Source organism: Pinus tabuliformis, chromosome 8 (genome assembly GCF_031772625.1).
Source record: "Pinus tabuliformis cultivar Carrire ecotype Pingquan chromosome 8, CPIR1, whole genome shotgun sequence".
In the NCBI taxonomy this organism is placed as follows: Eukaryota; Viridiplantae; Streptophyta; class Pinopsida; order Pinales; family Pinaceae; genus Pinus; species Pinus tabuliformis.
This window is the reverse complement of record NC_142294.1, coordinates 702,039,165-702,183,343: the sequence shown is the minus strand read 5'-3', so window position 1 is coordinate 702,183,343 and position 144,179 is coordinate 702,039,165. Positions and strand designations below refer to the sequence as shown.

The following is a 144,179-nucleotide window of genomic DNA, read 5'->3' as shown; positions in this document are numbered from 1 at the left end:
CAAGAAACAAGGAACAATAAGAATCTGTATCGACTATAGGGATATCAATCGAGCTTGTCCAAAAGACAACTATCCTACGCCTTATATCGATCAAATTATTGATGATTGTGCCGGAAGTGAAATGTTTTCCTTCATGGATGGTTTTTCGGGCTATAATCAAATCAATATTCTACCTGCCGACCAACCAAAAACGGCATTCATTTGTCCATGGGGGACATTTGCTTATTGCAAATTACCTTTTGGGCTCAAGAATGCCGGGGCCACTTTTCAACGGGCGATGTCTTACGCATTTCACGACATCAAGCACATTGTGCAACCGTATCTCGATGATTTGCCTGCTCATTCTTTACATCGAGCTGATCACCTTGACCACTTACGAGCAATCTTTATGAGGTGTAGGCATTATCGAATTCGGTTGAATCCCCACAAGTGTGTTTTCTGTATAGAAACAGGTCGATTGCTGGGATTTGTTGTTTCAAAAGCCGGCATTCGCGTCGATCCCTCGAAAGTCGAAGCGATCATCAAATTGCCTCCTCCTTCGAGTTTGCGCCAACTCCAAAGTTTGCAAGGGAAAGCGAACTTTTTACGTCGATTCATCCCAAACTACGCCGAGGTCACTAAAGGTTTTACACGGTTGTTGAAACAGAACGTTCAATTCTTTTGGGACGAGATTGCCCAACAATCTTTTGATGCACTTAAACACGCGTTGACCCATGCACCGTTGTTGCATCCTCCCAACTACAACCAGGACTACTTCTTATACCTCGCAGCTTCATATTCCACTATTGGAATGGTGTTAGTTCAAGAAGATGAATTCGGAGCAGAACATGTGATATATTATCTCAGTCGAACCTTAAATCCCACTGAGTTAAAATATTCGCATGTGGAGAAATTGGCCCTGGCAGCCGTTCAAGCTGTCCAGCGTTTTCGTCACTACATTCTTCTCCGTAAAACTACAGTTATTTCGGATTGCAACCCTATGATTTACATTTTGACAAAACAATTGCTAGGGGGCAAGTACTCTAAATGGATCGTTATCCTGCAAGAGTTCGACTTGGAGTTCGAGAAGTCCAAGTCTAAGAAATCCTTAGTCTTTGCGGAATTGATGTGTGATTTCCCGCGTACTGACACAGAAACTGTGGCAGAAGAGTCCATTGCGGACGAATCTTTGTTTCTTATCAGTACTTTAGATCCGTGGTTCGGGGATATAATCATCTATCTCCAAACCCAAACCTTTCGGCCTGAAGCTTCCAAAGAGGAACGACGAAAAATTAGGTTTCAATCCCAGCAATACAAAATTATTGGAGATACACTTTATCGCCGGGGGGCAGACTTAGTTTTTCGACGTTGTCTAACTCACGAAGAGGCTGAGAGAGTTTTGAATGATTGTCACTCTGGAGCATGTGGCGGTCATATGTCTGGGTATGCCACAGCTCAGAAGGTGTTGCGCGCTGGTTACTTCTGGCCATCTATGTTTAAAGATTGTATCATTGCAGTCCGGAAGTGCCACAACTGCCAAGTGTTTGATCGAAAGATGCGCGCACCACCTGCTCCTCTCCACCCTATAATTGCCGTTGGTCCATTCGCCAAATGGGGTATCGACTTTATTACTTGTAACCCTCACTCGGCCGGGGGGCATGCGTATATCATCCTCGCGGTTGATTATTTCACTAAATGGGCCGAGGCGATGCCTACATTCGACGCAAGCGGCAAAACAGCTGCAGTTTTCATATTCAATCATATAATAACTAGGTTTGGTGTCCCACAAGCAATTATTACTGACCATGGAAGCCATTTTCGAAACACCATGATGACTGAACTTACAAGCCAGCTTGGTTTGCGCCATGACAGCTCTACTCCTTATTATCCGCAAGCCAACGGTTTGGTTGAGTCTATCAACAAAGTTCTGGTTATCATGATCCGACGAACCATTGGTATTCATCGGTCGAATTGGCACAACATGTTATTTTCGGCGCTATGGGCATACCGAACCTCAGTGAAAACCTCAACAGGGTTCACTCCTTTCCAGCTAGTTTATGGCTTAGAAGCAGTGTTACCCATTGAATGTGAAATCCCATCACTTCAAATGGCTGTCGAATTACTTCCAGCTACTTCCGAAGAGGAGAAACGTTTATTGTACTTAGCTAAATTAGATGAGACTCGACGTGACGCTACATTGGCAATCGAGACTCACGCGAAGCGAATGAAAGCTCAGTATGATAGAAATGTGACCCCTCGAAATTTTTCGGAGGGAGACCTAGTGCTCTTATATGATCAAGCTAACGATAAGCTAGGTGCTGGAAAATTCGTTCCTATGTGGCATGGACCCTATATTGTAAAGCGAAAGCTAGCAAAATGGGCTTATGAGCTAGTAGATTTTGATGGGGACTCTTTGGATAAACCCAGAAATGGACTTTACCTAAAGAGGTATTATGCTTAAATGGTGGGTATGGAGAATTTTTAGTTAGGTTAGGTTTTCTTTCTAGCTAGTTTGATTGTTAGTTAGTCAGTGTGCTTAGCTTAGTGAGTGTGTTTTTCGTCATTATTCTGGCTTATCTTGGTTTTGCTCTTGATATTGTAGATGTCGACGCCCCTCCAAACATACATTGGATTTGCTGATGGTGCTTGTCGTAGTACACGGAATATCTCTTCCGCAGCTTGGGTTATCTATTCACCCTCTGACGAGTTAGTTTCTATGCATGGGGTAAGCCTCGGTCAAACAACGAATAACATTGCAGAATACAGTGCAGTGGTTGAATTATTATCCGAATCTATTTCATTTGGAATTCGACGTTTGATAGTGAGGTTAGATTCTGAACTTGTTGTATTACAGCTTAATAGAGTTTATGCCATTAGAAATCCTGTGTTATTAAGGTTGTTTTTGAGAGTGCGTCTCTTGGAACGTGAATTTGATTACATTGAATATCAGCATATTCCAAGGTCCTTAAATACATTAGCAGATGCAATTGCTTCTCGAGTGTTGGACAGACATTTACGATAATCATGCAAGTAAATTTAAAAAACATTTCATCATACATGTTAAACAAGATAAGCCGGTAATAGTGATATATATATAGATAGGAGTGTGTCAAAAAATATACATCGTCTTCGATCATAGGTTGAAAAACACCTTATGATCGGCAAAATGATAAGTACAAAAAGACAAAAATGTCACATGTGTCTACAAAGTGACTAGCCAATCACTGGTGGTGCTCCCTGTACGACACCACTGCACGGGCTACTTTGCGCAAAAATCTCCTCAACGGTCCAGGGACCGCGACTACGTAGCGCTGAAGTCTGATAGGAATATCATCCATAGATGTCTCCGGTATATCCGCCGTCAGACGCTGTAGATCATGCTCCAACTCAGTCAGTACCTCCGCAGCCGCCGCGTCCTGTGGGGCCGGTAGCGGTGCAACTGGATGTCGCCTCTCGAAAAGCCGGAGGTTGGCTGGACGCTGTGGACCAACATCTGCATTTTGAAAATTTTACTGTCAGTTTGAGACGATATATATAAAAAACAAAAAAATACATAATTTGAAAACTCGTGAAAAATAAAGTACCTCTGTCATCCCATTGTTCTCCCTGTGGAAGAACCATGTCCGGATCACCTCGAAAATCTATTCCGGCATACGGAAAGTCCTGAATCGCGAACACCTGGTCCTCTAACCAGTGAAAATAACTGTCAGTAAATCGAACAACTGCCGCACCCTCGTCCGGATGCCGGGCCATCACAGCAACCCATCGTACCAGCTTTGGCTCCTGAGGACCCGAAATATCAACAGTGAGATGCTGAGGGATCAGCATTGGTATCCTCTCTAAGGCAAAGCTCACGACTATAGGCCCATATCCAAAGGTCTTTAGTCTGCCGGTCTTTGCCTTGGTCAGTTGGGCTTTCAAGTTAGCCAACAACGCATCACACCAGTTGAAAATGGTGCCTTGGAGACAATCAATTGCCATCCGAAATTGAGACCCAGTAGCAATATGTAAAGTGGCTGAACCACAAATCCTGGTCACAGTGAAAGCTAAGACCATGAGTTCACGTTGAGAGACATATTTGATCTCTATGCCTTTCTTGTGCTCTCGATCAGGTAGGCACCAATCTGCTCGGAGACTATCAAGGGATTGGCCACCCGGCCAGATTGAGTTGCTCACCTCTGTTCGGCAAGCCAGTAAGAAAGTAAATGTCAGCAGGCTCTATCTCGAGTTGTTGCCCGCCGATATAAAAGCATTGTTCTTGAACGTTCCATCTCTCAACCAACCACTCCAAGAACCTTACCTGAGCTCTCATACCGGGTATGGACCAGTATTTGTATAAACCACATTTTCTTAGGGCATCGAGGGAAGGTTGATGATTGATTGCAGCTTCATCAACCTCCTCATGCTCTCTTTCTCTCCAATCCAGCATGATAACTGCCCTACACATGAATAAACAGGCATTAAAATTAGTTTTGAGAAATTTCAATGGTTGGTTTGGGAGTTTGGGGTTTCAAAACCCGCGTTTTACGGAGGACGCACCCCGCGTTTGGCACACAGTGCGCCGGACGCAGGTGGCCTGAAGGCAACCTGCGTCCCCCGACCTTTTCCCTGTGTAGGAAAAAGTCGGGGGACGCAGGCCAGCCTTTAGGAAACCTGCGTCCCCCGCAGGGCGGTTTCCAAAACCCAAAACCCCCCAAAAATAAAAAATGAAACTTAAAACAAAATTCTAAACGGATGAAATTGACAAGGAGGATGTTGTGAAATACCTGGAAGAGACGGCGTTCGATTCTAACGGTCGGATTTTCCGCAGCGACCACGGGAAGTTTCTTGTCAAAAGCTCCTTTTTCAACCTCAACAGTCAAACGGTAAAAATGACATGGTAAAAAGTCTTTTTATAGGTTTTTTGGATGAATTTGTTCATTTTTCACCATGGAAAGATGTTTTTCGATGAATTTTTGCCTATCTTAAACAGGTATGAGTAATGTGTCTCTTTTGTGCAGGACAAAGGGACTTAGAGGGAAAATTGTAATTTTTCACAAACAAATATCAGAGTCATCTTTTAAGCCCTTTTCTGACTCCTAAAACATGAAAAGATTGCCGAGCGTTTCTTTTACACTCGTTAAAATGGAATTAAAAGACGGTCCCCTTATAGCTCTTTTCTGACCGTAAAATCAGGAAAAGATTGCCGTGTTTTTGTCGTTTCAAACTCGATACGGAAATAAAACGACGTGTCCTTGATCGCTTTTTACTTTTCAGGTCAGTGACACTAATCATGAAAGTACTCCTTGGTCGCAAGATCAAGCGGTTCCCCCAGGTATTATTTTATACTTTTTCGGGCTTGAGGGACACAAATTTACGAAAAAGTTCAACTTGGAGTTTCCTTAAGTTTTTCAGACTCTCTAAAATTGAAAAACGCCGAGTTTCTCCTATACTGGGCTCGTTAAACATTTCACAGTAAAGGACCTGTTCAATTACAAACAGGAACGAACCACTCCTTCCTAGGGTTCGAATCAAAACTGGGTTGGACTCGTCCGAAGGATGAGCTTATAATCAAGCATATGTTATCCTCCTCAAGCTTGTTAAAAATAAAGAGGTACTTGCCAGAAATGGTGGGGGAAAAGAGAGAAGAATGAGCCTATTTGTTACCTTTCGTCTCAAAAGAAACTTTATTACCACTCTTGGACACGACACTTTTCATTCACCTGGGTTGGGAAATCTTTTACCTCACAGTCAATCAAACCACTTTTGAAAGTCTTCAACCGGGTTCCGGGGATTAACTTTGAGTTATTTAGCACCAAACCATCTGTTGTGTCGTTATGTGTCCAAGAGGTCTGCAAACAAAACTTTCATCTGCAAAATACTTGTCATCCATTTGACCATCCCTGAGTCAGTCCTTATAGCAATATTTCTTCAACTTGAACAATGATTTCGTGTTGTGGGCTTGCCTGCAACGAGTCTCTTTCTATCGACATCAGCACATTATCTAGAGAGATGACTTAGAAATCGTCAGTGCCTTGAAGTCTGCATGCATCAATGGCAGGTTTCTCGCCTTTGACGTCAGTTTACATCATTGACTTTCGATCAAAGGATTCCGTGAAATGTTCGACACCAACTCATTCATTCACATCTCATGGATTGTACTGGGTACTTTGAGAACCATTGACATTACTGGTGGTCTCTCTCACGCTTGTTAACAGTTCACATCATCGACTGGTAATCAAGTGGTTTCTACCATGTTCGACATCGACTCATTTATTCGCATGGCTAGAATCGTACCAATTCGAGAAGTAGGAATGAAGACCCTGGATCAAATCTTTACCGTCCAGGCTGCGAGGAGTTTTGTATTCATTATCTAAGTAGACTAATCATAAACAGATGGCTGCGCCCATACTGTGTCTACAAAAGTCTATGATTATGATGTACTACAAGATCATTTCTGTATCAGAGTAGTTAGTCTGTTAGTTAAAATTTTTATCTGAGTATGGGAATGCCTACCTCAACGATGATATAATCTTATCCATGTATTTTGTGTTGAAAATTGCAGGTTCCAACCAGGTTCTCCATGAGATAATCCTCGAAATGATAAAGCGCTTCACCCTTCTTAGATAATACAAAACCCTAATCTATTCCAGGCTTCGCACTTTAAGGGGCAATCTGTTACACTAAAAAATGTCACCATGGCTATTTACAGTCGGTATGGCTCAATCAACAGTCATACTACCCTTTTGAGCAAGTCTTATGCCTCTACTATTCATATCAAACTCCAAGAAAGAGAGAAAGTCTTTATAAAACATGTTTATCTCTGGGTACGCAGGTTCTCTCAAGCCTTGCCTGCGGGTATGCACCTTTTGTTCATAAGGTCTGCATCCAAGGACGCTCTGTATCTAAAGGGGCGGGTGCGTCCCTTTGAAAAGGTTAAAATGCGCAAGTTTTATCTTCAAAAACTTACTTGTGGTCATTTCTAGAGCATTCTAGAAGATTCTTGGATGAGTATTGAGCGCCTCCAGATGGTTCATGCACTCCTATCAAAGAGGAACTTATCCCATCAATAAGGGAGTGATCCCATCCAAAGAGGGGACTATCCCATTGATGGTGGACCTGATTAACTTCCTCTTGAGCACTATAAAAAGAGGCATTGAGCCAGAAGGAAGAAGGTTGAAAGCTATAGATTTCTAAGGGTAAATGCTGCAGGAATTAGGACTCCCATTTAGAAGCTTGTGAGGAGAGATTGTCAACTTTACTTGTTCTATTTGGAAGTGGGTGAGCTTTGTCAAAGTAGAGGAAGACTCTTGTGGACCCTGGAAGGAGCTTGCACAACACCAAGGCTCAGGTTGTAATGGTTCCTTTTGATTACCTTTAATGCAAATTGGTCCATTCTTCTCAATAGCTTGTTGTTAACGGGTTATTTCATGTACTCCTTGGTCTATGTGTTGAATATGCTTTGTTTTATGTTATAATCAGGTGCTATTTAATTGTTTGACTGTTGGTGATTGCAGGTTTTGGAGAAAGGGAGGAGCTCATCTGGATCAACAAAGCTTGGACTTCTACAACAGCATTTGGACAGAGGTAAGAACGAAACATTTGATTTCTCATATCATAATGTATGTTTAGAGAAGGATAGCTTGAGTTTGTTTTGTTTGTCATTAGAATGTCTTAGACTTCTAGGAAGGTCAGCTGTGTCCGCAGTGTCCGCACCCTTGACTGATTCCGTGTGACAAATAGCTTTCAAAATAAATCTTCAACAATTAGGGCACAATATAACATTAATCTAGTTGCAACAATTCCATACATTAGACATTTTTTAAGAATGAGACATCAACAAGAGGCACTTACCAGATGACAATATGATATATCCAAACACAAATCAAGAGATAGATCTAAATAAAATCAAATTTCAGCTCCAAATATCAAAATGCATCCAAGACATCCAATCACTAACCCAAAGAAAAAGTTTGGATTTGCCAAGAAGGCCGAAGTTCCCAAGTGTGATGATGATCCAATATGAATGAAGTTGAGTTTTATTTATATGAGATCAGCTGCCATATAATGCTAAGTCAGCCTGGGCACACTGGTTGAAGCGCATCATCTCGTGAATAATGTAGGGAAATGAGTAGATTGTTGAAGGTGTTGAGGGTGCCCATGGCATGGAATAATGCTCTACACATGATGGGAGTCCCATGGCTCTCAACGCTTCACCCGAGGGTGTCAATATGATCCTCTAGTGGACTTGGGACCCACTTAAGTTGCCCAACCCATGATGAAACCACCTGCCAATTACCTATAATATCCAATGCACATCCTCACAATTAGGTACAATAATTCATTGGTACATCTAAGTGAACCAAGCTTGTTTATCAAGGGCACATTGAGACTTCATAGTGAGCTTCCTTTATAAGTTTAGTGTTACCTCCCTAGGTAGGAGTGGGTAATAAATAGCCCTATTAGGCGTTCCTAGTCCCTAAGGGGGAAGACAGGTGCCTGGTACATCCTTTAATTGATAGGTGTCACGTGAATGATGATGAATGGGTGGGGACTCGAATGTCTCCAGTCCAAATGCCATGGGTTCAAGGATGGCAATGATGATTGTTTGGGTGTATAGGTGTAGGAGGGAGCAATCATGGATACATGAGTTACCCAATCGTTTGTTTTGCCACCCTTCTTTATTTTCTTTTTGCCTTTTCTTGATTTTTTTTTGTATTACTGGTCGAGGCTATGGGAAATGAGAGCATGTTGTGTATGATATAGTCAATTATTACCCCTTAAGGTGGGGCAGTTCATTTCCCACCAGGGGTTGGGACGTGCATGGGTTCCTCAATGATTTTGGGGCACTCATAGGGCCCTAGGAACTAGGGTGATGGCCATAATAAAGGGTAGAGCTCATGCTCGACTTTTGCCCATGTGCTATATTAAATGTCCCGACCATCATTTGCATTTTATAATATTCTTTTTCTTTTGTTTCTTGCTTGTGGCCATGATATTCTTTTAACATTCTTTTAACTACATCAACCTCCGAGGCAACATTTCCAGGCCCAACCTAGACATGTGGACAAGGGGAGGGGGTGTGCCAGTGCCTTTTGTGCCTTGTTTGAATATGATGAAATAAGGGTTTTAATGTGCGGAGGGGAGTGAAAAATGTGGATGGGGAAAATAGGATCGTGCTACCAAAATCAAGGTTTCCCAAGTAGTGCCCTTCCTAAAGCCATAGGGTAGTAGGGGAGATCCCATGGGAGTAGGATTGGGGATTAAGCCCCCATTGGAGGTGAGGGAACAAAGAGTGCATTGAGATAATAGGAAAGTGGGGAAAAGTACAATAAACGATCACCTTTATAGGGATACAGAACAACCGCTCCCATAAATCATCAGTCATAGTAGATCTACCTCCTGATGCTCACATATCACCGTAGGAGATAAGAATGCTGCATTATGCTTTCTTTCCCATACTATTCTTCTCTTTTCCTTACCCATAGAATTTTGAATGAAATCCATTCCCTGTAGTACTAACGTTTCTCTAGTGGCCTGTGGACTAAATTAGCCTCATAAGGTTTCCATAAGTAATATGCTCTACCAATTTGAGTGATGCTCTGTTTTTGGTAGGGACCATTGTGAGAGAAACCTAGGCCTTATATGTTGAGGGGTTCTCAAAAAATTAATAGCACCCCCATTCATACGTTTACTAATGAAACCTTTCTCCTATATCATCTCTCTTTGTTTCTTTTGCTTGCCCCTTTCCTAGGCTACATCACCACTAATGGGTCTCTCTAAGTCGTCTTCTCAGGTAGGGCCATTGCTCTAGTGCTTGGTTCCACTCGTCTATTACATTACCCAGTTCAACACTAAGATTGCCAACTTTTTCTTCTTTCCTTCACTATTTGTGCTCCGGAGTCGTTAATTCTCCCCTATTTCATTTGCTATCTCATCTAATGTTGCCACCTCTTCTTCATCCCTACCTTTGCCACCTCTACTTCCTTTTCCTCTTCTCAACTTCACTCACTTCTCAACCTCATTGAGATTTGCTATTGTTATCACCTCCTTGTATGTGCAATCCATTTACTTTTATGTTGTAGGCTATGTTACCACAATCTAGCGAGCCCTAAGGAGGGTAAACCTATGGGTCAAAGAGCTAAAGTAAATGTGATAACAATGGGACAATGTCCCAGTATCATCATAGCTAGTGTTCCTTTCTCTTTATGGACTTTCACTGATGGGAGGAGTCTCGGTAGATAAACAATGATCTTTAATTGATGTTCTAGGGTTTGAGGTACTAGGTGATGAGGTATGACTTCTTAAGTGAAGCTTTATGTGATAATATGGCACTTCAAAAGGGTTTTCACTCCCTATAATAGACCTAGAAGAAACTTGCACGAGATCTAGGATTTTGTGTATTATCGTGCTTAAATGTATTCCTGAGATCAAGGCAAGGAGAAGAAAGGGCTTCTTATGATTTATTCCAATGAATACTAAGCTCATACAACCCTCGAAGAAGTCCCCAAGTCAAGGAAATGTAAACTAGGGTTTCCCTTCTAGGGCACACCTCGGGCAAGAGTTTTTATGGATGAAAACATAAGGGATTCTTGTCAAACTTTGAGTTCTTGTAGCTAAGACCCTAAGCTTGAAGTCTATGATCTCGGAATCCACCCTTTCACTCTCTAGAGAATTTCGCTCTATGCCCTAACCTAGTCATCGAAGAAGAAGGGACCGAAACTTTGGGAGAGGAAAATATAGCAAAAGAAGGGTTTGGTCATGAAATGGCTTAGAGCAGTGCCTTCTGCTCTTGGCTTATGGAGTCCTAGATGCTTCAGATTTTCCATAATCGTCTTTAAGGAGGCCAAGAATTAATGCCCTAGCTACCAACCCTCAACAATAACCCACTCAAAATTTATGGAGTTTTATGGAGGAAAACAAAATTTCATCCACTAGGAACATTCATCACATGTCATGCTATGACTAACATATGCAATTGCCAACGATATAGCTTTAGAAATAAATCTTCAGCAAATAGGGCACAATATAGCATTAATTTAGTTGCAACAATTCCATATATTAGATAGTTTTCAAGGATAAAACTTTAACAAGAGGCCCTTACAAGCTAACAATATGACATATCCATCCACAAATCAAGAGATAGCTCCAAATAAAATCAAATTTCAGTTTCAAATATCAAAATGCATCGAAGAAATCCAATAGCTAATCCAAAGAAAAAGTGTGGATTTTCCAAGTAGGCCGAAATTCCCAAGTGTGATGATGATACAATACAAATCAAGTTGAGTTTTATTTATATGAGACCTAGTAGGTCAAATTATTTTCCCAAGGACCCTAACATTATAAAAATGTGCAAAATACATGCCTTGATCACAAGCCGACCATGTATCTATTTCATTTTATGAAAAAATCATCCGACTGTTAGCCAAATTGATGATGTCATGCTGATGTCAGGCCATTGGAGGGCCACGTGGAGTCCTCTTGGTGCCAAAGTGTGTGAGAGGGCTCCATAAATCATAAACAAGGGGATGGCCCCTTGGTCTCCATTGAAGTCATCATGTGGGGCCCCAAAGTGAGTTTGGGGCACGAAAACTGGTCAAATGGGTCTCCTGATGATAAAATATCCTGTGATGCTCCAATACTGAGGGCTTTGACGATGGTGCTTGCCCTCCCATGTATCAAGGGATGAGACAAACCTCCTTTGGGCCTTGGATCGACTACCATATATTACAAAGCCAATCGGGACACACTGGTCCAACCACATCTTCTCGTGAATAATGTAGGGCAATGAGCAGACTGTTGAAGGTGTTGAGGGTGCCCATGGCATGGAATGATGCACTACACATGATTGGAGTCCAATGGCTCTCAACTCTTCCCCGGGGATGTCAATATGATCCTCAAGAGAGATTAGCGAGTAGAACCTTGGACATCCCTCAACAAGTGACAAAGTTACCCTTCAAATGGATTGATCTAGTTAGTTTTTGTAGTATTCTTTAGTTATCCACAAATCGCCTTAAGAAATATGTGAAATCAACTGAGGAAGATAATTCATGATGAACACCAAAGATTTCCTGAAAATGTTTCACATTATGGAGAAATGATCTCAACAATTTATAATGATATACGAAGGAGGGAGGTTTCTTTATTTATAGATTAGGATCTCAACATCTTTCCTCCTTTTGCTTGAAAAAAAAATTGACTTTTCATCCACAATATGCTTCACGACTACGTCAAATTACAAGTTATTTCATTACATTACCTAAAATTCTCAAAATAGGCGAGATGTTCAACCAATTAGTGGTTTTATTTGACCAAAGGAGGTCCTAATTAACCTAAGGGTATTGTTACCACACAATCTAGTAGGGCCCTAGCGAAGGGAAACCTAAGGGACAACTACTAGACTAATTGACAACAATGGGACAATGACCCACTGTCACCTCAGTCAAGGCACCCTGCCTTTTATGGACTTTCATTGATGGGAGTCATCCCGGTAGGAAGGGAATCACTAGGAATGAATAGGTCAATGATTTAGGTGTAAAGTGATTCCACTAAGCCCATTCAAGGAGAGATATAATGATGGCTCAATGCCTCATGGAAGCTAAAGGCTCTCCAAAAAATACCTAGGAGATCATGATTTAGGGCTTGAGATTTGCAATGATAATAGGTATGCCCAAAGTCAAGATTCCAGAAGATGCGGTGGGAGCTCTAAAGAAGCTTTATGTAATGATTTGAAACTTTGAAAATGTAATATCCCCAATTTTGATTTTTCATTTAATAGGACCCTATACTCATACTTTTACTCATGAACCCTTTCTCCCTTGTACTTCTTTACTTCATAATCAACTTGGGAATTCCTCCTCCTATATCCTCTCTCTTTGTCTTATTTGTTTTCACCTTTCCTAGGTTACATCACCACTAATGGGTCTCTCTAGGTCGTCTTCTTAGGTAGGGCCCGACCTAAGATGGCTTCTCCTTGGATGGGACCAATCATCATGCCTCTCCTTTGCCTATTAGGGACTTTGGTCTTGGTTGTCGCATCCTATAGACTGCAGCTATGGGATCACATCTCCAACCATTGCCCCAATGCTTGCTTCCACGTGTCTATTGCATTCCCTAGTTCAACACTAGCATTGTCAACTTTTTCTTCTTTCCTTCACTATTTGTGCTTTGGAGTTGTCAATTCTCACCTCTTTCATTTGCTATCTCAACTAGTGTTTCCATCTCTTATTGGCTTCAGTTTCTCATCTCTTTTGTTGTCCCCTCTTGGTATTTGGTTCAATTTTTAGGTCCTGGCTTTTGTAACTTTGATCTCTCTTTCCTTCACTTGTTCTTCCCTACCTTTGCCGTCTCTCCTTCCTTCTCCTATTCTCACCTTCACTCGCTTCTCAACCTTCATTGAGATTTTCTATTGTTATCGCCTCCTTATATGTGGCAAGCCATTTACTTTTATGTTGTAGTTTGTGTTACCACACAATCTAGAAGGTCACAAGGACGGAAAGACTAAGGGTCAAAGAGGTAGACTAAGTGATAACAATGGTACAATGTCCCACTGTCACACAACCAATGTCCCCTACTCTTTATGGACTTTCATCGATGGGATGAGTTCCGGTAGATAGAAAAATCACCTTTAATTGATATTGTAGGGTTTGAGGTACTAAGCGATGAGGTAGGACTTCTTAAGGGAAGCTCTATGTGATAGTATGGCACTTCGAAAGGGTGACCTAGAAGAAACTTGCACAAGATCTAGGGTTTTGTGAATTATCATGGTTAAAGGTACTCCCGAGATCAAGTCAAGGAGGAGAAAGGGTTTCTTATGATTTATTCCATTGAATACAAAGAAAAGCCCAAGTCAAGGAAATGCAAACTAGGGTTTATCTTCTAGGGCATACCTCGGGCAAGAGTTTTTATGTTTGTAAACACAAGGGATGCTTCTCAAACTTTGAGGACTTGTCGCTAAGACCCTAAGCTTGAAGTCTATTATATCGGAATCCACCCTTTCAATCTCTACGAAATTTCACTCTATGCCCTAAGCTAGTCATCCAAGAAGAGGGGACCAGAACTTTGGGAGAAGAGAATATGGAGAACGAAAAATTTGATCACGAAATGGTTTGGACTAGTGCCTTGTCATTTGGGCTTATGGAGTCCTAAATGCTTCATATTTGCCATAATTTCCTTTAAGGTGCTCAAGGATTGATGCCCTAGCTACTAACCCTCAACAATTACCCACTCAAATTTTATGGACTTTTATGTAGGAAAAGCAAAATTTCATCCACTAGGAACATTCATCACATGTCATGCTATGATTAACATGTGCAAATTGCCAACCAAATAGCTTTCAAAATAAATCTTCAGCAATTAGGACATAATATAACATTAATCTAGCTGCATCAATTCCATACATTAGACATTTTTTAAGAATGAGACATCAAAAAGAGGCACTTACCAGATGATGATATGATATATCCATCCACAAATCAAGATATAGCTCTAAATAAAATTAAATTTCAGCTCCAAATATCAAAATGAATCCAAGACATCCAATTGCCAACCCAAAGAAAAAGTTTGGATTTGCTAAGAAGGCTGAAGTTCCGAAGTGTAATGATGATCAAATACGGACGAAGTTGAGTTTAATTTAGATGAGATCAACTGCCATATAATGCTAAGCCAGCTTGGGCACACTAGTCCAAGCGCATCATCTCGTGAATAATGTAAGGAAATGAGTAGATCGTTGGAGGTGTTGAGGGTGCCCATGGCATGGAATGATGCTCTACACATGATGGGAGTCCCATGGCTCTCAATGCTTCACCCGAGGGTGTCAATATGATCCTCTAGTGGACTCGGACCCCAGTTAAGTTACCCAACCCATAATGAAACCACTTGCCAATTACTTATAATATCCAATGCGCATCCTCACAATTAGGTACAATAATTCATTGGTACATCTAAGTGAACCAAGCTTGTTTATCAAGGGCACATTGAGACTTCATAGTGGGCTTCCTTTATAAGTTCAGTGTTACCTCCCTAGGTAGGAGTGGATAATAAACAACCCTATTAGGTGTTCTCAATTCCTACGGGGGAAGACAAGTGCTTGGTACATCCCTTAATTGATAGGTGTCACGTGAATGATGATGAATGGATGGGGACTCGAATATCTCAAGTCCAAATTCCATGGGTTCAAGGATGGCAATGATGATTATTTGGGTGTATAGGTGTAGGAGGGAGAAATCGTGGATACATGAGTTACCCAATTCTTTGTTTTGCCACCCTTCTTTATTTTCCTTTTTCCTTTTCTTGATTTTTTTTTTGTATTATTGGTTGGAGCTCAGGGAAATGAGAGCCTGTTGTGTATGATATAGTCAATTATTACCCCTGTAATGTGGGGCAGTTCATTTCCCACCAGGGGTTGGGACGTGCATGGGTTCCTCAATGATTTTGGGGCACTCATAAGTCCCTAGGAACTAGGGTGATGGCCATAATAAAGGGTAGAGCCCATGCTCGAGTTTTGTCCATGTGCTATATTAAATGTCCCGACCATCATTTGGATTTTATAATATTCTTTTTCTTTTGTTTCTTGCTTGTGGTCATGATATGCTTTTAACATTCTTTTAACTACATCAACCTCCGAGGCAACATTTCCAGGCCCAACCTAGACATGTGGACAAGGGGAGGGGGTGTGCTACTGCCTTGTGTGCCTTGTGTGAATATGATGAAATAAGGGTTTTAATGTGCAGAGGGGAGTGAAAAATGTGGATGGGGAAAACAAGACCATGCTACCAAAATCAAGGTTTCCCAAGTAGTGCCCTTCCTAAAGCCATAGGGCATTAGGGGAGATCCCACGGGACTAGGATTGAGGATTAACCCCCCATTTGAGGTGAGGGAACAAAACTACAATGAAAACCCTTCCTTTTTTACAAGTCAGTCAGTAATCCATACCTAGGATGCCCAAGGGAAAACAAGCATAAGCTCCCAATTACACAATGAGAAACATACCTTTTGGGTTGGATAGCCCACCTACAAACATATGTTCTCGAAATATGGGCGGGGGGACACATGACTGATGCAGGGAGTAGAGATCAAATGGCACAATGTATCAGCTACACTGGTGGCTTTCAGGGGCTACCGGCTGTTAACTGATGAGAGATCTAGGATAAATTTTTCTCTACGGGTCACCCACTTTTGGTGGGTAACATGCTTTTTTGGCACTAAGATTACGACACTCGCATCTCGTGTGACTCAACAAGCTCCTACATCATCAACTGCCATCAAGTACAAGTATGGATCTTCTAATTGTTCTTGCTTTCCTTTCTATTTTCATTTATCTTTTTGATATTTTTCATTCTAGTTATGGTTTGGTATTACCACCCAAAGCCCTCCCTTTAAATGAAAATGCCTTATATATACAAGTGAGACCCTAGGGCTAAAGGAAGGTACAAGATAAACCCTAGGGATAATGGAAGAGTGATACTTAGTGTAACCTTAGTATCTTCTTCACACATTTTAGGCCAATTGTTCTCTGACACAGGGGTAAATACATAAAAGAAACTAAGTCTAATGAATGATAATAATTTCAAAGTGTTTTAGACTTAGGATTAATATGATTTGTGATATTTCATGATCTATATTGTAGATTTATGCAAATAGAAAATAAAAGGATGGGATTTTATTTTTATTTTTGAGAGTGGTTGAAAGGAAACAATAATGTTTAAATTAGAATTATGACTATCGGGTCTAAAAGCCAAATTTGGAGGGCTATTTGTTTAAGAATGACTAGACCAACAAAGTTGCAAATTGCATATTGTATCCAACCCTATCTTGTCATCAATTGATGCAAAAATTTTCTTTGAAAGGGCCTGTTACCGCAAAATTTTGCAGGCCTAGTGCAAATCCTCACCAGGAAGATCCAGACCTTGTGGCAACAACAGATTAGCCACCACTATCACCTCAACAACCTTTCTCCAGCTATATAGTAATATATTGCACCACAGGAAAAATTCCCTGTATGTGGATCACCTAGAGTATAGTCAACAAGGAAGGTTTAAACAATGTGGCATGCTTAACGAGTCTAGAATCAAAATGTAATCGGTCAAATCTTATATGAACATCAAAGTGAAGAAACTCACTGGTTTACTTTTTATTTTTTATGTTTATATTTTTCTATATATTATTTTATGTATATATTTTTCTATTGTTAAGGCTCTCTAAATAGTAAAAATTAAGGACAATCACAAATTTTAGTAAAAAGAGATGGTTGTTTCATGGAATAAGGAGCATGCTTTATTTCCACTAGGGCTATGCGGTCAAATCGATGCCCCTCTTGAGTTGGTTGATCAATGTTTGTGGATTATGGCTGGAGGTGGAACCCCAAAAGTTAAAAGAGGTCGTGCCTAATCAAGAGCAAGTTTTGAAGCCAATCCCTACTAGAAAGGATTATACTTAGGGAAAAGCCTTCAACAAATAGCCCAATTATGATGCAAAATAAACTGAAGCCATTGGTGAGGAGCACTAGGGCATCGCCCAACAAGAAGAAACAAACTTCACCTTACACCAATAAGAGAGATGCGTGAGTAAAACCCTAGGCATCCCTCAGCAAGTGACAAAGCTTCCTTTCAAATGGATTGATCTAGTTCGTTGTTATAATATTCTTTATTTGTCCACAAATCGCCTTAAGAAATATGTGAAATAAACCAAGAAACGTAATTCATGATGAACACCAAATATTTCATGAAAATGTTTCACATTATGGAAAAACGATCTCTACAATTCACAATGATTTGCAAAGGAAGGAAATTTCTCTATTTATAGATTATGATCTCAACATCTTTCCTCCTTTTGGTTGAAAATATAATCGACATTTCATCCATAATATGCTTCATGATTAAGTCAAACTACAATTTATTTCATTACATTAGTTAAATTTCAAAATAGGTGAGACATCCAACCAATTAGAGGTTTTATTTGACAAAAGGAGGTCCGAATTGACCCAAGGATACAACGTTCCATCAAGAAATAGCTTGAAATTCCTTGAAAAATTAACTTGATTTCTTAGGAAGTCAAAAATTCCACTTTGTCTGTATAGTGTTGCTTGAATGGGGATGTTGGCCTTTCCAATGGTTAGTATAATGTTGATGACCTCCCTTTGCTTGGTACGAGGATGATTCAAACCACGCTTTTAGGCTCCTTGCTTGATGGTTGATTCGAAGAACAAAGAGTGCATTGAGATAATAGGAAAGTGATGGGAAAAGTACAATAAATAATCACTTTTATAAGGCTACGGAACAAGTGCTCCCATCAATCATGAGTCGTAGTAGATCTATCTTCTGATGCTTGCATATTAGCGTAGGAGATCAGAATGCCGCATGATGCTTTCTTTCCCATACTATTCTTCTCTTTTCCTTACCCATCTAATTTTGAATGAAATCCATTCCTTCTAGTACTAACCTTTCTCTAGTGGCTTGTGGACTATACTAGCCTGATAAGGTTTCCATAAGTAATATGCTCTACCAGGTTGAGTGATGCTCTATTTTTGGGGAGGGGACCATTTTGAGAGAAACCTAGGCCTTATATGTTGAGTGTTTCTCAAAAAATTAATAGCACCCCCATTCATACTTTTACTAATGAACCCTTTCTCCTATATCCTCTCTCTTTATTTCTTTTGCTTGCCCCTTTCCTATGCTACATCACCACTAATGGGTCTCTCTAGGTCGTCTTCTCAAGTACGGCCCAACTTGAGATGGCTTGTCCTTAAATGGGACCAAAAAGCATGCCTCTCCTTTGCCTATTAGGTGCTTTGGTCTTGGTTGTCGCATCCTATACATTGCAACTATGGGATCACATATCCAACCATTACTCCAGTGCTTGGTTCCACTCGTCTATTGAATTACCTAGTTCAACACTAGGATTGCCAACTTTTTCTTTTTTCCTTCATTATTTGTGCTCCAGAGTCATCAATTCTCACCTATTTCATTTGCTATCTCAAATATTGTTGCCACCTCTTCTTGTTGTTAGTTGTTCATCTCTATTGTTGTCCCCTCTTGCATATTTGGTTTGGTTTGTCGGTCCTGTCTTCAATAAATTTGATCTCTTTCCTCCACTAGTTTATCCCTACCTTTGCAACCTCTCCTTCCTTTTCCTCTTCTCAACTTCACTCGCTTCTTAACCTCATTGAGATTTGTTATTGTTATCACCTCCTTGTATGTGGCAAGCCATTTACTTTTATGTTGTAGGTTGTGTTACCACAATCTATCAGGCCCTAAGGAGGGAAATCCTATGGGTCAAAGAGCTAAACTAAGTGTGATAACAATGGGACAATGTCCCACTGTCATCACAGCTAGTGTTCCTTGCTCTTTACGGGCTTTCACTGATGGGAGGAGTCTCGGTAGATAAACAATCATCTTTAATTGATGTTCTAGGGTTTGAGGTACTAGGTGATGAGGTATGACTTCTTAAGGGAAGCTTTATGCGATAATATGGCACTTCAAAAGAGTTTTCGCTCCCTATAATAGACCTAGAAGAAACTTGCACGAGATCTAGGGTTTTGTGAATTATTGTGGTTAAAGGTACTCCCGAGATCAAGGCAAGGAGAAGAAAGGTCTTCTTATGATTTATTCCAATGAATACTAAGCTCATACAGGCCTCGAAGAAGTCCCCAAGTCAAGGTAATGTAAACTAGGGTTTCCCTTCTAGGGCACACCTCAAGCAAGAGTTTTTATGGATGAAAATTTAAGGTGTTCTTGTCAAACTTCAAGTTCTTGTAACCGGAGAAATGATCTCAAAAATTTACAATGATCTCCAAAGGACGGAGGTTTCTCTATTTATAGATTAGGATCTCAACATCTTTCCTCGTTTTGCTTGAAAAAAAAATCGAATTTTCATCCACAATATGCTTCACGACTAACTCAAACTACAAGTTATTTCATTACATTACTTAAAATTCTCAAAATAGGTGAGATGTTCCACAAATTAGTGGTTTGGTTAGACCAAAGGAGGTGCTAATTAACCTAAGGGTATTGTTACCACACAATCTAGTAGGGCCCTAGCGAAGGGAAGCCTAAGGGACAACTACTACACTAATTGACAGCAATGGGACAATGACCCATTGTCACCTCAGTCAAGGCACCCTGCCTTTTATAGACTTTCACTGATGGGAGTCATCCCAGTAGGAAGGGAATCACTAGGAATTAATAGGTCAGTGATTTAGGTGTGAAGTGATTCCACTAAGCCCATTCAAGGAGAGATATAATGATGGCTCAATGCCTCATGGAAGCTCCAAATAAATCCAAATTTCATCTCCAAATATCAAAATGCATCTAAGACATCCAATAGCTAATCCAAAGAAAAAGTGTGGATTTATCCAAGTAGGCCGAAATTCCAAAATTGATGATGTCATGCTGAGGTCAGGCCATTGGAGGGCCACGTGGAGTCCTCTTTGTTCCAAAGTCTGTGAGAGGGCTCTCTAGGACATCATCACCACTAATGGGACTCTCTAGGCCATCTTCTTAGTTAGGGCCCGACCTCATATGGCTTCTCTTTGGATGGGATCAATCAACATGCCTCTCCTTTGCCTCTTAGGGACTTTGGTCTTGGTTGTCGTGTCCTATAGACTGCAACTATGGGATCACATCTCCAACCATTTCCCCAACGCTTGCTTCCACGCGTCTATTGCATTCCCTAGTTCAACACTAGCATTGCCAACTTTTTCTTCTTTCCTTCACTATTTTTGCTCCAAAGTTGTCAATTCTCACCTCTTTCATTTGCTATCTCAACTAGTGTTTCCACCTCTTCTTGGCTTCAATTGCTCATCTCTATTGTTGTCCCCTCTTGTGTATTTGGTTCAGTCTTTTGGTCCTGGCTTTTATAACTTTGATCTCTCTTTCCTCCACTCGTTCTTCCCTACCTTTGCCGCCTCTCCTTCCTTCTCCTCTTCTCACCTTCACTCGCTTCTCAGTCTTCATTGAGATTTGCTATTGTTATCACCTCCTTGTATGTGGCAAGCCATTTGCTTTTATGTTGTAGGTTGTGTTACCACACAATCTCACAGGCCCTAAGGAGGGAAATACTAAGGGTCAAAGAACTAGACTAAGTGATAACAATGGGAACCTCTAGGCCATCTTCTTAGTTAGGGCCCGACCTCAGATGGCTTCTCCTTGGATGGGATCAATCATAATGCCTCTCCTTTGCCTCTTAGGGACTTTGGTCTTGGTTGTCGTGTCCTATAGACTGCAACTATGGCATCACATCTCCAACCATTTCCCCAATGCTTTCTTCCACGCGTCTATTGCATTCCCTAGTTCAACACTAGCATTGTCAACCTTTTCTTCTTTCCTTCATTATTTGTGATCCAAAGTTGTAAATTCTCACCTCTTTCATTTGCTATCTCAACTAGTGTTTCCACTTCTTCTTGGCTTCAATTGCTCATCTCTATTGTTGTCCCCTCTTATGTATTTGGTTCAGTCTTTTCGTCCTGGCTTTTATAACTTTGATCTTTCTTTCCTCCACTCGTTCTTCCCTACCTTTGCCACCTCTCCTTCCTTCTCCTCTTCTCACCTTCACTCGCTTCTCAGTCTTCATTGAGATTTGCTATTGTTATCGCATCCTTGTATGTGGCAAGCCATTTGCTTTTATGTTATACGTTGTGTTACCACACAATCTCACAAGCCCTAAGGAGGGAAATACTAAGGGTCAAAGAGCTAGACTAAGTGATAACAATGGGACAATGTCCCACTGTCACACAACCAATGTCCCCTACTCTTTATGGACTTTCACCAATGGGAGGAGTTTCGGTACATAAAAAATCACCTTTAATTGATATTTGTAGGGTTTGAGGTACTAGGCGATGAGGTAGGACTTCTTAAGGGAAGCTCTATGTGATAGTATGGCACTTTAAAAAGGTGACCTAGAAGAAACTTGCACGAGATCAAGTCAAGGAGAAGAAAGGGCTTCTTATGATTTATTCCATTGAATTTTCAGAAGACCCCAAGTCAAGGAAATGCAAACTAGGGTTTATCTTCTAGGGCACACTTCAGGCAAGAGTTTTTATGTTTGTAAACACAAGGGATGCTTCTCAAACTTTGAGGACTTGTCGCTAAGACCCTAAGCTTGAAGTCTATTATATCGGAATCCACCCTTTCACTCTTTCGGGAATTTCACTCTATGCCCTAAGCTAGTTGTCCAAGAAGAGGGGACCAGAACATTGGGAGAAGAAAATATGGGGAACGAAAAATTTGATCACGAAATAGTTTGGAGTAGTGCCTTCTCCTTTGGGCTTATGGAGTCCTAAATGCTTCAGATTTTCCATAATTGCCTTTAAGGTGCTCAAGGATTGATGCCCTAACTACCAACCCTCAACAATTACCCACTCAAATTTTCTGGAGTTTTATGCAGGAAAAACAAAATTTCATCCACTATGAACATTCATCACATGTCATGCTATGAGTAACATGTGCAATTTTCCAACCAAATAGCTTTCAAAATAAATCTTCAACAATTAGTGCACAATATAACATTAATCTAGCTGCAAGAATTCCATACATTAGACATTTTTTAAGTATGAGACATCAAGAAGAGGCACTTACCAGATGACAATATGATATATGCATCCAGAAATCAAGAGATAGCTGTAAATAAAATCAAATTTCAGCTCCAAATATCAAAATGCATCCAAGACATCCAATCACTAACCCAAAGAAAAAGTTTGGATTTGCCAAGAAGACCAAAGTTCCCAAGTGTGATGATGATCAAATACGAATGAAGTTGAGTTTTATTTATATGAGATCAACTGCCATATAATGCTAAGCCAGCCTGGGCACACTGGTCCAAGCGCATCATCTCGTGAATAATGTAGGGAAATGAGTAGCTTGTTGAAGGTGTTGAGGGTGGCCATGGCATGGAATGATGCTCTACACATGATGGGAGTCACATGGCTCTCAACGCTTCACCTGAGGGTGTCAATATGATCCTCTAGTGGACTTGGTCCCCACTTAAGTTGCCCAACCCATGATGAAACCACTTGCAATTGCCAACCAGATAGCTTTCAAAATAAATCTTCAAAAATTATGGCACAATATAACATTAATCTAGTTGCAACAATTCCATATATTAGACATTTTTCAAGGATATAGCTTCAACAATAGGCACTTAAAAGCTAACAATATGACATATCCATCCACAAATCAAGAGACAGCTCCAAATAAAATCAAATTTCAGCTCCAAATATCAAAATGCATCCAAGACATCCAATAGCTAATCCAAAGAAAAAGTGTGGATTTGCCAAGTAGGCCGAAATTCCCAAGTGTGATGATGATCCAATACAAATGAAGTTGAGGTTTATTTATATGAGACCTAGTAGGTCAAATTATTTGCCCAAGGCCCCTAACATTATAAAAATGTTGTAATATTCCTAATTAGCCATGGCTAATTGGAATATTCGATTTTGCTTATTTTTGCCTTCTATAGTTATTTATGAATAAAAAGGTGAGGGAAAGGGGACATGACTCACCTTTAGAATAAAAGTCACTTCCTAGTAGCACAACGTTGTGACTTAAAGGGGAGCCAAGGGGGCCAAAGGGGGACGCCGAGATGGAGCCCACGCAGACACTTGGAGGGACTGCGCAGAAGGGAAGGAACACGTGGCAAGAAGGGAATTATGCTGGAGAAGGTGGGCCTTGGGATTGCGAGAGGCAAAGGCTATAAAGGAGAAAGGAGCTTCCTCATTTTGGCATTCGGTTATGTGCATTTGAGCTAGTCACTTCGAATTAGAGCACATTGGCTGTTTAGCTAGTCTGCAGCACTGTTTAGTGCATTGAGTGTCTCCGTTCGGAGATCTCACCCTTAGCCCCGGGGGACTTCGAGTGCCTACTCGGGCAAGGTATTTCCATCAGCATTTTGGTAGTAGTTTCATCAGCATTTCTGGCAGGAGGATTGAGCATCTTGGAGGACTGCGCAACACTGAGAGGGATGACGCAGTCCTTTCTGGCTTGAGGGTTTGCAGTAGGATTTGTGCTAGGAGATTGAGCAGGGGATCAACCCTTGAATATTTGAGGGTTTGGCAGAGGAAAGGTTTCATTCAATGGCAGCGCAGAGCCTTGAGAGATTGTGCAGAACCCCAAGCGGGTGATTTTCAGGGGTCGACCATTCCAGGAAATCTTTCTTGGTTTTTCTGGGTTTCTTGAATAGAGTCCGATTCCAGAGTTTCAGCCTTTTCTAAGGAGGGGAAAAAACCCAAATCCTCATTCGATTTCCAGCAGCTGGGACACAGATCAGTGTGAGGCCATTCCTTTGCTATTCCGAGAGTATTTCTTCACTTGCCTTGTGCAAGTTGAGGTGTCGTCTTTCTGATCACCTCTTGTGCTCATTTTATTGGTCAGTATAATAAAATGGCTTAGCATTTCTTGTTTCATTTCTTGAGTATTTGTTTATGTTTCATGTATACATTGTTGTTTGCTGCATTTCTCAAGTATTTGCTTATGTTCATGTATACATTGTTGTTTGTTGCACTATTGTTATTTCATCTCTGTGAGTTTTCTGGCTAGTATACTACTTGTACGTTTTTCTGGTTGGGGTTTGCTGGTATTTGAGAAATATTCTTGGGAAGGGATATTACAAATGTGCAAAATATATGCCTTGGTCACAAGTCGACCATGTATCTATTTCATATTATGAAATAATCATTCGACTGTTAGCCAAATTGATGATGTCATGTTGATGTCAGGCCATTGGAGGGCCATGTGGAGTCCTCTTTGTTCCAAAGTGTGTGAGAGGGATCCATAAATCATCAACAAGGAGATGGCACCTTGGTCTCCATTGAAGTCATCATGTGGGGCCCCAAAGTGAGTTTGGGGCACGAAAATTGGTCAAATGGGTCTCCTGATGATAAATTAGCTTGTGATGATCCAATACTGAAGGCTTTGACGATGGTGCTTGCCCTCCCATGTATCAAGGGGTGAGACAAACCTCCTCTAGGCCTTGGATCAACTGCCATATAATGCAAAGCTGGTCGGGGCACACTGGTACAACCACATCATCTTGTGAATAATGTAGGGCAATGAGCAAACTATTGAAGGTGTTGAGGGTGCCCATGGCATGAAATGATGCACTACACATGATGGGAGTCCAATGGCTCTCAACTCTTCCCTCGGGCGTGTCAATATGATCCTCAAGAGAGATTTGCGAGTAGAACCTTGGACATCCCTCAACAAGTGACAACATTTCCCTTCAAATGGATTGATCTAGTTAGTTTTTGTAGTATTCTTTAGTTATCCATAAATCGCCTTAAGAAATATGTGAAATCAACTGAGGAAGATAATTCATGATGAACACCAAAGATTTCATGAAAATGTTTCACGTTATGGAGAAATGATCTCAACAATTTATAATGATCTACAAAGGAGGGAGGTTTCTCTATTTATAGATTAGGATCTCAACATCTTTCCTCGTTTTGCTTGAAAAAACAATCGACTTTTCATCCACAATATGCTTCACGACTAAGTCAGATTACAAGTTATTTCATTACATTACTTAAAATTCTCAAAATAGGTGACATGTTCAACCAATTAGTGGTTTGATTTGACCAAAGGAGGTCCTAATTAACCTAAGGGTATTGTTACCACACAATCTAGTAGGGCCCTAGCGAAGGGAAGCCTAAGGGACAACTACTAGACTGAGTGACAACAATGGGACAATGACCCACTGTCACCTCAGTCAAGGCACCCTGCCTTTTATAGACTTTCACTGATGGGAGTCATCCTGGTAGGAAGGGAATCACTAGGAATGAATAGGTCAATGATTTAGGTGTGAAGTGATTCCACTAAGCCCATTCAAGGAGAGATATAATGATGGCTCAATGCCTCATGGAAGCCAAAGGCTCTCCAAAATATACGTAGGAGATCATGATTTAGGGCTTGAGATTTGCAATGATAATAGGTATGCCTAAGGTGAAGATTCCAGAAGATGCGGTGGGAGCTCTAAAGAAGCTTTATGTGATGATTTGAAACTTTGAAAATGTAATATCCCCAATTTTGATTTTTTATTTAATATGACCCTTTACTCATACTTTTACTCATGAACCCTTTCTCCTTTATACTTCTTTACTTCATAATCAACTTGGGGAATTCCTCCTCCTATATCCTCTCTCTTTGTTTCATTTGTTTTCACCTTTCCTAGGTTACATCACCACTAATGGGTCTCTCTAGGTCATCTTCTTAGGTAGGGCCCGACCTGAGATGGCTTCTCCTTGGATGGGACCAATCATCATGCCTCTCCTTTGCCTATTAGGGACTTTGGTCTTGGTTTTCTCATCCTATAGACTGCAGCTATGGGATCACATCTCCAACCATTTCCCCAATGCTTGCTTCCACGCAGCTATTGCATTCCCTAGTTCAACACTAGCATTGTCAACTTTTTCTTCCTTCCTTCACTATTTGTGCTCTAAAGTTGTCAATTCTCACCTCTTTCATTTGCTCTCTCAACTAGTGTTTCCACCTCTTCTTGGCTTTAGTTGCTCATCTCTACTGTTGACCCCTCTTGCGTATTTGGTTCAGTTTTTTGGTTAGGCTTTTGTAACTTTGATCTCTCTTTCCTCCACTCATTCTTCCCTACCTTTTCCGCCTCTCCTTCCTTCTCCTCTTGGCACCTTCACTTGTTTCTCAACCTTCATTGAGATTTTCTATTGTTATCGCCTCCTTGTATGCGGCAAACCATTTACTTTTATTTTGTAGGTTGTGTTACCACACAATCTAGCAGGCCCTAAGGAGGGAAAGAATAAGGGTCAAAGAGCTAGACTAAGTGATAACAATGGGACAATGTCCCACTGTCACACAACCAATGTCCCCTGCTCTTTATGGACTTTTACCGATGGGAGGAGTTCCGGTAGATAAAAAATCACCTTTAATTGATATTGTAGGGTTTGAGGTACTAGGCGATGAGGTAGGCGTTCTTAAGGGAAGCTCTATGTGATAGTATGGTACTTCAAAAGGGTGACCTAGAAGAAACTTGCACGAGATCTAGGGTTTTGTGAATTATCATGGTTAAAGGTACTCTCGAGATCAAGTCAAGGAGAAGAAAGGGCTTCTTATGATTTATTCCAATGAATACACAGAAGATCCCAAAGTCAAGGAAATGCAAACTAGGGTTTATCTTGTAGGGCACACCTCGGGCAAGAGCTTTTATGTTTGTAAACACAAGGGATGCTTCTCAAACTTTGAGGACTTGTCGCTAAGACCCTAAGCTTGAAGTCTATTATATCGGAATCCATCGTTTCATTCTCTACGAAATTTCACTTTATGCCCTAAGCTAGCCGTCCAAGAAGAGGGGACCAGAACTTTGGGAGAAGAAAATATGGAGAACGAAAAATTTGATCACTAAATGGTTTGGAGCAATGCCTTCTCCTTTGGGCTTATGGAGTCCTAAATGCTTCAAATTTTCCATAATTGCCTTTAAGGTGCTCAAGGATTGATGCCCTAGCTACCAACCCTCAACAATTACCCACTCAAATTTTATGGAGTTTTATAGAGGAAAACAAAATTTCATCCACTAGGAACATTCATCACATGTCATGCTATGAGTAACATGTGAAATCTGCCAACCAAATAACTTTCAAAATAAATCTTCAACAATGAGGGCACAATATAACATTAATCTAGCTGTAACAATTCCATACATTAGACATATTTTAGGAATGAGACATCAACAAGAGGCACTTACTAGATGACAATATGATATATCCATCCACAAATCAAGAGATAGCTCTAAATAAAATCAAATTTTAGCTCCAAATATCAAAATACATCCAAGACATCCAATCGCTAACCCAAAGAAAAAGTTTGGATTTGCCAAGAAGGCCGAAGTTCCCAAGTGTGATGATGATCAAATACAAATGAAGTTGAGTTTTATTTATATGAGATCAGTTGCCATATAATGCTAAGCCAGCCTAGGCACACTGGTCGAAGCACATCATCTCGTGAATAATGTAGCGAAATGAGTAGATTGTTGAAGGACTTGAGGTTGCCCATGGCATGGAATGATGCTCTACACATGATGGGAGTCCCATGGCTCTCAATGCTTCACACGAGGGTGTCAATATGATCCTCTAGTGGACTTGGGCCCCACTTAAGTTGCCTAACCCATGATGAAACCACCTGCCAATTACCTATAATATCCAATGTGCATCCTCACAATTAGGTACAATAATTCATTGGTACATCTACGTGAACCAAGCTTGTTTATCAAGGGCACATTGAGACTTCATAGTGGGCTTCCTTTATAAGTTCAGTGTTACCTCCCTAGGTAGGAGTGGGTAATAAACAACCCTATTAGGTGTTCCCAGTCCCTAAGGGGGAAGACAGGTGCCTGGTACATCCTTTAATTGATAGGTGTCACGTGAATGATGATGAATGGATGGGGACTCGAATGTCTCAAGTCCAAATGCCATGGGTTCAAGGATGGAAATGATGATTATTTGGGTGTATAGGTGTAGGAGGGAGCAATCGTGGATACATGAGTTACCCAATCCTTTGTTTTGCCACCCTTCTTTATTTTCCTTTTGCCTTTTCTTGATTTTTTTTGTTACTGGTCGGGGCTCAGGGAAATGAGAGCATGTTGTGTATGATATAGTCAATTATTACCCCCTTAAGGTGGGGCAACTCATTTCCCACCAGGGGTTGGGATGTGCATGGGTTCCTCAGTGATTTTGGGGCACTCATAAGGCCCTAGGAACTAGGGTGATGGCGATAATAAAGGGTAGATCTCATGCTCGACTTTTGCCCATGTGCTATATTAAATGTCCCGACCATCATTTGCATTTTATAATATTCTTTTTCTTTTGTTTCTTGCTTGTGCTCATGATATGCTTTTAACATTCTTTTAACTACATCATCCTCCGAGGCAACATTTCTAGGCCCAACCTAGACACGTGGACAAGGGGAGGGGGTGTGCCAGTACCTTGTGTGCCATGTGTGAATATGATGAAATAAGGGTTTTAATGTGCGGAGGGGAGTGAAAAATGTGGATGGTGAAAACAGGACCGTGCTACCGAAACCAAGGTTTCCCATGTAGTGCCCTTCCTAAAGCCATAGGGCAATAGGGGATATCCCACGGGACTAGGATTGAGGATTAACACCCCATTTGAGGTGAGGGATCAAAGCTACGGTCAAAGCCCTTCCTTTTTTCCAAGTCACTCAATAATCCGTACCTAGGATGCCCAAGGGAAAACAAGCATAAGCTCCCTATTACGCAATGAAAAACATACCTTTTGGGTTGGATAGCCCACCTTCAAACATATGTTCTCGAAATATGGGTGAGGGGACACATGACTGATGTAAGGAGTAGAGATCAAATGGCACAATGTATCAACTACACTGGTGGCTTTCAGGGGCTACTGGCTGTTGGCTGAAGAGAGATCTAGGAGAAATTTTTCTCCTATGGGTCACCCACTTTTGGTGGGTAACATGCTTTTTTGGCACTAAGATTACAACACTCGCATCTCTTGTGTGACTCAACAAGCTCCTACATCATCAACTGCCATCAAGTACAAGTATGGATCTTCTAATTCTTCTAGCTTTCCTTTCTATTTTCATTTATCTTTTTGATATTTTTCATTCTAGTTATGGCTTTGTATTACCACCCAAAGCCCTCCCTTTAAATGACAATGCCTTATATATACAAGTGAGACCCTAGGGCTAATGGAAGGTACAAGATAGACCCTAGGGATAATGGAAGAGTGATACCTAGTGTAACCTTAGTATCTTCTTCTCACATTGTAGGCCAATTGTTCTCTGGCACAAGGGTAAATACATAAAAGAAACTAAGTCTAATAAATGATAATAATTTCAAAGTGGTTTAGACTTGGGATTAATGTGATTTGTGATATTTCATGATCTATATTGTAGATCTATGCAAATAGAAAATAAAAGGAAGGGATTTTTTTATTTTTGATAGTGGTTGAAAGGAAACAATAATGTTTAAATTAGAATTATGACTATCGGGTCTAAAAGCCAAATTTGGAGGGCTATTTGGTTAAGAAAGATTGGACCAACAAAGTTGCAAATTGCATATTGTATCCAAACCTATCTTGTTATCAATTGAAAGGGCCTGTTACCGCAAAATTTTGCAGGCCTAGTGCAAATCCTCACGAGGAAGATCCAGACCTTGTGGCAACAACAGATTTGCCACCACTATCACCTCAACAACCTTTCGCCAGCTATATAGTAATATATTGCACCACAGGAAAGAATTCCCTGTATGTGGATCACCTAGAGTATATTCAACAAGGAAGGTTTAAACGATTTGGCATGCTTAACGAGTCTAGAATCAAAATGTAATCGGTCAAATCTTATATGAACATCAAAGTGAATAAACTCACTGATTTACTTTTTATTTTTTATGGTTATATTTTTCTATATATTATTTTATGTATATATTTTTCTATTGTTATGGCGTTTCTAATAGTAAAAATTAAGGACAATTGCAGAATTTAGTAAAAAGAGGTGGTTGTTTGGTGGAATAAATGAGTGTGCTTCATTTCTGTTAAATTGGCAACTAGGGCCAAACTCCATGTGGGTCAGCTTATTTATGGCAGCTGATATTTTTATTGGATCCCTCTTGTCGAGAGGTGTAGGATTGATCTAAAGATCATCTGATTCCAATAAGTATTTATGGAGATATGAATTTATTTTGATTATGTAATTATTATCAAGCCGACCAGCTCTTATGTAGGCTCTAGAAGCCCAAACGTCATGTCTATTCAACCTATATGTTTTTGGTATAAATAGATGAGGATTTGATGTCATTTTAACACACATTCTTGAGTGATCTCCTCCTCTCCACGTCTTGGGTTTTTGGAGAAGGAGTGAGACACCAAGAGTGATACGCTGGCCTTATGGAAATGCCCTAGCCGCAGTACAACACAGTCATGGTAAAACGTTGTTATACGCTGTCAAGGGTGCCACAGTCATCAAACCACAGTCAATAGAGGATGTAATGTTCTCGGATCTGTAAAGTCATTTATACGCAGGGCATAAAGATTAATACACAGGTCATGACACATACAATAGATACGTTGTTCGTTACGTTGGTCAATAATACATTGATACGCTTTTCATATATACGCTAATACGTTGTTCATTACACGCTAATACGCTGTTCATTACGCTGGTCAATGGAAACATGTATACGCTAGGAACAGAACTCGGGTTTTATCTCTGGAATCCACGTACAGGTATATATGGAACGTTGAAGCCCGCGGTTTGGAACGCAGGTAATATATGAAGCCTGCAGTTTGGAACGCAGGTAATATATGGAGCCCACAGTCAGATTATAAATGGAACGCAGGTAATATATGGAGCCCGCAGTCAGATTATAAATGGAACGCAGGTAATATATGAAGCCCGCAGTTGGATTATATATGGAACGCAGGTAATATATGAAGCCCGCAGTTTGGAATGCAGGTAATATATGAAGCCCGCAGTCAGATTATATATGGAACGCAGGTAATATATGAAGCCCACAGTTTGGATAATATATGGAGCGCAGGTCATATATGAAGCCCACAGTTTATATATGGAACGCAGGTCATATATGGAGATCATAGTCATATATGGAACCCGCAAGCCAGCAGTGGTTAGGGTTTGAAGCAGTAGGACTACGTTCTCTGCATAACTATTATAGCATAGAAGATCACTATATATATCTCGGCATTCTCCCAGTCATCTGTAGGGATATGACTTATACTTGGTGATCAATAAGTATATAAGGAATGATCTTCGTATGTTCTTATGATCTCGATGGCTCTAATATGAATGTGCATCATGATGATCTCAGCGGAAGGAATGATGAAGTAAAGATGCAGCATGATAAACAACAGTGATAGAATGGCATACCTGTAGCAGCCCTATCACAATGTACAGCAGTGATAGAATGCCATCTGTTAGAACATCAGCATGATGATGCACATGAGTATGGGCAGCATGATGATGGATAAGATCATGGACATGGGCATCATGATTAGTGCAGCATGGTGCAATATGCAGTGGTACATCAAGAGAACCAGATGCAACACGATGATAAGTGAAGGAGTCACCTTGGAGAATCAGTTGAAGCAGAATGTCTTCAACTGATCTCATCATTATTCGAAATGATCTATGCTAGATCTAGATAAGTCACAGTGTTGACTTCTGTTGTAAATGTACTCTCTCTCTCTCTTTCTCTGCTGAACATTGAAGAACATAAAAGAAGAATTGATCAAGCGTTTCCCCACATTGTGGGGTTTGTCCTTGGCTCACGCCACATCTTGTGTCCTCTTGTCTTGGCTTATCTTCTACGATTTATATTTATGTTCTATCTGCAGTTTACTTTAATGCTGATGTGATTGCTAACTATGAAAATTTAAATAAATTTCTCTAGCATAGAACATACCTAAAATTAACAATTTCCACTAGGGCTATGGGGTCAAATCGATGCCCCTCTTGATTTGGCTGATCAATGCTTGTGGCTTATGGCTGGAGGTGGAACCCCAAAAGTTAAATGAGCTTGTGCCTAATCAAGAGTAAGTTTTGAAACCAAGCCCTACTAGAAAGGATTATACTTAGGGAAAAGCCTTCAACAAATAGCCCAATTATGATGCAAAATAAACTGAAGCCCTTGGTGAGGAGCACTAGGGCATGGCCCAACAAGAAGAAACAAACTCCACCTTACACCAACAAGAGAGATGTGCGAGTAAAACCCTAGACATCCCTCAGCAAGTGACAAAGCTTCCTTTCAAATGGATTGATCTAGTTCGTTTTTATAATATTCTTTAGTTATCCACAAATCGCCTTAAGAAATATGTGAAATAAACCAAGAAATATAATTCATGATGAACACCAAATATTTCATGAAAATGTTTCACATTATGGAAAAACGATCTCTACAATTCACAATGATCTGCAAAGGAAGGAAATTTCTCTATTTATAGATTAGGATCTCAACATCTTTCCTCCTTTTGCTTGAAAATACAATTGACTTTTCATCAAAAATATTCTTCACGATTAAGTCAAACTACAAGTTATTTCAATACATTACTTAAATTTCAAAATAGGTGAGACATCCCACCAATTAGAGGTTTTATTTGACAAAAGGAGGTCCGAATTGACCCAAGGGTACAATGTTCCATCAAGAAATAGCTTGACATTCCTTGAAAAATGAACTTGAGTGCTTAGGAAGTAAAAAATTCCACTTTGTTTGCATAGTATTGCTTGAATGGGGATGTTGGCCTTTCCAACGGTTAGTATAATGTTGACAACCTCCCTTTGCTTGGTGCGAGGATGATTCAAACCACTCTTTTAGGCTCCTTGCTTGATGGTTGATTCGGGGAACAAAGAGTGCATTGAGATAATAGGAAAGTGAGGGAAAAGTACAATAAACGATCACCTTTATAGGGCTACACAACAAGTGCTCCCATAAATCATCAGTCGTAGTAGATGCACCTCCTGGTGCTCGCATATCACCGTAGAAGATAAGAATGTTGCATGATGCTTTCTTTCCCATACTATTCTTATCTTTTCCTTACCCATCGAATTTTGAATGAAATCCATTCCTTCTAGTACTAACCTTTCTCTAGTGGCTTGTGGACTATACTAGCCTCATAAGGTTTCCATCAGTAATATGCTCTACCAAGTTGAGTGATGCTCTGTTTTTGGGAAGGGCCATTGTGAGAGAAACCTAGGCCTTATATGTTGAGGGTTTCTCAAAAAATTAATAGCACCCCCATTCATACTTTTACTAATGAACCCTTTCTTCTATATCCTCTCTCTTTGTTTCTTTTGCTTGCCCCTTTCCTAGGCCACATCACCACTAATGGGTCTCTCTAGGTCATCTTCTTAGGTAGGGCCCGACCTGAGATGGCTTCTCCTTGGATGGGATCAATCATCATGCCTCTCCTTTGCCTATTAGGGACTTTGGTCTTGGTTGTCGCGTCCTATAGACTGCAGCTATGGGATCACAACTCCAACCATTGCCCCAATGCTTGCTTCCAAGCGTCTATTGCATTCCCTAGTTCAACACTAGCATTGTCAACTTTTTCTTCTTTCCTTCACTATTTGTGCTCCAGAGTTGTCAATTCTCACCTTTTTCATTTGCTATCTCAACTAGTGTTTCCGCCTCTTCTTGGCTTTAGTTGCTCATCTCTATTGTTGTCCCCTCTTGTGTATTTGGTTCAGTGTTTTGGTCCTGGCTTTTGTAACTTTGATCTCTCTTTCCTCAACTCGTTCTTCCCTAACTTTGCCGCCTCTCCTTCCTTCTCCTCTTCTCACCTTCACTTGCTTCTCAGTCTTCATTGAGATTTTCTATTGTTATCGTCTCCTTGTATGTGGCAAGCCATTTACTTTTATGTTGTAGGTTGTGTTACCACACAATCTAGCAGGCCCTAAGGAGGGAAAGACTAAGGGTCAAAGAGCTAGACTAAGTGATAACAATGGGATAATGTTCCACTGTCACACAACCAATGTCTCCTGCTCTTTATGGACTTTCACCGCTAGGAGGAGTTCCGGTAGATAAAAAATCACCTTTAATTGATATTGTAGGGTTTGAGGTACTAGGCGATGAGGTGGGACTTCTTAAGGGAAGCTCTATGTGATAGTATGGCACTTCAAAAGGGTGACACAGAAGAAACTTGCATGAGATCTAGGGTTTTGTGAATTATCATGGTTAAAGGTACTCCCGAGATCAAGGCAAGGAGAAGAAAGGGCTTCTTATGATTTATTCCAATGAATTCTTAGAAAATCCCAAGTCAAGGAAATGCAAACTAGGGTTTATCTTCTAGGGCACACCTCGGGCAAGAGTTTTTATGTTTGTAAACACAAGGGATGCTTCTCAAACTTTGAGGACTTGTCGCTAAGACCCTAAGCTTGAAGTCTATTATATCGGAATCCACACTTTGACTCTTTAGGGAATTTCACTCTATGCCCTAAGCTAGCCGTCCAAGAAGAGGGGACCAAAACATTGGGAGAAGAAAATATGGAGAACGAAAAATTTGATCACGAAATGGTTTGGACCAGTGCCTTCTCCTTTGGGCTTATGGAGTCCTAAATGCTTCATATTTTCCATAATTGCCTTTAAGGTGCTCAAGGATTGATGCCCTGGCTACCAACCCTCAACAATTACCCCCTCAAATTTTCTGGAGTTTTATGCAGGAAAAACAAAATTTCATTCACTATGAACATTCATCACATGTCATGCTATGAGTAACATGTGTACTTTTCCAACCAAATAGCTTTGAAAATAAATCTTCAACAATTAGGGCACAATATAACATTAATCTAGCTTCAACAATTCCATACATTAGACATTTTTTAAGAATGAGACATCAACAAGAGGCACTTACCAGATGACAATATGATATATCCATCCACAAATCAAGAGATAGCTCTAAATAAAATCAAATTTCAGCTCCAAATATCAAAATGCATCCAAGACATCCAATCGCTAACCCAAAGAAAAAGTTTGGATTTGCCAAGAAGGACTAAGTTCCCAAGTGTGATGATGATCAAATATGAATGAAGTTGAGTTTTATTTATATGAGATCAGCTGCCATATAATGTTAAGCCAGCTTGGGCACACTGGTCCAAGCGCATCATCTCGTGAATAATGTAGGGAAATGAGTAGATTGTTGAAGGTGTTGAGGGTGGCCATGGCATGGAATGATGCCCTACACATGATTGGAGTCACATGGCTCTCAACTCTTCACCTGAGGGTATCGATATGGTCCTCTAGTGGACTTGGTCCCCACTTAAGTTGCCCAACCCATGATGAAACCACCTGTGAATTACCTATAATATCCAATGCACATCCTCACAATTAGGTACAATAATTCATTGGTACATCTAAGTGAACCAATCTTGTTTATCAAGGGCTCATTGAGACTTCATAGTGGGCTTCCTTTATAAGTTTAGTGTTACCTCCCTAGGTAGGAGTGGGTAATAAACAACCCTATTAGGTGTTCTCAATCTATGAAGAACCAAAAGAACCCAAAGAACCCAACCCGAAGAACTCGAAGAACCCAAGAACCCGAAGAACCCAAGAACCCATTAAAGGAAAAGAACCCATTTTTTTTTTTTGAAGAACCCAGTTCTTCATGGAAGAACTCGGTTCTTCTGGGAAGAACCCGTACACGAATCCGGTACTTGGGTGCGGGAACTCGGGACGGGTTCGAGAACCCCACCCCTGGGTGCGGGAACCCGTGCAACATAGATTCCATACATTAGACATTTTTTAAGAATGAGACATCAACAAGAGGCACTTACCAGATGACAATATGATATATCCATCCACAAATCAAGAGATAGCTCTAAATAAAATCAAATTTCAGCTCAAAATATCAAAATGCATCCAAGACATCCAATCGCTAACCCAAAGAAAAAGTTTGGATTTGCCAAGAAGGATTAAGTTCCCAAGTGTGATGATGATCAAATATGAACGAAGTTGAGTTTTATTTATATGAGATCAACTGTCATATAATGTTAAGCCAGCTTGGGCACACTGGTCCAAGCGCATCATCTAGTTATGGCTTTGTATTAGCACCCAAAGCCCTCCCTTTAAATGACAATGCCTTATATATACAAGTGAGACCCTAGGGCTAATGGAAGGTACAAGATAAACCCTAGGGATAATGGAAGAGTGATACCTAGTGTAACCTTAGTATCTCTTCACTCATTGTAGGCCAATTGTTCTCTGACACAGGGGGTAAATACATAAAAGAAACTAAGTCTAATGAATGATAATAATTTCAAAGTGTTTTATACTTAGGATTAATATGATTTGTGATATTTCATGATCTATATTGTAGATTTATGCAAATAGAAAATAAAAGGATGGGATTTTTATTTTATTTTTGAGAGTGGTTGAAAGGAAACAATAATGTTTAAATTAGAATTATGTCTATCAGGTCTAAAAGCCATTTTTGGAGGGCTATTTGTTTAAGAATGATTGGACCAACAAAGTTGCAAATTGCATATTGTATCCAACCCTATCTTGTTATCAATTGATGCAAAAATTTTCTTTGAAAGGGCTTGTTACCGCAAAATTTTGCAGGCCTAGTGCAAATCCTCACTAGGAAGATCCACACCTTGTGGCAACAAGAAATTAGCCACCACTATCACCTTAACAACCTTTCTCCAGCTATATAGTAATATATTGCACCACAAGAAAGAATTCCCTGTATGTGGATCACCTAGAGTATATTCAACAAGGAAGGTTTAAATGATGTGGCATGCTTAACAAGTCTAGAATCAAAATGTAATCGGTCAAATCTTATATGAACATCAAAGTGAAGAAACTCACTGGTTTACTTTTTATTTTTTATGGTTATATTTTTCTATATATTATTTTATGTATATATTTTTCTATTGTTAGGGCTTTTTGAATAGTAAAAATTAAGGACAATTGCAGAATTTAGTAAAAAGAGATGGTTGTTTGGTGGAATAAGGAGTGTGCTTTATTTCCACTAGGGCTATGGGGTCAAATCGATGCCCCTCTTGAGTTGGTTGATCAATGCTTGAGGATTATGGCTGGAGTTGAAACCCCAAAAGTTAAATGAGCTCGTGCCTAATCAAGAGCAAGTTTTGAAACCAAGTCCTACTAGAAAGGATTATACTCAGGGAAAATCCTTCAACAAATAGCCCAATTATGATGCAAAATAAACTGAAGCCCTTGGTGAGGAGCACTACGGCATGGCCCAACAAGAAGAAACAAACTCCACCTTACACCAACAAGAGAGATGTGCAAGTAAAACCCTAGACATCCCTCAGCAAGTGGCATTGCTTCCTTTCAAATGGATTGATCTAGTTCTTTTTAATAATATTCTTTAGTTATCCACAAATTGCCTTAAGAAATATGTGAAATAAACCAAGAAATATAATTCCTGATGAACACCAAATATTTCATGAAAATGTTTCACATTATGGAAAAACGGTCTCTACAATTCATAATGATCTGCAAAGGAAGGAGATTTCTCTATTTATAGACTAGGATCTCAACATCTTTCCTCCTTTTGCTTGAAAATACAACCGACTTTTCATCCACAATATGCTTCATGATTAAGTCAAACTACAAGTTATTTCATTACATTACTTAAATATCAAAATAGGTGAGACATCCCACCAATTAGAGGTTTTATTTGACAAAAGGAGGTCCGAATTGACCCAAGGGTACAATGTTCCATCAAGAAATAGCTTTACCTTCCTTGAAAATGAACTTGAGTGCTTAGGAAGTAAAAAATTCCACTTTGTTTGCGTAGTGTTGCTTGAATGGGGACGATGGCCTTTCCAACAGTTAGTATAATGTTGACGACCTCCCTTTGCTTGGTGCGAGGATGATTCAAACCACGCTTTTAGGCTCCTTGCTTGATGGTTGATTCGGGGAACAAAGAGTGCATTGAGATAATAGGAAAGTGGGGAAAGTACAATAAACGATCACCTTTATAGGGATACAGAACAACTGCTCCCATAAATCATCAGTCGTAGTAGATCTACCTCCCGATGCTCACATATCACCGTAGGAGATAAGAATGCTGCATTATGCTTTCTTTCCCATACTATTCTTCTCTTTTCCTTACCCATCGAATTTTGAATGAAATCCATTCCCTGTAGTACTAACCTTTCTCTAGTGGCCTGTGGACTAAATTAGCCTCATAAGGTTTCCATAAGTAATATGCTCTACCAATTTGAGTGATGCTCTTTTTTTGGGAGGGACCATTGTGAGAGAAACCTAGGCCTTATATGTTGAGGGTTTCTCAAAAAATTAATAGCACCCCCATTCATACTTTTACTAATGAACCCTTTCTCCTATATCATCTCTCTTTGTTTCTTTTGCTTGCCCCTTTCCTAGGCTACATCACCACTAATGGGTCTCTCTAGGTCGTCTTCTCAGGTAGGGCCATTGCTCTAGTGCTTGGTTCCACTCGTCTATTACATTACCCAGTTCAACACTAGGATTGCCAAATTTTTCTTCTTTCCTTCACTATTTGTGCTCCGGAGTCGTCAATTCTCCCCTATTTCATTTGCTATCTCAACTAATGTTGCCACCTCTTCTTGGCGTCAGTTGTTCATCTCTATTGTTGTCCCCTCTTGCATATTTGGTTCCATTTTTTGGTCCTGGCTTCAATAAATTTGATCTCTCTTTCCTCCACTAGTTCATCCCTACCTTTGCCACCTCTCCTTCCTTTTCCTCTTCTCAACTTCACTCGCTTCTCAACCTCATTGAGATTTGCTATTGTTATCACCTCCTTGTATGTGGCAAGCCATTTACTTTTATGTTGTAGGCTGTGTTACCACAATCTAGCAGGCCCTAAGGAGGGAAAGCCTATGGGTCAAAGAGCTAAACTAAGTGATAACAATGGGACAATGTCCCAGTATCATCATAGCTAGTGTTCCTTTCTCTTTATGGACTTTCACTGATGGGAGGAGTCTCGGTAGATAAACAATGATCTTTAATTGATGTTCTAGGGTTTGAGGTACTAGGTGATGAGGTATGACTTCTTAAGGGAAGCTTTATGTGATAATATGGCACTTCAAAAGGGTTTTCGCTCCCTATAATAGACCTAGAAGAAACTTGCACGAGATCTAGGATTTTGTGAATTATCGTGGTTAAATGTATTCCTGAGATCAAGGCAAGGAGAAGAAAGGGCTTCTTATGATTTATTCCAATGAATACTAAGCTCATACAACCCTCGAAGAAGTCCCCAAGTCAAGGAAATGTAAACTAGGGTTTCCCTTCTAGGGCACACCTCAGGCAAGAGTTTTTATGGATGAAAACTTAAGGTATTCTTGTCAAACTTCGAGTTCTTGTAGCTAAGACCCTAAGCTTGAAGTCTATGATCTCGGAATCCACCCTTTTACTCTCTAGATAATATAGCTCTATGCCCTAACCTAGTCATCGAAGAAGAGGGGACCGAAACTTTGGGAGAGGAAAATATAGCGAAAGAAGGGTTTGGTCATGAAATGGCTTGGACCAGTGCCTTCTGCTCTTGGCTTATGGAGTCCTAGATGCTTCAGATTTTCCATAATCGTCATTAAGGAGGCCAAGAATTAATGCCCTAGCTACCAACCTTCAACAATAACCCACTCAAAATTTATGGAGTTTTATGGAGAAAAATAAAATTTCATCCACTAGGAACATTCATCACATGTCATGCTATGACTAACATATGCAATTGCCAACGATATAGCTTTAGAAATAAATCTTCAGAAAATAGGGCACAATATATCATTAATTTAGTTGCAACAATTCCATACATTAGACAATTTTCAAGGATAAAACTTTAACAAGAGTCCCTTACAAGCTAACAATATGACATATCCATCCACAAATCAAGAGATAGCTCCAAATAAAATCAAATTTCAGCTCCAAATATCAAAATGCATCGAAGACATCCAATAGCTAATCCAAAGAAAAAGTGTGGATTTTCCAAGTAGGCCGAAATTCCGAAGTGTGATGATGATGCAATACAAATGAAGTTGAGTTTTATTTATATGAGACCTAGTAGGTCAAATTATTTTCCCAAGGACCCTAACATTATAACAATGTGCAAAATACATGCCTTGATCACAAGCTGACCATGTATCTATTTCATTTTATCAAAAAATCATCTGAATGTTAGCCAAATTGCTGATGTCAGCCCATTGGAGGGCCACATGGAGTCCTCTTGGTGCCAAAGTGTGTGAGAGGGCACCATAAATCATAAACAAGGGGATGGCCCCTTGGTCTCCATTGAAGTCATCATGTGGGGCCCCAAAGTGAGTTTGGGGCATGAAAATTGGTCAAATGGGTCTCCTGATGATGAAATATCCTGTGATGCTCCAATACTGAGGGCTTTGACGATGGTGCTTGCCTTCCCATGTATCAAGGGATGAGACAAACCTCCTCTGGGCCTTGGATCCACTGCCATATAATGCAAAGCCGATCGGGGCACACTGGTCCAACCACATCATCTCGTGAATAATGTAGGGCAATGAGCTGAATGCTGAAGGTTTTGAGGGTGCCCATGGCATGGAATGATGCACTACACATGATTGGAGTCCAATGGCTCTCAACCCTTCCCCCGGGGGTGTCAATATGATCCTCAAGAGAGATTAGCAAGTAGAACCTTGGACATCCCTCAACAAGTGACAAAGTTTCCCTTCAAATGGATTGATCTAGTTAGTTTTTGTAGTATTCTTTAGTTATCAACAAATCGCCTTAAGAAATATGTGAAATAAACTGAGGCAGATAATTCATGATGAACACCAAAGGTTTCCTGAAGATGTTTAACATTATGGAGAAATGATCTCAACAATTTATAATGATCTACAAAGGAGGGAGGTTTCTTTATTTATAGATTAGGATCTCAACATCTTTCCTCCTTTTGCTTGAAAAAACAATTGACTTTTCATCCACAATATGCTTCACGACTAAGTCAAATTACAAGTTATTTCATTACATTACCTAAAATTCTCAAAATAGGTGAGATGTTCAACCAATTAGTAGTTTGATTTGACCAAAGGAGGTCCTAATTAACCTAAGGGTATTGTTACCACACAATCTAGTAGGGCCCTAGCGAAGGGAAACCTACGGGACAACTACTAGACTAATTGACAGCAATGGGACAATGTCCGACTGTCATCTCAGTCAAGGCACCCTACCTTTTATGGACTTTCATTGATGGGAGTCATCCCGGTAGGAAGGGAATCACTAGGAATGAATAGGTCAATGATTTACGTGTGAAGTGATTCCACTAAGCCCATTCAAGGAGAGATATAATGATGGATCAATGCCTCATGGAAGCTAAAGGCTCTCTAAAAAATAACTAGGAGATCATGATTTAGGGCTTGAGATTTTCAATGATAATAGGTATGCCTAAAGTCAAGATTCCAGAAGATGCAGTGGGAGCTCTAAAGAAGCTTTATGTAATGATTTGAAACTTTGAAAATGTAATATCCCCAATTTTGATTTTTCATTTAATAGGACCCTATACTCATACTTTTACTCATGAACCCTTTCTCCCTTATACTTCTTTACTTCATAATCAACTTGGGGATTCCCTCCTCCTATATCCTCTCTCTTTGTCTTATTTGTTTTCACCTTTCCTAGGTTACATCACCACTAATGGGTCTCTCTAGGTCATCTTCTTAGGTAGGGCCCGACCTGAGATGGCTTCTCCTTGGATGGGACCAATCATCATGCCTCTCCTTTGCCTATTAAGGACTTTGGTCTTGGTTGTCGAATCCTATAGACTGCAGCTATGGGATCACATCTCCAACCATTGCCCCAATGCTTGCTTCCACGTGTCTATTGCATTCCCTATTTCAACACTAGCATTGTCAACTTTTTCTTCTTTCCTTCACTATTTGTGCTTTAGAGTTGTCAATTCTCACCTCTTTCATTTGTTATCTCAACTAGTGTTTCCACCTCTTCTTGGCTTCAGTTTCTCATCTCTATTGTTGTCCCCTCTTGGTATTTGGTTCAATTTTTAGGTCCTGGCTTTTGTAACTTTGATCTCTCTTTCCTTCACTTGTTCTTCCCTACCTTTGCCGTCTCTCCTTCCTTCTCCTATTCTCACCTTCACTCGCTTCTCAACCTTCATTGAGATTTGCTATTGTTATCGCCTCCTTGTATGTGGCAAGCCATTTACTTTTATGTTGTAGGTTGTGTTACCACACAATCTAGCAGGTCGCAAGGAGGGAAAGACTAAGGGTCAAAGAGCTAGACTAAGTGATAACAATGGTACAATGTCCCACTGTCACACAACCAATGTCCCCTACTCTTTATGGACTTTCATTGATGGGATGAGTTCCGGTAGATAAAAAAATCACCTTTAATTGATATTGTAGGGTTTGAGGTACTATGCGATGAGGTGGGACTTCTTAAGGGAAGCTCTATGTGATAGTATGGCACTTCGAAAGGGTGACCTAGAAGAAACTTGCACAAGATCTAGGGTTTTGTGAATTATCATGGTTAAAGGTACTCCCGAGATCAAGTCAAGGAGGAGAAAGGGCTTCTTATGATTTATTCCAATGAATACAAAGAAGACCCCAAGTCAAGGAAATGCAAACTAGGGTTTATCTTCTAGGGCATACCTCGGGCAAGAGTTTTTGTATTTGTAAACACAAGGGAGGCTTCTCAAACTTTGAGGACTTGTCGCTAATACCCTAAGCTTGAATTCTATTATATCGGAATCCACCCTTTCAATCTTTACGAAATTTCACTCTATGCCCTAAGCTAGTCATCCAAGAAGAGGGGACCAGAACTTTGGGAGAAGAAAATATGGAGAACGAAAAATTTGATCACGAAATGGTTTGGACTAGTGCCTTGTCATTTGGGCTTATGGAGTCCTAAATGCTTCAGATTTGCCATAATTGCCTTTAAGGTGCTCAAGGATTGATGCCCTAGCTACCAACCCTCAACAATTACCCACTCAAATTTTATGGACTTTTATGTTGGAAAAACAAAATTTCATCCACTAGGAACATTCATCACATGTCATGCTATGAGTAACATGTGCAAATTGCCAACCAAATAGCTTTCAAAATAAATCTTCAGCAATTAGGGCACAATATAACATTAATCTAGCTGCATCAATTCCATACATTAGACATTTTTTAAGAATGAGACATCAAAAAGAGGCACTTACCAGATGACGATATGATATATCCATCCACAAATCAAGAGATAGCTCTAAATAAAATTAAATTTCAGCTCCAAATATCAAAATGAATCCAAGACATCCAATCGCTAACCCAAAGAAAAAGTTTGGATTTGCTAAGAAGGCTGAAGTTCCGAAGTGTGATGATGATCAAATACGAACGAAGTTGAGTTTAATTTAGATGAGATCAACTGCCATATAATGCTAAGCCAGCTTGGGCACACTGGTCCAAGCGCATCATCTCGTGAATAATGTAGGGAAATGAGTAGATTGTTGAAGGTGTTGAGGGTGCCCATGGCATGGAATGATGCTCTACACATGATGGGAGTCCCATGGCTCTCAATGCTTCACCCGAGGGTGTCAATATGATCCTCTAGTGGACTCGGGCCCCAGTTAAGTTGCCCAACCCATGATGAAACCACTTGCCAATTACTTATAATATCCAATGCGCATCCTCACAATTAGGTACAATAATTCATTGGTACATCTAAGTGAACCAAGCTTGTTTATCAAGGGCACATTGAGACTTCATAGTGGGCTTCCTTTATAAGTTCAGTGTTACCTCCCTAGGTAGGAGTGGATAATAAACAACCCTATTAGGTGTTCTCAATTCCTAAGGGGGAAGACAGGTGCCTAGTACATCCCTTAATTGATAGGTGTCACGTGAATGATGATGAATGGATGGGGACTCGAATATCTCAAGTCCAAATGCCATGGGTTCAAGGATGGCAATGATGATTATTTGGGTGTATAGGTGTAGGAGGGAGCAATCGTGGATACATGAGTTACCCAATTCTTTGTTTTGCCACCCTTCTTTATTTTCCTTTTTCCTTTTCTTGATTTTTTTTTGTATTATTGGTCGGGGCTCAGGGAAATGAGAGCCTGTTGTGTATGATATAGTCAATTATTACCCCCTTAAGGTGGGGCAGTTCATTTCCCACCAGGGGTTGGGACGTGCATGGGTTCCTCAATGATTTTGGGGCACTCATAAGGCCCTAGGAACTAGGGTGATGGCCATAATAAAGGGTAGAGCCCATGCTCGAGTTTTGTCCATGTGCTATATTAAATGTCCCGACAATCATTTGGATTTTATAATATTCTTTTTCTTTTGTTTCTTGCTTGTGGTCATGATATGTGTTGAGATTGCAACAAGATGATGGAGCTTAGTGAAAAGAGTCGCCTTCACTAAGTGGGCCCGCAGGTTATTTTTGGCGCAAGTCTATTTTTTAGACTATGTCTATTTTTAGACATATGGATCATGTCTATGGATTGCAGGTTGTTGTTTATGGATGATTGATCAAGTTGGGAAAAAATAGATGGACTTCTATTTTTGATGAAAGTGTGAGTGATCACAGTGTGAGTGATCAAAGTCTATTTTTAGACTGGCTGTCAAAAAATAGAAAAGTCAAATATTATTATCTCACAATAATATTTGGACTATAAGCTTAATCTTATTCTCTTGGAGCACTTCAGTTTGAGCTACAGAGGTGGCACATGCAGATGTCAGAAGGAAATACACTTTTCTTATGAGTCAGTTGAGTTGTTGCATGCATGACTTCAGTTAGAACTCAATCAGTTGAGTTTGGTGGAGTTGATTGTGGAGTTGATGGAGTTGTGTTCAGTTTAGCTTTGTTAAACTGGTTGTATTTAGTCTAACTAGAAAATAGACTAGATATGGGTTGGGTGAATTAGTTATTAATTAATTCACAAGTTATTAACTCATAATACAACTAATGAATACATCAGTTAACTCAGTTGCATGTCAGTGCATGTTCAGTTCAACAGGGACAGGCGGTAGAGAATCAGATTGCTATCAATTGTGACTATAATTGTGCACCAGATCTTGCACAATCAAGGGATTGAGTATGCCAATGAGTTTGCCCACGTATTTTCCCACATTATAGCTTGTGATCACGTCCAACAAAGTGTGAGTGACTATTTTGCAGGTGAAAAACGAGTTTGGTGAGCCATTCTCATCAGTTCTTGAGTAGGTATTGAGCAGTGGAGGCAGGCAAGCAGTGGAAGAGATTTGGAGATCAGATCTGAGCTGTATTGTGTGTAACATAGGTGGAGATACTTGTGAGAAGTATTATGATGTGTAATGTTACATGACTCAATCATTAATATACAGATAATTGGGGTTTTTAGTGAGATGCTTTCCCCGGGATACATATTGTGTTAATGCGTGAATGCTCTTGATGTTTTATTGTTATTGATGCTGCTATATTGATGATCAACGTAGAGGAGCTTATGTATTGTGTATGTTTTCCGCAATAGTACATGATCAGGATAACCTCCATTGAATATGTGTTAAATTATTCAAAATTTCTACAATATGCTTTTAACATTCTTTTAACTACATCAACCTCCGAAGCAACATTTCCAGGCCCAACCTGGACATGTGGACAAGGGGAGGGGGTGTACTACTGCCTTGCGTGCCTTGTGTGAATATGATGAAATAAGGGTTTTAATGTGCGGAGGGGAGTGAAAAATGTGGATGGGGAAAACAAGACCATGCTACCAAAATCATGGTTTCCCAAGTAGTGTCCTTCCTAAAGCCATAGGGCATTAGGGGAGATCCCACGGGACTAGGATTGAGGATTAACCTCCCATTTGAGGTGAGGGAACAAAACTACAATCAAAACCCTTCCTTTTTTACAAGTCAGTCAATAATCCATACCTAGGATGCCCAAGGGAAAACAAGCATAAGTTCCCAATTACGCAATGAGAAACATACCTTTTGGGTTGGATAGCCCACCTACAAACATATGTTCTCAAAATATGGGCGGGGGGACACATGACTGATGCATGGAGTAGAGATCAAATGGTACAATGTATCAGCTACACTGGTGGCTTTTAGGGGCTACCGGCTGTTAACTGATGAGAGATCTAGGATAAATTTTTCTCTACGGGTCACCCATTTTTGGTGGGTAACATGCTTTTTTGGCACTAAGATTACGACACTCGCATCTCGTGTGACTCAACAAGCTCCTACATCATCAACTGCCATCAAGTACAAGTATGGATCTTCTAATTGTTCTTGCTTTCCTTTCTATTTTCATTTATCATTTTGATATTTTGCATTCTAGTTATGGTTTTGTATTACCACCCAAAGCCCTCCCTTTAAATGACAATGCCTTATATATACAAGTGAGACCCTAGGGCTAAAGGAAGGTACAAGATAAACCCTAGGGATAATGGAAGAGTGATACTTAGTGTAACCTTAGTATCTTCTTCACACATTGTAGGTCAATTGTTCTCTGACACAGGGGTAAATACATAAAAGAAACTAAGTCTAATGAATGATAATATTTTCAAAGTGTTTTAGACTTAGGATTAATATGATTTGTGATATTTCATGATCTATATTGTAGATTTATGCAAATAGAAAATAAAAGGATGGGATTTTATTTTTATTTTTGAGAGTGGTTGAAAGGAAACAATAATGTTTAAATTAGAATTATGACTATTGGGTCTAAAAGCCAAATTTGGAGGGCTATTTGTTTAAGAATGACTGGACCAACAAAGTTGCAAATTTCATATTGTATCCAACCCTATCTTGTCATCAATTGATGCAAAAATTTTCTTTGAAAGGGCCCGTTACCGCAAAATTTTGCAGGCCTAGTGCAAATCCTCACCAGGAAGATCCAGACCTTGTGGCAACAACAGATTAGCCACCACTATCACCTAAACAACCTTTCTCCAGCTATATAGTAATATATTGAATCAAAATGTAATCGGTCAAATCTTATATGAACATCAAAGTGAAGAAACTCATTGGTTTACTTTTTATTTTTTATGCTTATATTTTTCTATATATTATTTTATGTATATATTTTTCTATTGTTAGGGCTCTCTGGATAGTAAAAATTAAGGACAATCACAAAATTGAGTAAAAAGACATGGTTGTTTCGTGGAAGAAGGAGCGTGCTTTATTTCCACTAGGGCTATGGGGTCAAATCGATGCCCCTCTTGAGTTGGTTGATCAATGTTTGTGGATTATGGCTAGAGGTGGAACCCCAAAAGTTAAATGAGCTCGTGCCTAATCAAGAGCAAGTTTTGAAACCAAGCCCTACTAGAAATGATTATACTTAGGGAAAAGCCTTCAACAAATAGCCCAATTATGATGCAAAATAAACTGAAGCCATTCGTGAGGAGCACTAGGGCATCGTCCAACAAGAAGAAACAAACTTCACCTTACATCAACAAGAGAGATGTGCAAGTAAAACCCTAGACATCCCTTAGCAAGTGACAAAGCTTCCTTTCAAATGGATTGATCTAGTTCGTTTTTATAATATTCTTTAGTTATCCACAAATCGCCTTAAGAAATATGTGAAATAAACCAAGAAACATAATTCATGATGAACACCAAATATTTCATGAAAATGTTTCATATTATGGAAAAATGATCTCTACAATTCACAATGATTTGCAAAGGAAGGAAATTTCTCTATTTATAGATTAGGATCTCAACATCTTTCCTCCTTTTGGTTGAAAATATAATCGACATTTCATCCATAATATGCTTCATGATTAAGTCAAACTACAATTTATTTCATTACATTAGTTAAATTTCAAAATAGGTGAGACATCCAACCAATTAGAGGTTTTATTTGACAAAAGGAGGTCCGAATTGACCCAAGGATACAATGTTCCATCAAGAAATAGCTTGAAATTCCTTGAAAAATGAACTTGATTTCTTAGGAAGTCAAAAATTCCACTTTGTCTGCATAGTGTTGCTTGAATGGGGATGTTGGCCTTTCCAATGGTTAGTATAATGTTGACGACCTCCCTTTGCTTGGTGCGAGGATGATTCAAACCACGCTTTTAGGCTCCTTGCTTGATGGTTGATTCGAGGAACAAAGAGTGCATTGAGATAATAGGAAAGTGATGGGAAAAGTACAATAAACGATCACCTTTATAGGGCTACGGAACAAGTGCTCCCATCAATCATCAGTCGTAGTAGATCCATCTTCTGATGCTCGCATATCAGCGTAGGAGATGAGAATGTTGCATGATGCTTTCTTTCCCATACTATTCTTCTCTTTTCCTTACCCATCTAATTTTGAATGAAATCCATTCCTTCTAGTACTAACCTTTCTCTAGTGGCTTGTGGACTATACTAGCCTGATAAGGTTTCCATAAGTAATATGCTCTACCAAGTTGAGTGATGCTCTATTTTTGGGGGGGACCATTTTGAGAGAAACCTAGGCCTTATATGTTGAGGGTTTCTCAAAAAATTAATAGCACCCCCATTCATACTTTTACTAATGAACCCTTTCTCCTATATCCTCTCTCTTTGTTTCTTTTGCTTGCCCCTTTCCTGGGCTACATCACCACTAATGGGTCTCTCTAGGTCGTCTTCTCAAGTACGGCCCGACTTGAGATGGCTTGTCCTTAAATGGGACCAATCACCATGCCTCTCCTTTGCCTATTAGGTGCTTTGGTCTTGGTTGTCGCATCCTATACACTGCAACTATGGGATCACATATCCAACCATTGCTCCAGTGCTTGGTTCCACTCGTCTATTGCATTACCCAGTTCAACACTAGGATTGCCAACTTTTTCTTCTTTCCTTCACTATTTGTGCTCCAGAGTCATCAATTCTCACCTATTTCATTTGCTATCTCAACTAGTGTTGCCACCTCTTCTTGCCGTTAGTTGTTCATCTCTATTGTTGTCCCCTCTTGCATATTTGGTTTGGTTTTTTGGTCCTGGATTCAATAAATTTGATCTCTTTCCTCCACTAGTTCATCCCTACCTTTGCCACCTCTCCTTCCTTTTCCTCTTCTCAACTTCACTCGCTTCTCAACCTCATTGAGATTTTCTATTGTTATCACCTCCTTGTATGTGGCAAGCCATTTACTTTTATGTTGTAGGTTGTGTTACCACAATCTATCAGGCCCTAAGGAGGGAAAGCCTATGGGTCAAAGAGATAAACTAAGTGTGATAACAATTTTACAATGTCCCACTGTCATCACAGCTACTGTTCGTGGCTCTTTACGGGCTTTCACTGATGGGAGGAGTCTCGGTAGATAAGCGATCATCTTTAATTGATGTTCTAGGGTTTGAGGTACTAGGTGATGAGGTATGACTTCTTAAGGGAAGCTTTATGCGATAATATGGCACTTCAAAAGGGTTTTCGCTCCCTATAATAGACCTAGAAGAAACTTGCACGAGATCTAGGGTTTTGTGAATTATCGTGGTTAAAGGTACTCCCGAGATCAAGGCAAGGAGAAGAAAGGGCTTCTTATGATTTATTCCAATGAATACGAAGCTCATACAGGCCTTGAAGAAGTCCCCAAGTCAAGGTAATGTAAACTATGGTTTCCCTTCTAGGGCACACCTCAAGCAAGAGTTTTTATGGATGAAAACTTAAGGTATTCTTGTCAAACTTCAAGTTCTTGTAACCAAGACCCTAAGCTTGAAGTCTATGATCTCGGAATCCACCCTTTCACTCTCTAGATAATATAGCTCTATGCCCTAACCTAGTCATCGAAGAAGAGGGGACCGAAACTTCGGGAGAGGTAAATATGGCGAAAGAAGGGTTTGGTCATGAAATGGCTTGGACCAGTGCCTTTTGCTCTTGGCTTATGGAGTCCTAGATGCTTTAGATTTTCCATAATCGTCTTTAAGGAGGCCAAGAATTGATGCCCTAACTACCAACCCTCAACAATTACCCACTCAAAATTTATGGAGTTTTATGGAGGAAAACAAAATTTCGTCCACTAGGAACATTCATGACATGTCATGCTATGACTAACATTTGCAATTGCCAACCAGATAGCTTTCAAAATAAATCTTCAAACATTATGGCACAATATAACATTAATCTAGTTGCAACAATTCCATATATTAGACATTTAAAAAAAAAACAAAACTTGAACAAGAGGCACTTAAAAGCTAACAATATGACATATCCATCCACAAATCAAGAGATAGCTCCAAATATCAAAATGCATCGAAGACATCCAATAGCTAATCCAAAGAAAAAGTGTGGATTTGCCAAGTAGGCCGAAATTCCCAAGTGTGATGATGATCCAATACAAATGAAGTTGAGTTTTATTTATATGAGACCTAGTAGGTCAAATTATTTGCCCAAGGCCCCTAACATTATAAAAATGTGCAAAATAGATGCCTTGGTCACAAGCCGACCATGTATCTATTTCATATTATGAAATAATCATCCGATTGTTAGCCAAATTGATGATTTCATGATGATGTCAAGCCTTTAGAGGGCCACGCGGAGTCCTCTTGGTGCCAAAGTGTGTGATAGGGCTCCATAAATCATGAACAAGGGCATGGCACCCTGGTCTCCATTGAAGTCATCATGTGGGGCCCCAAAGTGAGTTTGGGGCACGAAAACTGGTCAAATGGGTCTCCTGATGATAAAATAGCCTGTGATGCTCCAATACTGAGGGCTTTGACGATGTTGCTTGCCCTCTGATGTATCAAGGGATGAGACAAACCTCCTTTGGGCCTTGGATCAAGTGCCATATAATGCTAAGCCGATCGGGGCACACTGGTCCAACCACATCATCTCGTGAATAATGTAGGGCAATGAGCAGATTGTTGAAGGTGTTGAGGGTGCCCATGGCATGGAATGATGCACTACACATGATGGGAGTCCAATGGCTTTCAACTCTTCCCCGGGGGTGTCAATATGATCCTCAAGAGAGATGTGAGAGTAAAACCTTGGACATCCCTCAACAAATGACAAAGTTTCCTTTCAAATGGATTGATCTAGTTAGTTTTTGTAGTATGCTTTAGTTATTCACAAATCGCCTTAAGAAATATGTGAAATCAACCGAGGAAGATAATTCATGATGAACACCAAAGATTTCATGAAAATGTTACACATTATGGAGAAATGATCTCAACAATTTACAATGATCTGCAAAGGACGGAGGTTTCTCTATTTATAGATTAGGATCTCAACATCTTTCCTCGTTTTTCTTGAAAAAACAATCGACTTTTCATCCACAATATGCTTCATGACTAAGTCAAACTACAAGTTATTTCATTACATTACTTAAAATTCTCAAAATAGGTGAGATGTTCCACAAATTAGTGGTTTGGTTAGACCAAAGGAGGTCCTAATTAACCTAAGGGTATTGTTACCACACAATCTAGTAGGGCCCTATCGAAGGGAAACCTAAGGGACAACTACTAGACTGAGTGACAATAATGGGACAATGACCCACTGTCACCTCAGTCAAGGCACCCTGCGTTTTATAGACTTTCACTGATCGGAGTCATCCTAGTGGGAAGGGAATCACTAGGAATGAATAGGTTAGTGATTTAGGTGTGAAGTGATTCCACTAAGCCCATTCAAGGAGAGATATAATGATGGCTCAATGCCTCATCGAAGCTCCAAATAAAACCAAATTTCAGCTCCAAATATCAAAATGCATCTAAGACATCCAATAGCTAATCCAAAGAAAAAGTGTGGATTTGCCAAGTAGGCCAAAATTCCCAAATTGATGATTTCATGCTGAGGTCAGGCCATTGGAGGGCCACGTGGAGTCCTCTTTGTTCCAAAGTTTGTGAGAGGGCTCCATAAATCATCCACAAGGGGATGACCCCTTGGTCTCCATTGAAGTCATCATGTGGGGCCCCAAAGTGAGTTTGGGGCACGAAAACTGGTCAAATGGGTCTCCTAATGATAAAATAGCTTGTGATGCTCCAATATTGAAGGCCTTGACGATGATGTCTGCATTCCCATGTATCAAGGGATGAGACAAACCTCATCTGCGACTTGGATCAACTGCCATATAATGCAAAGCCGATCAGGGCACACTGGTACAACCACATCATCTCGTGAATAATGTAGGGCAATGAACAAATTGTTGAAGGTGTTGAGGGTGCCCATGGCATGGAATGATGCACTACACATGATGGGAGTTCAATGGCTCTCAACTCTTCCCTCGGGCATGTCAATATGATCCTCAAGAGAGATTTGCGAGTAGAACCTTGGACATCCCTCAACAAGTGACAACGTTTTCCTTCAAATGGATTGATCTAGTTAGTTTTTGTAGTATTCTTTAGTTATCCACAAATCGCCTTAAGAAATATGTGAAATCAATTGAGGAAGATAATTCATGATGAACACCAAAGATTTCATGAAAATGTTTCACATTATGGAGAAATGATCTCAACAATTTATAATGATCTACAAAGGAGGGAGGTTTCTCTATTTATAGATTAGGATCTCAACATCTTTCCTCCTTTTGCTTGAAAAAACAATCGACTTTTCATCCACAATATGCTTCACGACTAAGTCAAATTACAAGTTATTTCATTACATTACTTAAAATTCTCAAAATAGGTGAGATGTTCAACCAATTAGTGGTTTGATTTGACCAAAGGAGGTCCTAATTAACCTAAGGGTATTATTACCACACAATCTAGTAGGGCCCTAGCAAAGGGAAACCTAAGGGACAACTACTAGATTGAGTGACAACAATGGGACAGTGACCCACTGTCACCTCAGTCAAGGCACCCTACCTTTTATAGACTTTCACTGATGGAAGTCATCCCAATAGGAAGGGGATCACTAGGAATGAATAGGTCAATGGTTTAGGTGTGAAGTGATTCCACTAAGCCCATTCAAGGAGAGATATAATGATGGCTCAATGCCTCATGGAAGCTTAAGGCTCTCCAAAAAATACCTAGGAGATCATGATTTAGGGCTTGAGATTTGCAATGATAATAGGTATGCCTAAGGTCAAGATTCGAGAAGATGCGGTGGGAGCTCTAAAGAAGCTTAATGTGATGATTTGATGTAATATCCCCAATTTTGATTTTCATTTAATATGACCCTTTACTCATAATTTTACTTATGAGCCCTTTCTCCTTTATACTTTTTTACTTCATAATCAACTTGGGGAATTCCTCCTTCTATATCCTCTCTCTTTGTTTCATTTGTTTTAACCTTTCCTAGGTTACATCACGATTAATGGTTCTCTCTAGGTTGTCTTCTTGGGTAGGGTCCGACCTGAGATGGCTTCTCCTTGGATGGGACCAATCATCATGCCTCTCCTTTGCCTATTAGGGACTTTGGTCTTGGTTTTCGCATCCTATAGACTGCAGCTATGGGATCACATCTCCAACCATTGCCCCAATGCTTGCTTCCACGCATCTATTGCATTCCCTAGTTCAACACTAGCATTGTCAACTTTTTCTTCCTTCCTTCATTATTTGTGCTCTGAAGTTGTCAATTCTCACCTCTTTCATTTGCTCTCTCAACTAGTGTTTCCACCTCTTCTTGGCTTCAGTTGCCCATCTCTACTATTGACCCCTCTTGCGTATTTGGTTCAGTTTTTTGGTCCTGGCTTTTGTAACTTTGATCTCTCTTTCCTCCACTCGTTCTTCCCTACCTTTTTCACCTCTCCTTCCTTCTCCTCTTCGCACCTTCACTCGCTTCTCAACCTTCATTGAGATTTGCTATTGTTATCGCCTCCTTGTATGTGGCAAACCATTTACTTTTATTTTGTATGTATTGTTACCACACAATCTAGCAGGCCCTAAGGAGGGAAAGAATAAGGGTCAAAGAGCTAGACTAAGTGATAACAATGGGACAATGTCCCACTGTCATGCAACCAATGTCCCCTGCTCTTTATGGACTTTCACCGATCGGAGGAGTTCCGGTAGATAAAAAACCACCTTTAATTGATATTGTAGGGTTTGAGGTACTAGGCAATGAGGTAGGACTTCTTAAGGGAAGCTCTATGTGATAGTATGGCACTTCAAAAGGGTGACCTAGAAGAAACTTGCACGAGATCTAGGGTTTTGTGAATTATCATGGTTAAAGGTACTCTCGAGATCAAGTCAAGGAGAAGAAAGGGCTTCTTACGGTTTATTCCAATGAATACATAGAAGAGCCCAAGTCAAGGAAATGCAAACTAGGGTTTATCTTGTAGGGCACACCTCGGGCAAGAGCTTTTATGTTTGTAAACACAAGGGATGCTTCTCAAACTTTGAGGACTTGTCGCTAAGACCCTAAGCTTGAAGTCTATTATATCGGAATCCACTGTTTCACTCTCTACGAAATTTCACTCTATTCCCTAAGCTAGCCGTCCAAGAAGAGGGGACTAGAACTTTGGGAGAAGAAAATACGGAGAATGAAAAATTTAATCACGAAATGGTTTGTAGAAATGCCTTCTCCTTTGGTCTTGTGGAGTCCTAAATGCTTCAGATTTTCCATAATTGCCTTTAAGGTGCTCAAGGATTGATTCCTTAGCTACCAACCCTCAATAATTACCCACTCAAATTTTATGGAGTTTTATAGAGGAAAACAAAATTTCATCCACTAGGAACATTCATCACATGTCATGCTATGGGTAACATGTGAAATCTGCCAACCAAATAGCTTTCAAAATAAATATTCAATAATTAGGGCACAATATAACATTAATCTAGTTGTAACAATTCCATACATTAGACATATTTTAGGAATGAGACATCAACAAGAGGCACTTACCAGATGACAATATGATATATCCATCCACAAATCAAGAGATAGCTCTAAATAAAATCAAATTTCAGCTCCAAATATCAAAATGCATCCAAGACATCCAATCAATAACCCAAAGAAAAAGTTTGGATTTGCCAAGAAGGCTGAAGTTCCCAAGTGTGATGATGATCAAATAGGAATGAAGTTGACTTTTATTTATATGAGATCAGCTGCCATATAATGCTAAGCCATCCTAGGCACGCTGGTCGAAGCGCATCATCTCATCAATAATGTAGGGAAATGAGTATATTGTTGAAGTTGTTGAGGGTGCCCATGGCATGCAATAATGCTCTACACATGATGGGAGTCCCATGGCTCGCAACGCTTCACACGAGGGTGTCAATATGATCCTCTAGTGGACTTGGGCCCCACTTAAGTTGCCCAACCCATGATGAAACCACCTGCCAATTACCTATAATATCCAATGTGCATCCTCACAATTAGGTACAATAATTCATTGGTACATCTAAGTGAACCAAGCTTGTTTATCAAGGGCACATTGAGACTTCATAGTGGGCTTCCTTTATAAGTTCAGTGTTACCTCCCTAGGTAGGAGTGGGTAATAAACAACCCTATTAGGTGTTCCCAGTCCCTAAGGGGGAAGACAGGTGCCTGGTACATCCTTTAATTGATAGGTGTAAGGTGAATGATGATGAGTGAATGGGGACTCAAATGTCTCAAAGTCCAAATGCCATGGGTTCAAGGATGGCAATGATGATTATTTGGGTGTATATGTGTAGGAGGGAGTAATCGTGGATACATGAGTTACCCAATCCTTTGTTTTGCCACCCTTCTTTATTTTCCTTTTGCCTTTTCTTGATTTTTTTTTGTTACTGGTTGGGGCTCAGGGAAATGAGAGCATGTTGTGTATGATATAGGCAATTATTACCCCCTTAAGGTGGGGCAGTTCATTTCCCACCAGGGGTTGGGACGTGCATGGATTCCTCATTGATTTTGGGGTAATCATAAGGCCCTAGGAACTAGGGTGATGGCCATAATAAAGGGTAGAGTTCATGCTCGACTTTTTCCCATGTGCTATATTAAATGCCCCGACCATCATTTGCATTTTATAATATTCTTTTTTGGGCATATCCTGATCATACAGCATTGCCCTAGCTACTTCCATAATAGTCCTGTTTTTCCTTTTTGCTGCCCATTCTGCTTCAAATTGTAGGGAGTTGTCCACTCTCTTCTAATGCCTTCCTTAGTGAAAAAATCAGTGAAGTCCTTGTCAACATACTCTCCACCATTGTTTGAGCGCAACACTTTTATCTTCTTTCATGTCAGATTCTCCACTAGAGCCTTGAACTCTTTGAATCGACCAAAATCCTCATCCTTGGTTTTCATAAAGTAGATCCAAGTCTTCCTAGAATGGTCATCGATGAAGGTGACAAATTATTCGTCACCACTAAGAGATTTTGTGGACATCGGTCCACAGATGTCTGAGTGTATCAATATGTTGAAGCCTCGAAAATCATTGCGACAACATGGGGGAAACCACTTGGTTTGGACCTTGAAAGTAGCTCCTTTTCCATTTGGTATAGTGGCTCCGACTAGGGATAATGGGACCAGTTTCCTAGTAAATGTTGATTTGATAATGTTGATGGGGTGATATAGGATGTAACGAGAAATGATTCAGCTAAGTGTAATCTAATCTAACTACTAAACATATGCATATATCTTAATCTAACATTATCTAATTATAAATATACCGAGGAATAAAATAAGATATGCAATCTACAATGATGTCTTACAGCAATTGGTAATAGATATCATTCAACTGACAAAATAAATGATATTTTTTAACGATAATTGTTTTGGATAAATAGTTAGACAAAACAATTGACAGAAATATATCTCATATGAAAAATCATTCATGTATTCAAAACAGAACTAGAGCTAACATCATACAGAAGTGCAATAATGCAAAACTATAATTATGACTTTCATACATAAAATAATTGAAAGAAAAAGTATTGCTTAATACATAAATAAAACATAATCATATGAGAAAAGTACCATATATGATAAGCCTTGCTCATGTGCTTCAGCAATATTGACCCAATTTCATTCAATCCAACACATTCTAAGAGTACACAAGTGCATTTCAGTAGATCATACTAGATATTCAAAGAAAAATAGATCCTGTTCCATTCATTTCATCAAAAGCGTTCTTAAAAGTACAGAAGTGTAATGTCTTGAAAAGAGTTCTTTGATAAAATTCTGGACCCCTCTCTAAATGCATGAGAGGGGTTTAAATACTAAAATATATGTCTCAAAATAGATTATTACAAAAAATAGCTAAGGAGGTTTCAAACAACCTTCCTTAGAATGGGAAAAAATAAAACTAAAAACAAAATAGACCAGTGACTAGCTCCTTTGAACTTGAACTCAGTTAATCTGGTGACTTGATCTCTGAGGTCACAAATATCGATCATTGGCTTGAGCTGAGGCGGCTAGCTGCTTGTAGATTTTAACTGCCTAGCAAATATGGTATTTGTCAATGTTGGCACCATCTTTTGTGTAGAGGTTTTTAAACACCTCAGAGTCATCCATTGGCTGTGAAATTTTACTAGAAACTACCAGTATGTCTCCCAATGTAGGCTGGTTAGCTGTTTAATTGCCTCTTCTTTCTCATGTGTTGTCTGTTTCCATTACTGCTCTAGTTGGTTGGTGTTCGGCAGAAACCCTGGTACACATTCTTTAACAAGGTCAGTGCCATGGAGGTTTTCATTTATGTCCTCTATTATGTTGCTTGATGCTCCTGCTACTATCGTTGTTTCCCTTTCTACTTGTTTCAACCGAGAATCCCAATCTGTAAACAAAATATCTTTGTGAGACTCTTCCACTTTTGGTAGATAAGCCTTTCTTCCAACCTCAGATTCTTTCCAAGTGATAAAGTCAGAAACCCTTTTGTGGATTTCTTCGTACTCAAACCTCATATCAAATATTTGGTTTGTCAATTTATCATTAGTCTCGCAATAAGGATTAATTTGCGATATTTTTTGGAAAAACATTTCTCCTTGCTGCATTAATTGGGAATTGAGACTGATTGCTTCTTTTGATGAATTCGTCGATTTGTGGGCTGTCTTTGAATTTATCTACCATGTCTTTCATTTGATGAATTTGCGAATCCTTTTCTGATAAGTTGGCCTAGTGATGTATCCTATCTGCTCGAATTCCTTTTGAAGTTGGGCTACTTTTTGTTCTTCTTGTTGATTAGTTTTTTTCTTGGGCTAATTTTTGTTCTAGCAACAGAATTTTTTGTTCCTTTTCCTTCAACAGCATTTGGATTTTCATTACCTTGTCGATGGTGGTTGTGGCATAAGCTCCTGCGAACTGCAATAGCTTTGTGAGATTATCTAATGGGTCGACAAGAGTATCCTTCCACACAATACCCATTGATTCATTTTCCAAAATCGTAATAGCAGTGGTGTCCAATTTCCTTTTCTTCCTTTGTCTTTTCACTATAGACTTGTGGGTAGGACTATAAAATATATCTAATGGAGGTGTTTCCTTAATTATTAATACAATTTAGAAATTAGGAACAATAGGAATAATCTCAATATCCTGAGTACTTGTAGCTTCTTCTCCTGTTGTTTCTAGATTTTCTTTATGTTGGGTTTGCTTGGGAGTTTGCAGCTTAGATTTTTGCTCAAGATTTATGTATGTATGGAGATTTTTATTGAACTTATTTCATTCTTGTTCTAGGTCAATGATTGGAGCTTTTCCTAACTGAGTTGAAGTAGAAGCAATCTCTGCATGCTTCTTTGCCAAGGCCTGCTCAGATGTCTCCTCTGTACTTACAGCTGTGTCTTTCTCAAAATCTTTATTTGTGTTTCCTCCTCCATTTTGAGATTGTCACTTTGAGTGCTCTGACTCATGATTCGACTTATCTTGGTTTTCTTCTTCAAAATCCTCCTTGGAAATTCCCTCCAAGCTTACGCTAGGAGTTGGATCTCTTATTGGTTCAATCTGCAATAGGTCCAATGGGACCTTTGACAATCTCTTATTTTTGTACACATGCAAAGCATTAATATCTTCCGGGGTCAATAATAGTGATGCCATATGTAGAACTTGTGAAAATGTTTCTTCTTGTAGGAAGAGGTCATCAAAGGCATCCTCTTCATGGGTGAATTGTTTGACTTTTACCATAGTAGTAAATTCCTTAACAATGTGATTTGGGTCGTATTTCCTTCCTGGAACTGTAGCCAATTTCAAAGACATAATAATCTTTGCTTCCTTTACTACATGTCCATAATCATGTAGTGTGAAAGCACCACATTGCAATGGGAAGGTAGGCCAAATGGACTTTTTCTGCTCTTTCAGTCCTATATGTAAACCGCCTTCCCCTGCTATTTGGTAGGCTATTTCTCTGGCCAAAAGTTTGTCAGGGACATAATATGGGAGGACATGAGGAGAATCAATGCTCCCAAAAACTCTAATGTAGGTGAATATCTCTACCCCAAACCATTTGGCTACTGGCAAGATATCTACTTCAGCCTCTTTATAAAACCTATGGGTTGTTTTATCAAAAATTTCTTTATGAGTAGGCAGCATAACACCTTGACAAATTTTATAAAAATGGCAATGGAATTGGGATTCCCACAAAATTTTATGATATATATGGATGGGAAGCAGATTTTGTATAGTCCATTTCCATCCCATATTCAGAAATTGGGAACAAAAAAAAAATTGCATCCATAACAAAAGCACTCATAAAGAAAGGAGGAAAAATCCTTTAAAAAGTACTTATTTTCCTTCTATATTCCATAATGGCCTTTGCCAAATTGTCTAATAAAGTTTGAGCCCGGTTCATATTCGTTGCGTTTACTACTTCATCTATTAATGGGAGCCATTCCATGGAAAATTTGGTGTTATCGGGTCTACCGAATAACCTACATATCATTGTTGCTGTGAAACTATGAGGGGAAGAAATGGATGCCATTGAGTACATACCAGTGTTATCCCATTTGAGTTTGCCTCCGCGTGATCTCCGGGTCTGTGTAACGTCTGATGGGTTGATCTGAATCGGACCCATAAACGACTGTCAAAGAACTATGACTAAATCAAGTCGAACAAATCTCGAATGAAATCCAAAACAGCAATCGAAAACACCCTGAACCAGTGGCCATGGCAGTCGGCGTGGAATGAAGAGGACCTCGATCAAATCACGCTGACCGAGGCCCATGGAGACTGCGCAGGAGGTTGAAGTAGCCCCTGGGAGCCCCGGAATGGGAAAAGGAGTTGATTTCCGACGCGCGATTAGCACTTCGCTGGGCGAACAGGGCTGAAATGGTAGAGCCTTAAGCACTCGGTCACGTTGGGAGCCAGAGGACCGTCGGCGGAGAAATGAAAAGTGCCATTGTACGAAGGTGGGACCCACGACCTGGAAACCGGCGGTTTGATCGGGGCGCCCTTGAATGGTAAGAGGTTTTGGAGAAAGCGGAGCGATCACACTCAGCGATCGATGCATGGCAGCGAAGGTGAGAGAAAAACCATCGTGATTGCGCATTATCGGTCGAGCAAGTTAACCGCACTCGGCATGCGTATGAAGTTGGATCTGGAGGAGCCCAGATCGGATGGCTAAGATTGTGCTCGATAGATAGAAGCGGAATCGACAGGGAATTAAGCCGTGATTTAAGGGGATTTGGAATCCGTTGACCGCCATGGTGGAGAAAGAACGTGTCCACGACATAACAAAAGAAATGAATCGACGAATAGGCTGGCGTTGTTCCAAATGAGGACACATGGCTACTTCCTGAGCATTCATGTTGACACCGAATAGGGAACTCCAAGCACACAGGCAGTAGGCGAATCGACGCGGGTGGGAAAGGAACTGAACAGGAATGGAGGTCGAATGGCTAAAGCCATGAATAGAGACAGTTGGATGGGGATTCAGAGAGAGCAAAGAGTCCAAGCGACCAAGAGAGACGGTGAACAGTGAACCCTGAGAGGAGGAATAAGCACAGAGAGTAGTAAAGCCAAGCAAAGGAGACAGAGGGCTGAGCTGACCGCAGGTAGAATCGAGCATCGGAGAGCTTGAAGAATCAAGCCTTCCCATAGAGGGATCTGTCAGGATTCAGCATCACAGTTGGCTCTTTCCACTGTAGACCGAGGGTCACAGAGCTGGTAGGAAGAACAAGAGTATGTGTACTCCGAGTGGCTTGGGGAATCCAAGAACCACCCTGCCAAGAAAAATATGCTTCAGGAGAACTCACATTGAGTCCCTGTATTGTAATTTCTCTGCTGAAAGACACAATATAACAAGGCCACCACTGAAGCTGGACCGGAGACTTAGCCCTGGAGAATAGGGTGAACTCCTTATTAAAAAGTGTTTGTGTCTTTGTGTTGCTTGTTGTATTTCGATGTTGTCTTTCCACTTATTTTCATTGCATTGGCAATCTAATCGATCCATTGATTCAATAACACAAAACACACACACCAGCACATGGGTCTGTATTACCTTTTGTTTAATAAATCTTCAGCTGAGGTCACTCAGGGTGATTATCAGATCAAGTGGTATCAAAGCTCTAGGCTGTAAGGTTAGACAAGCTTGTGTTGGTTTAGCTGTGAATGCTCACTAGATCAAAGCTCGAATTAGGAGAAGGAGAGTTGGTGGAAACTAATCCTGAAATTGGGAGAGTCTATTCTCGAAAGACAATGTCAGAAGAAGGTTCTATAGGGCCAAACCCTCAATTCATAGAAGGTTTCCTAGCTATAAAGTCTATGGTAGAAGAAATGTATAGGGACTTTAGAAATCATAAGGGTGAAGATTCATCGGGCTCTAATCAAGATAAAGAAGAATATGAATCTCATTCCCATGACCACTCAAAAGGAAAGGGAAAATAAGAAAGCTTCCCTACACCTCCTAGTAGCCCTGTGCATAATAAGAAAGCATCTTTGATTAAGTTAGATGTTAAATTTGATTTTCCTATAAATGATGGAGAGCTAAATGCTGAAAAGTTGGACAATTGGATTAGACAAATTGATGTGCATTGTAGAGTACAAAATATAGACTCAGACAAGAGCAAGGTTCAGCTGGCAAGCCTTCGCCTAGGGGGCAATGCCTTGGTTTGGTGGGAAGGCAGAACCCAAGCTGATATGAGGAAGCATGGTAAGACCATCTCTGTCTGGAGTGAATTTGTTACTGCAATCAAAAAGCAGTTCTATCCATTGGCCTACATGCAACAAGCCATGATGAGTTGGCAAACTCTTCCATAGTTGAGAGGGCAAAGTGTACAAGGGTATACTCAAGAGTTCAGAAAGAGAGCATTGATGTTGGGTATTTCATTAGACTCACCAAAAACTCTTTTGAAGTACATTGGTGGTCTACACAGCTACATGAGGCATACCATCCTCATGTTTAATCCCACTAGTATAGATGAGGTATCTGTACAAGCTACTCATCTAGAAGCTAGAGGAAAGAATGGAAATCCAGAAGTTGGGGGACCATCCCAACCCACTGTAAGAAAGAGCAAGGAGAAAAGAAAGCAGAAGTGGAAATTAAGGAAGGCTAACACTGCACAGAAAGGCAAAGCTTCATGCACTCACCGTAAGAAGGAGGCGCATGATGATGAGCACTATTGGATTCTGCATCCAGAGCTAAGACCTAAGAAGTCCGAGGGAAAGAAGAAGAAGACTGTTGCAGTTATTCAGAAAGATTTGGGGTCAGACTTAGGAGATGAAACAATCATTGCAGCCACAAGTATAAAAGGTAAGAATTCTGAAGCATCTACAAGTAATTATGCTCAATCTGTTATTGATGAAGAACATGAGAGAAAAAGGCATGAGCTTTTCCATATTTGAGTTGTTTCCAAAAATCAAAAGACTGATACTTTGTTTGATAGTGGCTCACAAGTAAATCTGATTTCTGAAGCAATTGTAAATAAATTGGGATTAGCAACTACGCCTCATAAGAAGTTGTACCCATTAGGATGGTTGAATGATAAAGCACAACTACAAGTGACTAGACAGTGCAAACTCAAGTTTTCTTTTAGGTCAGCATTTGTAGATGAGGTTGAGTTAGATATAGTTCCTTTGGATATATGTGGAATTGTTTCAGGGAGTCCTTACTTGTATTATAGAAAGGCTATTTTCTATAGAGTCGAGAACAAGTATCTACTTGTTAAAGATGGAATTGAATACTTTGTAATAGCTCATAAACTCAAGAATAATTATACTCTCATAAACTTAGGACAGATGAAAAGAATGATAAATTCATGCAAACGGTTCTAACTAATGGTTGTAAAGGAAAAGAAAACTGATAAAACCAATGTATTTGAGGGTTGTAATTCTGATCAGCAAGCTGATATAGAAAAGATTGTTTCAGAGTATGATGTCTTGTTTCAAGAACCTCAAGGTCTACCACCCAAAAAGGGAATAGTACATGATATTATTTTGCAGCAATATGTTCCTTTGCCTAACATTGGGATGTACAGGTTATCTGCTTTAGAGAATGTTGAAATCAAGAAGCAGGTGCAGGAGTTGCTCGAGAAAGGGTTCATGTTGTGGGGAAAAGTATCCGACTCGGAATGACCCTATCCCTACTCTAAGGGTGATAGTTCCTTAGCAACAACTGAAAGCAAAGCTTTGATATTTTCCTTTATGAAATTACAGAGAAGGAAGAAAAGATTGACCAACCGATATCCTTCGCTTTTGTCGATCTTGTCTTCTCTCTTCGTCTCTTGCTCCCAGCTCCTTGTTCCCTTGCCGGCCCAGCTACACAAAGATCCTGCACAAACAAGAGAGGGAAACTACAAGAAACATGTACTCATAACTGATGCATGGATTAGAGTGAATCAGATATACAAGTAAATACAATACATCAATGCAATACAAGTATATAGGAGAACATTCAAAGCTTTATTGATAGAAGTAAAAGGTTCTGAGAAGGTTAAAACCATCAATGGCTCCAATCCAGCAGCACCTCCCCAGCAGCAAGAAATCTCCTCTTCACCTCTATAAAAGCAATCACCCAATAGCTCTAACTGTAAACCAACAACACTTCCTTGCTTTGCACAAAATTCCAGCCTCCTTAGACCTCATAGAAGAGCTCTATATATAGGAGATTTGGAGAAAGGATGAGTCAGCTTGAGACTGACCTAAAGCTGCCTTGTGTCCTCTCCCTCTTCAGTTAAACTTCAGTTCTTGAGTCCACTTGGAGAATCTTGCTTCCACTTGGAGATCAAGACCTTCTTACTCATCACAGGGCGAATCCTTTGAACCAAGTGTCAGTTTGGAAGCTTCCTGGGCAGTTGACACCTTGCAGAATGACTGTGCCCCTTGGCCAATCTCGCCCAGCGCAGGTAGCCTTCATTGGAGTTGACTTTCAGTGCAGGTACAAGGAGGGGCAGTTGACATTCAGCGCAGTTGCTCAGTGGAGCAGCTGACATGATCCAAAAATAGCCTGTTTTTGAGTGTTTTCAGGTGGAGAACTGATGGGAAGTGCGGTGGTTTGCTGACCTTGTTCTTCTAGGGGTAAGAACAACATGTTTAGGGACTGAGGATCCCTGTAATTATTGACACTTCATGCTCCATGTTGCGAGGCACAAAAATGTCTATAACAGTTGCCCCCTAAAGTATGAGGCCGTTTATCGGGTGAAATGCTTTATCTAGAGGGTCCGAAGTTCATTCCAGTGCTGAGGAGGCGCCCTGTAATACAATACAATACAATACATTATTTTTCATTCTGTTTTCATGATCTAGCTGAGGCGGGCATTCCCATGCTCAGCTTTATAAATACATTTTGGTACATAGAACAGACGATCGTCTGATGGTAGACTGATAATTCTCTGCTGAAATTATCATCCTTTGAATAGGATGATCATCTGCTACAATGATGTACTGACAAATGCTTTTATATTTCCTGAATGTATATCGCAGCCCGGATGGATGAAACTAGATCCGGGGTCTTCAAACTCGTTCGATCTTCACTCTAAGTACAAGTCGATCCATGTGAGAATTGCGCTGAAGTCGAACATGGAAAGACATCGCTTGATTACCGGTCAATGATGAAAACCGTTAACAAGCGCGAGAGGAATCACCGATAATGATAATGACCCTCAAGGTACTGCAGCACAATTCACGTGGCGTGAATAAAGGACTTGGCGTCGAACGCCACGCAAAATATTCTGGTCGAAGGTCATTGATGTATACCTGTCGCCGGAAGTGAGAAACTTGCCATTGAGGCATGCAAGCTTCAAAGTACTGATGGGGTTGTTCCTAGATCAACTTCTTGGATAATGAGCTGAAGTCGACAAGAAGCGATCCGTCGAAGGAGGGCCTTAATGAATCCCACATCAATGACACGGAACGGAGCTAATGATTTTAGTGGAGGTGAAAACAAACTGTGACATATGATTCAGGGTGGCGATCATGAATGGATGAAGGATAATGTATGGTAGTGGATGGGACACGGTTGACACTTTCAGAATGACCTCTCTTGAACATATAACGACACTGATGCGATGGATCGGTAGCATTACCCCAAAATGTGGATGGTTTGGCGAAGACCATGGTGATGAGACCGGTGAATGAAACAACCCAACCCGATGTGGTACGGAAGAAAAGTGTCATGTTCAAGAGCGACTTGCTACCATTAAGCTTTGATGTTCTCCCAATTTTTCCCCAGTCATTTCTGACCAGTACCTCTTTATTTTTGTCAAGCTTGAGGAGGATAACATATGCTTGTTCTATAACCTGCCCTTCGGGCAAGCCCATCGCTATGATTTAACGAGCTTAGCGATAGGGAAACTCGTTCTCGTCTAAAGACAAGTTTGTCGCTATTTAATCATTTTAACGAGTCTAACGACAAGGAAAACTCGGTCCTTTTCATTTTTAGAGAGTCTGAAAAGGTACAGAAAGTTAACTCCATAATTCCTTTTTCGTCATCTAATCCCTTAAGTCCGAAAAAGTATAAAACAATACAGAAGGGATGGGTGTTCGGTACTTTTAACGAGCCGAACAAGACAAGCGCTCGATCTTTTTGTGTAATAATCCCTCAGGTCCAAAAAGATTAAAGTCTAAATGAGGGATAGCTCTTCCGGTCCCTTTAACGAGCTGGAAGGCCAAAACTCGGCAAACTTTTCATATTTTACGAGTCAGATGAAAAGAGCTCAAAGAAGACTCGTCTTTTGAGGAACGAGTGATAAACAGGGATAGCAGCTGATTCCAGCTACAGGTTGGAATTTTCCAATCACGGTAGTGTCACAAGGATGGCTAGGTGAAATCACTCTTCGCAGCTGTTCCTCAAAATGGGTAAACAATCAAACGGAGGTAAACGATCGGCCAAATGAAAAGTGGAGGTGACAGTGCAAACACGACCAAGGCTTTTATGGTTGATCAGGTTACATATACAATGGTTATTTACCGAGATGGGTTCATTTTTTAATGAGCTTGAATGCGCCAAAACACTGCTCAAGCTTATGTTTATTTTTTAACGAGCATGAACTTTATGCTAAAACTGCTCGTTAAGTTTGCATGGCCCCAGCATCATAATAACGCATGTCAAGGTGCATGCCCCCAAAGCTTCATTGCATTCAACTTGGTGGTTGGAATGAAGGTTTACCTTTGAGATTTGGAAAGGGGATTTGTTTCATTTTTTTAATGAGGTTGACGCAGTAAAAGAACTATCCTCATGACTCCTTGTTTCATTTTTTAACGAGGTTGGCACGAGATTAGAACCGTCCTCGGAGCCCACTGTATTTACAGTATTTCCATTAGGGCGATGATCCATGCTGACAAAATGTTTAGGAATCTTCCGAATCCATTAGATATAGAAGATTTCATATTGTAGGTTTCCACTGTGGCCACTTCTGCCAGATTTCTTGCAGGCGGTAGGGCAAAAGTACCCATTAAGGCAGGGTCTTTTAGGAGACCTACTCCAATATTTTGAAGCGAATGATTGCTTCCATGGATCATTGGAATGCTTCCCGTAACTTGTGAACTGTCAGGGAGGAAAGTTTGTTGGTCGACGACTGTAATCCCTCCTTGAAAGGGAAATGCAATCTTCCTGAAGTAGGTCGACACGACTGCGGCCATGGCATATATCCAGGGCCTTCCTAGTAGGATGTTGTAATCGAGGTTTCCATCAATTACTTCAACATCGACTTCTACTGTTTTGCCCCCCAGTTCAACTTGCAAGTTACCTAAAATCCCGTAGGGAGTGTATGATCGTCCATCAAATGCTTTTAAGGTCGTTGACGATTTCGACAAGGGTGGTGAGCCTAAATTTTTCCAGCAACTCATCGACATAAGACATGTAGATGCCCCCTCATCAATAATTGTTCGATGAACAGTTTTGTTGAGGGTTTTCACTTGAATAAGGAAAGATAGTTGAGCGGGTAACTTAGGGTCATATCCTTTATGATCAAAGGCCACAAGATTGGAATCCATTGGGCCAATCCCACCTATTGCTGATAATAAAGTTTGCTCATGGGAGGGGCAATTTTGCGGTACCTCAAGTGTCGACATAGCGGACGACGATTGGGCCAGGTCCTCTATTATATTATAATTCTGTGCTATTTTGGCACGAGGATTAAATGTCGATTTGTGTACTACTCCCTTTGGCAACTTTATCATTGGTTCAGGAATGATGGGTGGCGCAACTTTGGTCAAAGCTGTCGTCGAACTACTAGTTTGTTCATTAGCCTTGTTATTTGACAGCCATGGATTCCCGTAATCTTTATTCCTTGTCAAAGCATTATTCTGCTGCTTTGAGGTAGACAACATAAGCACTTGGGATCGGGAAGCATTTTGATTAGCAACCAGATTTTGACCAGGATTAGGAAACGGATCAGTCAACACAACTGAGGTTTTCGGACTCTTAAAGAATCTTTTAAGCTCAGCTTTGCATGGACAATCTGCTGTCCAATGATCCTCATCGCATATATGACACCCCGAAGGGGGTTTCCCTTTTCTCCCTTTCTTTTTCTTCTTGTCTCCTGGTTGCTTCAGTTGTTTGCCCTTGTCGTCCGACACGGCACTTACTTCCGAGGCAAGAAGTTCTTCATTTGCATTTTGATTCGAAGTCTTACGGGTTTTCTTAGACGAATCCCGTGTTGACTTTGCATTTGCAGTGCCAATCACACCATCGCCGGCATGAGAGTCACTATTTGATCCAGGAGGGGGAGGAATTGAAAATTCCGGTCTAGGGGCGTCAGGTATCTTGTCATAGAGCGTGCCAGACTGAGTATATACTAAGTCTAAATACTGGGCACGAGAAATAACTTGCTCCTCTGTTACGACGCCTCCCTTGGCCACATCTTCTGTTATAGCAGGAAGAAGCGACTTTATAAACCACTCAGCTAAAAGCTGATCTGGAACATAAGTCTTTACCATTCTACGACGACGACGCCACTCATGTATATGATCTGATATATGTGTGGCCGTTGTCTGCTTGAAATTGGTTAAGATCTCGGTTCCAGTTTCGTACCTTATAGGTAACTGAAAGTGTGTTAAGAAAGTCGTGGCTAGGGAACTAAAATTGTCGAAAGAGGCTCTAGGTAATTCAATATACCATTTAGCCGCCGGACCAGTCAATGTCCTCTGGAAAAGGCGAAGCCTTATCGAATCATCATTCAAGGTATTCGACGAACACCACAGATGGAAAGTCATCACATGATTCGACGGGTCTTCGCCAGGATTTCCATTGAATTTAGGAATGTCCGAAGGAAGTTTGTGAGGAATCACTGGCCACCAATGGGCATAGGCGATTGGATCATTTGTCAATCGATGTAAATATGGTAATTCTAGAGTCGCCACAAATGGCAACTGCTGATTTAGGTTTGGCGAGGCGTACCCAGGATACGATGGAATCGCCTGAGCAGTAGGCCTTTGCATACCAGCATAATGCAACTGATGTTGATAGGACTGATATGGCTGGTGGGCTTGGCCACTGTAAAGTGGTTGATTTAACCCGTTCTGAATATAGGGTTGCCCACTATTTGCAAAGATCTGTCGCTCAGATCCCTGGTACACCTGTTGAAACTGAGGTTGTTGGTATTGCATCATCCATGGCTGCGAAGCCATGTTTTGCTGTGCGATACTAACCGACGGACCAAGATGCGGGGTTATGGTTCCCGTTTGTATCTGTGTCGTCCCGGCAGTTGGTGATTGTGGTTGTGTTGCAGGGTCAAGGGGCTGTTGCATTACAACTTGGGGTTGACATACAACAGGCATCGATTGAACTTGCGACACGGTTACAATTGCTGGCGTCGTCGGGATGCTAGACATAGGTACACATTGTTGCATGGAATATACAACTCTCGGTTGTTGGGGCAACATAGGCACCCAACCACTCGTCGTAACTTCAGTCAAACCTGAATGCGGTTGAAAACTGCCGTATGGGTATCCTCCCGGAGGGGGAAGTGAAAAGGCATATTGCCCCCCATACGGTAACAATCCGGAGCTCAAGGGTATAGATTGCCTTTGAGGACTGGATGGTCCAAACTGATTTCCAAAGGGATCAATTTGTCTAGTTTCAACATAAGAATTACCGGGTATTATACCGGAAGAAAAAACTGGAACATATCAAGTTGTCATAATAGTCCCTGGGTGGACTCCTTCTAGCTGTTGAGAGCTAGTCGGGACAGCTGGTATGCCGACAAACATCGTCGGAGTGAGAGCAGGAGCTTCTGCTGTCGCTGTGTCATTTGGCACAGTCCTAGATGTCGACGGTTGCTCAGACATTTTAAGTCTATCCAATAAACTGCCTAACGATTCTACAGGAACTTCCACTGGCGATGGACAAACTTCTGATGCAGAAGGAAAAAGAGTGATGCCTACTCCAAAATGAGTTGGAGTATTTGCTTGCTGGTCCTCTACGATTTCCTCTATTGCAATCAGACCAGGAGGAAGAGGAAGACCGTCAGGTCCGTAAAAGATTTCTGGTGCCGAAGAAGGGGTTGCTTCGACAGCGACAGTTGTTTGAGCAACAAGACTCTGTGGACCGGTTTCAGATGGAACTGGTTCAGTTATGCAAGTACTTGTCCTCAGACTAGGATCAGTACAACTGTCCCTCTGTTGCTGTTGAACTTCTTCAATAGAGGCAGGGATTCCAGAAATATTAGGAGTGACCAGAATCTCAGATGTTGTCGGAACTGTTGTTCTAACTTTAATGGGAGATTTTGACCCGGTCAAGCGAGTTCGCTTCGTCCGTACTACTCTCGATTCCGGAGACAAAGACGGTTGACTCGCGAGTCTCCTCGAACGACGGAGTTTTAATTGACTTTCCTCCATGGTTGCGGATTACTTGATCAACTAAAATACAAAAAGGGGAATTATGTTTCCGTATTGAATGAATTTTATTAGACGCTTTTAGACACAACTTTGCTTTTTCATGTTTTAAGAGTCGAGAAAAAGCTAAAGATGACTCTAGTCGCCTTCGATGTATTAACGAGCCCGAAGTGACAAATGCTCGGTTGGACTTTTTCAGTTATAGAGTCTGAAAAAGGCCAAAAGAAACTGCTCTGGAGATCTAGGCAGAGGGTGTGCCAAACCTTTCGCGAAACCACAGAATACGTTTTACGGTACGGGTGGTCGATCTTCGTGAATGCTGTGTTCACTGCATCGCGATCAGTAGGGCGGCCGACACGGCTTCCTAAGGATAAAGGATAAATGCCTATAGGGGTCTCCCAATATACGCGACGGTACGCGGGAGCACAAGTCCGTATTAGTGCTATCGTCCCTCAGGAGGAATCACCCACCTTCGTAGAGATCGACAGTCACTACGTTTAACGACGCCGGAACACGTCTCTACCTAGACCTCTATTGTGAGCGTTATGTTACAAAGCGTTTTTAGATTCATTCAATATATTTTAAGTTGATCTTGTTTAGCAGTTTGTCTTTCAGGATCACCACGAGATGTATTGGTACAAATCCCTAAATGCAGCTAAAATGATAAGCAAGCTTTACAATCATTTTAGCTTTGAAAATCCTAACTACTGAGGGGAGAGAAAAACATTATCTTTCCACACAGAGCACAAAGCACAAACTAGTGCACTTTCTCCTAGATCAATCACGTAAACTTATCAAAATGCAAATGCAAGATGCACGTATTTCTTTTCTTTTCCCTTAATGTTGATGTAGACAAAAGGAAACTGTTGTATAATTTTCGAATTCAATTTGAAGCGTAAACAAACAAGTTTTGTCTAAAATGAAAAAACACCTTACAGGTACTTGTTTCGACACTAAAAATATATGAATTCAAACCATAAGATGAAAAACAAACAAACTCAAACAGCCATGAACAGTAATAAAACTAGCTCTTAAGATCACAAAGACACTTTTACAGTTCAGGACCTAAGAGGCCACAGCTATACGGGTTTGCTTTTCACAATGGGAAACTGTAACTGAAGTAAGAAATACTGAAAGAAAAATCACAGTTTCATCACACAACTGAGGTGGAATTATGTCAAGGAAAGTTGGTTTACAGCAAGTACAATGACAAGCAATCAGCAGCAAAACAACAGTGAAAACAGGGCTAAGACACAGTGGGAAACCTCAGGAAGACATAGCCTAACTGGATCAGCGCAGGCTCTGGTCTGTCAAATTGACTCTCAGCGCAGTTCCCGAAGGGAGTACCTGCGCTGAAATGCAGACTGCCTGTGGACAGCCTGCACTGAGACACGAGAGTTGCGTTTACAAGGATTTCCGGGTCATAAAAAGCTCAAAAATGCACTGTTTTTGCTGAAATAAAAAGCTATAGGTCAAGTACAAGCTAAGGGATGATCAAGAGGATGAAAAGCTATCACAAAGAGCACAAGAGTCTTTTGCAGATCAACTCTTCAAATCATGAACCTGCTCAGAAAATGAGGAAGAGTAGCAGGCCCTCTACTTCGCTTTTGATATAGTCAAAAGCTTTTCGATTTGGTACTCTTTTGTTCAGGAAATGAATAGCAAAGATACTACAAACACAAATCAAATGGATACGCTCCCCAGCGGAGTCGCCAGTTTGTTGTGGGGAAAAGTATTTGACTCGGAATGACCCTATCCCTACTCTAAGGGTGATAGTTCCTTAGCAACAACTGAAAGCAAAGCTTTGATATTTTCCTTTATGAAAGTACAGAGAAGGAAGAAAAGATTGACCAACCGATATCCTTCGCTTTTGTTGATCTTGTCTTCTCTCTTCGTCTCTTGCTCCCAGCTCCTTGTTCCCTTGCCGGCCCAGCTACACAAAGATCCTGCACAAACAAGAGAGGGAAACTACAAGAAACATGTACTCATAAATGATGCATGGATTAGAGTGAATCAGATATACAAGTAAATACAATACATCAATGCAATACAAGTATATAGGAGAACATTCAAAGCTTTATTGATAGAAGTAAAAGGTTCTGAGAAGGTTACAACCATCAATGGCTCCAATCCAGCAGCACCTCCCCAGCAGCAAGAAATCTCCTCTTCACCTCTATAAAAGCAATCACCCAATAGCTCTAACTGTAAACCAACAGCACTTCCTTGCTTTGCACAAAATTCCAGCCTCCTTAGACCTCATAGAAGAGCTCTATATATAGGAGATTTGGAGAAAGGATGAGTCAGCTTGAGACTGACCTAAAGCTGCCTTGTGTCCTCTCCCTCTTCAGTTAAACTTCAGTTCTTGAGTCCACTTGGAGAATCTTGCTTCCACTTGGAGATCAAGACCTTCTTACTCATCACAGGGCGAATCCTTTGAACCAAGTGTCAGTTTGGAAGCTTCCTGGGCAGTTGACACCTTGCAGAATGATTGTGCCCCTTGGCCAATCTCGCCCAGCGCAGGTAGCCTTCATTGGAGTTGACTTTCAGTGCAGGTACAAGGAGGGGCAGTTGACATTCAGCGCAGTTGCTCAGTGGAGCAGCTGACATGATCCAAAAATAGCCTGTTTTTGAGTGTTTTCAGGTGGAGAACTGATGGGAAGTGTTGTGGTTTGCTGACCTTGTTCTTCTAGGGGTAAGAACAACATGTTTAGGGACTGAGGATCCCTGTAATTATTGACACTTCATGCTCCATGTTGCGAGGCACAAAAATGTCTATAACAGTTCATCAGGCCTAGCACATCACCATGTGGGTCACCAATCATTTTGGTGAGAAAGAAAGATGCTCATGGAGAATGTGCATTTATTATCGAGCACTGAATAAGATAACAATCAAAAATCGTTATCCCCTTCCTCGCATAGATGATCTTTTAGATCAATTGAAGGAAATTGTTTATTTCACCAAGCTGGATTTGCATAGTGGATACCATCAGGTCAGAGTTGCAGAGCAAGATGCATCGAAGACTGCTTTCAAAACAAAGTAGGGATTGTATGAATGGCTAGTTATGCCTTTTGGCTTGAACAATGCCCCTGCTACTTCCATGAGATTAATGAATGATGTACTCAAACCTTTTCTTGATGATTTTGTTATTGTGTATCTGGATGACATTCTGATTTTTAGTAAAACGTGGGAAGAACATTTAAAGCATGTTAAGCAGACATTAGATGTTTTGAAAAGAGAAAAACTCTATGTTAAACTCTCCAAATGTGAATTTGGCAAAACCTCTCGAAATTATTTGGGTCATATAGTAAGGGGAGGTGAATTGAAAATAGATCCCTCTGAAGTGGTAGTCATTGTAAACTGGCCTAAACCCAATTCTACTACAGAAGTGAGAAGATTCTTAGGAGCAACACAGTATTGGAGGAAGTTCATTTCAAAGTTTTCCTCAATTGCAGCTCCCTTACATGCATTGACAGGATTGAACAAGGTGTTTCAGTGGGGAGGCAAACAGCAGAAAGCCTTTGAAACCTTGAAAGAAAAAATCAGTACAGCACCTGTACTAGCACTACCAGATCTACAAAGAACATTTGAGATCCAAACTGATGCCAGTGACTATGCCATGGGAGCACTGTTGACACAGCACAGTAAACCCATATGTTATCATTCTGAGACTTTTAATCTTGCAGTAGTCAACTACCCTACCTACGATAAAGAATTGTATGCATTAGTTCAGAGTGTGAAAAAGTGGAAACATTACTTAATGGGAAAAGAAACAGTAATACATACTGATCATCAGCCACTTCAATATCTACACTCCCCAACTAAGTTGAAACAATCAAGACATTATAGATGGATGGGTTTTCTACAATAGTTTCATTTAGTCATCAAATATAAAAAGGGCATACATAACAAGGTTACAAACATGTTATCTAGACCCATTATAAATGCATCTACCGTACTTAAGCATAATTTTGTGCTGCATGAAAGCTACATAGGACAATATGCTCAAGACATGGACTTTAAAGATGTATATGCAACTTTGAGTCAAGGAAAAAGAGTAGAAGAATTGGACTATCATGTGAAGGACCGACTCTTATATCATTGTGGGAAACTTTGCATTCCACAAACTGAGAGAGCAAAGATAATTAGGGAAGCACGCACTTCTCTGATATCAGGTCATTTTGGGGTAAGTAAAATAGTTTCACAGCTGCAAAGGTTCTGCTATTGGCCAAGAATGAGTGAGACAATTTCTAGATATGTAAAGGGGTGTGCAATGTGTGCTAAAAGCAAGCCCAGCAATAGAAAGCTAGGCTTGTACACTCCATTACCAGTTCCCTCTCACCCTTGGGAAAGCATTTCCATGGATTTTGTTGGAGGACTCCCTAAATCTAGGAAAGGTCATGATTATCTATATGTTGTTGTGGATAGGTTCAGAAAAATGTGTATTTTGATACCATGTAGTAAACATATTACAGCTGAACAAACTGCAAAATTATTCTTTGAACATGTATGGGTTCATTTTGGATTACCCACTTCTATTATATATGATCGAGACACTCGATTTGTGGGAAAGTTTTGGTCTAGTCTGTGGGAACTAATGGACACCAAATTAAAGAAAAGCACAGCTTTTAATCCACAAACAGATGGCTAGACAGAAGTAGTTAACAGGACAGTGATCCAGTTACTGAGAGAATATTGCAGCAAACACCCTAAGCTTTGGGATGAACACTTGCGTTATGTGCAGCATGCTTACAATAGAGCCAAACACTCTTCTACCTAGAGATCTCCTTTTGAGACCTGCTTTGGTTTCATACCAAGGTCTCGCTTGGATTTTTTCTTTGGTAAAGATACCATGGTTGATGGACACAATGATGTGGATAGGGAAACTAGGTTCATTGAACAGATCTAGGAGATCCACCAGGTAGTACAGGAACAACTAGAAAAGAGCCAGGCCAAGTACAAGGCTAGGAATGATAAGCATCGGATGGAGCATAGTTTTCAAGTTGGAGACCAAGTCTGGCTGTATATCAGCAAGGACAGGATGCAAGGTCAAGGTAAAAAGCTAAAACCTATCAGGTATGGACCCTTCAAGATACTTGAGAAGATTGGTGAAAATGATTTTCGCCTTGATCTTCTAGCTTACATGCACATCTACTCAGTTGTGAACGCAGTTTGCTTGAGGTTGTTTGAACCCTCAATGATTGAGGACCCTGAAGAGCAGAGTCAATTGCCTTCTGTTGATGACTTGCTACCTGAATACCTTAATGAGTTGCAGGAAGATATAGTGTTGGAGAGGAAGGTAAGGACGACGCGCAGTCGATAAGTGGAATACCTCAGGATTGGGCTTAAAGGTTCAAAGCCGAGTAGTGCGAAGTGGATTGAGATTAGACAAGTGAGACAACATTTTCCTCACTCAGTCGATGCTTGAAGAAGAAAAAAAACCAACTTTTGGTGGTCTAAAAGCTTTCCAATAAGGAGGCAGTGATCCGAATCAGATCCATAAATGACTATCAAAGAACCATGACTAAATCAAGTCGAACAAATCTCGAATGAAATCCAAAACAGCAATCGAAAACACCATGAACCAGTGGCCATGGCAGCCGGCGTGGAACGATGAGGACCTCAGTCAAAGTGCACTGACCGAGGCCCATGGAGACTGCGCAGGAGGTCAATGTAGCCCTTGGGAGCCCCAGAATGGGAAAAGGAGTTGATTTTTGATGTGCAATTAGCGCTTTGCTGGGCGAACAGGGCTAAAATGGTAGAGCCTTAAGCACTCAGTCATGTTGGGAGCTAGAGGACCGTGGGTGAAGAAACTAAAAGTGCCATCATATGAAGGTGGGACCCACGACCTGGAAACTGGCGGTTTGATCAGGGCGCCCTTGAACGGTAAGAGTTTTTGGAGAAAGCGGAGTGATCACACTCAGCAATCGACGCGTGGTAGCAGAGGTGAGAGAAAAACCACCGTGATCGCGTGTTATCAGTCGAGCAAGTCAACCGCGCTCAACATGCATATGACGTTGGATCTGGAGGAGCCTAGATCGGGCGGCTGAGATTGCGCTCGATAGACAGAAGCGGAATCAACATGGAATTAAGCCGCGATTTAAGGGGATTTGGAATCCGTTGACTGCCATGGTGGAGAATGAACGTATCCATGACATAACAGAAGAAATGAATCGACGAACAGGCTGGCACTGTCCCAAATGAGTACACGTGGCTACTTCCTCAACGTTCATGCTGACGCCCCATAGGGAAATCCAAGCACGCAGGCGGTAGGCGAATCGACGCGGGCGGGAAAGGAACTAAACAGGCATGGAGGTCAAATGGCTAAATCCATGAACAGAGACAGTTGGATGGGGATTCAGAGAGAGCGAAGAGTCCAAGCGACCAAGAGAGACAGTGAACAGTGAACCCTGAGAGGAGGATTGAGCACAAAGAGCAGTAAAGCCAAGCAGAGGAGACAGAGGGCCAAGCTAACCACAGGCAGCATCGAGCACCGGAGAGCATGAAGAATCAAGCCTTCCCATAGAGGAATCTGTCAGGATTGAGCATCACAGTTGGCTCTTTCCACTGTAGACCAAGGGTCACAGAGCTGGTAGGAATAACAAGAGTCTGTGTACTTTGAGTGGCTTGGGGAATCCAAGAACCACCCTGCCAAGCAAAATCTGCTTCAGGAGAACTCAAATTGAGTCCCTCTATTATGATTTCTCTACTGAAAGACACAATAAAACAAGGCCACCACTGAAGCTAGACCAGAGACGTAGCCATGGAGAATAGGGTGAACTCCTTATTAAAAAGTGTTTGTGTCTTTGTGTTGCTTACTGTATTTCTCTGCTGTCTTTCCACTTATTTTCTGTGTATTGGCAATCTGATCGATCCGTTGATTCAATAACATAGAACACACACACCAGCACATTGGTTTGTAATACCTTTTGTTTAATAAATCTTCAGCTGAGGTCACTCATAGGGTGATTATCAGATCATGGGTATTCGTTCTCTTTGGAATATTGTTGAAGGAACTCTTTGTTGTAGAGCTTTTGAGGCTCTGGTAACTGGTACATTAGTCATAGGTTGTCTGGTGAGAAAGACCCCATGACCTGTTTCCTTTTATTCTTGAAGGTTCTGTCTGAGATGTCTACCTCATCAATTACCCATTTCACCATATCCATGTATGGTATTATCTTTGGTCTCACAGCTATTCGATGTAAGAATGAACATGTTTTTTCAAAATAGGAGGTGTCAGATGACTCTTGAGCATCAGCCATGGCCTTTGTTACCAGTGGCCTAGGCTTCTCTTCTTCTAACAGGTTATACATGGCTTCCCATGTCATAGTTCCTCCGTCCTTGCTGCATGTGGGGTTGGAGAAAAGTGGTACCATATCTGATTTCTCAGATGCAGTCACCTTTCCTTCCTTTGTCATTATTTCCAACGTTGTCTTCTGTGGAGGTTTCTTGAAATGAAGCAAATGGGAACTATCAGATAAACACGAAGTGAGAATGATCGTGAGAATTAAATGATACAGTTAACTTCAAAAGGTGATAAGAAAGGAGCTTTTATTCAAAATGCAGATGAAAATATATGAAATCGCATCGATCTATTCTAATCATTAATGCCATTAAAACTTATTAAATATGCGCTAAGATCTTTTATCGTGGCCTTTATGACTCATTTAAACTATCGCATCACAGATGGGAAGGGAAAACTTTAAGGTGGCGAGTTTAAAGTGCGAAATGACAATTTTCCAATTGCGATAAGACTTATCGTAATATCGCATTATCACATTTTCTCATTTTTGGTTAAGAATTTTCCAGAGTTGTTTAGAATTTTGCGAGATGCGAGGTGAGCGGCATACTTTTCGTTGTTTAGAGTGTGCTCTGCTTAAATGAATAATTATTGCATAAAGTGCCTTTTTATTAAGTGTCAGACTTAACTTTAGTTTATAACTTTTATTTCTATCAGGTCTGAGCGTTATTGTGTTTCTCAAACATTTTGTAGTTCACAAGATTGTCTTTTAAGTAAAGTGTCGCGAAGTGATAAGTATTGGCTCGCTCTACCGTAATATCGCAGTTCACATATTATGGCAGGCTTTGTGAGTTGCATCTTTCGAAAAATTCAATATGCAATTGCGATAGGCGCTTCATTTTACAAGAAATGCCTTAATTATTACTTTTAAATGGAAAGCTTTAATGATATCCAAAGTTCAATATGGTGACCCCTTTCTTCGCAATTCACAAATTTTGTTTGTTAATTAACCTTTGGCACACTTAGTCTAGCGATATGCGAAAAAGCGAGAATTGCTAGTCTTAAAGGGATTTGACTTGATATCTTAATTTATTTCTAAAAATTTAAAAAGAAAGTGCCTAAGTGCTAAATTTTTCTTGGATGGTTTTTAATAAAGGGTCCCCATTTATTAATAGAATATTAACTATTAAGTCAATAAATGGGGTGGTTTTTGAATATCACAAGACAATCCTAGAACACTCTTAGCTTTATTGTTATTTCTGGAAAACACAGCTTTGGCATACTTTCCCATAGCGCATCCTCTGCATACATCATCTTGTTCGGTACTTAGTTCTGGAACTCCTGATATTCTTTCCCTAAGAATTCTCAGAGCCCCATGGTGTAATTGTCCCATCCTCCTGTGCCATAGTTCATTCAAATATTTATCTCCATTACTACCTATCAATGCCATTGGTGATTTTAGTTGTAATCTATACATCCTGTTACTTCTGATTCTGATATGGGCCTTCCTTTTCCAACTCGAGTGTTTGACATATACTTTCTCCTTAATGAAGAAAACATCATAGCCCTTGTTTTGAAGTTGAGATACAGAAATTAAGTTCATCCCCAATCCTGGCACATGCAGCACATTGGTTGCTCGAAGCCACTCTCCTGCTTCGGTTGGAAAGACTACAATACCTGTTCCTACTTGGGTACACTTTGCCTTATTTCCCATGGTGATCTGAAAATTCATTCTTTCTTCATGATAATCTAAAAAAATCTCTAATTCCTGTCATATTCCATGAAGGTCCACTATCTATATACCAAACCTTAGAGGAGGTAGAGCTTTCTAGGCAAGCGACTTCTTCTTCCAATCTGGAAGCTAACATAGAGTAATCGTGATCCATGTTCCTTGTGTCTTTTTCTAGAAATCTATGTGAGTCCCTTTGAGTTAATGCCTTTGCATCATGCTCTTGACCCATAGTAAATTTTCGTCTCCTGTTTCCGGATCTCTGCTCTGATACCATGTGAAAATTTCTAACTTGAAATTCTACTGCAGCAATTGATTTATTTCACCTACTTATTCTTCACAATAAGTTATTTACGAAATCCCTTCAACAAATATTAAAATAAATTCTACTGCAGTTATCACATAATTATACAGAGAAAAATACATACACAAGAACCAATCACATCAACACAGTTTTTTTTGGACAATTGTCCCCAGAAAAACCCAATGTGGGAAAACCGGTGCAGCAGATGAGGGTTTTGTTAATCTTCAACAAAAATTGCTTTTACAAGGAATGATTTTACAAAGAACCTGAAAGAAAACACTTGAGACTTTCCCCGGGAAACTTTATGACACTTTGGAGACCCTTATCCCACTTTTGTGTCACCTCTGAGTCACTATGTGTGGCTTAGCGTGGCTCTGAGTGGCTCTGTGTCCCTCTGTGTTGGCCTACGTCTCCCCTTGACTGCATCTCCCTCTACATTGTCTCTCAATGTCCCTATATCAACTCCTCCTCATTCACTAGCTACTGCTAATACCCTCCTCTTCCTCCACCCTACAACTCTCCCTCTGAAATTGATCTCCTTCTCTTGAGAATCGATTTTCCTTGAGATACTGAGTATCTACCAATGTGTCTCCAAATGATCCTCAAGTCTTCTCTTATACTTTTCCTATTGATGAATCAATGGCTGAGATTAAGTCTCTAATCAATGGCTAAGATTAAAATAGACTTGATCCTCATCTTTTAGAATCCTCTCACCCTTATCTTTATTAATTCCCATTAATATTTTTATTTTCTTAAGTTTAGACTTAGGAACCCATGAAAAATATTAATTATTTTAATAACTCCTCATCCGAGTGGAATTTCCCCAAACTATTTTTGGGTCTTGGATAACTCATGTACCTTAGCCTCTCCACCAAATTTCAAGGCTAGATCACATCCGATGCAACCAGAAATCAACAACATAGATTTGTAGTCAAGGGGACTACAGAACTAGGGTAGGATCCTTGAGGTGTCCAAAATCTTGGATCACATCCGGCTATAGGAGCCCTTAATGGAAGTAGCATGATGATAGGTGTTAGGTGGAGCAAGGTGTGATGGATCAATAGTAGTAGAGCTAGCGTGCCAAAATATGAGGCAGCGCAGTGGAGGTTGCAGCAGTGCTAGAGGCACAAAGGTGTTTGCAACAGCGCAGTGGCAGCAGAGGGAGAACAGGATAGCAAATGAGGTAGCTTCAACATCACGAGGCTTCTAGACTGACTAGGTTGTTAGTAATTCAGTAAAGTCAGTTACGTACTTCTCGGTAACTGAGTTGCAATGCAGCAGTTAGCAGTGGCAGTGCTATGGGCAGCATGATGTAGCATGTTGAGAGGGAGTTGTAGTACAGAGGTAGAAGTGGAAGTAGAAGTGTCATAGGCAGCAGTACAGGAACAAACAGTGTAGTGGATGTTGGGAAGCAGAGCAAGAATTAGCATGGAGGACCGATGCGGAGGATCAGTGTGATGCTTCTATGGTGAAGCATTGCTAGAGCACATTCCTCGCTAAGAGGGAGTGTTGATTTTGGGTAGCATCGGATGTGATCTAGCCATGAAATTTAGTGGAGAGGCTAAGGCACATGAGATATTCAAAACCCAGAAATCGTTTGGAGAAGTTCCACCCGAATGAAGAGTTATTAAAATAATTAATATTTTTAATAAGTTCCTAAGTCTAAACTTAGGAAAATATAAATATTAATGTGTATTAATAAAATATGGGTGAGAAAGTTCTAAGTGACAAGGATCAAGCCAGTTCTAATCTTAGTTGTTGATTAGGGACTTAATCTTGGTCATTGATTTGTCAACAGGAAAATTATAAAAGGAGGCTTGAGGGTCAGTTGGAGATACACCAAGTGATCAAAGAATTCAATCTTCTGGGGTGAGGTTTGTTGAGGAAATCGATTTATTGATCAAAGTTGCAATGAGGGATAGTTAAGCAAGGTATTTTCATCTGAGACCGAAGAATACAAGCAGAGAGGCAGCATAGTACCGTGAGTGACAGCGGAGGCCCTAGAAGGGCTAACGCAAAGGTCGAAGAGTTGATGTAGAGGACGTAGAAGGCTGACGCAGGTGACGCATAAGTAGTAGAGGTTCGCGTTGGGCCTCAGGGGCAGCACTAGGAAGATATTGTGGGAAAGACTAGGAGCATATCAGCAAATTCTGAGCCAGGAGAGGGTGACGTATCTCTTGGAGGAGTGACGCAGTTCCAGAGCAGTGTTTGGTGCAGCTTTCGTTGTCCAGCATAGGGAATAGTCGAAGTCGTTGTGGGGTTTGATCATCTAGTTGTTGATTTACCAGAATATCTATCTCCGGATAGAGGTACTGATGACCCCCAAAAATGGATAATTATTTGGGCTCATTCAACCTCCTAATTTGACTTAATCCACCATTCTCATTAGTTTATTGCATGTTTTTGATTATATTTATGCTAATAGATTGAATTTGGTTAGTCATTATGCCAACAAGTCTAATGGGTGCTTTGTGTAGCCTTTTTGGTCAATTTGGAGACAAAATTGAAGGTCTTAATGAGCACTTGGCAGCCAAATTCGTGGGAAGACAAGGGAGAGGATTTGTAGGAAGGTGTCCCCTTCATTTATGGGCCCTTACCTCGAATTCTCCACCATCAGCTCGGAGTTCAAGGGCCACCGAATCAATCAGCACAAGGGCAGCCAAGCAAGTCAAGTAGGACTGTTGTTAACTCCAAGTCTTGGGCAGCTGAGTCCCTAAATTTTAGGAGGACTGTTGGGTCCTCAAATTGTATAAATAAGAAGGCTTAGGGCCTCATTTTGGTTAGCCAATGGATGTTAGCTAGTTATCCAGTAGATAGTAGCTAGTAGTTAGTCATTTCATAGCCTTGTTGTAGTCATTTTGTAATTCGATTTGTAGGCAATAGATTAGCTTTGCTTTCAGCTCATTCTCAAACTCTCCTTGTGGACAGTTTTGATGTAACTCTTCATTCTTGATTAATAAAGATGAATCTAGCTTTGCACCAGCTCTAAATCTCTCTTGGGAGGCTGTAGCTCTTGGGGTTGGGCCCATCTCAAGCGCCCAATACCTCCCTTTTTTATCTTTATGTGTGTTCGCTGCATTCTTAAAATAAAGTCTGCTCTTTAGATTTAATTCGTGCTTTGTTACTTAGGTTGCTTTTGATGGTTGAAGTAGCTTTTTATGTTTAGGATGGATTGGTAGGAGTTAGTCATGCGTTTATATCTCTTTGATAATGTTTTGTTCACATGCTGTACGTGATTCTTGTCATGAATAAGGTTGTTGTTCACTGATCTCATTAAACTGTTAGATAGATCATCTAATATTTTGATTGTATGCAAGACGTAGTTGGTTTGATCAGGGAAACACTATGCAGGGCACCTTCATCACCTCCTCGTTCATCTGAGCCTCGTCCAGATCAGCTCCTCCATCACCAAGTCTATTTCCTCATCTCCCATCTGCTCTTTTGCCACGTAACCCTACCTTCTTGCCTTTCCATTGCCTAAACCTTCTTTGATGCAAGCTAGACTTCCACACCCTCTCATCACCACATCCCTCAGTCATTGGGTCATTCCAAGCCCCTACCCTACCTCCCTACCCATTCATGCATTCTCTCCCACTCACCTATCAGTCAAAAACCCAATCACGAAACATCCTGTAGAAGAATTACAAAACTTCCTGTAGAAACCCCTGCAGACTTCCTGTAGAAGTTCATAAACATTGTTGCATGGCATCCTGACTTTGTGAAACTCTCTGAAAGGATGATAGGGATCCCTTAGACCCTCTCCGAGTCTTCCCAACCTTTCCCAAGCATTTCTCCTCCTTGATCCACCTCTGCACAGTGAAAAGCCAGTTAAAAGCACATGCATGATAATTCTAATAACTTAAACAAAAATACAAAAAGATGTTTTCTTCTGATAGTGATAACTTAGACACATGCATTTTACCTTCCTAGAAGTAATGGCATCTCTTCTCGTAGTTTGCATTCTCATTTTTGCATCAGTGGGACTAGTTGGTAGAATTAGGGTTTGCTAGGGTTTGTATTTCTTTTTGGCTTTCAGTTGCTTTTTGCAATTAGATTAGCTTCCTTCGAGTTAGCTTTCATCCATCAATTAAAAAGCTTCTTCTGAGAGCTCATAGAAGTTGGCTTAAGCTCCTAGTGGACTTGTGCCAGCTGACCAAGTGACAGCTGCGGCAAGAGCTAGTACTTGTGCATACAACACCGTCGCTTCCAAGTTTTTTACGAACTAGCGAGTTGATAAAATTAGAGATAGGGAGCTCCAGGAGTTGTAGCATTATTGCTACAATACTGGAGCCCACCATCTTTTTGGCGCCGTTGTCGGGGAAGCGTCAGAGTATTGGTGATTGTCGCTTTTCTTCTATTTTCCACTACAATCTTCTGCTAAGTAGTTTATTTCATTTCCATTATGCAAATTCGTTTATGCAAAAGTAGATTAGCCTTTCCCGCTTTCATAGATTAGTATTTCAATTCCGCAATTTCATTTCTGCAAGCGTAGATGAGCATTTCAATTCTGCAAGCGTAGATTAGCATTTCATTCCTGCAATTTAATTTGAGAAAAATAGATTAGTCCTTTCCTGCTTTCATTTCAATTCCGCATTTTCATTTTAGCAAGATAGTTAGTTGCAGTTCAATCTATTTCATTTTTGCAGGTAGAAGTAGAAAAAAAACAAAAATCAACCAAAAAGATTTCCTTTCATGCCTTGTAGGAGTAGAGATAAGTTAGAAAAATGATTTCACAACACCCCCCATTGCTTCACACGGCCAACCTTCTCTCTTCTTCGATGGCTGTGACTAAGAAGAACCCTTGGATGGACATCAAGGCATATTTAAAGAACCTCTAGGGGAGAAGAAGAAGAAAACATTCCTCTGGAGCAAATGGCTACAAGCAGAAATGTTGGGAGCAGTCCCTTGTCCAAAGATGAATTTGAAGATCAGATAGAAGATTTCAAGAGTGATATGAGGCAGTTTCTTTCCATGCAATTGGATACCCTGTGGATCCAAAAGAAGCAAGAGGAAGCCAAGAGGGCTTTGGTCATCTTTTGTCCCAGGTGCACTAGAAAGCATCCTAGGAACGAATGTCCAATGCACTCCCTAGAAGTGTGTTTCATCTGTGAAGAATACCATCCCACAGATCAGTGCCCTTCCTTACCCAGATTCAAAGCTGCATATCAGAGAGCCAAAGGAGCCACTGAATCACTCTATTACATGAACCAAAGTTGGCCACATGAACCTAGATCTTACCAGCAGGAACTGCAAGGGACACCTGAGACCTATTATGACCCCTACCAAGCCACTTTCATGCCTTCTTGGGGTCCCCCTGCTCATCCTTCCTGGTTCACACCTCCTCCTTGTTCCTTCACAGATCCATATTATGCCCAACCAGTTGCTCATTCATTTCACTCTTATGCTCAGCCACAGCCTCAGTGGAATGCACCTTATCAGGAGTGGAGGCCCCAGTACAACTCTCATCCCACTCATTTTCCTCCACCACCTGCTCATCCACAACCATCGCCTCCTCCTCCACCAAGGCAACCCCAAATGCCTACCCAACCACAATGCCATCCATCTCCATCTCAATTTCACACCTCCACTCAACTACCCGTACCATTTCCAAAGCCATACAGTGGAGTAGCTCAACCCAATTGCAAAGCTGAGGCACAACATGTGCAAATGACTCCTCTTGAGCTCAATGATGTTCACCAAAGCTCAGGAAGAGTGTTGCAAAACAGAGATTGCATTGACAACATTGAAGGACCAAAAGAAAAAGAAGATTCCAAAGAGGAGATCAAAGAACCATGGGCTGCACTTGATGAAGAGAAGACATCAGAATCAGAGATGAAGAAAGATCCTTCATGGTTACCATCAAATCTTCCACGTATTCAAGAGAAAGATCAGCAAAAGGAGGAAGATGAGAAAGTCATGATAGAAGGTGACATGAAGAATGATCCAGATCAGCAAAAGGACCAAGGATATCAAAGCTATATTGAGACATGGTTCCAGACAGTCACTAAGTTGCAGCAGTACTCTCTTCCTCAGCTATGTTTGATCCCTTCAAGGTCAGATCATTTGGTCTCTGAGATCTGGATACCTATACAAGCATGCATTTCGAGCCTCCACATCATTTTGTCTCTAATCTTGATGTGCACATGGCTCCATTGGAAGTTTTCTTATACTTGAGAACGATTTCGTTTTTCAAGTAGGGTAGGGTAGGAAAAAAAGAAAAAGAAAAAAGAGAAAAAAAAAGAAAAAGAAAAAATGAAAAAAGAGGAAAATAGAAATCTAAGGTGAAAACCTCCTCGGAGGTGCCTTAGATTGGCCCATTGATTGAAAACCTCCATGAGGCAGTCAATGGGTTGGGAAAAAAGAGAAAAGAGAATAAGATCTTTGGGTGAAAACCTCCCTTGGAGGCGCCCAAGGCAGGCAATTAGGGTGAAAACCTCCATGAGGCGCCCTAGTTGTTTTTCAAAAAAAAAAAGAGAGAAAAAGAAAAAGAAAAATAAAACTAATTTCATTGGCTAATTGCAGGTTACAAGAAGGATGTTTCATGACAGGAGGAGCACTCAAATCAAGGTTAAAGGAATTTTTCTTGTGCCTTCTACAGGAAGCTCTGTATTTCTACAGGAAACATCCTGTAGAACCTTTGGACGAGCCAAATCCAATTTCAAAAGTGAATCTAATAGTGGGAATCTGTTGATTAGACCTGCAAGCACTTGTGTGGCCATCCCTTTCCTTTCTCCATCATTTTTTCCACCTCATTGTGCTTCTATAGGAACTTCCTGTAGAAATTGTGGGAAACTAGACATGGATTTCAAAAAGTGGTTTGGTGAACATGGTAGCTTCCTCAAGGGTTCAGAAGTCCTCATGCAATCTTCCAACTCCTCCTCCATCATCTCCATACTTGCATCACAACCCAAGCTCAGGTTTTCCTTCCATGCAAACATTTGCAAAAAGCCTTGAGGCAAAAATCCATAGAACAAAATTTGCTTTTGCCATAACTTGAAAACCATGCATCCATTTGACAAACCGTTTTATGGGGAATTTTACAAGGGTGATGGCAACATGCTTGAACAGTTTCAGCCAATTCCGGTGCACGGTTTCCAAGAAATCAGCCTCCATCACCATCAGCCATTTTTGCATTTTCTCCATAACCGTGCATCCGTTTCAAAACCTGTTTCATGGGGATATGCATATGAGTGATGGTAACGTACGCAAGCAGTTTCAGCTGATTCCGATGCACGGTTTCCGAGAAATTGATCTCTGAAATCTTCAGCCATTTTCCATTTTTCTTGAAATCCGTGCATCCATTGATCATGATTTTGCTATGGGAGATGCATCGTGATGATAGAAACATGCTCAGCAAGTTTCAGATCAATCCGCTTTACCGTTTGGGAGAAATGGCAAAAACAAGTTCTGGTTCTGTGACAATGCAGCAGCAGCAGCTTGAACGTGCAGGTCTGAACGTGGAAATGAACTCCTGCAGCTTGGATTCGTCCAGAGGACACCTGCACAAGAAAAAAACAACCATGAATCATCAATCAAGCCACCATGCAACTACATCAACACATGCATGCAGCAAATGAAGATTAACACATGCATGCAGCAAAGCAACCACGCATGACTTGTAGGTACATGACTAAACTTGTTCCTCTGTTTGCATAGATCTAATCTAAAGCATTGCATGAATGAATGAGATGGTGAGATTCAGTTAGAAAGGTAGCAAGTCTGATTGCACTCATCCAGGGATCATCAACGCATGTGTGTAGTCAGTCACGGGGAATTAAAAAAAAATTTAAAAAATAAAATAAAATAAAAATAGACAGTGGTAACTCCAGTGCAACTGATTAACGGAAAGAGGCCATGCAGCTCATCACAACACTGCCGTCTGCATGTGGCCACGTACGCTTGGCCACTGCACTCCCTCACCATGAATCACGCCAAAATTAAATGACGCTCGGCTGACTCTCACACCCTCTGTTCAACTGCAGTTACAACTGGAGCACGCATCCACCACTTCCAGATCAGTTAACCAATGGTCCTCTACAGGTTTTCTTCCTGATTTCTTAGATTTCTGCTGTTTTTTAAAAAATCTCCCACCTATCACAATCTACAGGCGTTTCTACAGGAAGACGTTTTACACAGCAGAGTCTTCCAGAGCAGAGAAGCCCAAGTTTTTCTTCATCCAGTTCGAAGCTTGAAGAACGAGCGGGATTACTGTAAGAAATTAATCAGTGGTGGGAAAAGGTCCTGGTTAAAGTGCAAATCAAGGTCAAAGGAAACTTTACCTTGGTCGTATTTCATATGACATGGCCAATGATAATATTCTAGAAGTTTTCTTCCAAATATGGAGAGATGGAAGAAGGTTCAGTTGCATATGATAAGAATACCAGCAAATCTAGGTTACAAATCTAAGATACATCAGATTTCTTTATGATGGGCAGTTTAAAATGTCTCTATTCTTAGAGATTTATGCATGTTTTTCCGAGGCCTAGATTGTTTGGCTGTATTTGTCTTGGTTAATGTTGTATGTATTTTTCACCAACAAGGGATTTGCATTTGTGACTCTCGAGACTGTGGAGGGTACTAAGTGAGCCTGTGAGGAACCAAACAAAACCATTGATGGAAGGATTGTTACTGTGAAACTTGTAGTTGAGGGATAGAGAAGACTATGTATATATATTGCAGAAATAACAAGGGTTGCATCTCGGCTCTATATTCAGATATGTCTAGACATATCACAACGAATATATGTGATACTCAGCATACCTATGATTAAAGGAAATATCTATGGATGTATAAACCTAGGAATATGTATGAACATCATCTTGTCAACCTGCAAGTGTTTTCATCAAAGAGATGAAGTTGAAGGATCTGTCCTAGGATCAAGGATCTCAGCATTCAATTTATATTAGCCTGCATACCTCAGTGTGAACTGTAATTTGATATCTCTCAATGGGTATTTGAAATAAAATTCCACGGTTGCAATCACAGTTTAGACACACATGGAGATCTAACCTTCAGGTAGACTTCATGGATATGATAAAGAAGCAACAATGAGGGTCTCAATGATGATGTAACAAACACAAGAAAGACCACCATAGAAGGAATAGGCAGAGGAATGAGGGAAAAGGACAAGCTGTTGAGGCCAAAGTAGGGGGTGGTAAAATAACACAAATGCCAAGGGCACCATTTCTTCCATATGATTGCATATACTTGTGCACTCATAACAACGCTGAGGATTCACTAAGAAAAGCAGCAGACAATGAGGAAGAAGAGCAGAAGGGCGAGAAGACGAAGGCTGCCACAGCCAAGCTGAAAGGAAAAGCACCCTCAGCCAAGCAGACTAAGACAGTGCCGACTGTTTCTACAGGAAGACAGAGAACTATTAGCAGACTGTTTCTATAGGAAGACAGAGAACTGTTAGCAGACTGTTTCTACAGGAAGACAGAGAACTGTTTCTACAGGAAGTTTGAAAAGAGGGAAGCCAAAGGAGAAATCAGCCGAGATGTTAGCCAAAGAAGCCACCAGGGCCATCAAAGATGAGGAGAGAGATTGGTTGCTCAGAGGATGAGCAACACTTTCAGTAGGGGGGTGATGATGAGCCCCAAAAATGGATAATTATTTGGGCTCATTCAACCTCCTAATTTGACTTAATCCACCATTCTCATTAGTTTATTGCATGTTTTTGATTATATTTATGCTAATAGATTGAATTTGGTTAGTCATTATGCCAACAAGTCTAATGGGTGCTTTGTGTAGCCTTTTTGGTCAATTTGGAGACAAAATTGAAGGTCTTAATGAGCACTTGGCAGCCAAATTCGTGGGAAGACAAGGGAGAGGATTTGTAGGAAGGTGTCCCCTTCATTAATGGGCCCTTACCTCGAATTCTACACCATCATTCGGAGTTCAAGGGCCACCGAATCAATCAGCACAAGGGCAACCAAGCAAGTCAAGTAGGACTGCTGTTAACTCCAAGTCTTGGGCAGTCGAGTCCCTAAATTTTAGGAGGACTGTTGGGCCCTCAAATTGTATAAATAAGAAGGCTTAGGGCCTCATTTTGGTTAGCCAGTGGATGTTAGCTAGTTAGCCAGTAGATAGTAGCTAGTAGTTAGTCATTTCATAGCCTTCTTGTAGTCATTTTGTAATTCGATTTGTAGGCAATAGATTAGCTTTGCTTTCAGCTCATTCTCAAGCTCTCCTTGTGGACAGTTTTGATGTAACTCTTCATTCTTGATTAATAAAGATGAATCCAGCTTTGCACCAGCTCTAAATCTCTCTTGGGAGGCTGTAGCTCTTGGGGTTGGGCCCATCTCAAGCGCCCAATACCTCCCTTGTTTATCTTTATGTGTGTTCGCTGCATTCTTAAAATAAAGTCTGCTCTTTAGATTTAATTCGTGCTTTGTTACTTAGGTTTCTTTTGATGGTTGAAGTAGCTTTTTATGTTTAGGATGGATTGGTAGGAGTTAGTCATGCATTTATATCTCTTTGATAATGTTTTGTTCACATGTTGTACGTGATTCTTGTCATGAATAAGGTTGCTGTTCACTGATCTCATTAAATTGTTAGATAGATCATCTAATATTTTGATTGTATGCAAGACGTAGTTGGTTTGATCAGGGAAACACTATGCAGGGCACCTTCATCACCTCCTCGTTCATCGGAGCCTCTTCTAGATCAGCTCCTCCATCACCAAGTCTGTTTCCTCATCTCCCATCTGCTCTTTTGCCACGTAACCCTACCTTCTTGCCTTTCCATTGCCTAAACCTTCTTTGATGCAAGCTAGACTTCCACACCCTCTCATCACCACATCCCTCAGTCATTGGGTCATTCCAGGCCCCTACCCTACCTCCCTACCCATTCATGCATTCTCTCCCACTCACCTATCAGTCAAAAACCCAATCACGAAACATCCTGTAGAAGAATTACAGAACTTCCTGTAGAAACCCCTGCAGACTTCCTGTAGAAGTTCATAAACACGGTTGCATGGCATCCTGACTTTGTGAAACTCTCTGAAAGGATGATAAGGATCCCTTAGACCCTCTATGAGTCTTCCCAACCTTTCCCAAGCATTTCTCCTCCTTGATCTACCTCTGCACAGTGAAAAGCCAGTTAAAAGCACATGCATGATAATTCTAATAACTTAAACAAAAATAGAAAAAGATGTTTTCTTCAGATAGTGATAACTTATACACATGCATTTTACCTTCCTAGAAGTAATGGCATCTCTTCTCGTAGTTTGCATTCTCATTTTTGCATCAGTAGGACTAGTTGGTAGAATTAGGGTTTGCTAGGGTTTGTATTTCTTTTTGGCTTTCAGTTGCTTTTTGCAATTAGATTAGCTTCCTTCGAGTTAGCTTTCATCCATCAATTAAAAAGCTTCTTCTAAGAGCTCATAGAAGTTGGCTTAAGCTCCTAGTGGACTTGTGACAGCTGACAAAGTTACAGCTGCGGCAAGAGCTAGTACTTGTGCATACAGCACCGTCGCTTCCAAGTTTGTTACGAACTACCGGGTTGATAAAATTAAAGAAGGGAGTTCCAGGAGTTGTAGCATTATTGCTAAAATACTGGGGCTCACCAGGTACTACTTCCAAGGATATTCACTATTGGGTGAGCCATTTCTGGCACCCTAGTTGTATTCACGAAATCTTCTTAATAATACAAACCCTCTATATGTTGTACCGATTTTCCTGAATTGGGTTTTTCCAAGGAAGATTGCCCAAAAATAACGGTGTTCCTTGTGTTGTTGTGTCTGTTTATTTTAGTGCATGATTTGTATATTTTTGAAGGTTTCAATAGTGTTTACTTCGATTTTTATGAAATTAAATAACTTGTTAATGTAAAGAACAAGTAGGAGATTGTAAACCAGTAATTGCAGTAAGGGTTTCTGATGTGGTAGATTCAAGAATTTTCACAAACTACTCTAAAAATGTTACCCCTTCCACTTTTGTTTCTTTGCATCTTTTCTCAATATACCACCAGGAATCTACTCCGAAAATGCTACCACTAGCACTTTCACTTCATTGTATTTTCAATGTTGTTTTCCTTGATTTCCCTAGCTGGTCAAAGATTTAATGAAAACTAGTGTAGTGAATTCACTAGTCTCACAGTTGTGGTCCAAAAATTAAGTGGGGAGGTTTGGTCCCCACAGGTCTCGTGGTCCAATCCCGGGTAGGACTATGTATGCATGAGAGCTCCTCCAGGCACGATTTCTTCAGTTGAAAAAAGAAGTTCACTACAAACAATTGAACAGAAAAAGAAAGAGAATCACCATTAGAGGATAGAGATGCCCTGCCACAATTCACGAAGACAAGTGATTATGCACATATGTCACTTGCCCGCTAGTAGTCCCCATACAACATGAAATTCATAGAAAAAAAATCTATTATTATAATTTATTTCAGTGGTAAAATGGTGGTCGCTCACTTGAAGTGGTTTTAACCTAAGTTTAACATTAGTTGATAAAGATAATAAAAAAATCCACACTTTTTGAAGGAGGTTCAATGCCAACCCTATCAGCTCCAAAATGGCGCCATTATGGGCATTGTGCGTGATAGTTTTATAAACAAAAATTGATTTTTATTTTTTTTTATGAGAAAGCTTCCAATAATAGGTTAACTGCCAAATATTTGAAGTTTCACTACAATTTTCCAACACATTCGGTGTCCACATGATTACATTTGTTTCGACTGACATAATTGATTCCTATGTGGGACACAATGGTGAGAAAAATTAGGGTTAGTGGGTTGGGTTATCTTTTTTTCGCTATATCTATATAAAGTAGATTTTTTTCCATAAAAAACAAGGTGGATCAAATAGTGGCAGCATGGATATTTGTGTCTATAGAAAAATAAATACATTAGCAATGTGGACACCATAGGCTAGGACATGAATGGCAATGGGGCCTTATCATTTTCCCATTATAAAAAGGGTTTAAAAATAGAACTTAGACAAAAGATATCAAACAATCACGCCATGGATGTTAGAAAAATAAATACATAGAATGGATCTTGGTAGAATTAGAGATATAGACCAGCAAGGAGCCAAGATCTTTATAGAAATAGTCATGCACATGAAGGGCGTCAGTGATCAATCATGAGGTTGTCTAGAATTTCTAACAGGAGAGGATGCACCCGCGGAAATGGAAAAAGATGGATGAAAAAGTTAGCGAAATGGAGCAAAGATGACACAAAATAAATTACCTGATTATTAGCTATGGATGTAATGATTCAAGCAACACTTATCATAGTCTTTAATTCCATTAAACAGTGTCATAGATGACCTTTACCTTTTTGTCTTACTATCCCTAGCATTCTTCTTCACTATTACAAAGAGGTTGGAATTCAAGTGGAGGATTATAAATAAATTCTGAACACTTCAGATAGATAGTGCAATGGATCTAGAAAACCTACCCATAATCAAAATCCAGAGGAAGGCCTTGGGACATCAGTTTTTTTTTATTTTCATGGTGTTATCTACAATTGTCGCTTGCTCCTATAAGATAGTACTTTTCTGAAAGGATTTCATTTGGATAAGTTTTTTTGGTTGGAATTTGATCTTTATATAAATATTGTGGTATTTGTTCAGGTCTGTCTTCCTAGCATTATAATTTTATATTTGCTTATAAGCCACTACCTTCCACTGGATATGTGCAGTTCTAAGAAGGTCCTTCCACCGTCGAGGTTTTAGAATTTATAGAAATATTTGTATTGGGGTTTACATTTTATATAAATATGACTTTAGAGTCACTTGCTAGATCCATTTTAACTCAGGATCTACCAAATGCCGAGAGGGATAAAATTTATTGAGGTGCAAACATCTTTTAGAGTGAAAATTAGAGATTTGATCATTCTCGACCCTTGGTTGATCCATAATTAAAATGGATCTAGCTTGGTAACTAAAACATGATATTTATATAAAATATGAAATCCCACTACAAAGATGAACCACACATATCCAACAAAAGATAGTGGTTTGTATGCAAATATAAAATTACAATGCTATGAAGACATACCTGCACAAATACCACATAATTTATATTGAATGCAAACTGCAACTAAATAAACATATTTGAACAAAATCTTTTGGCGAATTACTATCTTAAATGAGTAGGTGACAAATTCAAATAACACCATGAAAATAAAACAAAACCAATATCCTAGGGCCTTCCTCATGAATTATGATTATGTGAGTAGGCTTTGCAGATCCATTGTATTGTTCATCTAAAGTGGTTGGAATTTATTTATAATCCTCCACTTGAATTCCAACCTCCTTATAATGGTGGAGAAAAATGTTAAGGACATTAATGCAGAAAGAACAAAAGGTAAAGGTAAAGGATGTGTTCTAAGTCTCAAAATTCGCAGGGAGGCTTAGACACATGTATTCTCCATTACCCAAAAATCGTTTCGGGAAATTCCACCCGAAGACAGTCTTATTAAAATAATTAATTATTTTTAATGGGACCCTAAGTCTAAACTTAGGAAATTAAAATAATTAATGGGTATTAATCTAAATTGTGGGTGAAACTTCCAGAAGAAGGCACGGATCAAGTCAATATGATCCTAGCCATTGATTAGGATCTAATCTGGATCGTTGATTGATGAACGAGAGGATTATAAGAGAAGGCTTGGTAGGCACTTGGAGGACACACAGACAGAGTTTAGAAGATCGAATTTTTGAAGAAGAACAACTGCCAGTGAGAAATTTGAAGTGAGCTTTTGCAGTGAGGGGAAGGGATAGTTCCGGTTGGAGATTTCTCCTGATCTAGGAATACTCAGCGGAGGAGGCAAAGAGAGATCCGGCAAAGGAAGTGCAGACCCAGAAGAGGCTGATGTAGAGATACGGAGGCCCACGTAGAGGCAGCATAGGCTGACGCTGAGGCAACTTAGAAGCTTTGAGGGAGTCCAAAATTTGTTGGAGGGTTTGATTTCCGTAGCTGGAAGCCGGGGTGTGAGACCAGGAGAGAATAAGTTTGAATCTCAGAGGTAAATCGATCAACCAGGAAGAGTGACGTAGATCCTAGGTAGTGTGACGTTGGGCTGACGCAGACATTGAGCAGAGCTAGCCAGGGGTTGTTGAGTCAAGGGCTAGATCAGCTAGGTCTTCTAGTGATAGTGTGAGTTGATCTCACAAATCTCTCTATCAGTGATATTCTCTATAACTGGATTGTCGGGAAGGCATCGAGAAGTTGTATTCAGAAATTACTATTGCATACTAATAAAACCCTTAGAGTTGTTGCACCAGTTTTCCCTCATTGGGTTTTTCCGGGGACATTTGTCTGAAAACAACTGTGTCTCTTGTGTTGTATATTTTCCTATTCAAGTACTCGTTTCCACATATAATTTAATTAAGTGAAGGTTGTAGTTGTATTTACTTTTATATTTATAGTAGAACACCGTAAATAAATTGCATGGATTAAACAAGTAGAAGTAACATCAGTTTACTACAGTAGCGATTCCGGGTTTAGGAATTTTTGCATGGTATCGGAGCTGCAGGTGAAGCAAGAAGAGCAGAGTCAGAAGATCTAGCGCTGAAGGAAGAAGGGAATTCAAAATCAAATTTCCAAAGAGTTTGCACAGTTCATGCTAGGAAGGCTAGATTTTCATGATAAATATCTCTCTGAGTGAGTCGACAGATAGGTAAGATATCTTGATCAAAATCAGTCAATGACAAAGGGATAAGCACAGCAGAAGAGGGGTTTTTTTGGTGGGACGCAGTTTTTGGTTGGCAGTTGTTGGGTAGAAAGACGTCAGAGTGAAGAGAGAGACACGGTTGAGGGAATTCTTCCTTAGATGACTTCTAGCCAAGGAGTCTGAATTCTCACTAGTTGAGTTGTTGTGGAGAGGGGTAGATCTACAAGCTCCAGAAGGGAGTGCATAAGCAAGTCCAGTGCTATGCAGAGGAGAGAGGAGGCTATTCGACTTTTCGATTTGAAGAGATGGGAGCTAGTGGGTTGAGAGATCATGATAGGTTGGATGGGGCATCCAACTATGTGATATGGAAGGAAATAATGTCATGCCTTTTGGATAAGAATTTTATCAAATTCTACGTCGACAATGTGGTAGCTGAGCCCACAAATCCAAATCAGCTCAAGAAGTACAAAGGAGAAATGGCGAAGACAAAAAGAATGATCCTCGATGGAGTGAAGGATCATATAGTCTATCACATAACTAGAAAAAATACTGCCAAAGAGATATGGGATGCATTGTCGACGTTGTATCAAGGATCTTCCGAGCAGCAAAATATGTACTTATAGTAGAAGATGAGATCTATGCAAATGTAGAAGGGGGAATGCATTGATCCATTCCTAATGAAGCTTCAGGATACCCGAGATGAATTAGAAATTGTGGGGTCAACACCTCAAGGTTCTGAGATGGTAATAATGGCCCTAAATTCAGTATCTGAGGAGTGGAAAGTCTTTTTCCAAAGCATCCTCGACAGGGCGACTTTGCCAAACTGGGATGAGATGTGGGCATCTCTTAAGTAATAGGAGCTGAGAAGGGACTTGTAAACTTGACAGAAGTAGCAGAAATGAGTCGAAGCCCAAGGAGGAGGAAGAAAATGCATCACTAACATCCAAGGGGCAACTGGAGCAAAGGAAGAAGAATAAAGATGTTTCAAAGATCAAATGCTTCAGGTGTGGTGAACTCGATCACTATGCAACACAGTTACCTCTCATGAAGAAGGAAAAATATGAGAAGCAAGATTTGAAGGTTGCAGCTGCGAAGATTGAGGAGGATGAGTTTTCCATGATAGCTGAGATACCTCCAAGAGGGAGGTGGGCTAATTTAGAGTTGTAGTTCGAAAGAGATACAGATGGGTAGTATCCTTGAGGAGCCCACCTCTCGGATCAATCCCTCGCTATAGAAGCCAAAATTAGATGTAGCAGGGTGGACCAATGTCATTTGGTGTAGAGGAGTGTAGGAGTGATAATTGCAGTGGCTAGGAGCACCAAAGACTAAGCAATGCAAAGAAACGTTGGCAGCAATGTAGATGGCACAGAGCAGAGGTTAGCAGCAACACAGAGTATTCAAAGGGTCAACGCAAAGACTAGAAACAGTCAGAACACAGTAGCAAGATGCATCATATTGAACATCAGTTCAGTAATTTGGGGTGATTTTCCATTGTTGATGTAGTAACAACAACAATTGGAGAAGGTTGCAATGCAGATGTAGTTGGCAGTGGTAGTACCAGCAACAATGCGAATGCATAATTAAGAGGGAATTGTAGTACATATTCAATGTTGACAGTGGCAGGGTCAACAACAATACAGATGCAACATTTGCATAGTAGTTGGTGGGCAGTGATTTTAGAAATCAACAGCGCATAAGGATATGTTACAAAACAGAGTGATGCTTAAGTAGGATGCATTGCTAGAGCACACTCCTCACTAAGAGGGGGTGTTGACTTCTATAGCATCGGATGTGCTCTAAGTATCAAAATTTGTAGGGAGGCTTAGACACATGCATTCTCCAATACTCTGAAATCATTTTGGGAAATTCCACCCGGAGATAGTTTTATTAAACTAATTAATTATTTAAACTTACAAAATTAAAATAATTAATGGGTATTAATCTCAACTATGGGTGAAACTTCTAGAAGAAGGTGGAGAGCAAGTCAAGATGACCCTATCCATTAATTAGAATCTAATCTGGGTCGTTGATTGATCAATGAGAGGCTTATAAGAGAAGGCTTGAAGGGCACTTAGAGGACACACATATAGAGTTTAAAAGATCAAATTTCTGAAGCAAAGAAGCTGCTAGTGAGAAATTGTAAGTGAGCTTTTGCAATGAGGGGTAGGGATAGTTCTAGTTTTAGATTTCTCCTGATCTGGGAATACTCAGCAAAGGAGGAAGAGAGAGATTTGGGAGAGGCCCATTGAGCCAGAAGACACAAACGTAGAGCTACGCAGACCCACACAAAGGCAGCATAGGCTGACACAGAGGAAGCACAGAAACCTTGAGGGAGCTTGAAATTTGCTTGAGGGTTCAATTTCTATAGTTGGAAGCTCGGGTATGAGACCGAGAGAGAAGAAGTCTGAATCTCAGATCAAAATTGATTAGCCAGGAAGAATGATGCAGATCCTAGATAGTGTGACAATGGGATGACATAGACATTGCACAGAGGCAGCGCAGAAGAAGCCATAGGTTGTTCAGTCAATGGTTGGATCAGCCAGGACTTCCAATGATAGTGTGAGGTAATCTCACAAATATCTCTATCAGTGATATTCTTTGTAACTGGATTGATAGGAAGGCATCCATAAGTTGTATTCAAAAATTACTACTGCATAATAATAAAACCGTCAAATTTGTTGCACCGGTTTTCCTGCAATGGGATTTTTCGAGGACATTTGTCCAAAAATAATTGTGTCACTTGTGTTGTATCTTTTTCTTATTCAAGTTCTTGTTTCCGCATATAATATAATTAAGTGAAGGCTTCAGTTGTATTTACTTCGATATTTACAGTAGAACACTGTAAATAACTTGCATGGATCAAACAAGTAGGAGAAGTAGCATTCCTTTACTGCAGTAGGGATTCTGGGTTTAGGAATTTTCACATGGTGCCCATGTTGTCATCATTTTTGGGGCCAATAGGGTGGGCATTGACCCTCTTTGAAAAAGTGTGGAAAGTTTTGTCTTTATTGGCTAATGTTAAACTTGGGTTAAAACCACTTCAAATGAGAAACCACCATTTTCCCAGTGAAATAAGTTATAATAATATGAATGTTTTCCAAAAATTTCATGTTGTATTGGGGCTACCAACAAGCAAATGACAGGAGTCCATCATTGTTGTTCTCGGTGAATTTTGGTAGGGCATCTCTATCCTCCAACAGTGATTCTCTTTCTTCTTCCATTCAACTATTTGTAGTGAACTTACAGTGGTTGTTGTTAAATATTTTCTTATCCATTGGAATCAAGGAAAACACGATTGAAAATACAAAGGAATGAAAGAAACAATAATAGCATTTTCAGAGTAGTTTCCTAGTGGTAAAATCAAGGAAAAAGGCACTGAAAATACAAAGAAATGAAAGCAACAGGGTAGCTTTGCGGAGTAGTTTCTCGATGGAAAAATATCATATGACAATATGTACGTCTACCAGCTTAGATCCATCTTAACTGTGAATTTACCAAGTGCAAATAGAAGCCAAATCTCCTTTTCACTCTAAAGAGGTTTGCACTATAAATCCATAGTTAAAATGGATCTAGTTAATATGAGTTTATAATTGTAATTATAATTATTAATTTTATTTTTTAATTTTAGTATGGACAAAAAAAAAATCTTAATATTTTTAAACAATATGAAAACTTGAAAGACAAGTGGCACACGATTCAAACCAGCATCTTACAAGATCAATTTTAATATTTTATTTACACTATTGTTTTAGTATCTTGTACTAGTTGTTAGTCTTGTGTATGTTATCTTTCAATTAATGTGTGCTCCAACTAAGTGATATGGATGTTTATATTTGGGATTAATTATCAATTTTTAAATTCTAGATTTAGCAAGCGTTGAGAGGGATCAAATCTATTTTCACTAAAGGTTTACAGCTCAAACAATTTGATCTTGGTAAATATGAAATTAATCAAATATGTTTTCACTAAAATTTTGCACCACAAACCATTTGATCTTGGTAAATGTGAAATTAAGATGTGTTGGCACTTCGTAGTTTTCCTAGGCTAAAAATGAAACTGCGAAGGTAACCACAAACCACTTTTAAAGCTGGGATCTATCCCTTCCATCTTCAGATAGAGCTCTCTCTGTATGATTTTAATCTTATTGTTTAGATCTCATGCTAGGTATGAAAATCAAGGAATTGGTTTTAAAATTGTGGTTTCCAAATGAAGGAAGAGTCCATTAGGCATGAAGTCATAAGGGTTTTCAGTAATCAATCACACATAGATAAAGGAAATATTTAATCAGGGTGAGGTAGGAAAACTCTTGGATCTTATAGAGCTATTGGGGGTGGATGAGATGAATCAGATTTAGGATCAATTTAAATATAGAGCATACACATATAAATTCTACACTTAAATCTCAAAAAGAAAACATTAGAATTGCTTAACAAGCCAGAGCAGAGTACTGCAAGTAAATTCTACTCATCATCTTCTTGTAAACAATTTAAGAAGAAGCATCCATGTGAAACTTGAAATAAAAATAGATTTACAAAGAGGAAAACATCACCCTTTGTTTTACACAAGAATCATGAAACCAAACTGCCTTTGTATTGCTAAATTGATTACTTCTGTTTGAGCTCCACAGCTTACAATCAAAGAAAAATGCCATTTTTACTTTACAATAAACTCTTTTTTCATTCAAAATCATAAACTATATACAAAATATGATTCCTCGGTCTCAGGAGGTTGAAACCAACATATTCCCCATTTGGATAAAATTAGTCTCATGAAAATAGGCAAGACAAAACCATATTCTATAAAATAGGACAACATCTTTGACTTTTATCTAAAACTTAGCTATAGCCCTAATAAATTGATTTTTTTGGGATACAATATGGATGAGGCTCTATACAAAAATATAACATCAATAATTACATGATCACTGCCTTGATTTTCCATGTTGAGACGAAAAATATGGTCCAAAACTTTGATTGTTTTTTAGTGCAACACCCTAAGCACAGCGCATGTCCTACTAATTTTTCAACTTTCAAAAATGGATGCAATGTGATGTAAAACCTTTGTAGATGTCCTTTGGCCTATTATGAAAACACACATGCCCTGTATATATCAAAACTTTCCCAAAAATGTGATCTTGTAGAGATATTAATTTTGTTGCTCATGTTGTGTGTAGCACCTGTGGGTAGCACTATCAATTTTCTTTTTCATTGGCTTTATCCTTCCCAACTTCCTCCATCAACAAGCCTAGATTTCTTTTCTTTTTCTTTTTCATTTCTTCTTTGACTTTAGCAAATTTTCTCTTCATAAACCTAAGCCTTCTCTTTAAGACTAGGTTTTGCACATATAGGTTCTTGGCCTGCCTATGCACAGGCAAGGTCCATTTCAGTTTGTATTTAGCCTTATCAAGGGTGGGCATAACAGCCTTGATATGTCCAAACAAAGGAAACTTATCCTTACAGTCTCTCTCTTCAATTGTATTTACTTGATATTGTATCCTTTCAATCTGCTCCAGTAACTCCCCAAATTTTGTATGCTCATCAAAAACCACATGTTGCACGATCTCCTTCTCTTGTTCTTGTACCCTAGTAATAGATATATTCTTAGGACTTCTTGAAAATGAAATGGGCTCTTTCATCTTCTCAATTTCAATCATTACTTTACCCTTTCCTTTGACATCAGATGTCGTTGTCTCTTGAGGCACTATAGGTCTGAGTCTCATGTTTTCCTTCTGCAAATAAGCTATGGTCACCTGTGTTTTATCCAAACGATCCTTCAACTCTCTAATTTGTTGATCGTTTTCATCATTCTTCTCAATCCTGGAAATTTCATCATTGGCCTCCTTCAACTTATTTTGCATCCTCATGAAAGTAAACTTCCCTTCATCAACCTTTTCTTCCTACATTGTCTTTCCTTCTTATGTTTACAACTTTGTGGATGATGATCTTATGACCCTGGCTATAGGTATTTATGATTTATTGACCTCTTCCTTACTTACCTTTATTTTTCCCTTCATTTTATCAACATCTAGTGTAGCTTCAGCCACAAGTAATCTTTCATTAATTTGAATTGTGTTTTCTAGGATAGTCTTCTTCAAATGTCTATTCTCCTGTTGTAGTTGTGTTATGACCAAGTGAGCTTCCTTTAACTGCTTCTCTGACTCTTTTGCTAGATTATCCTTCTCATTAGTAGAACCTGTCTATTTTTTAATTCCCTGAGGCTCAACAAACTCTTCAACTGATTTCTCCAATGAAAACCTTTTAGCAGCTTCCTTTTTGAGTGGTCTTCTTGGCACTGGAATCTCTACTACTTCTGGTGAAAATTGTAATTTTCTGCCCTTTTTCTTTGGTGATGACTCAACTGAAGCTGGCATATTTTTCTTGATGGAACTCTTCAGAGGTGAAGAGGTAGTCTTAGTAGTGGATGGAGTACCTTTGTGACCTAATGGACTTCTAGCAGATGGCAATGTGAACTTGGATGAGATTAGGAAATCTAGCCATAATTGTTTCTTTTTCTGCAGCTCCTCTAATATCAACAATTTTATCAATGAGAAATGAAACAAACCTGAATCAACCATACCCTTTTTATTTCTTACTCCCTCATCCATCCTGCCCAAACTTCTGAAAAGGAAAAAGGGAAAATTCAGGGTCTTTTTACCAGTGAAATGCATGAGAAGCCTGAAGTGGTATTGATAAACCCTAGTGTATCTTCCCTCACAGGTGAAATACTTTTGAATGACTTTGAGAAGTTTGTTGAAGTTCTCCAATAAATAATCACTAGGTACTATAGCACCAAACTCCTTACTCTTGTACTTTGGCTTCATGAAAACTTTATAATTTTCCAACTCTAAAGGCATCCCTTTGAACCATTTCTCCCCCTCCAAAGGTATTTTTGTGGTTGATGCTATAGTGGATTCTATCACAACAAATTTCAGTTTACTAGCCTTTGCATTATCTGTAACAACCCTAGTGAAAAAATCATGTAATAAAAGTTAGTAAAGGCAAAAATATGACCACGGTAAGGGACACATATTCCAAGCTAAATGTTGGACAAATATATCCTAGTGGGCATCACTAGATGTATTTTATTTGCTAAGCAAATTGGCAAAGGAAAAATGGCATTTTTGGCACATTTATTTATGAAAATAAAGGAAATTAGGAGAAAAGTAAGGTGAAAGGTCACGGGTTGCATGTGAGGAGGAAAATGAAGGAAAATAATGGAAAATGAAGAAATTATAGGCCACATTCATAAAAAGGCTTCTGAGGATTAGTTGGCAGGATTAGTCAGTGTTAAGATCTTGGTCAGTTCAAGTTTGGAGATCTCTCATTATTATCTCTCTCACACTCTTGGTCACTTAGAGTTTTCTTGGAGCACTCTAGCTTTGGATCAAGGAAGGAAAAGCAAGCAAGGGAAAGGAAGGAAAGCAAGGATCAAGGAAGAAGAGCGGGATCAAGTAGATTCAGTGGGAATACTTGCACGTAACCTTTTGCATGTGTGATTTCCTAGATGGTTTGGACATGCATGACTTTGCATGTTGGTGTATGGTTCTCTTGTTGTTGGTGGCATGGTTTTGTCGGGTTATCACAGTGGTTTTCAGCCTAGCCTTACCTTTTTCTCGATGCCATGGTGTTGGGATGTTTATTTTAGTTTTGAGCTTTGGTTTAGCAGAAGGATTTTGTAATTCGGGGTGGAGGTAGTCTGAAGGTTCATTCCCAAAGGCCTAGGAATCCCTTGACCAGTTTTGGCGGGATACACTGTAAAGCCTGAGGGAGAAGTCTTGGTTTAGGGCCTAGTGATCTGGGTTTGGATTGCGGTAAAGTATGAGAGACTGGTCCCGGTTTAGGGCCTAGTGATCTGGGATTGGATTGTGGTAAAGCCTAAGAAACAAGTAGATGGAAAATTCCTCAAGGATAATGATGGGTTTTGAATGGCATTACAAGATCGTTTCGGTTGTGATTAGAGCATCGATTTTGGTGTGATTACGGTTTGGTGAGGGCGGAGGTGGTTTAGCCTCTGGATTCCCTTAATTATTTTTGCATTGGTTTTTCTATGAGATCCCACATTCATGCTTGGAATATGGCATGGGGGTGACTTGCTGAAAAAGAGATTTGGTTCAGCTATGTCTATGGTCGAGTGGTACGTGGAAGTCCTGAACCTAGTCGGATTTTCCTATGATTAATAAAAGCTAAGTCCTCTTATTCTGGTACTTATTTATATGTGGATTAATGGTTGTCATATCTCTAATAATTGTATGGTTTAATGTTGGTTATGTGGCTGGTTCATGTCATTGTTATTTCATGTGTTTACTTGTAATTGTTAATTGGATGGATGTACGACCTAATTAATGATATAATAGTCCAATGGAGAAGGAGGTGATCCTTTTGGTTATGTTTCATAAGTTATTTCATTCATTTATGCTTTGTCTTGTATCTTATACCTGTAGGTTGCATTGATGCCAAGTGTTTGACAAAATGTCAGTCCCAGTTGTGGATGCTCAAGCCTAGTCCTGAGGTTGATTTTTGGTTTATTAGCATTATTATCATGCCTTTGATGGATTATGAAGGTTGTGGCAAGCTTTAGGTAGAGGTCGTGATTCTAGGCTAGAAAAGTGGCTCAAATCTCAGGGTCGTTGGCATAAGTATGCTGAGAAAATTCCACAAGCGCTGGCACAAAGGCCTATGAGAGCAAATTTGAGTTGGTGGTCGATGTCTTGCCTATAGCATGAGAGTGACTTTGGGTTAAGAGGCTTAAAACATCAGTGGAACCTAGGGACAGGATGTCTGAGTGGCTGACATGTCTCTTGGGGGTGTAATTGATGATGTGGATGGGTTTGTTTGATGAGTTCCATCGATTCCATTTTCTTAAGTTCACCAAGGGGATTGAATCCCTTATAGTAACCTCTCTCATCACATGTTTGCCTGGTTACTTGGCTACTTGGATGGACCTGGGAGGAGGGGGGTGTTACAAATTGGTATCATAGTGTGTTTTCACTCTCCTGGGTGAAGGTGTTGGTCATGCATGCACGTCAGTTTCATGTGTGTCTCTTACACTTGCATTCCATGTGCTTGTTGCATTATATAATGATTGATCACGATTGTAGTAAGGTTGTCATGAGGAACTTGATGATTGATTTTGTGGAATGCATCGTCGTGAGTATAGAAGTAGTTATATGATTATATGTAGTTTGATTACATCCTTGTATGGTAGGTTGCATTCTTGTATATTTGATTACATCTATCAGTCTTTTAGGTTGGTTACAAGAATTGATAGCTCATGCTCGACTACATGCGTTCATACGTATGTGTAATTGATTAAGAATTTCTTATGCATGTTGATAGTTGCATGTGGTAATGAGCACAATGGAGTAATGGTTGTTGTCATGCATGAGGTCATGGTTTGTGAAGTTGATATGGTCATGCATTGATGACTGGACTCTAGCTAGAATGAGGTGTATATGGTTTGGTACTCATATGCTATATGTTTATATGTAGTTGTTATGCATGTATGGTCTTGGTTAAGGTTATGCATGAATAGTAGGTAAAACATGCCTTGTGAAGTCATGGTATGAAATTTAGGTCATCAGGGTGATACTAGTATGTTATGATGCTTATGTGTTGGCTGAGATAGAGTAGGAGATGCAGATCATTAAATTGAAGTTGCAGCATTGGACCTCGAGGCAAGAGCATGTCATCATACAGGTTTGGAGGTCGAGCATGCAGGTATGTATGTTAAGGATTGTTATATACATTAGGTTTATGTACATGTCCCTTTATGTTATGGTGTCATACATAATAGATGATAGTTGATTAGTGTAGTCATATGCACATGTGTCGGATACTCATGAATAATAGTAACCTATGGTTGTTTGCATTGCTATTGTTGTTTTAAGTTAGATAACTTGATGATTATGTTATATGTTGTTGATGAAGTATCTTATAGGTTAACTTATCATTGTTAAATGATAGTTAGCTTGATGATTAAGGTTATAGCATTTATATCTTGATGTTATATGTATCACACTAAGTTGGATTGGCCTATGCAGATGGTTATGGCTACGATATTTAGGTATGAGCCGACATACTTGATCTGAAAATCACTCTTGAGTGACCTCAGTTAAATAATTAATGAATGAAGGTATTACAAACTCATGTGTTGGTGCGTGTCTATGTTATTTTAGGCAACGGATCGATTAGATTTCAAAATACATAGACACTGGAAAATGGAAAACAGTAAGAGAAACACAGTAAGCAAATACAAGAACACAACAATTAATAAGGAGTTCATCCTATCCTCCAGGGCTACATCTCCAATCTAGCTTGCAGTGGTGGCCTTCTTTTATTGTGTCTTTAAAGCATATATTTACAATGAGGAGCTCAATTTGAGTCTCCTAAAATAGATAATGCTTGGCAGGGTGGTTCTTGGATTCCCCAAGCCACTAGAGTGCACAGACTCTTTTCCTTTCCAAGTCTTGAACTCTCTGGCCTTTAATGGGAGGAGCCCAATGTGGTGTTCAATTCCCGACAGATCCTCTCAGGGATTTCTTGAACTTCTCAAGCTTTTTGTCTGCTCGATGTTACCTTAGGTTAGCTTGGCTCTCTGTTTTCTGCTTCTTGCTTCACTATCTTTTCTTCACTCTCTCTCTCTCTCTGTATTTGTCTTTCTCTTCTTTTCTATGTTCTATGTATGTTCATGGCTTAAAGCCAATCTATCTTTGATTGCTCACTTCCTCTTCCGCCCCTTCGGATCGCCTAGTGCTATTCGTTTAGAGTTCCCTGCCTCTGCATCATCGCCAACATCTCCCAGGGAATTGGCCACTTGTCCTCTCACGAACTGCGCTAGCTCTTTCTCGACAGTTCAGTATTTGGGTTACACTATGGAATGATTCATCCACCAACTCGGCGGTCAAATCGGACTTCAAACTCTTATGTGTTGCGGCTTAATCCCCTGTCAAATCCGGTTCCTCCATCGGGCGCAATCCCTGTCGTCAGATCTGGAGCCCCCATATCCTACAATATTCCCTCATTTCGCGTGATTGACTTGCTCGACCGTTAGCACACAATGAGAGGCAGTTTTCTCTCTCATTCACTAGGCACGCGTTGTGCGCTAAATGGAATCGCTTGTTTTCAGCCAAATCCGCTTACCGCCCAAGGGTGCCCCCGATATACCGCTGGTTTTGGAGTGCGGGACCCACCTTTCGCCTTAGCGCTTTCGCCATGGTTTCTCGGCTTCCCATGCAACCGAGCGCTTTGGGGCTTTTCCTTCTCGAGGGGTTTTGCCCAGTGATGCGCGATTCGCACTTAAGAAATGGCCTCTGTTTCCTGATCTGGGCTTCCCAAGTGCCAGGTTTGCCTCCTGCGCGGTCTCCATGGGCCTTGGTCAATGCGCTTTGACCGAGGTCCTCATCGTTCCTTGTTGGCTGCAAACTGCCACTGTCCAGAGGTCTTCCTGATCACTCTTTATTCACAAAATCAATGTCTATCCTATTTTGATACAATCATGGCACTTTGATAATCTTCATGGATCCAATTCGGATCACACCATTCCCACTGAAAAATATTTTGGACCACCAAAAGTTGGTTTTCAAGCATCGACTAAGTGACGGTACAATTTTCTCACTTGTCCAATCTCTATCAACTTTGCGCTGCTCAGCTTTGAACCCTTGAGCCCAATTCTGAGGTACTCAACATCTCCCCTGCCCGTCATCCTCACCTTCCTATCTAAAACTGTGTCTTCCTGCAATTCATTAAGACATTCAGGTAACAGGTCATCAATAGAAGGCAATTGACTCTGCTCTTCAGGATCTTCAATTAGTGAGGGTTCAAACAATCTCAAGAAATCTGCATTTACGACTGAGTAGATGTGCATGTAAGCTGGTAGATCAAGGTGAAAAGCATTCTCACCAATCTTCTCAAGTATCTTGAAGGGTCCATACATGATAAGCTTTAGCTTTTTACCTTCACCTTGCATCCTATCTTTGCTGATATACGCCCAAACTTGGTCACCAACTTGGAAACTATGCTCCATCTGATGTTTTTCATGCCTTGCCTTGTATTTGGCTTGGCTCTTTTCCTGTTGTTCCTATACTGCCTGGTGGATCTCTTGGATCTATTCAATGAACCTAGTTTCCTTATCCACATTACTATGTCCCTCAACTGTGGTGTCTTTACCAAAGACAAAATCCAAAGGAGCCCTTGGTGTGAAACAAAAATAGGTCTCAAAAGGAGATCTCTATGTAGAATAATGGTTTGCTCTATTGTAAGCATGCTTCACATAACACAAATGTTCATCCCAAAGCTTAGGATGTTTGTTGCAATATCCTCTGAGTAACTGGATCACTATCCTGATAACTACTTCTGTCTGGCCATCAGTTTGTGGATAAAGTTGTGCTTTTCTTTAGTTTGTTGTCCATCAGTTCCCATAGACTTGACCAAAACTTCCCCACAAATCTAGTGTCTCAATCAAATACAATGGAAGTGGGTAATCCAAAATGAACCCGTACATGTTCAAAAAATATTTTTTCAGTTTGTTCAGTTGTAATCTGCTTATTACAAGGTATCAAAATACACATTTTTTTGAACCTATCCACAACAACATATAGATAATCATGACCTTCTCTAGATTTAGGCAGGCCTCCAACAAAATCCATGGGAAACACTTTCCCAAGGGTGAGAAGGAACTGATAATGGAGTGTACAAGCCTAGTTTTCTGTTGTTGGATTTGGTTTTAGCACACATAGTACACCCTCTTACATATCTATAAACTGTCTCGTTCATTTTTGGCCAATAAAAAAATATTTGCATTTGTGCAACTATTTTATTTACCCCAAAGTGACCTGATATTAGAGAAGTGTATGCTTCTCGAATTATCTTTACTCTTTCAGTTTGTGGAATGCATAACTTCCCACAATGATATAAGAGTCGGTCCTTTACATGATAATCCAATTCTTCTACTCGTTTTCCTTGACTTAAAGTTGCATATACATTGTTAAAGTCTATATCTTGAGCATATTGTTCAATGTAGCTCTCATGTAACACAGAATTATGCTTAAGTATAGTAGATGCATTTATAATAGGTCTAGATAACATGTCTGCAACTTTATTATGTATGTACTTTTTATATCTGATGACTAAATGACACTGTTGTAGAAAACCCATCCATCTATAATGTCTTTATTGCTGCAACTTAGTTTGGGAGTGGTTGATGATCAGTATGTATTACTGTCTCTTTGCCCATTAATTAATGTTTCCACTTTTTCACACTCTGAACTAATGCATACAATTCTTTATCATATGTAGGATAGTTAACCACTGCAGAATTAAATGTCTCAGAATGATAACATATGGGTTTACCGTGTTGTGTCAACACTACTCCCATGGCATAGTCACTGGCATATGTTTGGATCTCAGATTGTCTTTGAAGATCAGGCAATGCTAGTAAAGGTGTTGTACTAATCTTTTCTTTCAAGGTGTCGAAAGCTTTCTGTTTTTTGCCTCCCCACTGAAACACCTTGTTCAATCTTGTTAAAGAATGTAAGGGAGCTGCAATTAAGGAAAAGTTAGAAATGAACTTTCTCCAATATTGTGCTCCTCCTTAGATTTGGGTTTAGGCCAGTTTACAATGACTGCCACCTTAGAGGGATCTACCTTCAATTCACCACCCCCTACTATATGACTCAAATAATTCAAAGATGTTTTGCCAAATTCACATTTTGAGAGTTTAACATAAAGTTTTTCTCTTTTAAAAACATCTAGTGTCTGCTTAACATGCTTTAAGTGTTCTTCCCACATTTTGCTAAATATCATAATGTCATCCAGATACACAATAACAAAATCATCAATAAAAGATCTAAGTACATCATTCATTAATCTCATGAGAGTAGCAGGAGCATTAGTTAAGCCAAAAGGCATAACCAGCCACTCATACAATCCCTACTTTGTTTTTAAAGCAGTCTTCCATGCATCTTGTTCTGCAACTCTGACCTGATGGTATCCACTATGCAAGTCTAGCTTAGAAAATAAACAGCTTCTTTCAATTGATCTAACATATCATCTATGCGAGGAAGGGGATAATGATTTTTTATTGTTATCTTATTCAATGCTCGATAATCAATGCACATTCTCCACGAGCCATCTTTCTTTCTCACCAAAACAATTGGTGACCCACATGGTGATGTGATAGGTCTGATGAACCCTTTCTCGAGCAACTCCTACACCTGCTTATTGATTTCAGCATTCTCTAAAGCAGACAACCTATATATTCCAATGTTAGGCAATGGAGCATCTTGCTACAAAATAATATCATGCACTATTTCCTTTTTGGGTGGTATACCTTTAGATTCTTGAAACAAGATATCATATTCTGAAACAACCTTTTCTAAATCAGCTTGTTGTTCAGCATTACAGCCCTCAAATACATTGGTTTTATCAGGTTTCTTTTCTTTTACAACCATCAATAAGAATTGTTTGCATGAGTTTATCATTCTTTTCATTTGCCCCGAGTTTATGAGAGTATAATTATTCTTGAGCTTATGAGCTCTTACAAAGTATTTTATTCCATATTTAACAAGTAGATACTTGTTCTCTACTCTATAGAAAATAGTTTTTTTGTCATACAAATAAGGACTTCCTAAAACAATTCCACATATATCCAAAGGAATTATGTCTAACTCAACCTCATCTACAAATCCTGACCCAAAAGAAAACTTGAGTTTGCATTGTCTAGTCACTTGTAGTTGTGCTTTATCATTCAACCATCCTAATGGGTATGGTTTCTTGTGAGGTGTAGTCACTAATCCCAATTTCTTCACAATTGCTTCAGAAATAGATTTACTTGTGAGCCACTATCAAACAAAGTATCAATCTTTTGATGTTTGGAAATAACTCGAATATGGAAAAGTTCATGTCTTTTTCTCTCATTTTCTTCATCAATAGTAGATTGTGCAGAATTACTAGTATGCTTCAGAATTCTTACCTTTTATACATGTGGCTACAATAGTTGTTTCATCTCTTGAGTCTAACCCCAAATCTTTTTGAATAGCTACAGCAGTCTTCTTCTTCTCGCCCTCGAACTTCTTAGGTCTCAGCTCTGGATGCAGAATCCAACAGTGCTCATCATCATGCCCATCCTTTTTACAGTGAGTGCATGAAGCCTTGCTTTTCTGTGCAGTGTTAGTCTTCCTTCCTTTCCATTTTTGCTTTCTTTTCTCCTTATTCTTGCTTGCAGTGGGTTGGGATGATCCCCCAACTTCTAGACTTCCATTCTTTCCTCTATCTTCTAGATGGGTAGCTTGTACAGATACCTCATCTATACTAGTGGGATTAAAAATGAGGATAGTGTGCCTCATGTAGCTATGTAGACCACCAATGTACTTCAACAGAGTCTAATGAGATTCCTAGAATCAATGCTCTCTTTCTAAATTCTTGAGTGTACCCTTGCACACTTTACCCTTTCAACTGTCGAAGAGTTTGCCAGCTCATCATGGCTTGCTACATGTAGGCCAATGGATAGAATTACTTTTTGATTGCAGAAACAAATTCACTCCAGACAGAGATAGTCTTACCATGTCTTTTCATGTCAGCTTGGGTTCTGCCTTCCCACCAAACCAAGGCAGTGCCTCCAAGGCGTAGGCTTTCCAGCTGAATCTTGCTCTTGTTTGAGTCGATACTCTGCACTCTGAAATAAACATCAATTTGCCTAATCCAATTTTCCAGCTTTTCTGCATTCAACTCTCCATCATATATAGGTAAATCAAATTTGACATCTATTTTGATCAAAGATGCTTTCTTTTTGTGTTTAGGGCTGTTAGGAGGTGTGAGAAAGCTTTCCTCTTTCCCTTTGCCTTTTGATTGGTCATATAAGTGAGACTCATCTTCTCCTTTCTCTTGTTTAGAGCCTGATGAATATTCATCCTTATGTTTTCTAAAGTCCCTATACATTTCTTCTACCATGGACTTTATGGCTAGGAAACTATCTATGAATTGAGGGTCTAGCCCCATAGAAACTTCTGCTGACATTGTCTTCTGAGGGTAGACTTTCCCAATTTCAAGATTAGTTTCGACCAACTCTTCTTCTCCTAATCTGAGCTTTGACCTCGTTAGCAGTCAATAGCTAAACCAACACAAGCTTGTCTAACCTTAACAGCCTAAAGGTATGATACCATTTGATCTGAAAATCACTCTTGAGTGACCTCAATTAAATAATTAATGAATGAAAGTATTACAGACTCATGTGTTGGTGTGTGTCTATGTTATTTTAGGCAACGGATCAATCAGATTGAAAAATACACAGACACTGGAAAATGGAAAACAATAAGTGAAACACAGTAAGAAAATACAAGAACACAACAATTAATAAGGAGTTCACCCTATCCTCCAGGGCTACGTCTCCGGTCCAGATTTCAGTGGTGGCCTTCTTTTATTGTGTCTTTAAAGTAGAGATTTACAATGAGGAGCTCAATTTGAGTCTCCTGAAACAGATAATGCTTGGCAGGGTGGTTCTTGGATTCCCCAAGCCACTAGAGTGCACAGACTCTTTTCCTTTCCAAGTCTTGACCTCTCTGGTCTTTAATGGGAGGAGCCCAATGTGGTGCTCAATTCCCAACAGATCCTCTCAAGGATTTCTTGAATCTCTCAAGCTTTTTGTCTCCTCAATGCTGCCTTAGGTCAACTCGGCTCTCTGTTTTCTGCTCTTGCTTCACAGTCTTTTCTTCGCTCTCGCTCTCTCTGTCTTCGTCTTTCTCTTCTCTTCTCTGTTCTCTATCTGTTCATGGCTTAAATCTAATCTGTCTTTGATTGTTACTTCCTCTTCTGCCCCTTTGGATCGCCTGCTGCTGTTCGTTTGGAGTTCCCTGCCTCTACATTATCGCCAACGTCTCCCAGGGAAGTGGCCACTTGTCCTCTCACGAACTGCGCCAGCGCTTTCTCGATGGTTCGGTATATCGGTTACACTGTGGAATGACTCATCTGCCAACTCAGTAGTCAAATTGGACTTCAAACTCTTATGTGTTGTGGCTTAATCCCCTATTAAATCCGGTTCCTCCATCATGCACAATCTTCGTCGTCAGATCTGGAGCCCCCAGATCCTACGATATTCACTCATTTCGCGCGGTTGACTTGCTCGAACGTTAGCACGTGATGAGAGGTGGTTTTCTCTCTCATCCGTCGGACATGCGTAGTGCGCTGAATGAATCGCTCGTTTTCAGCCAAATCCGCTTACTGCCTTAGTGCTTTCCCCATGGTTTCCCTGCTTCCCATGCGACCGAGCACTTCAGGGCTTTTCCTTCTCGAGGGGTTTTTCCTAGCGTTGCATGATTTGCGCTTAAGAAATGGCCTCCATTTCCCGATCCAGGCTTCCCAAGTGCCAGTTTTTCCTCCTGTGCAGTCTCCATGGGCCTTGGTCAACGCGTTTTGACTGAGGTCCTCGTCGTTCCTTGCTGGCTGCAAACTGCCACTATCCAAAGGTCTTTCTGATCGCTCTTTATTCACAAATTCGAAGTCTGTCTTGTTTTGATACAGTCATGGAACTTTGATAATATTCATGGATCCAATTCGAATCAATATTTGTGATATGGTGTTGTACTAATCTAAATTGACTTTGCATATGTGTGAATGATAATGGTGTATGAGTTATGATGTAAACATGTTAGCTAGTGACTATTTTGGATATCATGATCTTATTTATGTTTGGGTTAATATATTGTGATGCTATATCATGCTAATATAGATTGATTGTGCAGACAAGATTTTCTCCTCTAAGATACAGTAAGGTACGAGTTTCCTTATGTTGTATATTGGGTGCTTGACTAGTTGATTATGTCGTCTAGTTGTTTTATTTAACATGGTATGTTTGCAAGTTGGTTGAATGTTTGATGACTTGCATAACATGAGTATGTGTTCCAATGATCTTGTTTTAAAATGATTGTACTAATACATGTGTGTTGAGACAGTTGATATGTACTTTCATGTAAGTAGGTGATAGTTGTAGCATTATGTATAATGACTATGAGTTGACTATGGATTATGACATGATTGTTAGTCTTGCTAAATGTTGATTTCAAATTGATAGATATGATTTTCTTGATATTTGGAACATGTGGTTGACATGTGTGAGCAATTGCAGGAAGCATGTTGGTATTATCCTGACAAGGTAATAGTCGATGTGTTTATATCACTAACAGTTGGGTGATGTGAGAATGCATAGTAAAAGTCAATTGCAGCAAGGAAATCAAAGAAATGAATTGGGCAAGAATTCCTTTGGCTATGTTTGGAAACCCTAATTCCAAAGAATGAGTGCTTTTCCTACAGGAAGTCTTCTTAACCTTAATATTGTCTAAAATTATGTGGATACATGCTATATTCATGAACATGTTACTTGACAAGTATATTAGCTAGTCTTTAGTTACAAGTGAAACTGTCAAAGGATTGGAGTTCCTTGAGAGATGGCATGGATGTGTTCAGTTGCAAGCAATGTGCTTGGCGCAAAAAGATGAGGTAACTGAAGCATTTTTATGTTTATTTATGCACTAATTGTTATGTGTTAATGAAAGCATGATGCAGGGAGTTGCGTGGCAAGAGAGGTTGCCATGAAATCTCGAAGAAGGCTCAAGTCGAGCTTTCCTTGGGAACTAAGGGGATTGAGTCATGTTGTCTATTGTTAGTCTGGTGCTTTGGTATTTTGCAATTGTTGCACTTGATTTGTGATTTTGCATGTGTCTGGTGCATAGATATGCCACTTTATTGTGGTGTCGTGTTGTTATTAGTTTTCATGGTTTTCTTCTTGGTTGTTTCTTGGTATTTCCTTTTATGTTTTGAGTCTTGGGAATTGTGGGAAAGAGGAAATTTAATGGAGCTCGGTGAGATTTGAGTGGTACCCAGCAGGTAATGTAAGACTCAGATGAAGCTTTGTGCATGAGTAAGAGCAGCGGAAGGTAAGACTATGACAGTCGATTGGACTGGTTCGTCCATAGTGGTAAACAGACGGTGGAAGTATAGACATGTGAAAGGTAACTAAAAAGGTAAAGTAAATGGATATAATGTGTAGGATGCCTTGGCTATGTTGGGAATAGATGTTCTCAGTGTTTTGCATGTTGTGCATGTTATGCATGAATAAAGGAATTTCTCCTAACCTAGACCTTATGTTATCTAGTAATTATGTTATTATCATGATTATGTTGATGTTTATATATATATATATATATATCTATGTATGTATGTATGTCATTGTCTGACAGAATGATGATTGTTTTATGCTAATGATTATATATGTATGTATGTACGTATCTATGTCGTGACTGTCTAACAGGGTCATCAGGAATCGTCCTTGTGGAGGAATGATTACTTACGCAGGTGAATGGCATGAAGAGGTTCTTGGTCTTATGAGGAATAAATGTAGAAGAGCAGTCATGACAAATATACAAGGTTAGTATCATAGGGTTATGAGTTGATATTATGTGATTATATTATGTCTATGTTATGGACAGGTTATACTGAGGGACACAACAACGAAATGAAAGCAGTGTGGTCTAAGACATGCTGGAAAAAGCATGGATAAGACACTGGAAGCAAGGTTGCTTGGTAAGGACAATGTGGTTTTAGATGTGTGGCACTATTGTTGCGCACATGTTGCACCTATGATGTTGTGCGCATGTGGTGTTGTGTGCATATGGTGCTATGCACATGTTGGATATGTAGTGTTGTGTACATATGACACTATGTACATGTTGGATATGGAGTGTTTTGTACATATGGTGTTCTATGCATGTTGTACATATGGTATTATGTACATATGGTGTTGTGTGCATGTGGTTTTGTGTGCATGTGTTGTTGTGTGCATGTCGTACATGTGATGTTATGTACTTGTAGTGGTGTAGACATGTCATGCATATGGTACGATGTACATGTGGTATTATGTACATGTTGTACATGTATTGCAGTGTACATGTCGTGTTGTGTACACGTTGTGCAGGTGGTGTTGTGCACACATTGTGCAGGTGGTGTGGTGTACAGGTGGTACTGTGTACATTTTGTACATATGACACTGGTGTACATGTGGTAATATGTGCATGTCGTACATGATGTGTTGAAGGCATGCGGTACTAGGTGCATGTATTGCATGGTGTTGTATGTCATGTGCGGTTGTATGTGTGTCAAGCATAGTATGTGTATGTGCACATGGTTGAGGAGAAGGCACAGGGTGTTTTTCTGGTGTGGCAACCGATCTGGAGTGCATACAAAATAAAGACAAAGGTAGAAGCTAAGGAATGATGAAAGGATAAGTATCAACATTTTATTTCAGTGTTATTATGCATATGATTTATGACTATGGTATATGATGATTTTATGTGATCTATGATTCTGGTTTATGATGGTTACATGTGATTTATGATGTTGATCTATGATGGTTGTGTTTTGAGCTAACTAGATGTGATATATTTATGCATGATGATTTTGTCAAAGATGCTAGTTTGATTTGTTGTGACAGGAAGTAAACAGGATTGCAATTATACCTTATTGACGAGCTACCAATGAGGTATGATTTGAGGTTATTTCAATTTATTTTAAATCTAATGAAATTTATGTGCTTGGTACAGGAAACACGGAAATGCCTAGTTGGATGGTTGAAATCGATTGCGAGAATTAGCAGCAACAGTGAAGGAAATTATAACATGCAATAGTATGATGGTAAAGTACTTGAGGAGCAAGACCATTGTAGGACACTGGTACCCAATGGTGTCCATTGATTTCCATGAGCATGTTATGACCGGTAAGATGGTTTTGAGGTAGGTATATGCCTTTCTTGTTGATCTTTCGATATGAGGAGGCCTTGCCAAGGGATGGATCGCCCAAGATAGGGGATTCCGGGGAACTTGGAAGGTGAGTGACTGCACAAAAGGGGGTGACCGAATTTCCTGAGGGACTGTGTAGCAAAGAAGGGAAGGTCACGGATGTATTTTTTTGGTCATTAGCATTTCCAGATGGAAGCAGATGCACATTGGGAGTGCGCCCTTGAAAAACGAGCCGGTAACTATTCGATGAGGGGACAAGTGGTGCAGGATTATAGTATCAGGCATTGGATGTAGCTTTGACTGTGGTAGTGGATTATGGAATTCTTGGGAAGGAGGTGAATCATGGTATTACTTGAGGGTGGAGGTTTGAGCCTTTGGACTCCCTTGTTGATTGATACAGGCATCATATCCTTTTATTTGTGGTTTAGCAAATGAGCATATGTGTATATGTGGTTATTGTAGATACCATAATGAGTTATGTTATAAAACTCCAGTATGTGGTATGTTGTCATGTTGTCATGATGTTTTGATTTTGAGTAGGTCATTCATTGTAAATACTCCAACGAGCTAAGTTATAAATCTCCATAGGTAGTATGTTTGCTTTTCAATGGTTTTGTTGAGGCCATGGTGTGGTTTAACACCAAGGATGGTGTTCACCAAGGGGGAGGGTTCTGTAACAGCCCTGGTGAAAATTTCATGTAATAAAAGTTAGTAAAGGCAAAAAAATAAGGCCACGGGTAAGGGACACATATTCCAAGCTAAATGTTGGGCAAAGATATCCTATTAGGCATCACTGGATGTGTGTTTCTTTCTAAGGAAATTGGCAAAGGCAAAGGCATTAAAAAGCAAAATGGCATTTTGGCACATTTATTTAAGAAATTAAAGGAAATTATGAGAAAAATAAGGTGAAAGGTCACAGGTTGCATGTGAGGAGGAAAATAATGGAAAATGAAGAAATTGGAGGCCTCATTCATAAAAAGGATTCTAAGGATCAGTTGGCAAGCTTAGTCAGTGTTAAGATCTTGGTCAGTTCAAGTTTGGATCTCTCTCGTTATTCTCTCTCTCTCACTCTTGGACACTTAGAGTTTTCTTAGAGCACTCTAGATTTGGATCAAGGAAGGAAAAGCCAAGTCCTCTTATTTTGGTACTTGTTTATGTTTAGTCAATTTAGTGTTCCTAAATTGATGTCATTAATTGTCAACCCGGGGCTCGTAAGCTGATGAAGTGAAGGTGTACTATATGTACTTAAGCAACCTCTTAGATCTTTTTGTCGTTTGGGGGTGTTGTTTGTGGTCAATTTATCTTCCTAAGATGGAATGGAGGTTTTATAAACAGATGAGTGATAGTGTGTGTAAGGTGATTTCTAAATGAGTGAGTGTGTGTTACTGGTGGTTTCTAACTACCTTCTAAACTTGCAAAGAAAGAGCTTGAAAGAAATAACTTGAAATGATTCAACTGAAAGCAAAGCATAAAAACCACTTTCTAATGGCACTAGTCACTACTCATGTTGCTGCAATAAAAAGGTAAGAAAAACCACTTTAAAGACCAATTATAATGTTCATCTCTTCCTAACACTCTGCTTCCAACATATAGTACTATGTGAAACACGATTAAGATATAAGTCTAAAAAGTAATCAAGCTCTAAGATGACAAATTATAACACCACTGTGCCTCTCTCCAACATTCTGCTTCCAACATACATTGTAATGTGTAACAAGTGAAGAAAGAGTTAGTGATATAAGTCAAAAACTACTCAAAGCAAGCTGTGATTTATTAGTATTCTGATCTCTTAAAGATGAACAACTTATGATAAGGAGACCATCAATATGTTAGCATACAACTTGAGAAACTAAACTAGAAATCAAGTTAGAAAAACAGAATAAAGGCAGCAACTATGAATATGACAACTGAAAATACCATTAGAGATAAAGCAAATACAACAAAGACACACAATCCCGGGTTAACACCTGCAGAAAACAATCCTGATCAGTTGAAGTAAATGCTGGAAATGAGATGATAGTGAAAGTAAATCAAAACTGTACATGTATTAAAGAAAAGGAAAATTGCTGAATTCAAAAGAAGGAAATGGAAAGAACATAAAGGTAAATTTACTGTACAAAGGCTGTTATGAATGGGGGCCCTCCATCCACAAAACCCAAGGAAAGATCAGCTACGTGAAGGGGTCAAAACAGCACAGTCTTCTATTAACTCATATGCAGAAATTACAGTAAAAAGTGCTGAAACAGCAGCTTCAAAACAGAGTTTCTGTATACACTAAAATTGTAGCAATTACATAAACAAAGCAGCTAAAAACTAATCCTTAGGCGTGCACAGACGCTGGATTTTATAGGCGTATGAACAACTGCCTACTGCGTAAAACATGAAACTAGAAATTAACTGACAGTCATGCTAATTAAATGGTACAGCAACACGTAAACAGGTCTGTGTGTTATCTGGAGGGTGCGGTCGTCATGGAGGTTGAATCCAAGGTTGGATCTTGTCTCCCATAACTGTATAGCGTGGAGGAATCGCCATCTGGAGTGACGTGACCTTTCAGCTCATGCAGCACCGTTTGAGCTGGCTTTGTTGACCGAAGTTTGATCCACGTTGACCGGAGGTGTGCGTGGCGTTGCTGACCGAACCAATAGCATAGGAACCTTTAACACCTTCATTCCCACGTGCCCATGTGATTCGTTTTTCAAAATGACACGTGGAACATAGAGATCAATGAAAAGGCTGCGGAATGACTAGATAGTTGCGGAATTGCTAGACAGCTGTGGAATCTCTGTGCATATGTCAAAAATCTAGACAAATAGTCAAACATTAGCAAAGTTAACCAATCATGCTTAAAGACATCAAATGTAATGATCTGGATAGGTTTATGAGGAAAATAGGGCAAAAGAGAGGGATAAGTGAGGAAAAGCTGTAGGTAATGATAGATAATTAGGTGCAAGTTAGAGGCTCTACATACCCCCACTACGAGGGTGTTGCATGTCCTCATGCAACGAAAACATTGTTTAATCCACCTGCTGAGATGCCTCTGCTAAGACATCTAGTCTTCTCCTCTTCCTCTGTGTGGCCACATTGACTCTTGGTTTCCTCACCAAGCATCTGAATTTTAAATTGACCAAAGCTCTGCTTAGCTTCCTGCATTTCTTCTTTAGCTTCCTGTTCTTCGTTTGCCAAAGGCCCAGATGAAGCATGGTATTATCGTGGACCATCTTGTCCACTTTAGCTTGCTCCTTCAATTTTTCATTATCTTGTATGATGTGGTGATTTAAAACTTCAAGCTCAAAAATTTCCTGTTTGAGTGAGTGAACTTGCTGCTCAAGAGGTAGAACAGTGCTTGGACCAGCAGCAGCTTGTTCTAACGTCTCCAGGTAGTTATAAACTTTTTGCTGATCTGGGTCAATCTCTGGTGACCTCTTTGGACTAGGCTCATGCTCAAATTCGGGTTCATGCTCAAAAGGACTTTCCTCACGTGGAGGACTAGTCTCAACATGCTCAACATGTGGAGGGCTTTTCTCAAAGTCAAGTCTTGTAGCAACCTTTTCAGGTGTGCAAGTCAATAATGAGTGACTCTTTATCCTTTGTGGCCCCCACTTTGTCTTGTAGCCTGCTGCTCCTCCTCACGGTGGTGATGCTCTGTTTTTCCTTTTGTTGCTTTTGCTTTTGTTTTTGCATCTTCTTGGAAAGGGCAGCTTCATGAAGTTGGGCCAATCTATGTGCCAATGGCTGAGTGTCCTCTTCACTAGAATTTTCAAGAGTAAGGTAGGTTTCTTGGGCTATAGCTTTTCCTTTATCTTCTTTTGTCTCTTCCTACTCTCCTTTTTCTTTTGAGCAGCCTCTTGGACAATTTCTTGCAGGGTTTCTGTAATGATTTCTTGGGTTGTTTGGTCAATGTCTACAGCAGGCTCAGGGTCATTTTCTTCTTCAGAATGATGTGCAGCAATTTCTTCTTCAACAAGGTCTTGGACAGTTTCTTCTTGGACAACAATTTCAGGGACAGCAGTTTCTAATTGGACAACAATTTTTGGGGTAATTTCCTCTCTTCTTTTCCTTCTACTCTTTTTAGGCACTTGAGGTGAACCACCAGAGGCTTCCCCTATCTCTTGGAAATGATTCCTTACAAGAAATCTTTTCCATGTATCTCTTTTTGCTTTCAACTGTTCTTCAACTAGTATCTTGACAAGCCCATGATGATACAAATGTGGCTCAATGTTTCTTGGGTTTCTTTGGACTATTGAGCACATTTTTCTAAGGCTTGAGAGTAAAAAAAATATGGAAGGTTAATGTCATGCTCTCCTAAGAAATGCATCATAATTTTGGCATGGTAAACATATAGAATTCCAAACCTTCCCTCACATGTAAAGAATTTTTGTACTAGTAGAAGCAAAACTGTCCATTCTTCTTTGACAAGATTAACAGGGATTCCCTTTGTAAAAATGCTAGTGTCCATACCTGGATTCTTCAGAATTTGCTTCCATTGTTGGTCTTTTACTGATCGGTTTTTGAACCATCTCTCCCCAGTTTGTGGTAGTGAAGTGGCCTGTGCTAAACTGCTTTCGGTGACTGTAAATTTCAGATCTCCTATCTCCACTTGGTTGTCTTTGTCTTTGAAAGAACGTGCAAAAGCCTTTGTGACCTCTCTATGGTAACCCTTGAATTTTTGGATGCACTGGAGCCAATTTGCCTTCTGCAAAGCGTCTTTGATTTGGGGATATCCTTCCAGAAATTTGGAGCCCTCTGGCTCTGCCCTCAAAAGTTTACCCATCATCTCTCTGGCTTGTCTTACAGCTCTGTTTTAATACTTTGGAGAAAGGGTTATACGGCTTCAACAGTGGCTTCAACACAATAGATTTACGGCTTCAACATAACAGCCGTAATACACTCACAACAGTGGTCAAAGTTTAGCAGAGGAGAAAAAAATGAAACAGAGTATGGTTACGGTGGCAGAGTAGTGAATAAGGCAGAGCAGTGGAAAACAAGGGAAATGCGGAAGTGAATCAACAGCGTGAATGAGATTATACATGCGTAGGAGGGTTATGAATAATGGGAAGAAACGGTTAAGTCCCTTAGACATCGGTCATGAGTGTACATTTGGCTGCGGAATTATAACTCAGTGTGCCGTAGTACAGTTGTATACGTCACTCTGGTACGAGAGTTTTAATGAAAGAGCAGCCGTGTTTGGGTTTGAAACTGTAATGAGTAGGGACCGTTAAGGCTGAGAGATACGTGGATTTCCGGTCGAGTAATGGAAAGGATTGGTAATCATTACATTAAATGGCTAGAAACACAATCCAGAAACCATGCAAAATGTTATAACCGTAGGTTTAGAAATTAGATCATACCTTATGTATCCGCGCTTTGATTCCTTTTGCTCGTCTGACACTAACCTTTCATTGTTTATTACTGCTACATGACCTTTTTTCAATTATTGCTGATGACTTTTGGACTGCAGATTCCTTCTTAAAACAGACTGTGTTTTTTTTATGCAGGTGCAGAAAGTGTATCGGCTGTGGAATTGGGATGTTGGCTGCAGAATTGCTCCTCAGTTGCGGAAACTACAGTGATACCCTCTGTCTGCACAAAACAACTTTAGCTGTGTGAAATAAATCTGACAATGACTTTATTGGTGAGATGGAATGTAATGGATGGATGGATGGAAAGAAATGAGGTGGAGTGAGAGTGATTGGATGAATGAGATGGTGAATGAAGTAGGCGAAATGAGATGGAACAAGGAGGAGAGAGAGATTTTTTTTTTTTTGGAAAATGTGAGGTGTCAGGTGACCCTGATTTTCACCTCAGATTTTCTGCATAGGACTGCCAATCAGAGATTGGTTTTCAGGCCTATACATTTGTATTTTTTTTATTTTTATTTTTATTTTTTTTCAAAAAACCAAAGATTAGGCTGATGGAGGAGAAGAATCCTTCTCCACCAACCTGATTGCAGAATCTTCTTTAAACAACTTGACAAATTCCTCTTTTGAGAGTGGCTTCTGGTAGATCTTCAAGCGATGGCCATTCACAATAAGAGGAGTATGAAATTCATCAATAGTTTTCACTCGAACTGCTCCATTGCTAAAGACTTCATCAATCTCATATGGCCCAAGCCAATGAGTTTGAAATTTTCCTTTGAAGTCTTTAAACTTTGAATCAAACAATAGAGCCCAATCTCCTTTCTGAAACTTCTTCTCCTTGATGTATCTATCATGCCATTTTGTTCTTTGATGTTGGACTAGATCGGTTCTTAAAATGACATCTTGTCTTATCTCATCTAGTTCATTTAACTGCTCCATTCTGTGCTTTTGGGCTTCTGAAAGATTCATCCCCAACTGGACTGCCATCTTGAAAGTTTTGACTTGGAACTCAATGGGGAGCAGGACTTCTTTCCCATAAACAAGTTCATAGGGAGAATATCCTGTGGTACTCCTCCATGTAGTTCTATAGGCCCATAAAGCTTCAGGTAGCCTTTCAGCCCAATCTCTTCTATGCAGATGAACGGTCTTGGTGATGATATTCTCAAGGACTTTATTTGTAGATTCCACTTGACCATTTGCTTGCGGATAGTAAGGAGTAGATGTTCTATGTTTGATCTTGTATTCCTCCATCAGCTTCTCCATCAGATTAGATGTAAATTGGCTTCCTTGATCTGTTACAATTTCTCTTGGGACACCAAAACGAGTGAAAATATCCTCAAAAATAAATTGAACAACTGAATTTTCAGTGGCAGAAGGCAAAGCTTTTGCTTCTACCCACTTAGTAACATAGTCAGTACAAACCAATATATACTTCTTTTGTTTAGATGGCGGATTAATGGGTCCAACGAAATCTAAAGCCCATTTTTCAAAAGGTTCGATGAGTACCTGTGGCTGCAATGGCATCTCACTTGAAAGAGTTGGTCTCCCAATTCTTTGGCAGCTGTCACACCTTCTGACATATTGCTTTGCATCTTTGAAAAGAGTAGGCCAATAATAGTCCAGATACATATCCAAAAATGTTTGTTTCATTTCATCCCAAGACCTAATGGATTGAGTGAGTAACCCCATGAACCATTTCAAAGCTTGATCTTTTAATGTTGAAGGGAACAATTTGAGTTTCTGAGAGTCATCCAGATAGTCATAAGTTCGACACACAACTTCAAACTCAAATAAAAATGTTTCAGGGTCCTCAGTTCTTAACCCATGGAAATTTGGGAGGACAGATGGCGATATGTTTTTCATAGTAGCTCGGGAATCCTCATTAACAATAGGAAACCCAAATGAGTTATCTCCATCTCTATTTCCTCCTCCAAGGGGACCTCTACCTCCTCCATTGTTGTTTCCTCCTCCTCCTCTACCTCTACCTCTACCACCTCCTTCTTCCTCTGCCATGATGGTTCCCCTAGGGATTTCAAAATCTTCTGGTTCTTCTACAAAGGGTGAATGAGAAGAGATTTCTCCTTCTTCTTCAGATGATTCTACTTCCTCAATTACAATTGGTCTTTCTGTAGGAGAAAGAGAAGGGTCTCTTCCTGGTTCAAATTCAATAGAAGGTGTGGGAGAGTCAATTCTTGGCTCTTGAATTCCAGGAATTCTAGGGCTAGGAGTGTTGGTTGGAGATGAGGGAGGTGTCTCTTGTCTATTCCTTGAAGCAGATGGACTTGTAAAAATTGAACTTCGAGCTCTAGCTAAAAACCTTCCCTTAGAATCTCTAGCTCTATGCATGTCATTTTTTTATTATTTTTCTTCAAGTCAAGTTAATAGTTCTTTTTCTGATCTTCTAGGTCACTCTAGGTGCAAGAAGAGAGCATACTCAAGAAACTACTAAATCAATAACTTTCTCTTTTATGATCCTCCAGATCACTTTGCAGTGCAAGAGGAGAGCATACTTTGATAGGTTATCAACTTCTTTTCTTGAAATTTTATGTTTTTTTTTTCTAAGAATATGGCTACTTAATTTCACTTCCCCGGCAACGGCGCGAAAATGTTTAGTCAATTTAGTGTTCCTAAATTGATGTCATTAATTGTCAACCCGGGGCTCGTAAGTTGATGAAGTGAAGGTGTACTATATGTACTTAAGCAACCTCTTAGATCTTTTTGTCGTTTGGGGGTGTTGTTTGTGGTCAATTTATCTTCCTAAGATGGAATGGAGGTTTTATAAACAGATGAGTGATAGTGTGTGTAAGGTGATTTCTAAATGAGTGAGTGTGTGTTACTGGTGGTTTCTAACTACCTTCTAAACTTGCAAAGAAAGAGCTTGAAAGAAATAACTTGAAATGAAACTGAAAGCAAAGCATAAAAACCACTTTCTAATGGCACTAGTCACTACTCATGTTGCTGCAATAAAAAGGTAAGAAAAACCACTTTAAAGACCAATTATAATGTTCATCTCTTCCTAACACTCTGCTTCCAACATATAGTACTATGTGAAACACGATTAAGATATAAGTCTAAAAAGTAATCAAGCTCTAAGATGACAAATTATAACACCACTGTGCCTCTCTCCAACATTCTGCTTCCAACATACATTGTAATGTGTAACAAGTGAAGAAAGAGTTAGTGATATAAGTCAAAAACTACTCAAAGCAAGCTGTGATTCATTAGTATTCTGATCTCTTAAAGATGAACAACTTATGATAAGGAGACCATCAATATGTTAGCATACAACTTGAGAAACTAAACTAGAAATCAAGTTAGAAAAACAGAATAAAGGCAGCAACTATGAATATGACAACTGAAAATACCATTAGAGATAAAGCAAATACAACAAAGACACACAATCCCAGGTTAGCACCTGCAGAAAACAATCCTGATCAGTTGAAGTAAATGTTGGAAATGAGATGACAGTGAAAGTAAATCAAAATTGTACATGTATTAAAGAAAAGGAAAATTGTTGAATTCAAAAGAAGGAAATGGCAAGAACATAAAGGTAAATTTACTGTACAAAGGCTGTTATGAATGGGGGCCCTCCATCCACAAAACCCAAGGAAAGATCAGCTACGTGAAGGGGTCAAAACAGCACAGTCTTCTATTAACTCATATGCAGAAATTACAGTAAAAAGTGCTGAAACAGCAGCTTCAAAACAGAGTTTCTGTATACACTAAAATTGTAGCAATTACATAAACAAAGCAACTAAAAACTAATCCTTAGGCGTGCGCAGACGCTGGATTTTATAGGCGTATGAACAATTGCCTACTGCGTAAAACATGAAACTAGAAATTAACTGACAGTCATGCTAATTAAATGGTACAGCAACACGTAAACATGTCCGTGTGTTATCTGGAGGGTACGGTCGTCATGGAGGTTGAATCCAAGGTTGGATCCTGTCTCCCATAACCTGCATAGCGTGGAGGAATCACCATCTGGAGTGACGTGACCTTTCAGCTCACGCAGCACCGTTTGAGCTGGCTTTGTTGACCGAAGTTTGATCCACGTTGACCGGAGGTGTGCGTAGCGTTGCTGACCGAACCAATAGCATAGGAACCTTTAACACCTTCATTCCCACGTGCCCATGTGATTCGTTTTTCAAAATGACACGTGGAACATAGAGATCAATGAAAAGGTTGCGGAATGACTAGATAGCTGCGGAATTGCTGAATGGCTGCAGAATTGCCAGACAGCTGCGGAATCTCTGTGCATATGTCAAAAATCTAGACAAACAGTCAAACATTAGCAAAGTTAACCAATCATGCTTAAAGACATCAAATGTAATGATCTGGATAGGTTTATGAGGAAAATAGGGCAAAAGAGAGGGATAAGTGAGGAAAAGCTGTAGGTAATGATAGATAATTAGGTGCAAGTTAGAGGCTCTACAGTTTATATGTGGATTTAGTGGTTGTCATCTCTTATATTTATATGGTTTAATGCTAGTTATAAGCATGGTTATGTGACTGGTTCATGTATTTCATGTATTTACTTGTAATTGTTAAATGGATGGATACAAGACCTAATTTATGATATAATAGTCCATGGAGAAGGAGTTGATCCTTCTAATTATATTTCATAAGTTGTTTCAGTCATTTATGCTCTGTCTTGTATCCTAGACCTGTAGGTTGCATTGATGCCAAGTGTTTGACAGAATGTCAATCCTGGTTGGGGATGCTTAGGCCTAGTCTTGAGGTTTATTTTTTATTTATCAACATTGTTATCATGTCTTTGATGGATTCTAAAGGTTGTAGCAAGTTCTGGGCAGAGGTTGGGATTATGGGTTAGAAAAGTGGCTCAAATCTCGGGGTTGTTGGCACATGTTTGCTGAGAGGCCTATGAGAGCGAATTCAAGTTGTTGCCCACTGCCTTGCCTATAGCATGAGAGCGACTTTAGGTTAAGAGGCTTAAAACATCAATGGGACCTAGGGACATGGTGTCTAAGTGGTTGACATGTCTCCTGGGGTGTAATTGTTGATGTGGATGGGTTTGTTTGATGAGTTTCGTCGATTCCATTTCCTTAAGGTCATTAAGGGGATTGAATCCATTATAGTAACCTCTCTCGTCACATGTTTGTATGGCTGGTTGGTTGCTTGGGTGGACTTGGGAGGAGGGGGTGTTACATTATCACCATCAAAATTCATGGCAAACTCTTTAGTCGCCTCCACATGGTACCCTTGTATCTTTTCATAGAACTTAAGACAACCTGTTTGTTCAAAGGCTACCCTGGTGGCAGGATCTGAGTTGATGAGAGAGAGGTCTTATAGTTCAAATCTTACAATTTCTCCTCCTTTTGACTTTCCCATCATTAAACAAGTTTTTGATAGTAAACCTTTTGAGCTAGGGTTTTAATACTTTATAAAAAAAATTAGACCTCGATACTTGAGCTAAAGATATTTCTGTGAGCTTTAGAATGACTAAAACGTGAACAAAATTTCACAATTAATGACTATAGATGAAAGGACAAAAACTTTGTTTTTTTTCTGTGTGCATCGCTTACCCTGTGTGTAGCACCTCAAGCGCAACGATACAGGGAAGACAAATTCAAGTTGCCAAACACAACACAAGACCATAACAACCTTGACCACATGTATTTGCAAATTGACTAAAATGGAGGCTCAGACACTTTGAATTTAAATTCTTTTGGACAGGTAAGCAAATGGAAAAGAAGTATGTTTCTGAACACAACACCTCCTGAGCGTAACGCTGAGGGAATGAAGAACAAAGGAGTAGAGGAGTAGCTAATTTGACTTTCACAAGGCACAATAACTTTTTATAATTTTGCACAATATCTTTGAGGTAGAAAAACGAAGCTTCTGAGGTTGTTTGATCAAGCAAAGAGGCCAAGTGATGCAATACTGTGTATGAGTGCAACACATTTCTCATGGGAATCGTTGGGCTTGAAAATTTAGTTTACAATAACCATTTGATGTGAGCTCTTCAATTTTTCTACATGAAATCTTCTAGACCGGTGTACACACCTGAAAATGACGATTTGTTGAAGGAAATTTCATTCTTTAAGTCGAAGCGTAGCGTCCTTAGCGGTCTACGTGCAGCACCAGCAAACCTTTCTCACAAGCTCCTGGAGATGGAAATGGCCATAGATTCTGAAGGTAAAGGATAAAAGGTATGCAAATTGTGATGAGTTTACAAAGAAACCCGCTCCTTGCTAAGCAATGATGGTACTTTTGGGATCATTACATGCTTGAGCGCAACAAAGAGGATCTTTCCAAATTTAGAACTGGTCATTATAGATTTGTTGATGTCATATAACAAGATAGTGCCCTTTACAATTGATCGACATGAATATAACTAATCCTAATGAATGACACCCAAACTGACCTATGATGACCGATGACCAATTTCCTTATGACATGACCCCCTTGATTTTTCATAATGACTCATTATATCCATGATTTCAAATTTTATCTCAAATTTTTAAAAGACAACCTCATAGGGATCTTCAAAGTTGTAAGACTCTTTGTGATACACATATTTACAAGGACAATTTAGAATCTAATACCTAGTGAATTTATGGGCTAAATTTTACAAGCAGATTCCTAAGACAGACTTTGATTACCTATTTATAGGACCCTAACAAGATGAATTTAGAATTATTTAATTATTAAATATAAATATAATTATTACTTTTATTATTTTATTTGCATGTAAATTGAAAAATGAAAATGCTAATTGTTATTTATTTTATTTTATTTTTCTTAATTTTATTTTATGTTTACATAAGTAATTTCATGAATCAAAATTTTTAACATCTTTGAGCCGAAAAAGCTCACAATTATTCACTTTTACCTCCACCATTTATATCTTACCATATTTCACTTTTAGATTTTTATATTTCTAAATTTTAATTATTTACCATGTTTTCTTACAAAGATACAAAAATATAACAAGTGTAATATACAATTAATCACTTTTACTTCCACCATTTATATTTTTACCATATTTCACTTTTACATTTTTATATTCCTAAATTTTAATTATTACCATATTTTATTACAAATATACAAAAATATAACAATTGTAATATGCAGTGTTGTTGTTTAATACATGTCTCTTATACAAAAAGTAATTGATAATTTTAATTAAAAATGTTTCATTAAATATCCACCAAAATATTAAACTATATAAAAATTAAAAATATGACATTATATACAAATTGAAAAATAATATAATTTTTTGCAATGTCTATAACTTAAGGGTGGATAAAATATATAATCTAATATATTAAAAATTAGTTTAGTAAATAGAAATTAACTTTATGAAAAATATTATATATATAGATATATAGATATCATACTTTAATATAATTTTAAATTAATATAATATTAAATTAATATATAAAATTAAATTAAAATAAAATATTTATAAAATATTAAAATTAATAATCATTTTATATATGTTCCAAAATAATTATACATATATATTCCAAAATAATTATTAAAAATAAATAAATAAATATATATATATATATATATATAGCAAATGTGAGTATATGTTTCCAATACTTACTTAATATAATTTTAAATTAATATAATATTAAAATTATATTAATATAAGGCGGTCATCAACCCTACCCTAGAAAATCAAATGTATCTCTCTGTTTTAACTAGTTCAAAGAAGAAAATTAATATAGCCAAGATTAGAACGAACTCACATGAGCTCCATAGTGAAACGGGTAGTTGGGCAGTTCCTAAAATGCCATGGATGGAAAGGTTGTGCAAAGAAGAAAATTAATATAGCCAAGATTAGAACGAACTCACATGAGCTCCATAGTGAAACGGGTAGTTGGGCAGTTCCTAAAATGCCATGGATGGAAAGGTTGTGCCATATCTCTGAGAATACGAACATCAAGGATGAAAATCACTTCCTCTTAGAGTGCCCCGCATACAACCACATTAGATATTAGTTTCAAAATCTTCGTTGCAATACTGACCTTTCTAGCCTTTTACGTTGTCAAAATTACAATGAGCTCTGGACGCTTCTCTCCAAGCTTTTTGAGCATAAAAATAAAATCTTAAATCAAACTAAATAATTCGTTTCTTTAGATCCGATAAACCAAAATTTGATCTCGATAGCCATCATCATTATCAAAAACTAATATATAAAATTAAATTAAAATAAAATATCTATAAAATATTAAAACTAATAATATTTTGTATATATTCCAAAATAATTATATATATATATATATTCCAAAATAATTATTAAAAAGTAATTATACATATATATTCGAAAATAATTATAGATATATATATTCCAAAATAATTATAACAAATGTGAGTATATATTTCCAATACTTTCAAATTTTAGAAAGTCCTAGTTACTCAGCTTTTTCTTTGCTGCATAAAAATTCCCAAAAGTTATTAAAAAATAATAATTTCTAAAAAAATATTTTTAATTTATTTTTTAAATTTTTTTTAAATAATTTAATATAAATTTTTGAAAAACATTGTGAAAATTTTATGAAATTTTTTTGGTTTATAAAAATTCATTATTTTTCTTTATACAAAAACTAGAAACAATATTCATTAAGAATATTCATTCCATACTCTTTTTACTTTAATGAATAATTTTACAGGATAACCTAAAACGATCAATGTGCGAAGCCATTATTAAATCCATGAACATCAAAATTCTACAAACGCAGTCTCAGCGTAGTATATCGAAAACCCTCCCACTCATAAATTTCAAAAGCTTCATAAAAAAAAATTTGCCCAGAAATTGTCGCTTGTGTATATGTTTATATCTGTAGAAGATCGAATGAAAAAAAAAAAGCATTCGATCATCTACGCAAGCAGATCCACAAGCCCTTCCAATTCGCAAAGAAAGAGGCATGGCCGGCCAAAACAGCCCCGCCATGGCCCTTTAACAAGAAAGAATATACGATTTTCATTATTAATGTTGAGATCCGCCTGCAAGCGCACCCGCAAAGGTAAGATCATAACCTCTCAAACACAAACCCTCACAGGGCCTGTCACGCCCTAAATTTCATAACCTCTGAAACACAAACCCTCACAGGGCCTCTCACGGACCTAAATTACATAGCCTCTCAAACACAAACCCTCACAGGGCCTCTCACGGCCCTAAATTACACAATTAAGAAACATTACAGCTATCGCTAACTCGATCCACGGATGGAACACCGTGCCAGGCTTTATAATACGTTACGAAAAACTGTTCTTCAAGCCCGATCCATTAAAACCACGGCCTGGTCTTCACTTTTAATGAGCGATACCTCGATGAACAGCAGAATCTCAAGAGAGATCGATCCTGCGAAGCTCAGATCCTCGACTACATATACATGGATACAGAAAATAAAATCTAAGATTAGACAGATGCGCTGTGCTTCATTAAAGCCAAGGAAAGGAATAAGAGATGAATCTGAATGGAACAAAATGAAAACATAATACAGGGTCAGAAACCCTGGACAACTTCACGCTCAAAGGATCGATCACAGAATAAAATGAACGCAGCTGTATCGGCCCTAACCCTACCAATTAAAGAATGCAGAGAAAAAATCTACGGAGAGGATCAATCACAGGAGAATATTATCTAGCGAATATGCCACCATCCAACGGTGAAAAATCTACGGAGAGGATCAATCACAGGAGAATATTATCTAGCGAATATGCCACCATCCAACGGTGAAAAGAAGATTGAAAAGATGTTTGGGATGCCAACATGATTGCAGGAATTCTATGTTCCCATTGGTTCCTTCCAAGTTGCAAATCTTCATCAATGCCTTCTCTAGAATTGTGCTGAAGTATTTTAACGGTTTCACTGGCTTGCAAATGATATGGTGAACTCAGTTTGTCGCTTTGTTCACTGCTAGGTGCTTTAGAGAATTATAAATGGTAAGTTCGTTTTCTTATAAGAGTTTTGTTATAACTTAATTCTGCAAATTTCAGTAGACATTTCGTCTATCCATTTAGTCAATAGAGAATGGTGATAATGATATAATTTATTATCTATTCGTCTCTCTTGTGGGTGAAATTAGTCGAATGAAAGTCATTTAATTCTCAAGTGGTTGTTGGGCAAGCTCTGATTTTTCCCACTGTTATAAGAACCGAATCGAACTGGTCGGTTCAAACCGGTCTGACCGTTTTGAGGCAAAAAAACAAGTTTGAACTGATGACTTTGAACCGTTTTTGTCTGGTTCGATATGGTAAAGCCAAGCCCCTTAAAATGTAGCAAATGGGGTTTGTTTTGCTTTTTTCCTTTTTAATGTTTTTCTTAGCTAGGTAAGAATAAGTGTCTAATATTCAAGTATATGGCTCTATTATTGCTATGCATTTGATAGTAATGTTAAATTCTTAAAGTAAAACTACAAAAATTTTAATGTTAAATTAATGACTTGAGATGTTTGAGAGTGTTTTTGAGCTCATTGGATTTCATATGGAGAAAGTAGAATTTTAAATCTCACTCAAAATCTAGCAGGCTTAACAGTTTTCCAGGATTTCAAGATTGGGGGGATTGCAAAGCTATACATTGAATTGATTTTCTAGTTCATGAGGGTATGGAATTAGTATTTAATCAAGAGCACCAAACCCTCTATGTACCTTGATGTTAATGGCATTGGTTGTTGAACAACTCTATCATGAAACTACCAAAATAAATATCCATCACTCAAACAAAATCTTGACTTGACAGGCGATTTTGCTATCTTATTTTAATGCTTAGAGGGTGATATTGATGACAAAGATGCCAATATAGGCAATTTTGGTGATATGAGGTATTTGTTGTAACATATTTTTTTTGGATGTTAGAGGCCTGTAGAGTTTGTTTGTTGATGTCTTTTAGGTTTAGAGATGGATTGTACTCTGTTATTTTGATTATGTAGACCCTTACATGCTATATATAAATGAGAATTTCTGCTTATTTGTGTATAAATGGTTTGAATTTATATAGATCTACATGAATATATTTGTTTTATATTTGTTTTCTTTAAAAATTGAATATTTTGTGTTTTTGGTTGACTGGTTTTTTATCCTGTTTCCATACAGTTCTGCCCAATTCCCTGTGCAGAGGTCTACTGGTTCTGGGTCTACTTGTTCAATTCCCTGTGCAGAGGTCTACTGGTTCTGGGTCTACTTGTTCAATGACCAGTTCTAACCCATTCCCCGTGCAGAGGTCTACTGGTTCTGGGTCTACTTGTTCAATGACCAGTCCGATTCTCATAATTATGATTTTGCCTCACACAAAGCTTCCCAACTCTTCGGCAATGATAATGATAATGATATAGTTCACCCCATTCCTCCCTATCGTGAGTGAAATTGGTCAAATTGAATCATCTCATTCTCAAATGGGTTTTGGGCCAGCACTGCATTTATTGGGATTTTGCCACACAGAAAAGGCTTCCCAACTCTTTGGCAGATGTGTCACACTTTTTTGGTGTATATTGAATATATATGAGGACTTCAGGCCGTCGTGATCCATGTTGAAACAGTTTTTTGGTGGTTGATGCATATTCAATCTAATCGGTGGAGTCGACAGGGGATTGTTCCCCAATGATAAAGTTGTGATCCATGTTGAAACAGTTTCTTGGTTGGTGATGTATATTCAATCTAATCCGTGAAGTCGACCGAGGATTGTTCCCCAATGATAAAGGAGACACTATGCATATGGACCGTCTACAGTGAAGGGAAGACAGAGGAATGTTCCACTTACATCCACATGAATATCCTAACCAAATTATTCAGCGCCCAACCATCTCCATTCAATGCCAACCCATTCACCCTTAAATGCCCAAAGCGAAACCCCCCTTAAATGCCCAACCCAAACCCAATCCAAGAGGTACGAAATTACAGGAGCTTGTCCCTGTATCCTTGAGCATTAAAGGAGGCTTATCCCTGTTTCCACAGCATTAAACAGACAACAGTGAAAATATAGTAGACCCAAGGGCCACCAAGTTCACTTCCCCTAGATGGTGACAAATATTCGCATGGTCAAAAAAATTAGTATTAAAATAAATGTAAAACGGAGGCAAAACAAATACCCTGTTACAACAAAACCTTAAGACTAATAGAAGACAAAATACAACCCCTATATGCCTATATAAATTCTCCGTTTAGTTTTAAGCTTTGTTGGGCGGTTTAGGAGGCCCGCGCGAGAGAGTTCTGCAAAGTAAGCAGCGTCAACTCCCGGCCAGCCTATTACCCCTCCATAAATTCTTGCGCAATATTATGTCAGCGCTGCGAGCAGTTCCCACCGCTCGCTTTGTTTTCCTTACTCATTAGTTTAAGGCAATTTCCTACTTATTTCTCTTCTTTATTTATACCAATTCTTTCCGATGTTTAACTACTTCGTTTGCATGTGGGATAGAAACAAATTTTACTGAATCTAGGTGTTCTTTTCTGCGTCGCTGAAAATGTAAGCTGTGTTCAAAGTAAAAGCCAACGCATTAAACAAACTGTCGACCAAATACACATACGAAATCTGGATACCAGTGAGATAGCTATCATGAAAATGCCCTTATTGGTGCGTATGAGGAGAAATTTTTCGACAAATATCAGAAGAGAATCAGTTTCATGGAAACCAACAATGCCAAAAAGGAAAGAGTTTCATGGATATATCATTATTACACGAAGAGTCTATTCGATTTTTAAAGTTTTGATAAGGAATTTTACAATTTTTCTGTTTCGAGGAGTTCAAGTTATAATCATTAATCTTATCTTTAAATACTAGATTTGAGGGGTGTTTAATTATTTTAAGTTTGAAAGTATTTGATGGGAATTTGATAAAACAATTTTTTTTGTTTTTAAAGAAATAAATAAATTTAGGTTGTTTTCAAAAGTAATTTAAAAGTTTTATGTGATGGATTGGGAAGACAGATCTCTAAATAATTCTAGTCACAAAAAAACCTCCATTCAATTAGATCTGAAAACATTTCAAATACTCACACTAATACAAAAATTTATAAATCAAATTTGTGTTTTCAACAAATTTCTACCAACTTTTTAAACAAATTAAATAAATAAAAAAACATGACCCAAAAACCTCCCAAAACATAAAATAATTAAAACAATTAAACTACTAATTTTTTATCTTAATATTTTACTCTTTAATATTAATTCAATATCCAAATTCACCATAAAATTGCTGAAAGTTCATTTTTATTTCAGTAATATTGACTTTTTTTTCTAAACAAATTATAAATTGAAATAATAATATATTATATTTTTAATTATATATTTTCATTAATCATTTTGTTTTCGGGTTTAGGCTTTCTTAATAAGCAGAAGATGTGATCCATTTAATTTATGTTAAAGGAAGGAATTTAGCTTAAATGGTATGGTTCATGATTTGTCCCAAATAATGTAGATTCAAGTATATGGAAACATGTCCACTGATAATAATGTCAATAATTCTAATATTTTAATTTGGTCAAAAATAGACAACTATGTTCTTGCCTATTTCGTCAAATTTATATAAAAATCTGTGTTTTTTTGGTGGGGAGTGCTTTCTATTGAGATGTATATCAAATATGGGAGCAGGGATGATCAGTCTGGGCAACCAAAAGAGTATCCTTTCAACTCCAGCAAGTTTATAACGAGAGAAACAGAGCATGGCAATCTGTGTTATGCATGATTATTCAAATATAATGCGCTACTGCACTAAAGAGCAATAAATCAACACTTACAGCAACCTGAATTGAGCATATGCAGTAAGCTAATAAAGACTGCTCACACAACAATGACCATGCAGACTACATAAACACAAGCATTAATGCATATATGTTAATCTGCAAGTAAAATCCCTATTAGCAGCTCTGGTTAATTATGTCCCTGTAACATATTCATTAACCATGCCGCATACAACAGCAGTTGTGGCATGTATTTCTAAGGTCGAGTTGGATTCCGAAACAGTTATAAGAAATATTACCCGGATTGAATGAATGATCACAGCAGCAAATGAATCAGAGCAGGAAATTTTAACACTATCAAGAAGCAGCGAGCCTGAATGTGCTGGTTACCTACCCATATATTGTATATCAATAGTGGGGACTGCAATTAGTTTTAAAAACAGTTGGAAGGATTTTCATCTTTGAGGAAATTGAGAAAAGTACTCATCTAACTTGTATTCATCTAAATTTTTTTAAGGTCATGGTTAAGCTGGAAAACAGATTAGTGTATGATATCTTGTTTGCAAGACAGTAATTTTTTATGATACTTTGTACTTAGTGTATGATACTTTGTTTGTAAGACAAAAAAAAAAAAAAAAAATTATGATATTTTGTTTGTGAGACCATTTTGTTTAGATCATGAGCAAATTATACACCAAATTAGTGTATAATACCTTATAATACCTTATGATACTTTGTTTGTAAGACAAATTTTTTTTTTATGATATTTTGTTTGTGAGACCGTTTTGTTTAGATCATGAGCAAATTATACACCAAATTAGTGTATAATACCTTATAATACATTGTTTGTAAAATAGAAAATCTCCATTTAACAATCAAATTACTGAAGTTTATTAAGCTATACATATTCTACGCTTGTGGATTTGAATTTATTGTTAGCCATTTTGCCCCAATCAAATTACTGAAGTTTATTAAGCTATACATATTCTACGCTTGTGGATTTATTGTTAGCCATTTTGCCCCTTCAATACATCAGGTGTAAGCATTGTGCTTCATATCTGTGAGCATAATGCTCATGATACTCTGCTTTAATGCTGGATATATTTAGTAAAATAACGTTGTTCCCAGAGAGCAGTAGTTCATTCCAGAAAAAAAAGCGGTAGCCAACCTGCATGCTTAAAAATTTTGCAGGCAATGACTAATGTAGCTGAACCAGCAGTAACACAATGGAATACAGGAGTTAAATTCCCAAATAAAGCCTCTGCTCTTAAAGATACATATTTATATCCCCATGTACTCTATGATGATTTTTTTAGTTAAACTAACTAAAATGATAAAATCGGCTGTAAATATCTATCAACTACAACCACATTGCTTGAAATCTGGCCTAAGTATTGATATCATATAGACTATATCTACCCTAGCAGAATAAGGTCTTTTATTCACCTCATGCACTCATGCACACAAGCTGCAGAAAACTCTTTGTCCAGTGTTAAATAAGGGTAACTCACTAGAAATCATCATTTGAGCTCCTAACTATTAGTGTTGAATAAGGATAGCTCGGATAGCTCACAAGGAATTATTTTCTAAGCTTCCACTTTATAGTTAGTTATTCTTGAAGTTGTAACTAGAGCTCATTTTCATAATGTAAATTTATTATTGATGTATTTATTATGTTTTTGTCAAAGCATGTTCTTCATGCAAGGAAAGTCAAAAACAGTTAAAAAGAATTTATTATGAGTCAAAAAAGAATAAAAAAGAATTTAGTACTAATCAAAAGAAATTTTATTTGAGTCATGTCTCATTTGGACATTTGTAAGAAAAGAGAATTTGAATTTTAAAATTGTGTCATTAGTCCACAAGATGACCAAGGCCCTCCAGAGTGACACTCATTTGATCCTCTTGGACAGCTATATATATAAGAGACAATTCAACCCACTTGGAGGACATTCATTCATCTAACAAGAAGTACTTTTCTAAATCAGGGGAAGGAGACAAAAAGACAATTCAAAGGAGAGAGAAAGTAAGTCAAAAACATAGAAGTACAACTCGCACGTGTGAAGAGGATGAAGTGACTATAGGCTGTATTTTTGCCCCCTTGTTGCAGGACCGAAATGTTTCTGTGTTTGACCAATTTCGAGCAGAATTGACCAGCATTGACTTTGACTCTTCGAGGTGAGTTGGAGGAGGGTGGGATTCGGCATCTTGAGGGCAGTTTGGTCTTGGTCTTGGTTTTGGATATCTTTCATTTTGATCTGATGCTATAAGAGAAGGCTTGTTAGGTTTCCCCTTGTGGGTTTTGCTCTAGCCTCTAGCCTAAATTCTAGTGTTCCTTGTTTCATTATGATCTTTATGTTTTGAACATTGGTATAACTATAAGTAATAAAAAAAACATCTAATATTCACAAGTAATTATCAGGAAGAGGTATCATGCATTTAACTACACCTCACTTGGTTTCTCAACATGGTATCAGAGCTATGGTGAAGATAGGAGAACCATCGAAGCAGTCATAAGTAGGCCTAAAGAAAATGCATATGGAACTAAAGTCTTGTATACCTAAGAGGCCAAGATCATAAAGGTTGTTGAGATCAAGGAATACTCTTATTATCAAGGAATAATCTATGTGTTGAGAAATGTAACTAGTATCGATCTTCATAATTGTTGTAATTCTCATGTATTTGTCAAAAGAAAAGAAAAAGAAAATTTATTGTCAAAAAAAATTTATTTATAAGCATGGGTTTCATGCTTTATTTATTTTGTTTCTAGGTCAAAGCACCCATTGAGTGCTTCTAGGGTTTGTGTCATGAGTCATTATCCTTGTCATTATGTACTAGACCCTTCTTGGGCTCATTGTATCAAAGAAGAAAAATATTTTTTATGTAAAAGGTGTCTCTTGTCACTCCTCCACCAAGTTAGCCTCAAAAAAAGACAAGTCGGCCTCATTGAAGGATTCGACTACTTTGAAGAGACTATATATAGAAGTGCATTCGACCTATTGTGAATCCATCCAGCCAAGGAATTCAATCTGTGATTTTCAAGTGAAGAGAGAAGTGCGAAGAAGCCTAATTACAAAGAAAAAATAAATGTAGCGAAGAAGAAAGAGACTTTTATCTAGCAAAAGGGATCGAGATTCTATGTTTTTCTACCACACATTGAAGAGGACTTAGGTGAATTGCAGGGCCAAAGGTACAATCCAAATTTCAGAGTTGTAGAGAGGGTTGAGATCCTTGTTGACTTATCTTGAAAACTTGACTTGTGTTGACTTGTGAAGAAATTGGCTAGAGTTTGACTAATCCTCTTGGGAGGTTGACTTGATGATTTGGAGGAGGTTTTACTCTTGGTCAAAGGGTCTTGGTTTTCTCATTTGATTTGGTTCTAAAAGAAGAGAAGAATAATTTTTGGGTTTTCCCTTAAAAGAGGGGTTTGCCCTAGTTGAGTGCCTATATCTTGTGTTCTTTTGTTGTGTCTGTGATCTTCATTGTTTGACATTTGTATTGATGATAAAAGATATAATAATTGCAAAGAAGAATTAATAAGGAACATCACAAGAAAGTGCCAATAAAGAGAAATCAAATTAAATAAAACGCTAACTATGTTGCCCTAAGGATTTCTCAACATGGTTTCAGAGCTAAGGTCAAGGTCATAGGCAACTGGAAGATCACTATAGTTTGAAGTCAAAAAAGATAAGAAGTATTGTAGATCAAATTTCTCTTAGATAATTTCACCAAAATTATGAATTGGTTAAGGCCTAGATCAAGCTTGTTCTCATTACACTTTCTACTCAAAATGAAATCTAAAATTGGCAACAAGAACTATAGGATTGAAGCCCTGAAACAAAGGTACAAGAGGGTCATTTGGAACTTGTTGAATGCATATTGGAGGGAAGTATATCCTTGTGATAGAGAAAAGGCATGAAGGTAGAGTATGGTGCAATTTATGCTTAAGAATAAGGTCGAGTTTCAAAGGACTAGATCTGCAAAGAAAGTCCCCTTCAAAACTAAGAGTCTTGTATATATACAAGAAGAACGAGACTTGTTGCGTAAGTTTTGTGTATTAGGAGTAGTCCTTTAAGCGAGTGAACGAGTTACCTTGGAGACTAGGACGAGCTATTTTGTGCACAAGTTATGGTGTTTCTCCATCTAAAATAAGGACCACAGGATTATGTGATAATTGCAGAAGTATGTTTCACAATTGGAGATGGTCGAGAAGCCTAAGAAGTGTCCTAACAACAAGCCATAATTTTTAGAAAGAATAGCACAATCATTTTGAAGAAGAACACAAGTATGTTGAATAGTTTGCAGTAACATTTAAGTCTATCATATGCCCTAACCTAGATTGTTCAAACTCAAAGAAAAAGGTGCACAATTCTCAAGGATAGGAAGAGCAGAAATCAAGGTTGCAAGGAGAACAACAAGTGGATGGTATTAGAAACCCTAGATCTAAAGGCCTTGTAGCAAGATAAAGGTATGTACTCTTTAAGGTATGTATAATGGTTTTACGAATAAAGGTCTGCATGCATTAGGATTTTGTTGCATAAGAATCTAGGTTGTGTAAAGTTTTTGGTATCTATGAATTATAAACCATAGATAGGACCTAGATTGAAAAACCCTAGTAAGAAAAACTAACCCTAATTTGGTTTGTTCCCTCATAGAAACCCTAGCTCTTCATATATAGGGTTTGCAACGAAAATCTAGGGCATATGGCGAAACTTAGTGATGATGGTCCCTAGTGTGTGACATCAAGACCCTAGGGTTGATGCTTCCAAACGAAATATCAGGGAAGTTAGGGTTTGTGTCTAGGAATCCTAGGAGTGTATCCTCTAAGATACCATGAAAACCCTAGTCTAACAAAATTGACATCATGCTCTTATATTTGTATATTTTTTGTGATACTTGTAAGTGAATGTTACAGGTACATGATGAAGGAAGCAAATGAGAAAAGATATATTGATTTTATTTCATGAAGACCATGGTGAATAGAAAGAATGTATTGGATTCTTGGGCAATCTAATAAAAGTATACTCATATGCAGATGAATCATGAGGATGTTAATGCTTTGTTAAAGACTATCATGGTAACAGGGAGCCTTTATTGACAAAAATATAAGTATTATGTTTCCTTGTTTTTTCATTACATTGTTGTCAAATTTCCTCTTCATATCTAACATTATTTTTGTCCATAGCTGAAAAGAAGGATATGATGTATAGTAAAGACTATGAAGAAAGAATAAGATGTAGAAATTTTCACTGTAGATCACCTGATAATGCAATAAACTAAAGCAAAATACTTGATCTACTTCTACAAACAAACTTGTGGAAGCTTAATCGATTTTGAGAAAAGATCAAATAGAACACATACAACAGATGAAGAAGAAATCAATCACACATGAACACAGAAGAATACTCTAGGGAAAGCCTCAGCTAAAAACCCTGATCTCTGTATTCACATACAAGTGGAAATATCTCAAGATTACACAAAGCTTTAGCTCACAAGCTATCCAGCTCTTAGTACAATCCCTCACTGCTGCTCATAAACAGAACAGACAACACATATGCCTTCCTTCAGTCCTCCAAGCCTCCTATTTCCTTACGCAATTTCTCCTCGATCCTCAAGCTGCCACCTGTGTGTAATAACCTCACACACTACTCACTAACCTCTGAAATAACTACGCAAACCAGAAGGAGATAATTCCTTCTGCATGGATGAGTTTCCTATATAGGAAAATTCCTCCAACTGACAGTACATTGTCCCTTCCTTTAATCTCAACTGGGTCTTTCTCTAAACTGACATTCATGAGTTATTTATGAGAGAATATTGAGTTATCTGGAGAACACTAGTTGCATGCATGCATGCATTAACTAACTAAACTCACAATTAGTTCCTCCAACTGTTTGGAACTAATTTAACTGGACTTAACTTAGTTAACTGAGCTAACTAATTATAACTCAAATACAACTCATCCTTATCTCCTTAATTAAGGGATAACTTCCTCAATCAAAGGGATAACTGTTGCATGTCTTCACATAGACTTCATGTTTGAATTTCTCTAACTAATTAACTCAAGATGAATTAATTAATTATTTTACAAACAACTACTAAGATCAAATTCGAATTTTAATTCTCAATTTTAGTTCAGGGACTAACTAAAATTGGAATCTATCCCAAAATGTTATTTATAGCAATGATATTTTTAGCATTTCTATTTTTTGTTATTTCCAACGGAGTTGGAGTATATCTTGAAATGCTATTTTTATCATTTCTATTTTTTGCATTTCTTGTTGCCACTTTCAACACTCCCTCTCAACAAGAAAGGCATTCAACTCAAACCCAATCCTGAACCTTTGGAATGTTCTGCATGCAACACTTCTCTCAAGTGTTGTTGCTCCAGTAACTCTAGGAACACAAAAAATATCCAACCTGAATCAGAATGATGCCTCTGTCATCAAAGTCTCTAATTGTTATTGCCTCTGTCGACTGAAGACTCTGCACCTTTGTGCCCTTCAATATCTGACTGCTCTAGCCTCTGTCACTTTGATCTCTGACTGCATCAATCACACTGATTCCTCCTGCTGCATTCATGTTGTTGCTGGTCTTATCTCCCTGCACTGCATCCACACTGCATCTCCTCTCATCATGTTGCATCGTGCTTCCCACTACTACACTGCAGCTCAGTTACTGAGAAGTAAGTAACTAATCTCCCAACCAACCTCCCTGTTGGGCTAGAAACACCCTCTGATGCCGAAGCTTCCCCTGTTGCTCCATCTGCATCTGTCTCTATCCATTAAGCCAGTCCTGCTACTCCTCGTCAGGGCTCTCGTAGCAAGGTCTAATGAAAGAGGTTGGGTACCTCAAGGATCCTACCCCTATTTCAACCTTCTTAGGACTATCACTTCACATCGCCCCACCTCACACCTGGAGGTATGGATGCATGTGATCCCTCTGCCCACTTGGCTTGAAATTCCCCCCTACTGGAGGTCTCTACATGAGTGGATGCCTCCACTGGTCTCCTCTCGGCTTCTCTAGTTGTGGCTGCTCCACAACCTCCTGAAGCTGCTTCACTAATTGTGGCTCCTCCACAATTGTCTAAGACTTCTTCTAGTGTTGCATGTTGGGAGTTAATGTACTCTCCCTCTCAGCCACCAAGTCTCCAACAGTTGCCTTGCTCCTCAAGGCTTTGCATGCATCTTGAACCTCAAGAGAATACAGGTTCTTAACTCGTGAACCGATCTGCTTCACCTGTCTCGTGGTGATGTGTCTAAGGAAAACCTTTCCCTTACTGAAGACAACATCGTAGCCTTTGTCCTCCACCATCGCGATCGATACCAAGTTCTTCTTCAGTCCAGGCACATACTTCACATCTATCAAGGTGATAAAAGCTCCATGCTCCCTCTCAAAAGCAACCGTACCTTCACCTAAAACACGGTACCTTTCATCGTCACCCATCTCTATGAGTATCTTGAGGTCTTTCTCCTCCAAGATACTGAACAAACTCTTATCGCCGGTCATGTGGAATGAGGCTCGATTGTCAAGAAACCAACCACAACCCATCATCGATGAAACCATGCATGCGATGAGGGTGAAATCCAATTCGAACTATGAGGCCAGTGCCTCACCATCTAATCCTTTCGAGGATCCCTTTTTGGATTGTGGACAATTTGTAGCATAATGGCCCACCTCATGACAATTAAAGCAACACACTTTAGATTTTTCAATCTTCTTCCCACCATGGGAAGAAATCGATTTGGAATGGGAAGCCTTCCCTTTCTCTTTCCTCACCTTACTCGCTAAGGCTAGATTTTCTTCATCATCATGCTTTGATGAATATCCATCTCTGGTGCTTCTCCTAATCTCCTCCTACATCAGATCCGACCATAGTCATTCCCAATCTGGCAGTTTCTCTCTTCCATTTACTGAGTCTTGGTAGCTATGCCAGCTCTTAGGAAGACTGAGGAGAGCAATACTCACCATGTCATCATCGGTTGTCGCTATTCCTACACTTCCAAGCTCATCCCTGCAGGTGGTGAGCTTGTTCAGATATGTAGAGATTGTGTCGCCCTTTTCACACTTGATTTTCCAAAGCTTGTCCTTCAGCGCCAACTTCCTTTGGTCGTTGTTGTTTTGATATAGATCCTTCAATGTCTTCCACATTGAAAATGGTGTCTCCTTCCCATGGAGACTCGAGACGATATGGTCTTGAACTCCCTCCAAAAGAATCCTCCTCGCTCTAGCCACACATTTCTTCCATTCCACCAATTATTGGGCATTAGTTGTTGCTGGCTTGGGGACTTCTTGATCAATGAAGTCCTTCAAACCATTGTCCTCTAATACCACTTCCATGCGATCCTTCCAGGCTATGTAATTCGAGCTGCCATCCAGGGCATACTCAAGTCTCAAGCCATTGAACACCATTGGTGAATTTTGAGATGTGATAAGAATTCGATTTCTACAATCAAGAACTTCAAACTTCGAACTTCTCCCATCTTTGTATATTGTTCTCTTCTTTGATCACCTTTTCTCCAATACCATGTAGAAATTCTCACTGTAAATCACCTGATAATGCAATATACTAAATCAAAATACTTGATCTACTTCTACAAACAAACTTACGGAAGCTTAATCGATTTTGAGCAAGATCAAATAGAACACATATAATAGATGAAGAAGAAATCAATCACACATGAACACAGAAGAATACTCTGGGGAAAGCCTCAGGTAAAAACCCTGATCTCTGTATTATCATACAAGTGGAAATATCTCAGGATTACACAAAGCTTTAGCTCAGAAGCTATCCAACTCTCAGTACAATCCCTCACTGCTACTCATAGATAGAATAGGCAACACATATGCCTTCCTTCAGTCCTCCAAGCCTCCTATTTCCTTGCGCAGTTTCTCCTCGGTCCTCAAGCTGACACTTGTGTGTAATAACCTCACACACTACTCACTAACCTCTGAAATAACTGTGCAATCATGAAGGAGATAATTCCTTCTGCATGGATGAGTTTCCTATATAGGAAAATTCCTCCAACTGATAGTACATTGTTCCTTCCTTTAATCTCAATTGGGTCTTTCTCTGAACTAACATGCATGAGTTATTTATGAGAGAATATTCAGTTATCTGGAGAACACTAGTTGCATGCATGCATGCATT

At 39.3% G+C, this 144,179-nt stretch overlaps 1 non-coding gene across 1 annotated transcript; it reads right to left on the bottom strand.

Annotated features, from left to right (window-relative positions):
• Positions 1-133,543: 133,543 nt before the first annotated feature.
• On the bottom strand, positions 133,544-133,695 carry LOC149237551 (U12 minor spliceosomal RNA). Its single transcript, XR_016246788.1, has one exon. It is a non-coding gene; the product is annotated as a U12 minor spliceosomal RNA (small nuclear RNA).
• Between the last annotated feature and the right edge of the window lie 10,484 nt (positions 133,696-144,179).